The following is a 138,148-nucleotide window of genomic DNA, read 5'->3' as shown; positions in this document are numbered from 1 at the left end:
AAAGACCCGGAGCGAGTGAAGGACAAACCGCAGAAGACTACGAGTGCCGCCCGGTGAGAACAAGCCCCACATGTTTTTTTACGTGTTTTTTTTTTTTTTTTTTCAGTCATCCCTGCCGGGGCCCCGTCAAAACTGTTCGAATCGGGCCCCGCACTTCCTAAAGCCAGCTCTGTACAGTACAACCTCACAGCTTTCACTCAGGTAGGTTAATCAGATGAAGGCTTTTCACAGTTAGTCTCCCTGTCCTCCCATCACCTGGTTCTCCACCTCAGAACTTCCAAAGCAGAAATAAGGATTATAATACCTGAGATGACTTCCTGACACAGACTCCTCAGGTGTGCCTGTCTCCATCAGGGTGGAACTCTGTCCTGGTGTTGCTATGTTACAGAAGACAATTAGAAAGTAGGAAAATTTTGTTTTTCACTGAAACCACTACCACCAGTGTAGATCCAGCTTGAGTAGGAGTACCCTACCCAGGGGTGGGCCCATAGATGCTGACTCCATGGGTGCTCCAGAAAGCAATGGCTGTCTTAACTAGGCGCTCGGGTAGGATGCTGGTTTAGAGTGCAGTTATACTTTGAAGAGTTCATATGTAAAAAGTGACACCTTTACTCAGCAGATCTGCTTCCTGGGAGCCTTTTCATCTCTACTGACCACAGTAACAAAAGTAGGTTTTAACTGCTTTTTAATAACTGCTGTTATTCATAGAATCAACAGACCAGAAGAGAGGGAGCTAAATTCTATTCCTTCTTGTGCAGCATCACTAGAATTGCTGAGTAAACTCCCATCAGCTGCACTCTTATGGAAATCTATTTATGGCACAGGTGTCCTTGAAGACGTAGGTCAAAGACAGTGGCCTGTCATGCTGACCTAACCTTTGTAACAGGTGATTATGTATGAGATAGAAAAAGCCCAATCAGGTTGAGTTTGCGGTTAAGAAAAAAAGTATCATTCTACTTGTAAATTGAGCACATTTGATAGAGAGAAATTACTGACACACAACAAACATGGAAGGCCTCATGTAAAGAAAAAAAAATGACCTCAGTTCAGCTTAAAGAGTAAATTTTCACTTTCAGGAACATATTCCCTGAGGGGCACTCCTCAAGTTGCAGCTCAGGGAGCCCAAGTTACTGAGGTCTGAAATCTGGACCCTTAGATAAGGGTCTAGATAAGAAAGTTGCAGATTTAATTAAGGGTATGATTTTATATTATTTAGTTAAACTAGTGCAAACCTTCTTTGCTTTAAAAGTCACTTATTCCAGTTCAGACTAATTCATTAGCTGACTTAAACTAAACTGAAATAAGCCTGGTTTAAATCAAAGTAAGTGGCCAAGAGGGGTTTGCACCAGTTTCACTAAATCAGGAGGAGGACAATGAGGAGTTCTGTCAAACCTGTCAAGGAAGGCTTGAAATTGTATAAAAGATCCTTGGGTCCCAATCCTTTTTCTCTCAGATCTGCTTAAGCTTCATCAGGGGACGTTTGAGTTCCAAGATTGAGGTCCCAGTTAAGCTAGAAATACCCTGACTATGATATTAGACTATAACCTATGGACTAAATTCTAAAAGAACTCATTGCAACTACAAAGCTCACCATCTCTGCTATATATCTGAACCTCAAGAATTGAACTCATGTTTGTATATATATATATATATATATATAGAGAGAGAGAGAGAGAGAGAGAGAGAGAGAGAGATCTTTTAAACCATACTCTTTCCTTTTTTAATACATTTTAGTTTAGTTAATAAGAATTGGCTGTAAGCATGTATTTGGGTAAGATCTGGAATATTCATTAACCTGAGAGGTAATGTGTCTGATCCTTTGAGACTGGTAGAACCTTTTCTTTTATATGATGAAAAATATTTTTAGTAATCTTCATCATTCTTGACTTGGGTATCTGGGTGGAGGCCTGAGGCTGGGTTACTTTAAGGGAACTGTGTTGTTGACTTCTGGGCAACCAGTGAAGTACTATAGAAGCTGTTTTGTGCTGTCTTGGTAAATCTAAGTATTGAAAATATCCACCAGCTTTGGGGATTGTCTGCCTTAGTCTTTGCAGTTAACCTAATTGAGTGATCTCAGCTGGCCCTCCTGGGACCCTGGTCACAGTATTTGTAAAACCTGGGAAAAAACAAAAACAAATAATCAAACAAGAAAACCCTGAACCCATAGAGGCTGTGCAGGGCATCAATTAAAGTGACCAAAATGATAAATGAGAACAACCTGCGAGTATTGGGGACTAATACATACTAAGCTGCAAAAGTTTGCAATGTGTGACCAGACATCCTCATATTTTTTCCAATCATTTCTATTAGACAGTCATTTTTTCACATTAATGCAGTAGTAGAGAGTTCTCGAAGTCTGTCTGTGTATGAGGGAGGAATTGCAGATTTCCATTTTCTCAAAATAACTTTTGGCCACTAAAATAGTGACTGCAATCCCATTTCTTAATCACTATAGGCTTTAACTGTAGACCAGGCTTTAGTTAAACTAGAGCAATTTTATATGAAAATTTAAGATTATGAAGTCTGATTCTACACAAACATTGTGAAAACACAAGCCTTCCCCCTTGTTAGAGGGAGCAGGCTTAGGGCAAGCTGTTACAAAATCTGAGGAAAGAGTGGGAAGGTAGCTTCTTAAGGTCTAACCTGCCATTGACACAATCCAGAAAGAAAAAAAGGGGGGGCACAACATTTGCCCAAGGAGAGTGTGATGGGGTGCCCACCCCTACAAGGCCTGGAGTGGTTAAAATGGCTAGGCAGGTCAATTAACTGCCCAGGCTACACCTGAGGAAGGAGACAGGGAGCAGGCCACAAACTGGAAATGGGCACAGCTGGGCAGGAACAGGAGGGGCCTGTATAAAGTCCAGGAGCTGTGAGCAGCAAGAGGTAGTCACTCCAGGGGGGGGGGGAAGAGCTTGTGCTGGCAGAAAGAGGGGGAAGCCAAATAAGTAGGAAGAAGCCCAGGGAAACACCAGCAAGGGGTAGGAGCAAACAGACCTGGGCTGCTTGTTATAGGGTCACTGGGCTGGAACCCAGTGTAGAGGGCAAGTCTGGGTTCCCCTACCAGCCACTGGGAAGTGGTGCAGGGCATTGGAGACACCTACCCGACAGCTGATCCAGAAGGGTTTAGACTTCCCTGTAAGGGGAGGATCTCAGTGATTTGGCCTGAGGGCCAAACCACAAACAGGAAGCTGAAGGTCTGGGAAAGAGATGACAGGTAGACACACCGCCAAAGGCGGGCAGCACCTGGCAAGAGCTAATCCTGAGCTGCCCGGAGGAAGCACCATGTGCACTGAGTGGATCCAGTGACAGGAAGACTGAGAAAGGCATCAGGAAAAGTAGAAGAGTTCACACACACAAGAGGCTGAATTAATCATGGAGGAGTTCTTGGGAAGGAGCCCTATTTCCATGAGATCTTTTCTTCTTCACAGTCTTCCTCCTCCAATGACTTGTGAGGAAAAATCTGCTTTTTGCTGGGGGGGAAGGGATTGCTGTCAGGTGGTGCACATACATAAGAATGGCCATACTGGGTCAGATCAATGGTCCATCTAGCCCAGTATCCCATCTTCCAACAGTGGGAGGTGCTCAATGCTTCCGAGGGAATGAACAGCACAGGACATTTTATCAAGTGATCCATCCCCTGTCGTCCAGGCCCAGCTTCTGGCAGTCAGAGGCTTAGGGACACCCAGAGCATGGGACTGTATCCCTGACTATTTTGGTTAATCACCATTGATGGGCTTATCCTCCATTAACTTATCTAATTCTTTTTTGAACCCAGTTATACTTTTGGCCTTCACAATAGCCCCTGCTGACAAGTTCCACAGGTTGATTGTGTGTTGTGGGAAGAAGTACTTCCTTATGTTTGTTTCAAACCAACTGCCTATTAATTTCATTGGGTGACCCCTGGTTTTTGTTATGTGATTGGGGAAAATAAAACTTCCTTATTCACTTCCTCCACTTTATAGACTATCATATTCCACCTCCCCTCCCCTTACTTGTTCCTTTTCTAAGATGAACAGTCAGTCTTTTTAATCTCTCCTCATATAAAAGCTGTTCCATACCCCCAAATTGTTTTTGTTGCTGTTCTCTGTACTTTTTCCAGTTTGTGGTTTTTGTTTGTTTTGCTTTTTTCAGGTGGGGCAAGTAAAACAACACACAGTATTCAAGGTAAGGGCGTATCATGGAGTTATATAGGATCATGATATTTGGGCTCTTATCTACCTCCACAACAGTACAGCATTGCTCCTCTTCCCAAATTCAGGGCATGCTGCCAGCTGCAAGTGGCTAGGACAATGGGTACAGACAGGTGTCATAGTAGAATGTTGCAGTGAAGAACTGAAGTAAGAACAAGGCCTCTATTTTCTTGCTTTAAACTTATTTTGTGGATTCTTGTTTGTTTCTACACTATTTGTTCTCAAGTCCAAGACAAAACCAGACTTTTTAAAGTGACTCAGCTAGAAATAAGTGTTGCTGCAATTTGGTTGGTGGGAAGGGCACAGTAGAGAAATAGCAGAAAAATTCTTCCATGATAGTGAACAACTCTTGCCTGACGGACCACTAAAGAAGATATGTCCAATTCAAGTTGCATCCATATCACAGAATAAGCGCGTAGGAGAAGGAGAAACCAGTGACACTTCCGTACAGTCTTGGGATACTGGTTTCTTTCCACTGCTAAAGAAAATGGCACTAAAGTCCTTCTATTGGTTTAAATAGAAGAGCAACCTACAAATTTGGATATGTGCACTTACAGCAGTGACCTCCTGTGGAATTATGGAGGTGCACATTTTTTGTATCATTAGATTATCAGCATGACCCACACAAGGAGAATTTATTTATAAAAATCTAAGGGCTCCGATCAAATGGCTGTGGAGGGTCTTTCAAAACACAGACACAACGACTAATTATGAATTGCACACCCCTATACCAAGTGCACGAGAAGGGTTATGTAACAGTTAATAAACGGATGAAGCACTGGAAAAATGTAAAATAGATAGGAAAAAGTAATCCTGTATTTGCAGAGAAATGCACTAGATGAACCAACACACCATCTGTCTAAATATATGCCAGATACCATTTTACTTTTACACATTCTTGAACAAGCTAAACGCTTTAAATACTTGTAAATCCCAAATATTTGTGATTTAAAAATAAAGCCACATTACAGTTTTATTAAATAAGTTAAAAACCATTACAAAAATGTGAAAATTTTAAAATTTATTTTGAAATATACTTATAGGCTCGCAGTAAAAAGACTGAACAAAATTGTGCAGGCATTAAAGTGCACTAGGACAGTTTACCTGGTCATGTTTAATCCACTAAGACAACTTCATTTTTCTGTTTTTACTCCCTTATACTGTGCAAGAAAAAGTTTCAAATTTTGGCTTAGTTATTCAAGCACATTTACAAAAGTACTTTGCTTCCCTTGGGCCCAACAGTATGAGCGCCCTCAAAACACCTCACAGGATACGTTCAGCCATAGCATTGGGTGAAATATTTCCGCTAATAGAAATTCCACCATAAATGCCTTTTTTCAGAGCGTCAAAAACTATTCCCGAATTTGGGTAAAATCTGACAAACAGTTTCAGCCAAAACATCTTGAAATTTGTGTGTGGAAAAGTCAAAACATTTCACTTCAATCATTTAGAAACATTTCTGACATTTTGCTTTAAAATGGCATTCCATTATCAAATTTGGCCAATTTAAAAAAAAAAAAAAAAAAAAAAAAAAAAGCATCACTACAAAAGAGGGTGAAAAATACCCCAAAACTGCCAAATGAAAACAAAAACACTCATAACGAATATAAACACGAAAAGACTGTTTTGACTCTACCTGAAATGTTTCAGTCAATTGGAAATGAAAGTTTTCCAAGTTTCTGTTTGATTAAAAATTTCAAAAAATTGGCTTGGTTTGCCCCCCCCCCCCCCTTTTTTTTTTTTTTTTTTAAACTTTTCAGTTCAGCACCCAAACCAAAAAATCTATTTGCAGGCTCAGGTTCTAAATAATCACGGTCTAATGCTCACACACAGTTCCTGCCGACTTCTAAGTGGCCCTAACTCCTAAGTAAATAGGAGATAGAGGTATTGCAAACAGGACACAGGGACCAATGACAACTATGCTTGCACATTTATGGGCAGAATTTTATCCCATACTCTCCTGTGCATCTTTTTCTCTCTCTGACAAGCAAAAGAACAAGACCATCTACAAAATTACTTACAGGGTGTTTCCAAAACTGTTCTGCTACTGGGAAATATCAAAATATTCTGCCAAATTAAAAAAAATTAGTTTACCAAAATAGATTTTGAAGTTGATGTGTCATGTTTGGGTCAAGTAAAAAAGCCACCCAGTCGCACTACAGTCCATAGGCAGATTTTTTTGCTCTTCTCTTCCCTAGAGCATGAAGAGCAGGGCTAATCTTTTTTTGCAATGGAATTAAGCTTGCATCCTAACTGTCAGTACTCAAACACCACAAGAGTAACAGTCCAAGTATCCACTTTATCAAAAAGAGGAATTACAATGTAGCCCTTTGAAAAATAAACATTTGCATACATACAGCAATACACAAGATTACTCCTGGGGGAATTCTGCAAAATTTTGCATATTTTGTCAAAATATCACGCTGGGTGTTTTTTGAACAGGGAGGAATTGTTAGGGAGCCTCCATCATGCAGACGCTGACTGACCCCCTAGCCCTTCTCAGTCAGACAGGCACATCTGCCCCCGTCCCCACGTGGCCCTGCGCCCCCACTCCCATTCAGTCCCCGCCCCAATCTGTGCCCCCACTTGCCTTTCTGAACTCGTCTGTGACCTTTTCCCCAGCAGCCCATGCTGTCTGTCCCCCCATATCCTGTGCCTCCTGACCTGGCCCCATGGGCAGGACACTGTGATGAAGGCAGCCTCTCCTTCTTCCCTATCTGCAGCTGGGGCTGCTCCCGCACAGAAGCAGCTGCTCTCTGTTCTGGCGACACAACAGCCCCTGGTGGGCAAAAAGAATAACTGCAGCACCTTCCCAGCATGTATTGGGTCTGGAAAAAAATTCTGTGCATGCACAGTGGGGCAGAATTCCCCCAGGAGTACAGATGATCAGCTGTGTCATAATAAATGTAAAATGAACAAGGATTGGACATTTTAAAGGATATGCACAAAAATTAAGTACACTGAGCGCAATGTTTCAATTTAGCATAATCTTAAAATTACCAATAACTATAACCAGAGGCATAAAAACCTAGATATAGGAGTATATTCTGCTGTTACACATGCGCTTCACTGACTTCACATGAACTATAAACTGATTTCAGCGTGTTTGCACCAGTCCATATGTGCGCAGAATCAGACCAACAGACTGCACAACAAAACAAAGTTTTCAGACTAATGAAGCAGTGCAACATGCAGCACATTTCCAAATATTGATGTTTTATTCATCTGGAAATTTAGATATCTTCTCAAAAGCTCAATATTACTGACAGTTTCAATGTATTATTTGCTGGTAGTAGGAAAGTCCAATCATTTTACTTCAAATTGAAATACTGTTCCATATGGACACTCAGTGGATTTCAAAAAGTGTAACAGACTGAACTTAGTAAACCATTATTTTGCAAAATGGAAGAGAATCCAGCTCACGCTCCGTTAGTTGTGTTGACTGTGACAGGCTCATAAGAGCAAAGAGTAGCAAAAACATACTTTGTCAGTAAAGAGGGAGATGCAACTGAACGCACACACAAGAAGCAGATGACCTGGAGTATGAAAATGCCATTTTTATATTATTACTTTTCAGATTAGAACCACATTTTAAGGAGAAGGCTGTTCACGATAGGAAATTTAGACTCAAATGAAATAAATAAATAAGCTTAAGGCAAAGTCCTTATGAAGTTGTTAATGTTAAAAGATGTTTGCAATAGAAGCAGCCAAGTTGCACAAGGAATCAACCGACAGCACAGAAATATTTGGATTAAGGAAGGTACCACGCTAGTCAAAAAGCTATTTTTAATCTGTTCTATAGCCAATGATTCTGGGTACTAATGAAATGTCAGATGTTACACCAAGTCTGATCTCAGCACTACAGCAAACATCTTTGCTTGTTAATATAATGTGTGTGTGTGTGTGTGTGTTCTCTTCTTGACACAGAAGCTGAGTGATCTAGTTGTGCTACACACTTAATTTTGTTAATCATACTATACTACTAAAGAAAGTTACAACAGAGCAGTCCTGCAGCTGGCAATTTTGCAATTCATCTTAGTCATAACCTACTTTGATGGAAAAGAAAGTCCATTCAACAGGAAGAATATTTCATTTAATAGAGAAGAGTGGTTCTGAATGCAAAATAGCATGATGTATAAGGCCGTAAGAAGAGGCTCATCAGTTTAACAAAGTGGCTGTGTTTTAAATTAGACTTTGGGTGTGTGCTTTTGATACAAACTGAAGTCTTGAACAGTTCATTATTAGGTGTGCAAGAGTCTAACCTAAATACTATATAAAAAAAACCTAACATTTTAAAAACAGAGAAATACAAATCAGAGATCCAGTTTACTATACAGGACAGCTGTTTTGTCACCATCTACCAGTTTTGTGTTTACAGTAGATTGCAGCAGATTAGCATCAACAAGTAAAAATTTCTTAATGGTGGCAAAATTCTTCAGAAGCAGCTGTCCTTGCGCATCCACTTGAACAGTCTTGGCTCTCCAAACTTTGCTCAGTCAGAACAAAAACTGATCAGGAGTGTGTGTCTTTCAAGCTTCCACCTGAAGTCATAAGGATTTACCACAGCAAAGTGTATGAAACATGCTAAGTGCAATTTTTTCCTTCAAGGAACCTAATTCAATTAATTGTTGTGGATTTCAAGAAGCACACTTTTATTCCTGGAGTTTTTTTTTTTTTTTTTTGGTAAATGGCAACAGGCTTTTAAGTCCCACTCCTGCAATCTCATCTGAATGAAGGTCTGACTGTGCAAACTGATTGCTGGATCAGGCTCTAAACGTGTAGAGTTCCAAAACATTCTGAGTTAACCAATGTGTTTATATGTTTATAAAATGTTTTAATTAAGTTTCTTGCGGCTTAGTGAAAAGCAGTTTCCAAACAAAGGGTCTGATTTTGCACACTTTTACTTATGCAAGTAGTTTCAATGACGGCAGGCCAAGCCCTAGCTGAACAAATATAAAATATATTTTGTATAGAAAATACTAGTATATAAAACATTAAAAATCACTTGTTTTACTTTGTATCAAATATGAACAGCAATTGTTACTCAAATGAGTTTTGCTTTTAATACTCTAGTACCCAAATTGTTTCCAAAGAGTTCTGCTTTTCTGAAGTGCTGGTGACTGGATGCCCAAATGTTGAGGAAAAGAGGAACCAAAAAAAAAAAAAAGAGAGACACACACACAATTGAGTTCTCATACGATATCATCAGAACAGAGCCTAAACTGAAAAAAATAATTACATACCTTTTTTCCACCCTATTAAAGAGGCAAATATGAACAGAAGTTAAGAAAACATCGTCAATTCGGTTTTAACCATTTTAGCTCTTCCTGACTTTTAGAAAGTTCAGAGAGCAGATTTTTTTGTCCAACTAGCCCACTTAGGCAGAGGTTGGTATGGGTATGAGCATGTTCAATGCACCATCACTTTTAGGTTTCTCTGCTGTAGCAATTCTGTTCAGTTTGTCAACCTGTGTCTGCCAACTGGGTATTTTCTTTGTAGTCATATGACGTCGGGCGTGTTTTGTCAAGTGATCACTGCGCATGAAACGACGATCACACACAGGACAAGCAAACTTCTTCTCTCCAGTATGAGTTCTTCGGTGTCGAGAAAGTTCATCTGAGCGGGCAAACTTTTTGTCACAGCCTTCCCAGTTACAGCTGAAAGGTTTTTCTCCTGAATGGATATGGAGAAAAGCAAAACAAGGTTATTTTTACTGATAAAAAAGAAAATGGCTTTAAGAACTAATAATTTAGACTCCAGCCTTGCAGCCACTTAAGCACATATTTAACTCTATGCACACGAGTCCCATAAGATTAAGCATGTGCTTAAGTGGCTGCTGCATCAAGGTCTTAGACAAAAGTACATTTATTGCTTTTGTTGATTTTCTGATTCAACAACATTATAAAAAAATGTTGCCAAACAATTCAGAGTTTAGGGGAGAATATTTTTGCATAAAGCTACAATATCTTTTGACTGTGAACTTTGAGAAATGAACCCCTCTACTAGAAGTCAGAGACTGTGCCATGTCATTAGAAAGAACTATAATCTGAAATAAAGTCTTGGATTTGATCTCAATGTCATAATAAAATGCTCAATTCTTCAAAAGAACACAGCAACTTAACTGCTAATAACAATTAAGAACATAATTACTAAGATTTTGGATCATTTACTGAGCTATGTTTATCATTAGATTTGGCAGTTCATCAATTCCACCAAAAAGAAGTTACATTTTATTGCTCATGTGGTGTGAAACAGAACTAATGTAAGGGATGATCCTGCATTCCTTTCACAAGCTAAAATTTCCATTGGCTTCACAAGCATTTTGGATGCCCAAGGAACATAAGCGTTTGCTCACAGCTCTAACATCACCTTTGCTAGTTTCTGATTACTGTGTGTAATACTTACACAATTGTGCAATTTTAGAGCTATTCTAATAGCAAGTGATCTACTACCCACTTTTCCCCAGCGATAAACATTTAATATCCAAAATATACTTACAGATAAATCTGAAAATGTGTGCTCCATTCCACAAGGAAGCACTAAAAAGAATTCTTACATATTAAGGGCTCAGTCCTTCCCCTACTGCACAAGATAATCCACCTCTCTCTCAAAGCAGAAGTAACAGAGGGAAGGGTAGGTCAGCTATTGTTCCTCTGGCCTTCTGCAGGCTCTATTTGCTAGTTAAGAATCACAGCTAGACCAGTGTGCTCCAGCTCCCCTGTACACATGCTGCAGTCATCATGTTAGAACGGATTCATACAGCTTCTTTTTGAACCAGAGGAAAGATGTTCTATAAGATACACTGCCCTTATCCCTGGGCCATCCCGCACTGCACCAGGATAACTCAGGAATCCACTACACCAGCCATAACGGCTCTTCCACTCGCGCACACACCCTAAAGAGCAACAAGGAAGGAGAGGATTCTACCTCTAGGTCAGAGATCCCAATCTGTGGGGCGTGTTCCCCTGGGGGGCACCAAGAAACATTCAGGGAAGCACAGCTGGGACCAGGGTCAGCCCTGACGTGGGGGTGGGGGGGAGCAGGGAGAGAGCACCATCCAGCTCCACTCTTGGGCCTGGCCCCGGCTGCCAGCCCTGTGTCCGGGGCTCTGCTCCCAACCCCCACTCCAGGGGCACAGACAGAGGTAAGGGGAGGACGCGAGGTAAAAAGTTTGTGACCACTGCTCTAGGTTCTAGTTTAGGGAAATATCTACTCCCTTAAAGTGTCTTTTTCAAAAAGTTATTCTTCCAATGAGGAATTTTAATAAGATAAATTGTCAGATTAAATGGAAATTAAAACCAGATTATGTGCTGAATATCCATAGAGTTAGACCAGGCTCAGGAGAGAACCAGGAAAGAAATACATCTTAAAGTAATCTCCTCTGCCCCCCCCCCCCCCTCCAAAATAAACAAATATAGCACTTGGACATCCTTTTAATAAGAACCCAGAATGCGTGACTTGCAGCAGACCAGGATTTCAGAAAGAAGAAAGGAATTATTAAAACATACTTTGTAAAAATATATTTCTGCCCTGATTGCTCCTCAAAGTCTGGTTAAAGACAGTCCACAAGTATTTGTTATGTTTGATTTTCATTTCAGTTTAACAATTCTATGCATATAGTGGTCACAAACTAAAGCCGACTGGTTTTATTTAACCAATAGTTAGTTCTATTATCCACCACAGTGGAATTCATTACAGCTCAGGACCTGGTGCTCATTCCTTTAGTGAAGTCAGAATGCTAAAAAACTGGAAAAAAATACATCTATCTTAACAGGTGTATTGAGTGGATTCTGTTATGTGTAGCCTGATGAACCATAAAAAGACAAACACAAAAACCACCTGTAGGATGATGTGTCACAACACACCCTCCCCAAGAAAACTGGTTTATGTAATTCCTTCAGATCATATTAAATATAGCACAACTCAAGTTTAAAAAAAACATTTTGGACCAAGTTTTGCTTTAATTTACACTATGTGAAATTCTACTCATGTCAATGGAGTTAATCTGGGGTTTAAGTTACAGAAAATAAATTGTCCCTTTTTTGTCTGTCCTTGAAGAATATCCTCTACTCTCCCACAATATATGGAAAGGTTTCTATGCCACCCACTTACCCCTCTCAGAATCAAAATGCAGAACAACATTCTTCCAACAATACAAGTGAATATTCTTGTAACAAAGGATTTGCCCTCCATACGCACCAGTGTGAGTACGAAGATGGGCTTTGAGGTGGGAACTTTTGAAGTAAGTTTTCCTACAGCCTGGGAAGTTGCAAACGTAATTTCTCCTTCTTGAGAAGTCCATTTGAGGTGCACAGCTTTGACCAGAAGCAATAAAAACTGGTGCAGGAGCAAGAGGCAATAACTTGGTGTTTCCAACAGTCATTACTGTTTGTTGGCACTGTGGTGTCTGTGCAACAGCAGTCTGTGGAAGAACCAACATAACAGTCCCCTGAGGCACAGAAGATCCCATGAGAACAGGCTGAGAAACTGGGGCTGTTTGGGGTAAAATAGGTTGGACAGTAGTTGCGACTGTCTGTGTAGGGGGTTTTATAAAGGCAGAAATCATACGTCTTTGCCTGTTAAAAGGGATCATTTGGCAGATGACTTGGGGGTTTGAAACAGGGGTAGGTAGCAGCTGGGTGGCTTTTTTCTGTAGGTAGTTGTCACAGTTCTTTGGTAAACAAGTCCGCGGTGAAACAGGCCGTATTGGCTGTTGCCCTTTATTGGTAGCGTTACAACTGGAGTTGTGCACATAAGCCTGATGTACTGGTGAAGTATCACTAATTAAACCATCAGCAGTGTCCATGTCCTCTGAAACTCTGGAATGTCTTCGGTCTTGTGCTTCACACCAGTCTGTGGAAGTGCTGCAATTGCCTGAAGTTACCTTTGTTTTAACTTGCACAGCAGGAATGTGGGGGTAAGCAGAACTATCGCCCGTATGACGTATCACACTGGTTGCCATGGCCCTGCAAGGCTGAGGGGCAGGTGGCTCAGGTATTGCTGACTTCCGACTGGACTGTCTCTCCATGTTTATGACAGATGGTTTGGCTATGGCAGATGCACAGTTTGTAGAGGTGACTACGCAAACAGATGTATTTGCCATGACTGTCCTTGGCTTGGAATAAGTGACTTGTGAAGAAAGGAGCATTGTAGTCGATGGCTCAACAAAATCAGGGCTGTGGGGTGGGGTCATACACTAGAAAAATAAAACAAAAATATACAAACATAAAAACCGTCAGGTGTTTTCACAGTGGTTATCAACCTTACTTTAAAAATAAAGAACATGTGATAAAGATCTAGAGTAGAATGAAGAGTCTAAAGAGCCATATTTTAGGAAGCTATGACTAAAACATTAACTTCTTATAGAGTGGCTCTTCTGGAAAGTTCAAAAGCCTGCTAGTATCAAGTAAACAGTGACACAGCTGCAATACTGCATGTGTCAGCTCTTTAGGCTCCAACGCCCATTTTCACTCAGATAATGGCTGCGTCTATTTAAATGCTGTACACTGTGCGCTGTTCTTAGAAAATAGGATAGCAATTCATAGTGACATTATACCTGCTTAATTGCAGGTTGGCAGAGACCTAAATCTTTTATTAATTATTATTCTGTCAGCTGGTAGCTCATCTTGGAATAGATATGTTTGGAACTGTTCTCCCCGCTCTTCTTGAGCCACTTCTCCCTCTTCCCTCCACTGCTTCTGAGAATTTATGCCTCTTCCCTTCACTGCTCCAGAAGAGACCAGCCACTGTTGGGAGATGAGATTATGACCTAAGAGGTCTATCAGCCAGTCATCACCCCTCTCAATCTTCCTCCTCCTTCTTCCTAGTTCATTTGCATAATAAATGTCTATTGGGTAAAATGAATTCCTTAACATATTGAAAGATTAAAACAAATTAGCTTTTCTTGGATATCAACTACAACAATACCTATATAAGAAACACAAGAACAGCTATACTGGGTCAGACCAAAGGTCCATCTAGCCCAGTATCCTGTCTTCTGACTGCGGCCAATGCCAGGTGCTTCAGAGGGAACGAACAGAAAATCATCAAGTGATCCATTCCCAGGTACCTGAGAATCAACTGTCATCTAAAGTGGACCAGAACTTTGGAGAAATAATCAGCTGCACATACAAACACACAGGCTATGGAAGTATCATGATGAAATGGCAAGTTTAATTTCAACTTGCTTTTATGCTTTATCACTGTGTCTAATAACATTTGTCCTACATTCCAAGGATTCTTTTTTGTATGATCTTTGCAGGTAAATCAATACAGAGTCTACTCCTGGGGAAATACTGCGCAATGCAGAATTTTGCAGAAATTAATGTTGTGTGCACAGAATTTCCTTCCCCCCCGCCGCCCCAGAAATGGGCTGCAGTGCTGCTGGTCACCACTAGGGGCCACTGGACCCTGCAGAGCCCACCTCACACATAGAAAACACTGCCAGGGGAAGGAACTAGAGAGCCACAGGGTTCCGGGCAGCTGCATTTCCCAGCATGCCCTAAGAGAAGGAGGCAGCGGAAACTCCACACAAGCCTGGGACTGAGCATCAGGCTGTTTCTCCCTCTGGATCCCTGGAGTCTGATAGGTAGGGGGGTGGCTGTCTGGGCTGGGGAAAGCCCTCAGCTGAGGTTGGGGGGGGGGGGGGACGGGACGGAGGGGGAGGGGAGGAGAGAACAGCAGGTGTCTGGGCAAGGGCAGACCCCGTAGCTGGTCTCTGGGGGGTAGGGGATCTGGGTGTATTGGTTGGGGCGAGGGGGTGCCGCAGCTGGGCTCTGGGTGGGAGGGGTAGTGGGTGTCTGGACCCCCCAGCTGGGCGGGAAGAGGGGGCAGAGAAATAGGAACTGGGTTGTCATAGGGGTTTCTTTACCTCTCTACTGCTGGGGTAATTTTTTGTGTGCGTCTGTATTGTTACAGACATACTTGCTGACAGGTATTTTGAAATAAATTACCAAAGTAATTGAAACTGGCATGATTATGTAATGTTATTTTTGACAAATAAAACTGGCAGAATTTTGCAGAATTTTAAAATAGTTGTGTGCAGAATTTTTATATTTCTAGTGCAGAATTCCCCCAAAAGTAAGAGTCACATGCAATCCTCTTACTCAAAGTACTAAGGAGAAGCCTACAATAAACTATCCAAATAAGCTGCCCCTGGACATCAGTTAAAATGAACTCTTGATCAAAGTTTTTCTACTTGGATTTAAACAGGAAGTCAAAACATTTTGTTTGTGTCATCACATCTATTACTGAAGAGATGACAGAATTATCCAAACTGAGAAATGTATACTTTACATGAAAATAGTAATTACATATATAGACAAGTTAAGAGGTAGATATTACTTTCAACAATAATCAGCATTTAAAAAACAAAGATACTGTGCTCTCCCCAAATACAATAAAATTATTCAATATAATGGGGATATAATAATATAAAATTTATCTGTGGTCATACATATTCATTTTTAATTAGTTTTTTTCTTACCAGTGTAGACAAAAAGTGATAATCCTTTGGTAATTCAGAGGCAGCTTCTGCATGCATGGTGAAGTCACCTGAATCTGAGATGGGTGTAAGTGGCCTTATCTTTAATAGGTCACCTTTCTGTGATCTTTGACCCCAGGAGCTCATACAAACAAGTGCCTGGACTGCTTCTATGTCATTCTGCTCTAAGGTGCTACACGTAGACCTTTCGCTGTCATGACGCTGTCTTTCACGTATAGATTCATATATGTCCACAATGTCAACCTAAAGGCAATCAGATCATTAGCTGTTAGAACAAGTTGGAAAACAAAGTTATCACCACCCACATACTGTTTGCTTATAATGAAGGTCACTTGAAACTCATCATATGCCCAATGCAAGATTTTTTTTAAAAACCAATTGTTATTCAATATGCAAACCTTTCCCCTCCCCCTCCTATCAGAGTACATCTTATCTCCCCACTCCCAACCCAACTAGCCTTGCAGAAGAATGACTCACTGGAAAGGAATTGACACACGTAGCTTAAATTTCCAGACTAACTTTCTTGGATTATTGTTGTTCTGAGTAAACATGTTCTGCGCGCGCGCGCACACACACACACACACACACACACACACACACACACACAAAGTGACTCCACACCCTGCTTTGTTTAGTGAGGGCCATTTTCTGGCTTGACACAAGGGATTTATTTAGCTTCAGTCTAATATTTACTGCCCTTTAGAAGAATGAGATAAGGGCAGAGAGTCAAGGGTTCCCAAGTTCTAAACACAGGTCTGCTGCCTACTCGAGCTACGTCTACACTACAGCTTAGTAGGCATACCTTATGTTGCTCAGGGGTGTGAATGAATCACCAACCTGAGCGACATAAGTTACACCAACATAAGCACCAGTGTGGAGTTTCTCCCACCGATATAGCTTCTGCAGCTTGCAGGAGGGCTGGAGTAGTTAAGCCAAGGGCAGAGCTCTTTCCTGTTGGCTTAGAGCGTCTATACCTGCCTGTGCCATTGTAAACTCTCTAGTGTAGCCGTGCCCTCAGTGTATAAATTTGGTAAGTCATTTATCCCCCATATTACAGGTGGAGGAAATTGAGGCGGACAGATGCATACATAGGAGGGCACTAAGAGCACCATATGCACATCCAGTTGTCAATGCTAAAGCACTATGTAAGAGGTAGATACTATTATTAGAGCATTTGGGGATGGGAGAGGAACCCAAACATCAATTTGTTTTCATAAGCAAATATTGCATTATTGTACTTTTCGGGGGCTAAAAATCCTCATTTTTCCTTCAGTGAAAACGTACACAAGTTTTGCAAATGTTCAGTGTGTGTGTTGTAATGACCCCAGCAGCCACATGTTGTTGCTCTAACACTTATATTCACTTTCCCCCCCACACAAAATAAGCAATAACAAAAGGGTCCATTCCTCCACTTCTTGCACACCCAAAACTCTAAACAAAATCAATTAGAATTCTGAGTGTGTGAGGAAAGCAGAATCCGGCCTTTCTTTAGATTATAAACTGGTAGGGATAATGCTTAGATACTGCAGTAATAAATCCTACTAAAAAAATCTAAAAGAGATTAGATGGCATTGGGTGAAATTATGCCCCCACTGAAAGTCAATGAGACCTTGCCATTGACTTCACTAGGTCCATAGTGCCAAGCAGATATACAACTGTGTACATAATATAGTATTTATTACACGTGTGTGGTAGACACATTAAGCACAATGGATCTGAAAAGCAGACATTTATCAAATCCATAGAGTATTCATCCACCTGACAAATCATCCCAGATTTAAAGGAAGCCTCAGGGTTAAAAAAAAAAATAATAATCCAATTTAAAGAGTCCTTAAATAGACTAACTACTCTGAAAATTTTAGAAAAAAATCCCATAGGTCTTGAAAATTTATATAATTCTTTGATTACAATATGAACAGTAAAAACCACCAAGCAGAACCACTGTGCTGAGCACCGGGCAAACATATGAAGACACAGGAGCTGGTGACAGCTCCTTCCAAGTCTCCGCGCTCTATCCAAGAAATAGCTTCCCAAGTCCTCCATCAACACCAAAAAGAGGTTACGCTCCACGCGGGTGATTTCCTCGAAAAGGGCTGTGCTCGCAAAATAAAGGCTGGGTGAAACTCACACCGGCGCCGAGAGGAGCCCGACAGCTTGTCCTGAGATCACCCCGCGCGCGGCGCACAGGCACGGCACAGGAAGTCGGCGCCTGCAAACAGCGGGCGAGCTGGCAGGCGGCCCCAGCTGCTGTGCGTCTGCCGGAGCAGCAGCAGCGCCACGGGACGGGAGATCCCCGGGGCCAGGCCCTGCATGTTTATTTTCAGGGGGGGCCGAGCCTCACCAGTCTCGTTTGCTCGCCCAACAGGCGAAGCGGGGCCGCGGCCGCCTGCTCAGCGTGACGGAGCCCCGGAGCCGAGCCCAGCGGGCTGGGAGGAGGGAAAGCCCCACCCTCGGAGGGGAGGGGAGGGGATGGCGGGGTTTCTCCCCACCCCGCGGGGCCCGCAGCCGCCGCCCACTCCCAATATAACTGCGGGGCAACGTGATGCATCAAAACAGCCCCGCGAACGCGCGCGGGCTCCGGCTGGCGAGCGCCGAGCTGCAGCGGAGCCAGGGCTGGGCGGGTGCCCGGGGGGGGAAGGAGGGGGCTGGGGGCGCCCAGCGCAGACAGCGACCGAGCTGCCATGCCCGCCCCGCCCTGGGCCGGACAGCTGCAGCGGGCCTCCCTCGGGTGCACGTACCGCGCCGTGGGTCAGCCTCGCCCCCTGCCCCACGCCGACGGCAGCGGGGCGACCATAGGGGGTGACCCCCACCCTGGGAAGGGGAGGCCGGGCTCACAAGCAAACCCACGCGCATATTCGCTCCCGTGTCCCTCCCGGGGCCAGCAGCGCGGGCCACAGACGCCCCCACCCCAGGGCACGCACCGCCCGCCCCGGGGCCAAGCTATGGCGAGCGGGCTTCGCGCCCCTGGCAGCAGGTGCCCGGCTTGCTGCCTCCAGCGCCCCAAGGGGGGAGCCCCTCATCGGGGGCGGGCGCGACGCGCCCATCACCCTGGCGCCTGGGCACGGGCAAGCCATGGGGGAGAGCGGCTGGGCAGCCGGCCCCTCAGTGCCCCCCTCTCCGCCAGCAGCCCCCCACCCCACAAAGCAGCGCCGGCCGGGGGTACTCACAGCGGGGGCATCTCCCCTCTCCGAGCCGGGCATGGTGAGGCTCCTGCAGGCAGCAGCGATGTGACAAAGGCAGCAGCCAGCGCCGCCTCCACCTCCCCCGCCCGCGGGGCCGGCCGCGCAGCAGCCCCGGCGCGGGCGGGGGGAAACACACCAGATACTCCGTGCACCAGGCGAACGGGGGAGGAAGGAGCGGGCAGCTCCCCACCAATCGCAGCCCGGCCTGGCCCGCGTCGGACCAATAGGCGGCCTCGGGCGGCGTGATCGGGGCGTGCAGCCTGCCTGATAGTAGGAAGGGCTCAGCGTGGGCATGTTCGCGGCTGCGGCTCAGTCTGAGCCACCCGCTGGAAACTAGGGGAAAGGTCAGCGCAGGAAAGGGGGGCGGGGCCGCTTGTCACTGAGCGGCGGCCAGCCAGGGAATGCCTGCGCGCGGGGGTGTGTCAGAGCTGCTGCGAGCTGCAAATCGCTCCCGTCCCAGCCAGGGAACCAGGCTCCAGACAGTGAGTGTGAAAGGGGCTACTTCTCCCCGAGCCAGCGCAGAGTACAGTCACCAGACGTGCACAACTCACTGTACCCTCTCCCCAATCCAGCACACAGTGCACCCCCAAATATACACAACTCACTGTACCCTCTCCCCAATCCAGCACACAGTGCACCCCCAAATATACACAACTCACTGCACCCTCTCCCCAATCCAGCACAGAATGCACCCCCAAATATACACAGCACATTGCACCCTCTCCCCAATCCAGCACAGAATGCACCCCCAAATATACACAGCACATTGCACCCCTCAATCTCCCAAATGTACACAATACAATGCACCTTCTTCCCAATCCAGGAGAGTGTACCCCCAAATATACACAACAATATGCCCCCAATATACACCTCACAATGCACCATTCCCCTCCCCAATCCAGCACAGTGCATCCCCAAATATACACAACACCACAATAGACCATCTTTCCTCCCCAGTCCACCCCATAAATATACACAGCAATGCACTCCACCCCTCTGCAGTCTTGCACAGAATGCACCTCCCAAATATACACAACAGAATATAGACCTCCTCCCCTTCCCAATCCAGCACAGAAAGGACCCCCATCCTCAAACCCAGCAATCCTGAACAATGCATTTTATCTCTTCCCCTCTCACTTCATAACAGTAGAAATCCCATGAAGGAAAGAATGCACCATGGAGCCCTGCTTTAGTTGGGGGCCTTTGGATGCTACTACAATATAAATAACAATATGAAAAATGCATATATCGTCTAGGGCATCATGCCCCATATCTAGAACAGCATAGAAATACCACCTAGAAAAGAACTGCTAGAACATACATTCAACTTAGCAAGTGTCAAAATGGGCCAGGCTGTGCTGGGTCGGTGATCCACTACTCTTTGATACTCTCTTTTTTTTTTTTTTTTTTTTTTGGTACCATCTTATTCTCCAGAATTTCTGCTTTCATTTAAATAAAAAAAGTCTATCTTTAGCCATTTATAGTTGCAAACTAAAGTAAGGTAAGTGACCCTGTCTCCCTGAATTTGTAGTCTGAAGTAATAGCTTCAGTGCCTGCAAATTGCCACTGTTCATTCATTCCCATAGGGCATCAGTTTAGATCTTAATTACAATCATTTAAATGTCAGTGTTAACTCTTTAGAGAGACAAGGTGGGTGAAGTAATAGCTGTTATTAGACCAACTTCTGCTGGTGTGAGAGACACGCTTTTGAGCTTACACAGAGCCCTTCTTCAGGTCTGGGAAAGGTACAGTGTGTCACAGCAAAATATAAGATGGAACAGATTTCCCAGACCGAAACAAGAGCTCTGTCCGTGTAAGCTCAAAAGCTTGTCTCTCACCAACAGAAGTTGGTCCAATAACAGATATTACCTCACCCAGTTTGTGTCTCTAATATTCTTGGATCCACACAGCTACAACAACAGTGCATACAATAGTAATAGTATTAACTCTTTCACAGCTGATCAAAGCATGTAAGAAAGGAGAGGGTGGGTCATTTTCAGAAGTGCCCGGTCTGCACTGAGTAACCCAAGTGGTTGGCACCAGGGACAGTACCACTACTTATTTTTAACCCTTCTCCACGGGGACAGGTGGCAAGCATTGTTCCTCACAGCCCCTTGTTCCTGAAGGACAACAAGGGCTCCAACTTTCCCCAGCACCCCAAAGGAAGCAGCAGTGCTGGCAAGGGGCCACCCAGTGGAGCTAGAAAGCACCTTCTTCCCCCTGGATTGATGGCAGAGGTTCCATTGCCTCTACTGTGGGGTTTGGGAGACATGAGGGGACACCTAGCTCCAACGTTAGCTACTAGTTTGACTCAGCCACATTGATATCACTACAGTATTGCCAGCCCCAAATGTTCAAAAGTCACGAGTCAGGCCCCACAAAAATCATGAAATTGGCTCAGAAATCATGAGATTTTCAAAATTAGTACATTGAGGGGGTTTTCTTTACCTTTGGATTTTTGAACCCTTAGGGTATGTCTACACTGCAATTACACACCCACAGCTGGCCCATGCCAGCTGACTTGGGCTAAGGGGCTTGAGCTAAGGAGCTGTTTATTGTGGTGTAGATGCTCCCTCTTGGGCTGCAGCCCAGGCTCTGGGACTCTCCCACCTCACAGGGTTCTTGAGCCCAGGCCTCAACCTGAGCCCAAACATCTACACTGCAATTAAACAGCCCCACAGCCCAAGCCCTGCGTGCACAAGGCAGCTAGATGTCTAATTGCCATGTAGGCATACACACAGGGTACATGTAGGTCACATTTTCAAGCTTTTCTTCACAGCCAAGAGGGCTAGAAACTTCCCATATCACAACTTTTCAGAAATCTGGCCTTTCCTCTCCAAATGGCTTAAATGTTTGTCCACACCTTGGCCTCCAGTCTTGGTTACTGCAACTTCCTCCTCTCAAGCCTCCTTGATATGAATATCTCTTCCGTCCGGTCCAGCCAAAATACAAGTTAAAAGGATTTTCCTCACCATTTTATGAGTCTACACTACTTGCCTCTTTGAATCTCTCCCCACTACCTGTTGCATCAAATTTAACCTCTTCATTCTCATCTGAAGAATCTGTACAAATTTGCCCCAGCCTACACCTCAGATCTGATTATCTGTTATGTTTCCCCTTGTTTCCTTCTCTCTCCCAATGATTTCAGCTCTGTCATCCTTTCATTTCCTTCCCATCTCCATGTCTTCTTCTCTGCCATTTTATATGTAGGGAACAACTTCCTAGTCCCTGTGCATCAGCCTCTACATTTGCATTCATATGCCTAATGTCTTGGTTACAGGGCTAACTACACCTTTGACCCCTTCTCTGGTCTTCCTGAAGTATCCCAGTATTGCTGGCACATTATGGCATATTCTAGCGACACCATCAGAGGACCTAACCACATCAGCCATACCATCAGGGATTCATTCACCTGCACATCTACTAAATGTGATATATGCCACCATGTGCCAGCAATGCCCCTCTGCCATGTACATTGGCCAAACCGGACAGTCTCTACGTAAAAGAATAAATGGACACAAATCGGACATCAGGAATGGTAACATACAAAAGCCAGTAGGAGAACACTTCAATCTTCCTGGACATTCTATAACAGATTTAAAAGTAGCCATACTTGAACAAAAAAACTTCAGAAACAGACTTCAAACAGAAACTGCAGAACTAAAATTGATTTGCAAATGTAACACCATTAATTTGGGCTTGAATAGGGACAGGGAATGGCTGGCTCACTACAAAAGCAACTTTGCCTCTCCTGGAATTGACACCTCATCAATTATTGGGAGTGGATTACATCCACCCTGATTGAATTGGCCCTGTCAATACTGGTTCTCCACTTGTGAGGTAACTCCCTTCTGTTCAGGTGTCAGTACAATAATGCCTGCATCTGTAATTTTCACTCCATGCATCGGAAGAAGTGTTTTTTTACCCACAAAAGTTTGTGCCCAAATAAATCTGTTAGTCTTTAAGGTGCCACTGGACTCCTTGTTGTTTTAGTAAGAACAAAGCATTACATGGGTAAAAGAGGGTTTTAAAATAACAAGAGGTCTATATGCACACGTATGTTGCTTGGGGAAGTTCTATGGCCTGTGTTATACAAGACGTCAGACTAGATGATCATAATGGTCCCATCTGGCCTTAGAACCTATGAATCTATGAAACCTAAGGCCTTCCATCCCAGGTGGGAGCCTAGGAAGGCCTAGCTTCCTCAGACACTCCAATGGGTTTCTGTGAGTGTCAATCTGTCCCTTCTCTTTCCCCCCACCCCTACAAATTCTTTATGTATTTTGCCAGGCTTTTTGGTTCTCTTTATAAGCTGGGATCCCCTCCCTTGACAAGCTAGTCCAGTGAGCTCAGCATCAGAGGTAGGACATCAAAGTGAATGGCTCTTGCATTGTCTCTTCAGTGTTGGCAGGGCTATCTGAAGCCATTGCAAGGAAGAGTGCAATCAGCCTCATCTTGAATTAACCCTTTCTTTCATACATTAAATTCCCTTACAACAATCATCTAAACATATAGTCATCATACATTTTAATAGAGCAGACCCATGTCCTTCACACCTCATAAAGACTTGCTTCTTCTGCAAAGCCCACCTTTGCTAACTCACGTCAGCCATCTCCATCAGTTAAAAAAAAAAAAAAGATGGTCAGAGACCAAGATAAAACTAAATAATAATAAAATAATTGTAATAATAGTAATAATGAAAAAATAAATTGCCACCTTCCTTTTAGTTTCCCAATGCGCTCAATCTTACTTGTGCCTCTTGAACTAAAAATGCCTTTGGTCAAGAACTGTCTTTTTATTTATATTTTGTACAGGCCAAATACATCAACCATGCTTAAAAATAATAAACAATAATATTAATACACACAAAAACTAAGTTAAAAGACCATTATTAAGATTGCAAAGTCAAGCACTCAAAAGTTAGGACATGCCAAAATTAAAGCTGACTGTACAATCTTAATTCAGCTCTCTGTGAAATTAAAAAAAAAAAAAAAAAAAAAAAGACAGTCTGAGGTATGGATAATTTCAGCCCAAATTGTTAAAGTTTGGCAAAATTATAAGCAACTGAAAATAGAATCTTATAATGCGCAGTGTCAGGCAATCTTAATAATAGTGTCTCTACCACTGTAAAAAGCAACAGAGGGTCCTGTGGCACCTTTGAGACTAACAGAAGTACTGGGAGCATAAGCTTTCGTGGGTAAGAACCTCACTTCTTCAGATGCATCTGAAGTGAGGTTCTTAACCACGAAAGCTTATGCTCCCAGTACTTCTGTTAGTCTCAAAGGTGCCACAGGACCCTCTGTTGCTTTTTACAGATTCAGACTAACACGGCTACCCCTCTGATACTCTACCACTGTAATAATTACTCACCCGATGAGATTTTGCAGGTGAAGTAGATTGGCAAAGTGTATCGAATGTTGTAAGAAAGACAGCAGAGGGAAGAATTTTGAGGCTAACAGTGCACAAGTACAGCGCTGAATCTGTTTTTATGCCCTCTGCCAGCCGTCCGGGCAATAAGCAACACTGTCTCCCTCCAGCCAGTATCCACACACTAACTCCGTTTTCACGACTGGCATTAACTGCTGATTCCTCTGATTCACAGCCCAAGGACGAACAAGTGAGAAATATTGGGAAAGGAAACCAAAGAGGAGTCTTTTAAAAAAAGAGAGAGAGAAAACAATCTGCTGCACTCTTGAATAAGTGTGGGTGGAACGCAGTTAGAACTTATTTGGTGCTCTGATAACACAATCGCTAGCCTTAAAGCCATTGGGGGTGGGGGTAGGGTGACCAGATGTCCCGTTTTTAAAGGGACAGTCCCATTTTTGGGGACTTTTTCTTATATAGGCGCCTATTAGCCCACACCCTCTGTCCCGTTTTTTTACAGTTGCTATCGGGTAACCCTAGGTGGGGGAAGTTAGCTATTAGGATATTTTTAACTGGAATTTTGTACATTAGTTTTATAATGTTTTATCTTCAGTGGTTCATGAACACCATTTGGATGTGTTCATCCTGGTATAAGCACAGTTGTATGGTATAATAGTACACCGTAGAACTGTGCTTATACCTGCAGATTCTGGGACTTCTGAAGCACCTATTCCATAATGCCCAGCATTGTTGCTGGAAGTGGGGTCTTTCGGGTAATTTTTAACTGCAAAGTATTGCATTTTGAGCGGTGGAATTCGGAACCAGGATAGCTAACCGTCTGTGTCTTGCTACACTGTAGAGAAATTGTTAATTGCACTGGCTGTGCTAGAGATGATCTAAAGATGTTGGCTGAGTTTTTCAAAGCTGCCTAAAGAATTGCCATTAAAACTGCTGGGAATTGTGTGTCCAGATCCTTTAGGTGGCTTTGTTATAACCAGCTGAGCCAACGAATGCTGAAAAACACCTGACCAGATGTTTTGTGTGGATACTAGGAATGCATGTGTGTTGCAAGCTGTGTTCTAAGCAATGCTTTGTTACAACACCTCTTCACCTAGAGCAGACATATCCAAAGATCTGTAAGTGCAGTGGCAAAGACATATGTAATAAATTTATCTTAAAGGAACTCCTTGAACTTGAAATCTAGTCATTTAAAAAAATAGTTAAAAGTCATTTCAGGAACACTTGGTTCTGAGGCCTCCCCTGCCTCTGGCCAATTTTTGTGGTTTTAAATTTCAACATACCCATTTTTAAAAGAACATTTCTGTATCTCATGGTGTTATGTGAAAAATCCACACAAACAAAAAAGGAAAAATAACTGAATAACTACATAGAGGATTGAGTGAAAAGTCCATAATGCACAAAATAAACTGGAAAAATAAAGAAAATAATTTCTCTAATGACTTTCATTTATAGTGAAAGATTCAAACAGTAGTAGGGAAACATTTCAGATAAAAGTCTGATTAAGTTGACAGCGTCGTTTAAATATGTTTTTGTGGTTTAATGATTACATTTTTTATTCTATTTGTCCAATACTTTACTTTCTACTCAATAGCTTTTACCTAAATACATTTCATTGTAGGTCTCAGACTCATAGACTTTAAGGTCAGAAGGGACCATTATGATCATCTGGTCTGACCCCCTGCATGCTGCAGGCCATAAAACCGTCCCTACCCCTTCCCTGGACTCTGCTGTTGAAGTCCCCAATCCTGTTTTTAGTGACTTCAATCGGCAGAGACCCTCCTGCTAGAGATCCCTGCCCCATGCTGCGGAGGAAGGCGAAAAACCTCCAGAGGCTCAGCCAATCTGCCCTGGAGGAAAATTCCTTCCCGACCCCAAATATGGCGATCAGTAAGACCCCGAGCATATAGGCAAGAGTCTCCAGCCTGACCCCTGTTAGCCATTATACTATTTACCTACCATTTCTTGGTTTTCCTTGACTACTATGTTTTACCATTAAACCATTCCCTCCATAAACTTATCTAACTTAATCTAAAAACCAGACAGGTCCGTCGCCCCCACCGTTTCCCTCGGAAGGCCGTTCCAATATTTCACCCCTCTGACGGTCAGAAACCTACGTCTAATTTCAAGCCTGAACTTCCCCACGGCCAGTTTATATCCATTCGTTCTCGTGTCCACATTAGTACTAAGCTGGAATAATTCTTCTCCCTCCCTTGTATTAATCCCTCTAATATATTTAAAGATAGCAATCATATCCCCCCTCAGCCTTCGCTTTGTCAGACTAAACAACCCAAGCTCCTCTAGTCTCCTTTCATACGACAGGTTTTCCATTCCTCTGATCATCCTAGTGGCCCTTCTCTGCACCCGTTCCAGTTTGAGTTCATCTTTTTTAAACATGGGAGACCAGAACTGCACACAGTACTCCAAATGAGGTCTCACCAGCACCTTGTACAACGGAAGCAGGACCTCCTTATCCCTACTAGATATACCTCGCCTAATGCATCCCAAGACAGCATTGGCTTTTTTCACCGCCACGTCACATTGTCGACTCATAGTCATCCTGCAGTCTACAAGGACCCCTAGGTCCTTCTCCTCTTCCGTTACTTCTAACCAATGCGTCCCCATCTTGTATCTAAAATTGTTATTACTCATCCCCAAATGCATCACCTTGCACTTTTCACTATTAAATTTCATCCTATTTCTGATACTCCAATTCACAAGCTCATTCAAGTCTCCCTGCAGGATATCCCTGTCCTCCTCCGAATTTACAACGCCTCCCACCTTCGTATCATCCGCAAACTTTATCAGCCCACTCCTGCAATCGGTTCCGAGGTCAGTTATAAATAGATTAAATAAAATGGGTCCCAAAACCAAACCTTGAGGCACTCCACTAGTAACCTCCCTCCAACCTGACAGTTCACCCTTTAATACGACCCGCTGCATTCTCCCCATTAACCAATTCCTTATCCACCTCTGGATTTTCATATCGATCCCCATGTTTTTCAGTTTAACCAATAATTCCTCATGGGGTACAGTATCAAACGCTTTACTGAAATCCAGGTATATTAGGTCCACCGCATTTCCCTTATCTAATAAATCCGTTACTCTCTCAAAGAAGGAGATCAGATTCGTTTGGCACGATCTGCCCTTCGTAAAACCATGTTGTAATTTATCGCAATTGCCACTAACCTCCAGGTCCTCAACTAGTTTCTCTTTCAGAATTTTCTCCAACACCTTGCACACTACAGATGTTAAACTAACAGGCCTGTAGTTACCCGGGTCACTTTTTTTCCCTTTCTTAAAAATAGGAACCACATTAGCTATTCTCCAGTCTAACGGGACCACCCCCGAGTTTACAGATTCATTAAATATTATCGCTAATGGGCCTGCTATTTCCTGCGCCAATTCCTTCAATATTCTCGGATGAAGATCGTCCGGTCCTCCCGACTTAGCCCTTGGGATTTCACATGGGGGACCATTCAAGTAACATCTTACCAAAGGTTTGACTCAAAGATACTAGTTGGGAATCAACTAGTGGTGGCTTAAATGACATTAATGAGAGCCTTGGAGGAAGAGGGAAATGGGAAGTTGGCAGCAGTTGATCATCATCATCTCTTCCATCTGTTATTGTAAGGGCTGGCAAAGGGAATTGGCTAAATGGTTAGATATGACTGGAACAAGGATAATTATATTGGTTTTGAGCAGAATACAAGATATGTTTCTCAAATGTAAACCTAATGGTATCTGTATATTGAACAGAGCATGAGGGAATCCCCAAATGTTCATGGTGACTTCTGACACTTGGGGTGAAATCCTGGCCCCACTGAAGTGTGGCTGGGGTTTCACGCCTAGATTTCAAGTGACTAAGTGTTAGGACCCACTGAGAGTGACACCAGCCCTATGGGGGTAACCTGGGTGCAGTGGTCCACTGTCAGAAATTCCACTCCGGGCAGGCAGGGGCAGTGCCAGTCTCTTCATGGTGGGTGGCTGAGGTGAGCTAGACAGAAAATTGGGGGGGCTGCAGCCCCCTTGGCAGGAGGCCCCACCCCTCTGAATGGCCTTGCCCCGTGCTCCTCCTCAGGTAAGTTCCAGCCCCATCTCCTTCCCTCCCACCCCCCAAGGCTCCACCCCATGGCCCGGGCTGTGGCTGACTGCTCCTCAGCTCCTCCCCACCCTTTGACTGCTCATAGCTGGTACAGCCACCAGGGTGGGGGGACCCGCCTCTGGGGCTGGCAGAGCCCTTGGGGAGCAGCGACCGTGGGTGGAGGGGATCAGAAGTCAAGGCAGGAGCAGGTCAGTCCAGGCTGCTGTGGGGAGCCCCTGGACCCTGCACCTGGGGGCTGCTCTTGGACCCGCCAGCCCCCCACCTGGGCTTACTCCTGTGCTGCTGCTGACAGCAGCGCTGCCACCTTCAGAGCTAGGCACCCAGCCAGCAGCCACCACTCTCTCTGCTCTGCCTTCACAGCTGGGTGGCTGGAGTGTGGTGGCTGCTACCAGGTGGCTGGGGGCAGGGGATAAGGCAATTTTTGGGGTGCCTATAGCCCCTTCAAGCCCCCTCCAGTGCCGCCCCTGAGGGTAGGAGACTGAAGTGGAGCTAAGTGGCTGCTCTACTGGAGGAGTCTAGCTGGGTACATGACTACCTAACACAATTTGAAACCACATCTATAGTCAGTGCTGTGTGTTGTTGCAGAACATGCCAACTAGCCTGACTGAAAAATAAAGCATCACTTTTTTCCTAGACTGACCAAGGCCTTAGAGGGGAGTGGAACCCACTACTCTGACAGGAAGGGGATGTAGCTGGAGTGGCTAAGGGACTGCTGATACTGTGTAGCCCCTAATCAGCTACTACCAGTGGGGCAGCCTGTAAAGCCCCCTGTAAAGCCCCTGAATGATGGGTGGCAATCAGGGGATAGTCTTATTCATACATGAACTGCCTTTTTCACACTGATTTTTGGAAGAAAACAGCCATTCCTCAAGTTTTTGTGGGAACCAAAGCCCCATTGCTCAAATGTTTATGCATGGTCTGGTTTCTGTGAGCCTCATTTTCAACCCTATAAAGACTATAATGTAGAAAAGGTGGAGATGTTCAATAAATGTCTCTATTCTGTATTTGGGGAAAAAAACCAAATGAGGCAGTCTCACCATATGGGCATCAGAGCACTCTTTCCATTCCACTAGTATCTCTGGAGGATGTTAAACAGAAGTTACTAAAGTTACACATTTTAAAATCAGCAGGTCCCGATAACTTGCATCTAAAAGTTTTTAAAGAGCTGGCTGAGGAACTCCCTATTCATTTTCAATAAGTCTTGGAGCACTGGGGAAGTTCTAGAAGAAAGATAATGTTGTACCAGTTTTTAAAAAGAGTAAGTAGGATGACTCGGGTAATTATTGGCCTGTTAGCCTAACATCGATCCCAGGCAAGATAATGGAGCAGATGACACAGGATTTGATTAATAAAGAACGAAAGGAGGGTAATGTAATTAATGCAAATCAAAATGGGTTTATGGAAAATAGATCCTGTCACACTAACTTGATATATTTTTCTGATGAGATTACAAGCTTGGTTGATGAAGGAAATAATGGTGATATAATATACTTAAACTTCTGTAAGGTATTTGAGTTGGTACGGTACAACATTTTGATTAAAAAACTAGAATATAAAATTAACATGGCAAAAATTAAATGGATGAAAACTGGCTAACTGATAGGTCTCAAAATGTAATTATAAATGGGGAACGGTCATCAAGCGGGTCTGTTTCCAGTGGAGTCCCACAGGGATCAGTTCTTGGTCTTACACGTTTAACATCTTTATCAATGACTTAGAAGAAAACATAAAATCACTAATAAAGGTTGCAGATGACACAAAGATTGGGAGAGTGGTAAATAATGAAGAGGACAGATGGCTGATTCAAAGCCATCTGCATCTCTTGGTAAACTATTTGATAACCGGCTGTGATCATCAAGTCTGACCTCCTACATACACAGGCCATAGAACTCCCACAAAATAATTCCTATATTTTAGGGAAAAAAAAAAAAAAACAATCTTGATGTAATAATTGCTAGTGATGGAGAATCCACCACAACCCTCGATAAATTGTTCCAAGGGTTAACTACCCTCACTTAAAATTTTATGCCTTATTTTCCAGTCTGAATTTTCCTATCATCAACTTCCAGCCATTGGATCATGTTACACCTTTGCTAGATTAAACAGTCGGTTATCAAATATTTGTTCCCCATGTAGGTACTTAATAACTTAAGAATGGACATATTGGGTCAGACCAATGGTACATCTAGCCTAGTATTCCGACAGTGGCCAGTGCCAGATGCTTCAGAGGGAATTAACAGAACAGGGCAATTTACTGATTGATCCATTCCTTGTCAATCAATCCCAACTTCTGGCAATTAGCGATTTAGGGACACCCAGAGTATGAATCTCATGTGGAGTAAATATTATGACTGTTGTGTGTGCTGCAGGTAGCAACTGGAGAAATGCCTATAAATTTAAGGATGAAATTGTTAAACTTAATTATTTCCATTAACCTTTGCCCAAAAGGTTAAGATAAGTGCACACAGGTGCACCTCTGAGTCTGAACCCTAGGTCCTCACTGACCAAGGACAACCACTGTGGGGTATTATGAGGGAGCGCAGAGAGGCACAGTAAAGGAACTTTTGGTTGCAGAACATAAGGCAGAAAACACTGCCCCACACTCTGGGGTGGATGTCCTGCTAATGGTTTTATGTTTATGAATCCTGCTTCTGGCATTTTCCCTAATTAATGTTTGGTGACTTCTCTCCTTTCATTAAAAGTTTCTTTCCTACACTCAAACTCTGTGTTTACGAGAGGGGAAGTATTGCTTCTTAGAGGCGTCCAGGGGTGCTGTGTAATTTTCCCAGGTTACTAGGTAGGGGCTCAAGCCAGTTCTTTGTTGTATTGTTGAAAAGGAACCTCTAGATATTGAACCTGGTTGCTGCCAATTCCACCTGGCAGAAAGGTTACACTTAATAGCTATGATAGCAGAAGTGAAATAACTATATTTAGAGTGCTAACAGGTTACCATGACCTGAATGGTAATTTATATTTACTAAACAAACAAAAGACACATTCAAAGTCCAAGATACAGTTGAGCATCTGCTGAGGCAATGCAGGGAGTATTACACAGAAAGAAAGATTCTTTATGAAGAAGTGAGACGCCTCAAGATGAAAGAATACAATCTGAAAGGATTGGTGAGTGTGCCAGGAAAGTGGGGTAGCATTAAGTAAGCATTACTGCACTTTCTTAAGGACACATGACGGGGTGAGAGGATACCGATTTTTGCTTATGCAAAAACTGTGGTAGGGTAGTCATCGCCTCAAAGAGGCTGCTGCACCATAAAACGACAGGGGGGAGGAAAGAAAGAAAAGAAGTATCGGGGGGGGGGGGAAGTCTGTAGTCACTTCCTGGGAGATGGGAGGTGTGTTTGGGGCAATGGAGTCTGGCAAGAAGACAAAGAAAGGGATAGTCTATGATTACTCCCTGGGAGGAGAGAGTTTGGGTTGTTAAACCCAGAGGAGGACACCAGAGAATAGAGCAGGGGAAAGGAAGGAGTCCAGGGAAATATCAGCAGGGTCTGGGAGCAAGCAGACCACAGTTGCTAGACAAAGTCCCTGGACTGGAACCCAGAGTAGTGGGTAGGCCTGGGTTCCCCTACCAGTTGCTTGGGATGTGGCATAGGACATGGCCTTGGAGCAGAAGACTGTCTGGAACTGAATGTGAACAGCTGACCCTGTGGGACTTTGATACCCCAGAGAGGGAGGACCATACAGTGACCTGGTGGAGGGCTGAATCACAAAGAAGGAGTTCCCGGAGGGCGAGGAGAGACATGCTGTGAGCAACCACTAGAAGGGGAGCATCAGACCTGATTGGAGCTCGTCCCAAGACATGGTCACAAGGAGGAGCCGCAGTGGTAAGTGGACCTTGTTACACATCCCTTTCAGAAAGCAAAGGTTGAGATTGCTTTGGAAACCTTCCAATAAACTTCACCCTTGCTAGAGGGAGGGAGTCATAGAAACTGCAAGAAAGTGAGCAGTAGAGTGAAGATGGTTTTGGGGACATGGCAACATCAGAGAAGAAAGGGAAGTTGGTCGTCGAAGAGAGTGAGAGGTGCAGGAATTAGGGCTGCAGAATGAGCTGGGCTGGGCGAGAAGGCTAAGGAAGCAGCTAAGAGGATCCCATAAGAAATATCAGAGAAGACCATGGGAGTAATTGGGAAGGCATTGGGGAGCATCCCAGTCCTCCAGGGAATATCCAGTGTCAGAGCGGTCTCTGAATTTAAAATCAGAGCCCAAGCCACAGAGTTCTGGTCTAACTTGAAGGTAAGGGCCTGTGCGGGCACAGCTCTGAGGGTTAATAAAGATAGATCCCAAAGGACCATTTTGCCTTCCCCTGTTCCTTAAATGTTCCTGTTTATATTTACTATTCCACCCAGCAACATCCCAGAGAGGGAAATGCCATAGAAGTGCTGAGAGAGATAAATGGAGCAGCTGACAATAAATAAGAGGAAAAAGGAATTCAAACAATGTACACTCCACCCTCATTGTCATGTCATTTTTTGGAGCTCTGCTGAAAGGGAGCCCTTATTTATCATTTGGGGACATCAAATAACATAGTGAATGTTTCTGAATCCCAAGTCTAGCCTCAGACCACTAAACCCTCCTCCCTCTCCCCCCACCCCTTTGTGAGAAATATGTATGCCATTTCCTTAGGAGGAGAGTAGGATGGACAGTGATGGATTAATCCTTTCTGTTGCCCTAGGACAAGAATGCTGTCCCTTCATCCCACCCCTCCTAAAATTAGAAAGTAAAAATTTTGCCCCTCTTTTCCCTTTGCTATGGCCTCTGTCGGGTGGAAGTATTGAATTTAACAAACCAGCAAAATGGCAAGCATAGAACAAATGAATTGAACACAGTGTCCAAGTGATCAGAATACCGCCAGTGTGTCATTGGGAAATATATGTCCAAGTCTCATAAAAATTCAAAAAGAGAAAAAATGTTTTTAAATGTCACCTGTATACCCCTGCTCCAGTTTATTTTGACCACTGGATTCTAGCAAAATAAACCTGTGCCACCATTTTTTTTCCTTTTGTCCCCCCAGACATGCATGTTTCTTCTAACACCTGGAAAAGAAAGATTTAATTCAAAACCTTTCTGAAACCTAGTAATATCCAATAGCAATGGTCTCATTGCTCTTTACAGAGCATGGTATATGCACCAATGAGTTCTTTGATGGCTGCTGAGTCCAATGCGTGAGTGACAGTCCCATCCACAGGTAGGGCACACCCACAAACTAGCAGTGCTCCGTGTGACACCCTGGCACCCACTATTCACCACTGTTGTACAAAGTATGTTGTGTTGAGGCATCATGTTAGAAGTCTTGATCTGCTAGACATTAATATTTCGTTGAACTGTAAGTGCTATTGTTGTATGTGAAGTTATGAAGTTTGGCTATGTATGTGTTACCAAAACATGTTGTGAGGTTGAAAACACCCACAAGCAGCCTTTCCGGTACAACAGTAAAAAGGCCAAACAAACAATGTTAATGGCTTATTGAGGAAATGCACACAAGCAACAAGGATTACCCCAGGAACTGTGTACAATAGAAACCTCTGAGATAGTTCCCATTGTGTGGTGCTGTTTGACCCAGGTCATGACAGAAGAGCTTTCCAGCAGGTGGGAAGAAGATATAAAAAGGGGACAATGACATCATGAGGATACCTCACTCTCCCTGCAACAACACCTGGAAACACCTGAGGGGCAAGGACTGCACTCTGGGAAGTGATGGTCCCAGGCTAGAAGGATCTTTAGCCTGTGTATGAAAACCTGGGAAAGCTAAGGCAGCTTGTGCCTTCAGAGTCTGCCAGCCGGTTTATCACTCAGGGTGAGAATTTGCTAGTTTATATGCTACCTCTCTAGTGTGTTAAGCTCAGTTTGCGGTTTTTGTTTATTTACTAAGGTAATCTGCTTTGATCTGTTTGCTATCACTTACAGTCACTTAAAAATCTTTTTTAGTTAAATAAACTTGTTTTTGTTTTCTCTAAAACCAGTTTGTGGAATTCATAACTGAGGGGCAAAAAGCTGTGTATATCTTCCTCCACATTGAGAGAGGGGGTGGATTTCATGAGCTTACGCGGTATAGTTCTCTGTGCAGCGGAAGACTATACAATTTGGGGTTTACACTCCAGACAGGGTGTGCACTTGGATGCTGGGCAACTCTCTAGCTGAAGCAGTCCCATGCAGTGCTGATTTCAATGTCTGTGTCTTTCTGCTGCTGGGTGCGTCCCTACCTGTGTGTGTGCACGCGCTACAGGAGGCTTGAGAGCCTGGCTCAGCAAGACAGTGTAAGGGAGGCCAAGCTGGTGGAACAGGCGGGCTTACTGGTACCCCCGTACATCAGGTGGCACCCTGGGGTGGGTGGGGTTGTAATCCGTCATACTCTAAATCCAAGCAACAGATTCTTTCCTCTTCTGATGCCGGTCATAACAAAGCTTGATCCAGTCCACCTTACAATGCCTCGCTCCATCTACAAGCTGACTCCTCCAACAAGAGCAGTATTCTGCACTCCTTTCCCAATCATCCACAGAGTTTCCAAAGGATACTCAATCATCTTTGCAAACATCCTGAAACCTGCACAGCAGTCTGCCTCTCTTTCTAGACCCTTCACGAGCTTCAGAGTACAGCACATTCTTCGGGATCCTGTAGTCCGGCATTCGATTGACATGTCCAAGCCCCCTTTTCTTCCCATGAATGACATACCAGCACAATTTAACACTTCCACATTTGTCACCCTGTCTTGCCATATTATTCGAAGAATTTTATGCAAGCATCTGATATGAAAACTATTTAATCTTTTGGTATGTTTGGCATAAGTCGTCCATGTCTGAGCCATATAGAAGAGTGGATAAAACACTTTTCATAAATATGGATTTTCGCTTTAGTTGACAATTTGTTATTGTTCCAGGCTCTGTCTTGCAAAAGACCGAAGTTCCTGTTGCTTTACTGATTCTACTAGTAAGCTCAGCATCAGGAGCTACATTGCTGGTAACAGCAGAGCCAAGGTAGCAAAATTAGTCAACAACATTTAGACAAATACCATCTAAGGTGATATCTGGAACTGATTTTGAAGAGTCTTGGTGCAGGATAATAGATTTCTTCAAGTGTATTGCTTGCCCACATATTTTGCATGAATCAGAGAACTTGGTAATAAGATGTTGTAGGGCATCAATGCTATGAGCCACAAGGGCTGCATCATCTGCAAACAATAGGTCCCTTATGATGATCTCCTTCACCTTCGTCTGAGCTTTGAACCTTCCAACGTTAAACAATCCTCCAGCAAGTCTAGTGCTAAAATAGACACCATCTTGATCATGGAACACGTATTGAAGCGGGAATGAGAAGTAAATACTAAACAATGTAGGAGCCAGTACACAACCCTGCTTCACTCCATTGTTGATATTAAATGAGTCAGACTCTTGGTTTTCATACATTACAGTTGTCTTCATGCTATCGTGTAAGCATTTCACAAGCCTTTTCAGAACAATGTAAAGCCCTGATGACTAACCCTGTCAAAGGCTTTTGTTAAGTCTATAAAAGCCATGTACAGTGGAATACGCTTCTCTCTGCATTTTTCCTGCAATTGTCTTACAGAGAAGACCATGTCTATGGTGACCTTCGAGCAGAAGCCACATTGGCTCTTGGGATATATTCTCTCACCTAAAGTTTGAAGTCTAGCTAAAGATTTTTCCCACTATGTGAAGAAGAGATATACCTCTGTGGCATCTGAAGAAGTGAGGTTTTTACTCACGAAAGCTTATGCCCAAATAAATCTGTTAGTCTTTAAGGTGCCACCAGACTCCTTGTTGTTTTTGTAGATACAGACTAACACGGCTACCCCCTGATTCTAAAAGTATTGATTCATCAAGGTAAGAACCTACAGATGGGATGGACCACTATTAGAATAGGCCACTTAGCCACAATTAGCTCATATCTCCAAATGCTTTTTAGAGACAACCATCTTTGAACAACACCTGAATATAAAGTACTTCTATCTTGTTTTGCCTGTTTGCCTGGCTCATTACACTTTAATTGTCCTTAATGTTGACAATATAAATAGAAATCAATTCATTAGTGCAACCAGCTGTTAAATTCTACCTTGAAAGAAACAATTTATTATTCAGCTTCTCAGCCCAAAATGAATTTCTCTTGAAAAGTTTCCCCAACCCATACAACATATATCTATATACAGATTTAATTTTTAAGTGAATACTAGTGCTTATGAAAAAACACAGTAGTGAGACTTCTGAAGGCTGAAGTTACTGTTGGCTGAAGCAAAGAAGTAACAATGTAATCTTCCATGTGCTGTCCTAACAATAGGTCTCAACCTCAGTCTGAGCATATGGTATTTCATTCTCCAAACAAATTCAGTTCTTGGCCTTTCAGGTTCCACTGCCAAAGCGGTTGTGATGCCAGAAGTTATCGGGTGGGTGTTTTTGAATGTGGACTTGTTTTCTAGGACTTGATCTGAAGCCACCAATTCATTTCACATAGCCCACCTAACAGCCACAACTATGGTAACTAGCTTCTTGGGTTGTATTTAGGGTGACCAGATAGTAAGTGTAAAAAATCAGGATGGGGGTAGGAGATAATAGATGCCGATATAAGAAAAAGCTCCAAAATCGGGACTGTCCCTATAAAATCGGGACACTGTCGTCAGGGCCGGCTCTGGCTTTTTTGCCACCCAAAGCAAAAAACGCCCGGCCAGCCGGAGCAGCGGGGGTGGAGGAGGAGGAAAACAAGCCTTCCCCCGGCCAGAGCGGGGAAGGGGGGTAGGGGGAGAACAAACCAGCCGGCCGGAGCAGCAAAGGGGGGGCGGGCGGGAAACAAACCTGCCCCCAGCCAGGGGGGTGGGGGAGACAACAAACCGGCTGGAGCGGCAAAAGGGAGGGTGGAGGGGGGCCCAGGAAACAAACCTGCCCCTGGCCGGAGCAATGAAGAGGAAGGGGGGAGAACAAACCGGCCAGCCGGCACAGCAAAAAAAAGGGGGGGGGGGGGAGACAAACCTGCCCCCGGCCGGAGCAGCAGGCGGAGGGGACGACAAACTGGCCCGCCTGCCGGAGTGGCGAAGAAAAGAAAAAATAAAAACAAACAAAAAATGCCTGTGGGGCAGTGGGAGCGTGGGTGCAGGAGGACTCCCAGCCCTGCAGACCCCAGGCAGCGCTTAAGTGGGGCGCTTGCCACGCGGCCCCTCCCGCTGCGCCGCCTGCTGGGACGGCTTCGCGCCGCTCCATTCGGCAGGCAGGAAAGGACGCGGGCTGCCCTACCGGGCTTGATGCAGGGCGCTCCCCTCCTCCGCCCCCTACAGGGCAGCGGGAGCAATAAACCAAAAAGAAAAAACCTGCAGGGGCGGGCAAAGCGGTGAAGCGCAAAACAAAACTAAAAACAAACACAGGATTAGATGGAAATGCCGCCCTTTGAAATCTGCCGCCCCAAGCACAAGCTCGCTCGGCTGGTGCCTGGAGCTGGCCCTGACTGTCGTTATATTCAAACCAGTGACCTAGGAGTGAAAAACCCTGAAATCCAGTATCCATTCCTTGTATCATCCAAGAAACTAACATTATATTTTCATATGGATGTGATCATACAAATATTGTGGGGTTTTTGTGTGTATGGTGCCTAGCATAATGGGGTCCAGATCTTTGGTTGGTGTTCCAGGTGCTGCCACAATACAAATAAATAATCAAATAAAATAATAATTAATAATGAAACAAGGTGGGTGAAGTAATATCTTCTATTGGACCAACTTCTGTCATTGAAAGACAAGCTTTCGAGCTACACAGAGCTCTTCTTCAGGTCACCACCTTGCCTCTCTAATGTCTTGGGACTGCCCTGGCTACAACCACACTGAATACAATAATAACAACAACAACAATCATTTAATACTTGTCTGCCCCTGCTACTTTCCCCACAGTGACTCCTTCTCTTATCTCCTGATTTAGTGACAATGGAACATGGATGCCAATACAAACATCTTAAAGTTTAACAAGAATAAAAATGAAACACTATTTACTGTCTCGCTCAAATGCAGCTGTCTTCATCTTTTTCAGTTTCTCTGTATAGTACTGATATTACTTTTGTTTATCCTAACTAAAGCCTGAGCATATTTTACCCCATATGCTGTATTAAATCTTAAACAAACGACAGATTTCCCCTCTCTTTTTGGTTCTCTCAGGACTTGCTTGGGCATGTTTCATGCTACATACAAAGACACTGATTCATCCCAATTTGTCCTTCACTGCTTACTACCAATTTTTGATGTACACTTTACCTAAAGGTGCATTGCATAGTGTCAGAATTGTGTCCTGTATTACTGGGGCTGAGACCCGGTACCAGGGTTGCCATTAAAACTTTACATCTGAAGTGATTCTGGTTACAGAAGCTCTTATCTGAAATATAAGAAGATACCAGGGGTACTGCAGACTGCTGCAGCAGTAAAGGCTGAGTTTTAAATGTTCCTGCTGCTCCACTACCCCCAAGTCTACCACTATCTTTTATATCAACATTGTACCCAGTAGTTTGGGCAACTTGTTGTCACTCATGGAGCCCAATGCATGCTCAGGAACATCTGAGAGTATGTCTAGCTCATAGTGTACTGGAATTAGTGCTCTGCTCAGAATTCCTACCTGAAGGGAGACTGAAAGCATAAGTCTCTGCCCCTTCCATTTTGATGTGTGGTAAATGCTCTAGGATTGATAAGATGTCAGTTGCATGGTCTCTTGTAGGCTGGCTGACAGGAAATGCATTCTCAACTCCCATTTACAGCTGCCCAGCGAGGACCTGGTTACTGTTTGAGAAATATGGCTAAAATGAGTTTGAGCTTTGTTTGAGCTGGGTTATTCAATAAGGTAGCTGCTACAGTGTAGACGGGACTTCAACACTAGAGTTCAAACCATGTTAGCCAAAGCCATATTTTAAAACGGTTGTTGCTTGAAAGGCACTAGCACGGTTTCGAACCCGAGGATAAGATTGTGTCTACACAAAGAAATTTTATCAAATTGATTTGTATTAGTTCTACACGCCTAGTGTTTGTTGCATATTATCTCACAGTAGATTGAAAGCTATTTTAGGGCACAGACTGTGTCCTCCTGTATGTTGGTACAGCACCTAGTGCAAACCATCTGAGACCTCTGGGTGTTAACAGAATACAAATAATAAGTAAAATACTAATAGAACTATATGGAAACAATTATATGTCCATGGAAATGGCTGGTGGGGATAGGCTGGCCAGGAGATACCGTCCACAGCCATCTCATCCCTTCCTTCAACAGGACGGCATCAGATTTATTTTAAGCAGGCCGGGATTAAATCAGTGACTCTCAACTGGTTTCATGCAGTGAACTTATACTACAACAGAAACAAATTCCTTCCCCATCCACTTCTCTTCCCCAACAGACATCAACCCATAAAAAAAGGGAGGCTGTAAGAAATCATGGATTAGATCACCTCCCCTTTCCACAGAATCCAAGTTGCAGCCATTACATTGAGGGAGGGTATGTTCTCCCTGCAAACAGAACTTCCATTCACCATGGAGCCAGCACAACTTACAATAGCAATAGCTAGTGAGACATTCAGGTGTGTGTCAGGGGAGAATGGGTGTACAGGTCTGTAAAGGCCCAGACTCACCCCACGGCGTCTCCTTCTGGTTACTCCGGGGAATCAGCTCAATCCAGCCTCCGGAGCACCCTCTGCAGGCCAGTGATCCGCCTGTCCTCTTCTGGCACCCATGCCCCTCCCAGGACCCAGTGCCCCTATTACTGGGATACTACCCCTTGGCAGTACCCCACAGATCTGGGTCTCCCCTCCCTGGGGAACCCCCACCCACTATCCCCACCTTGCCTCAGCACTAGGCCACTGCCAGTCACCAACTAGTCCCCACTCCCCAGGGCAGACTGCAGTATAGGCTACTCATCACTGGCAAGGGGGGGTTGGACCTGCTGCCTTGGACTAGCCCTGGGCTGCCCTCTGCAACCCCCAGTATCCCCTGGCCTCCTACTAGGCCACAGCCTGGGGCTATCCAGGCTGGAGCTCCCCAGCCCTGCTCCAATACAGGTACCCTGTGTCTAGCTCCCTACAGCTAGGCCCTTCTCTCCTTAGAGACAGACCCCAGCCTGAGCTCCTGGCTCCCTGCCTTTATAGGGCCTGCTGAGGCTGTTTGGGGCGTGGCCCCAGCTGCAGCCACTTCCCCCAATCAGCTCAGCCTTCATGCTGCCTGCTCCCTGGGCTATCTCAGACCCTTCCAGGAGGAGCAGGTGTCCACCCTGCTACAGGGTCACAACACATGCTGATAGCACCACATCAATAAAAGTGTTGTCATAGAGACTGAAGGGCTCAGAGCATTGATCTATCTTGAGTGGTGGCTCAGAGCCCACACCTAGATCAGCACTGGCTGTAAAGAGTAACCCTCTGGTGACTGTTTGGTGGCAGCTGTGAAATGAGTTTGGAGAGCTCAATTCTCAGGGAAGCAGCCACTTCCCAAAAGCCACCACCCCAAAGCAATTGTTACTAATTGGCTACTGTGTCATCAGAAAGGATGTGGATGGCTGTATAGGCTAACCTGCCCCAGCTCCTGGGAGAAGGGGGGACCTCTCCAGTTCAATGTTGAGTAGGGTTACCATATTTCAGCAAGCAAAAAAGAGGACGGGAGGAGCCCCACCCCTGTCCTGCCCTAGCCCCGCCCCTGCCCCTTCCACTCCCTCCCCCTTCCCACCCCCCTCAGAATCCCCAACCCTCCCCCTGATCCTTGTCCCCTGACTGCCCCCTCCTGGGACCCCTGCCCCTAACTGCCCCCCAGGACTTCACCCCCTACCTAAGCCTCCCTGCTCCTTGTTCCCTGACTGCCCCCTCCTGAGACCCTCCCCCCATCCTAACTGGCCCCCTAGGACCCTACCCCCTACCTGTCCCCTGACTGCCCCAACCCTTATCCACACCCCCACTCCCAGACAGACCCCCGGGACTCCCATGCCCCATCCAACCACTCCCCACCCCCTGACAGCCCCCACCAGAACTCCCGACCCATCTAAACCCCTCTGCTCCCTGTCCCCTGACTGCTCCGATCCCTCTCCCCACTCCTGCCCCCTGACAGCCCCCCCAGAACTCCCAACCCATCTAAACCCCTCTGCTCCCTGTCCCCTGACTGCTCCAATCCCTCTCCCCACTCCTGCCCCCTGACAGCCCCCCCCAGAACTCCCAAACACCCCCCCCGCTCCTTGTCCCCTGACTACCTCTCCTGGGACCCCTGCTCCTAACTGCCCTCCAGAACCCCACCCCCTACCTAAGCCTCCCTGTTCCTTGTCCCCTAACTGCCCCCTCCTGAGACCCTACCCCCTACCTGTACCCTGACTGCCCAAAACCTTATACACCCCCCCAGAAAGCCCCCCCATACTCCCAACCCCCCCCCCCCCGCTCCCTGTCTCTTGACTGCCCCCTCCAGAACCTCCCTGCCCCTTCTCCAACCCCCTGGCTCCCTTATCCTGCCACTCAGACCAGTGTGCCGGGGAGGAGGAGCAGGGGGAGGAGCTCCAGACTGTCGGTGCGAGCGGCCGGCTGGTGATCTGCGAATGCAGGGAGGGAGGGAGTGATCTCTGCTGCAGGGGAAGCGGAGGAGGGACCCTCTCTGGCTGTCGGAGCCCCATGTAATTGGCATCATCCGGACGGCTGCCCTGTCAGCAGCGCGGGCTCTGCATGGGGGGGAAGTCCGGACATTTACAGATTCCCCCCAGACGCTATTTTTAACTCTAAAAGCCGGACACGTCCGGGGGAATCCGGACGAATGGTAACCCTAATATTGAGTCACCCTGATGGGACAGGGTTGCTCCTGCCAATTGTACACAGGCAATGGTTTATATGGATGCTAAGGATACACAGCTATACTTTGCTGCTTCCGCAACAGACTCCAGGTTACTTTCTCTCTGATTTAATTTTAGTGACTGGCGTGGGATGCCAATTCAAACACTATAGGGCCAAAATCATCCTTAGTGTCAAAGGGTGCAACTCTGCCGAGGACAGTTGCTTATCGGAGGGCTGAATTTGGTCCCTCATCTTGTTTGGTCTGTTTGGCTGTCACTGAGCTCACGGCTCTCTAAACCGTGGATGTGTTTGATCCCAGGCTCTTATCTGCTTTTTGTTTAGTTGTCTTTGGCCTGTTTCCTGGTCAAGGTTCATATGTGCTCAAATAGCTGGGCAATTCATCCTTCCCACATGAGTTATTGCAAGGAAACTTACACAGGCCATTTGTTTTGACACCCATTTTAGTTTGTTCAAAATCCTAGCAAGTCCTGCTCTCTCACATTACACAGAGTGCCTGTGGATCACTGCACGGTGGGATCAGCATCCAGACACTGTGCACAGGTAAAAACACACAGCGTTCTCCCCACTTCCCAGTTTTTCCCACAGCATTAAACAACCTCAGACGATGGTAGTGAGCACACTCAGGGCGGTCTCCCCAACATCCCTCCTTAGAAATGGGTTCTTCTTGGCTGAACAAAGAGGTCTCTCTCAACCTGTTCCAAGAACCACGATGGAAAATTGCCTTTCTTGTTCTTTTGGGTCAGGTACAACACCCAGACCACTTTAAGCCTTGTGTTCCTCTCACCATCTCTCACATCCTGTTGGGCGATGCTTGGCTACCTACTACTTCATTGGTGTTCTGATCCTGTTGTCTGCCCCTGCCACCCCACTAATGATTCCTTTCCCCTTCTCCTCCTGTCCATGTGTGACTGGGGTCCCAGTGGGGGGCAGCTGTGGTAACTCAATTAGGGTGAACTGCAAAGAATGGGGCAATCCCCAAAAAGCTGGTGGATATTCCAATACTTAGATTTACCAAGCCAGCATAAAACAGCTTCTTTAATACCTTACTGGTTACTCAGAAGTCCAAATGACACAGTTCCCTTAAAGTGATCCAGCCTCAGGCCTCCATCCAGGTACCTAAGCCAAATATGATGATTTCTGAAAATCTTATTTCATCATATAAAAGAAAAGGTTCTATCAATCCCAAAGGATCACACACACAATCTCCCAGGTTATTGAATATTCCAGATCTTACCCAAATACATGCTACAGCCAATTCTTATTAACTAAACTAAAATGTATTCGAAAACAAAAGAGCGAGAGTATGATTAAAAGATCAATATATGTACAGACATGAGTTCAATTCTTAAGATTCAGATTCATAGCAGAGATAGTGAGCTTTGTAGTTGCAAAGAGTTCTTTCAGAAATAGTCCACAGGTTATAGTCCAATGTTTATATTGCAGTTAGAACTGGGATCTCAGTCCTTGTGACTTACGCTTCTCGTGCATGAAACCTTAAGCAGATCTGAGATGAAAAGAATCAGGACTCAAGGATCTTTTATACAATTTCATGTCCTCTTTGACAAGTTGGAATTCCTCTTGGAACTAAAGGTAATTAGGATGACTTTGAAGGAGCTCCATCACCCATACTTAGCTATACGAATTAATATAAGGCAATTGACTTGTTCCTCCACCATTCACAGATTATTTGCTATACATTTCAAAGAGAAATGAATACAGAGCTATCCCATAAAAAGAACAGGAGTACTTGTGGCACCTTAGAGACTAACAAATTTATTAGAGCATAAGCTTTCGTGGACTAGAAGTGGGCTGTAGTCCATGAAAGCTTATGCTCTAATAAATTTGTTAGTCTCTAAGGTGGCACAAGTACTTCTGTTCTTTTTGCGGATACAGACTAACACGGCTGCTACTCTGAGAGCTATCCCATGTTTACAATTCATTTAAATGCTAGGATGTTCTTTTGATCTCTGAATTATCAGAATACAGCATAGACAGGGACTGTTGATTACATTGTTTACCGTTACCCATATACACGTAAATATGCAAAAACACAAACATTATCGCCCCACATGTCTTTAAGGGTTGAATTTGAGCCATTTATTTTGCAGAATGTTTAACCCTTTCTAGCCATGCGTCACACTGTGAATGCCCCAGCCTCCCTCCTGCATTCCGTATTCTCCCCACAAAGTCCTAGTTGTCTTGCTCTTCTCTGCTCCACTTCCCCTAGCCTTCAAGCTTCCCATCATTCTCTCTTTTCTGCTCTCCTAGTTCTATGGGGGTAGAGAAATTAACATCACTTTGTTCATAGAATCATAGAATATCAGGGTTGGAAGGTACCTCAAGAGGTCATCTAGTCCAACCCCCTGCTCAAAGCAGGACCAATTCCCAACTTAATCATCCCAGCCAGGGCTTTGTCAAGCCGGGCCTTAAAAACCTCCAAGGAAGGAGACTCCACCACCTCCCTAGGTAACGCATTCCAGTGTTTCACCACCCTCCTAGTGAAATAGTTTTTCCTAATATCCAACTTGGACCTCCCCCACTGCAACTTGAGACCATTGCTCCTTGTTCTGTCATCTGCCACCACTGAGAACAGCCCAGCTCCATCCTCTTTGGAACCCCCCTTCAGGTAGTTGAAGGCTGCTATCAAATCCCCCCTCATTCTTCTCTTCTGGAGACTAAACAATCCTAGTTCCCTCAGCCTCTCCTCATAAGTCATTTGCTCCAGACCGCTAATCATTTTTGTTGCCCTCCATTGGACTCTTTCCAATTTTTCCACATCCTTCTTGTAGTGTGGGGCCCAAAACTGGACACAGTACTCCAGATGAGGCCTCACCAATGTCGAATAAAGGGGAACGATCACGTTCCTCGATCTGCTGGCAATGCCCCTACTTATACAGCCCAAAATGCCGTTAGCCTTCTTGGCAACAAGAGCACACTGTTGACTCATATCCAGTTCTCATATTGTTCTTCCACTGCTCCTCCCCAGCCCTAGGAATGTTTCCCCCTCTCGGGTTTCTTGTAGCAGAGATTTAAAGCTAAGAAGGAGCCACACCAAAAATAATCATCTTCCACTGCAGCTGAAAAGGATAATGGCAAGCATGAAGGGAGCTGAAAACCCCCAAGGAGGCACTATGCCAGGGAAGTCCCTTTGGAGAATGCGAGAGCAAAGAGGCTATGCTGAGGACAGCGGGGACAGGACAGAAAGTCTAAGAAAAACTCTGTCCTCAGAACCTCATGGAAAACGTCAACTACAACATGTGTCCTCCCACTCCATGCAGATCTCCCTTCCATTGAGATGAGAACACGTGTGTAAGATCTACAACTGTAGGGAGAGCACATTGTTGATGCTAAGATCTACCATGTGGATCTAAAGCAGAATTTTGCTTACTGTTTATTAAAAAGACCTTGAGTCCATCTGAGCTTCTGTTTCTTAAGTCACCCTTGCAGTGCACAAGACAGTGGTGATTATAAGGTGATTTGGTCCCTTCCACACAGATAATACCACAAACTGTTCATTGACTGGGTGAATTTTAGCCCTTAAAATTCTATGAGCATTAACTAATCTTCAATTTCTTGTTTTAGTGACAACCAAACCTGCCTGTTAACACTGATGCGTTACAGTTTAAAAATAATAAACTCTGTGACTATTTACCGCTTCTGGTGCTTGGCTGCATTAATCTTGGAGTCCCTTTGGATAGCATTGAGCCTACTCCTGCCCATACAATCTGCCCCCTGGGCACATTTACTTCATTGTTACATCTCCAATAAACAACTCTGTCAGATTTTTCTTAGGACTGCTTGTGGGGCCAAATCCAGATGTGCTCAAAAACATGTTGATTTATCCCAATTCAAACTTCACATCTACTACATCATATGATTGCAGTGCAAGCTTGCTGTGGCCATATTACTCCCCTCTACCCCCACTAACAGAGGTTTCACCCAGCTTCTTCAAAACACTGGGGTCAGATTGTAATGCTGGGGGGTGGGGGGCATCACACTGCTGCACTGAAGCTGTTGGGCGTGATAGGCACCTTCCATTCTGGCTAAAATGAGGGAATAATTAAATGCTCCTTTGTTTAGGGAAAGCTAATACAATGGAAAACCACCAGCAGAGCACAAGCAAGCCTGGGTAATGGCATTTCCCAGGCATCTGATAAAAAACATAGGTGCAGGGGATTTGATTTGATTGCAGGTGTGTGAGAGTGAGCAGAAACACCACAGAAGCACACACAGGAGGCAGCAAGGAAGCCTGACACACACCCAGAGAAGCATGTGTAATGTGACTCTGAGCAAATGCCACAAGAAAGGGAGAGAGCTTTTGGGAAGAGTGCTGACTGGAAAGAGACGTGGAACTGTGAGCAAAGAAACTGTCTCCTGTTTAAACCCTACTGTGTTCAGGTGAACAAGACTTTATGTACATTCTTTGTAAATAAACAGGATTGCATCAAAGACATACATAACTCCATGATCATTTTTCTCCTCTTAAAAGACATAACCCACAAGACCCCAAATTTGGTTAACAACACGGGTCAAAAGGGGTAACAATCTCTTTATAGGTTTCAGAGTAGCAGCCGTGTTAGTCTGTATCCGCAAAAAGAACAGGAGTACTTGTGGCACCTTAGAGACTAACACATTTATTAGAGCATAAGCTTTCGTGGACTACAGCCCACTTCTTCGGATGCATATAGAGTGGAATAAATATTGAGGAGATATATATACACACACATACAGAGAGCATAAACAGGTGGGAGTTGTCTTACCAACTCTGAGAGGCCAATTAAGAGAAAAAAAAAAACCAAAAAAACCTTTTGAAGTGATAATCAAGCTAGCCCAGTACAGACAGTTTGATAAGAAGTGTGAGAATACTTACAAGGGGAGATATCTCTTTATACGAACCAAAAGATCCACTTCAGCTTGGTTCTCAGAAACCTCAGTGAAGAGATGGCAAAATTCTTCTTATTGCCTGAAAGCCCTGGGCCTGGATCATTTGTAGAGGGGATCAGTACATACCATAAAACCGTAAGTGGTGCTTTTTGCACTACTTTCCTGTACAGCACTATTTTTATATGCACTAACTCATGATAGAGATTCTGACAGATTTCCCAGCTTCTGATTTCACACCAGCACTCTGGCAACTGTTGGTTACATGAAAACGTGATATGAGGACAATATTACAAAAGGACAAAATTTAAAAAACAACAACAATGCAGTTTAATATGATGGGTTACCTCCATCTCACTTCCTCTCCCTGGGTACAGGACTTGACATACGTAAGCACGGTTTCTCCTTTTGTTACATGTAGTTCCCTCCACTCTAATTTCTCATGGCTCTATCTTTTTTGGGTGCTTGTGGTTCCTACCCGCACTCAATTTTAAAGTGAAAAATGTAATCATCAAACCACCCAACACATTGCCAAATGAGATGGGCAGTAACCAAGCAGGGTATTTCTTTGGTCAGAAGAGCCTCTGTAAACCATTTGGGCCAGATTTTGATACTCTTACTCATAAGTTCCTTACTTTACCAGTGTCCCATTATCAATGAGCTCACTTGTGGAGTAAGGTGTTTCTGAATGTGAGTGACATTATCAGAAGCAGGCTCTCCGAGCTCTGGACTAGGCTACAGCTAGCAGGAAGAGTCACTTTGAAGAATAAGAACTGTGACAGACAGCTCTGCGCACCACATGGGAGTGCTCTCTGGAGCACAGTTTGAGAATCCCTGCTGCAGGCCACACAATGTCTTTCTCCTGATGTCAATGAGAATAAGATGTAGGCACCACTGAGTGAAATCTATGGCTTGTGTTATGCAGTTGGTCAGCACCCATAATCAGAATGGCCCCTTCTGGCCTTCACATGCATGAAGACTGCTTAGAGCAAAAGCGGTATGTGGCCTCTGAGTCACAAGATGAGCTACTATTTGACAGCCCAAAACAGCTTACAAAATAGTCCAGAAGAAACAATAAAATACAATGAGCTGGGCGGAGCTCCCCTGGGGATCACCAGTGATCGCGGTCAGGACTCAACATGGTTAGCGATACGTCACCAGGGCCGGCTCCAGGCACCAGCATTCCAAGCAGATTGCTTGGGGCGGCAATCTGCAAGGGACGGCAGTCCGTGTGTTTTTGTTGCCCCAAGCAGAGCGCCGAATTGCCGCTGCGGACGGCGGGGGCAGTTCGTGTGCCGTTAGGGCGGCACGCGCGTTCCGTGGTGGCGGAAATTTGGCGGCAGCTTCTATGTTCAGCTGCCCAAGGCGGCAATTCGGCGGCTTCTGTCTTCCGGCTGAAGACAGAAGCTGCTGCCGAATTGCTGCCACCACGTAAACGCGCGTGCCGCCCTAACGGCACAAGGACTGCCCCTGCCATCCGGAGCGGCAATTCGGCGCTCTCCTTGGGGCGGCAAAAACAGTAGAGCTGGTCCTGTATGCCACACAGCTAGTTTGCACTGTTCGCTTTTTCATACCCTTTGGTTAACATTTTCTCCAGGATCCTCCCCTTCTCCTTGCAACCAGGGGGCATAGTAAATGCTGTGGGGAAACATGTTCTGTAAACATGGTTTCCCCTTAGTGCAGCACTGTCATCTCCATTACGTCGCACAATTGCAAGGTGCCGGGCGTCAGGATGGGATTGTTCATGACATCATCCATTCACTGACCACACAAACCTGACACCATCAAATGTGGGGTTTTTTGCATGGTGCCTCCAGCTCTCACATGAAGTGTATGTGGGCTTTCACATCACCTCTGAAAATAAAGCACAGAAATTAATCAAGGTGGGAAGAGGTGCGGTGGGGTGGGGCTGTGGGGGAAGGGGTGGAGTAAGGGCGGGGCAGCGCCTGGGGCTGAGCAGAGGTTGAGCAACCCTGGGGAAAATTAGAAGCTGGCTTGAGGTCCACAAAAAAATTTAAAACAAAATGGGGGTCCTTGGGCTGCTAAAGTTTGAGAACCGCTGTTGTAATCCATTATTCTGAACAGCATCTAGTGCAATATTTATTATCTTGGCTTCAAGTTACGTCCCAAAACCAATGAGCAGCATATTCAAGAATGATCCTACTATTTTCATAACATAGTTACAGGAAACATGGAGTGAATTACGCTGCAGGCTGAAATAGGAAAACTATACTGGCTGGCAGGTCTGTTGGATAGCTCAGGCACTCCAAGCTAAGCTTTCCAGATGCAGAGACATGAAAGAGTTACAAATAAAAGGGTCACAGGTCAAATGTGACATGTGACTCCTGTAAATGCTACCAAAGCAAATGTACTACGTCTATAGCTTGAAAGTAGGGGAAAGGTCAAAGCAAAGAGCTGAACGGCCATGCTGTCTCAATAGCGGCCAAGTAGAAATGAACCTGAGAACAGGGAAGGCTGTGTCTTAACAAAAGGGGAGGTGGTTTTGAATGATAACTGGCAGGCTTTGGAAGTGAAGTCAGCAGGCTCGGTGTTCTCAGCCCTGCAAATACGTGCTGTACGTTCTATGAGGTGTTGTCTTGAAAAACGGGTCAAACATACAGCCCAGCGTCTGGATACTTAATGTAAACATAAAACGGGATACATTCTGCCTCTGCTGGGGCGGGAGTAATTTAACTCCTGCAGCACTGGGACTCGAGTGACATGAACAAAACAGGAACTTAATGTTTCCACCACCACTACTTAAAAAGGGGGGTTGGTTTCAAAAGGCCTGTTTGTTCTATCAGATTGCAGGGGTATTATTTCTGATGCAATGTAACTACTATACGCCTACCTGACGTCACCCAGGGATGGGTGCCAGAGCAGAGATTTCCTGCTGTTTAGAAACTGGAACTGCAGGCTTTTGTGGCTGATACACTAGGCCAGGGGTGGCCAACCTGTGGCTCCGGAGCCACATGCCGCTCTTCAGAAGTTAATATGCGGCTCCTTGTACAGGCACCGACTCCGGGGCTGGAGCTACGTGCCCCAACTTTCCAATGTGCCGGGGGGAGGGGGGGGAGGCTGCTCACTGCTCAACCCCTGGTTCTGCTACAGGCTCTGCCCCACTCCATCCCTTCCTGCCCCCTCCCCATAGCCTGCGGTGCCCTCGCTTTTCCCCCCCTCACCCCCAGAGCCTCCTGCACACCACAAAACAGATGATGAGGAGGGAAGGGAAGGCACTGATTGGCAGTGCTGCTGGTGGATGGGAGGCACTGGGAGTGGGGGGGAGCTGATGAGGGGGCTGCTGACATATTACTGTGGCTCTTTGGCAATGTACATTGGTAAATTCTGGCTCCTTCTCAGGCTCAGGTTGGCCACCCCTGCACTAGGCGGTCTCTCTCCCCTACAAAAATGGTGAGTCTTGGCCCCCACCATTACATGCCTCCCATTCAGCGAATGATCTAATTCGCAGCAGAGCACAAACTGATCCCAGGCTGAGGTTTGGAATAGCTCATATGCCATTGATAGGAACTGAATGGTGGGCACTGGCTGGTACATCTTAGGCCAGTAAACTATTACAAATTGGGCCAGATCATCAGCTGATTTCAGTGGAGCGATGCTGAGGAACAACCCCATTGACTTCAGCATCACTTGCCAATTTACACCAGCTTGGGATCTGGCCCATTTAATTCAGAGGAGCTCTGCCGATTTGGGATCTGGCAAGTAGATTCAGCAGAGAGGCAGCACGTATTAGTGGATTGTGCACGGGACTAGGTACCATGCCCCCTGCCCTTGTCACTGACTCACCGCTGGCCTAGAACAAGTCACTTGAGCCAAAATTTTCAAGCAGAGGGGCCTAAAGATAGCCACCTAAATCCATGTTTATGCACCTGATTTTCTGAAGCATTGAGCACCCAAAGTCAACGGCAGCTGGGGGTGCTCAGCATGTCAAAATCAGGCAATTTATCTAGGTGCCTAAAACATGGATTTAGGACCCCACCTTTGAAAAGTTTAGCCTTCCTCCCATGCAAGAAATACATCTTACTTCCCTCTCACATAGGGCTGTTGCGAAGGCTTGCTTAGGTGATGCTTTTACAGGGCTTTGAAGATATAGAAGTAAACTCTCTTCTGAGTTACTCTCCTTCAGTGCCCTGGAAGTGAACAGAGTTGCACTGGTGTAGTCAGGCTGTACAGTGCTATATAAATGCTAAGAGATTCTCATGGCTATCCCCAAAGGCTGGGAACCACGGTTCTAGAAGAGAAAAGGGAAAGGAGGACTATGTTATAATGCTGCCTTCTGTGATAGGCCCACTCCCCAGACTAACCAGTAACCGGAGTGTGGGATTCTCAGGGAAGGCTGAGTTTGGTCTGGGATGTGGTTTATGTTAAATTAAGTTGGTTTGATTTTACAGGTGCTACAATAAAACCTCTTGGGAGCACGTTGAAGCTTCCTGCAGCTTTTGGCAGTTGTTTGTTTGTTGGGGAGGGGAGTGGAAATTGTGAGGGTTTGGAGGTTTTTTTTGACAGCCTCAAGCACCCACCTTACAAAGTGCCTGACATAGGCAGAGCCCCATTGGTGCCAGTGGGGCTCAATGCACCACACAAATAGACTCCTATGTATGTACATTGCACGGTTGGGATCTAGGGCAAGTACAAAACCTCAGCAGAGTCAATAGTATAGAATTCCTCTAAAAGCCCAATTTTCTGCCATTTTGGCTTTCTTGTGGTCTGTGTTCTTCATAGCAAAATGTGACTGTTCTGTTCTCATTATAAAAATAAAACTCTCAAGCCCAGCAATATGTCCAATATCCTCCTTACTATATGTTGCATGAGATGCTTTCTAATTACTTTGGTATGCAGCCAGGAGAAAAGTGCAATAGCTTGAAAGAGTTCCCAGGAGTGAAAGAAGCGGTTTTCCACCAGTTGGCTTACCCTAGTCACATACCGTTACTTAGGCTGCTTCTCACTCCCCGGTTGTTTTCTTTCCCCTCATTTGTTTGGTTTTAATCAAATCTGTAAGTAAAACCAGTTGATGTTATATAAAAAACTCACTTTCTTTCCTGGCACTTTGTGCTTCTGCCTAATACATAGACATTTGGAAGGGGAAAAAAAAGAAGGAACAACAGAGATAGGCCCAAATTAAAACCCTGGATCCAAACTCTCTGGGACTTTGGAACCAGACTTTGTGGCTTGGACCCATTTCTAGTTAATATCCAGGGTGATAGGAGCTGGGAATTCTTCACAGTTCATGGGGAGTTGGCTCAGCCCTGAAAGCAGGGGAGGAAATGTGTCATATTCTCCAACAGTCAATCCTCTGGCTGAGTAAAGCCATGTTGATGAGCTCTAAAGGGAGACTTCGGCAGTCCTCCTAGGCTGCCTAGAAACTGGGAAGTGAGTTTGGATGCATCTCTACAGCTTAGCCAGGCCACCAGTTTAGTATCTGGGCATTAAAACATAACATCAATAACTATAATTTCAGTGCTCTGATTTAAACCTACAAATTCAGGTAAATTCAGAGCTAAACTAAGACCACCGCCCTTCCTGCAAATCCTTTCACTGTCACTTTTTCTGCATCATGTTCAAGCTCACCATTCTCATCTTCCCGGCACCGCCACCACCCCTGTTTTGTCCTTCAGCCCATTTCCTCCAGCTCTTACTCCTTATGCTCAGACTCTCTCCTGACTGCTCTGTTTGTCTCTCTCTTTGACTCCCAGCCTTTCGTCTTCTTTAGTACCCCGCACTATGTTTGGAACAACCTCCCGACCATCCCCACCTCCTATGCAATACTGCCCTGAAACCACATTTGGCCGAGCTGCTCTCTCTCTCTCTCGTGCATGCTGGGTCTTGGGTTTGGTTTTTCTGCACCAATGTAGCTGCACTGGTGCAAGGCTCTTGCATAGTGCTGATGAGCTGCACCGGTATAAAAAGTGCCTTATGCCAGAGTAATGCATCTACTAAAAGTCTGCACCAAGTCAGCTGCACGCATGTAGCTGAAAAAGCCCCAATGTAGACAAGGGGTAACATTTCAAAAGCACCTAACCTTAATTCTGCCATTGCCTAATTTTTGGAGTGCTTGATGTTGCAACCTTAATAGGTCACTTGTAACATAACTGTTTGTGTATCGAGCTATGGCCACACAACATTCTGCAGTTGTAGTGCACTGTACTGTACTTCCTCTGCCCCCTAGAACTTCTTATCTAGAGGCACAACCAGGTCCAATACAAACACAGAGATTGGTGTGCTCATTGTAGGCGGAAGACATCATGAAACAGTTGAGCTAGCTGTGTTCCGATTGAGACTCGGGAATCTGAGGTTCCATTCCAAGCTCTAGAGGGGCATGTGCCCTACGGCTCAGATTCTTTGCCTCTTCCACCCAAGCTTGACCACTTCTGCCCCATCCCTTCCAACCTGTCCCCATTCCAGTCCTGTCTCCCCCCAGTCCCTGGTTCCTCATCCCAGTTGCATTCTCTTTGCTTACTTGTCCCAATCTCCACTCCTCAAGCTTTGCAGCCCAGTCCCACTATCCTGGCCCAGCCACTCTCATTTCCCCGTACCATGAGTCCTTGTCCGCAGTCTTCTTACCCAGCCACTCCCAACGGCTCTCTCCCCTGGTCACTCAGAAGTGACCACATCCTGAGAAACAACGGTTTTGCCCATCTCCTCTGAGTGGGGTGTAGTTTTCGAAGCAGTGGAAAGTTACCAAACACAGAACAAAGAAAGCAGCCAAAGGACCAAGAGGGGTTTAACTAAGGAAGCACAGGAACAGAGGACTGTAGCTAGAGGGCATGGTGTCCCTCCCTGATGGACTGAGAGGGGACCGCGACCACCCCCTGGTGGGCAGAACCAGGCTATCTGCAACCCCCGTGCAGAGGGGCGGGACAGGAACTGGAACTATAAAAGGCTGGCCTTTCAGCTCAGTTGGAGTAGAGCTGTCTCTACTCCAACTGAGTAGTGTCATCTCCCCCTCGTTGCTGGGTCCGGACCTGACAAAGGCTGCTATGCTGCCAGAAACCCGGAGGGACTGCCGGAGCTGCCAGACACCGGGGACACCGAGGAGCTGTTGGGGCTGCCACTCACGGTTTATCCCAGCGAGACCGATGACAAGCCAGGTACCCCTGGACTGGGAGGATAGGACGGAGCCCAGGGAAGCTGAATAGGGTTCAGCTGTGTTACTCACTGCAAACTGGCAGCGTGTTGGGGACAGATTTCCCTGCTGACCCAGTGGCAGGTCTGCCACTGTTAGGGCCCTGGGCTGGGACACAGTGGAGCGGTGGGCCTGTGAACCCTACCCCCTCCTGCCACCCCACCATCAGGAGTGGCAGCCTCCCCACCTTTAGGCCAGGCGGCCTGCATTGCTTTGATGCCCGCCTGAGCTAGGACACCAGATGGTTTAGCTGGCTCTCCCACCAGAGACTGCCTACTGCTCTGCCTGCCTGCAAGCCAGAGCCATTAACTGATTACGCTCCCGCCCCGATTGAGGGAGTGGTACCTAGACTTGTTGCTGCCCTGCCCGACTGTGGGCCAGAAGCATTAAGTGTGCTGTCTTGCTCCGGCTGAGAGCTGGGGCTAGGGTGACCAGACAGCAAATGTGAAAAATTGGGACAGGGGGTTGGGGGTAATAGGAGTCTATATAAGAAAAAGACCCAAAAATTGGGACTGTCCCTATAAAATCAGGACATCTGGTCACCCTAGCTGGGGCTCTCAGACCCAATTGTTGCCTGGCCTGCAGGCTTGGACCTATTGATCATTCACTGTCAGCTAATTCCCCCCGTGAAGAGAGTCACGCTAGGAGCATTGCAGTGAGAAGGTGTGGCCTTCCTCTCTGACGGACAGGGAGAGGACCGTGACTGTCTTACAAGGACGGCAAGCAGAGCTTGAGCTAGTGCTTGTATGTCTAGCCGTGTTGGGAAGCACACCCCCAGCTGCAGCAGAGAGAGCCTGGGAGAGGGGGAGTCTAAAGGGACCATCTAAGCAACTGGATAGTGGGCTCCAGGTGGGGTGCGCAACATGTCTGTCCCCCAAGAGTGTGCCTAGGAACCCCCAAGACTGGGGCAGTGGCCAGCTGCTGTTCAGACTCTGACGACTTACAGCATCCAGGGACCAAGGCTTGGGTCCCCCCTCACAGCAGTCTGCTAAGCAACCTGCAGGAGACACCCAACCACCTCTCCGACATGGGTCAGTGGAAGAGCTTGGCTCACAGATGAACACAGGGTCACGATAAGACCGGCTGCACTGTAACTCCCATGAGGCACTGCAGCCGTTCAAGTGAATGCAGATGAGTGTCAAACTGAGCCAAAATAAAGCGGCCCAACGGTTCAGCAATGTCTCCCCGGCACAAAACATTCACTGCTTGAACTTTTTGCCCTGATTCAGGTTGAAAACAAACATTGAAATTCCAGTTTTCAAGCCTCTCTTGTAATAAACAATTGCATTTGGCTTTGGTACATTGCCCTATCATAAACGTATTTCAATAGTGCCAAGATTTCACCAGAATACCCTTTGTGGCATGCACCCTACACCTTTCATACATGTAATTAAACTGGCGCCCTCTCTGTCTCTTTCTCATTTTTTATATGGGATACTAATGCTGCATTGTATCGATCACGTCACTGTCATCCACTGATACGAGCAGTACGCATGTAAGGTTTGGGACTCTACCAAGATCAAAAGTCCATGAGAACAGGCCCAAACTTCTGCTTTTGGAAGCCGTTCCACCCACTCCCTGCTGTGGCCTCACCTACCATGCCCTCCTGAACTTGCTCACCCCTGACCCATTCCCTCACCATTAGGCCTCTATCTTCCTTCCTCTGGGTCTTCTTGGGAACTAGCTCCTGCAATGTCTCCCCTCCCCTCCCCCAGCACCAGGAAGCAGAGACCCTTGCAAGGGTTTCTGGGATTCATTGTGCAGAAGGCAGCAGCAGAGGCTGAAGAAGGGGAATGGCACAGCTCACTCATAGGGCCGAGTGCTTGTGGGACTCTTGCCAGCTCTCTCTCTCTCCCCCCCCCCCCACCTAAAGTCTCCTTAGGGAAGGAGAAGCCTTACCTGGTAACCCTAAGAAGATGGCTGTGGGAGAAATGGCCAATGAAAATCCTAGGACTAAGGGGAGACGTTGGAGATCTTAATGCATACCCTGAAGAGATTTAGGGCCGAATGAGTGGTGGGGCCAGGCCCTAAACAGTCCTGACCATTATTTATATTGCAGGACTATGCTGGGCCTGAAGTACCAGGTCCATTAGCTCCTCACTGTCTCTGTGCCAGTCTCTGAAACACTTGCTCCTGCCTGTTCTGAAAAGCTTTATCTATGCAGCCAGTTCTCCAGGCACCAGCATCTCTTCCATCCATCATCCCCCTCCTCCTTCTCATTTGCATTTGTAAATATAGGTTGCACATTTCTCCTAACAACCTGAATAAATATAGTGTGCACGGGCTGGGCTCAGTACAACTAGACACATACGTCATAGTCAGGGACTTCCTAAAGCTGCACTGCTCTGCAGATAAGAGGTTTGCCTGCTTGACCCCTCTCTGACATGCCCGTGGATTAACATGCATGTGCAAGAGACACCCTCTCGGCCAACACTGGGGATGGAATCAGAGACCTCTACAGCTAAAGGCACAACTTGCTTGAGGTTAAGCTAAAGATCTGGGCTCTACAGCTAGGAGTTGTAATTGACTCATCATCTCCTCTGTGCATCAGGCACAATGAGTCACACATGGATGTAAACATGATCCAGTATGCCCTTGGGAACATGGCATCTATATAGAATCATAGAAGAGTTGGGTTGGAAGAGACCTCAGGAGGTCATCTAGTCCAATCTCCTGCACAAAGCAGGACCAACCAACCCCAACTAAATCATCCCATACAGCTCATCTGTGCCTTCCCTTGCATGAACGCTCCCATATCTTCTGGGAGTGCCTAGGGCCAGCCTTTGAAAAAGCTGGCCAGAACTGAGTGACATTGCAAGAGAGGGGTGAGGGATAAACAACCCTTTGCCTCGAAAAGGAGCTGAGAGAAAAAAAAAAACAGCAACACAGAGACCATTATTGTGTCTTATTTATCCATCACTGGGCACTCTGCAGTGCCGAAGAGACGCATTCCCTGCCCTGAAGAGTTTGGAGTCTGGGTTTAGACAGAACCTCGTAAGTGACAACTGATGAAGGAAGAGCAAGAGCTGCAGTTAAGATCATAGGATTGTTTGTTTACCAATGTGTCTCTCTTGCTGGCAAAGACGGGGTTGAGGGAGTGGCCCTTGCAGTGAGCACTGGAGTTGATCCAGGGCAGGAAATCAAACCGGTAGGTTTGAGAGAAAGCAAGAGCGCTCATCAGAATACAGGTCAAAGTCCCCAAGCATTTGGGGGGGGCGGGGGGAGGCAAGCCAGCAGTGAAGGAGGAAGGACGGGGAGCAGGGAGGAGCTGGGTAGTGGCAGACAACAGCAATGCTAGGAGACAGGAGCAGTGACAGCAGGTAGCTTCAAGAAGATAATTAAATACACACAAGAGACTCATCATAACTGGTTATTAGATCACTTGAGTTTTTCCTTTCACCAGATCTAAGAGTCGGATCTCTGCAGTCAAAGCAGCAGAACGAATAAAGGGAACAAAGAGCCTGCATGAGAAGAGGGTGACTGGGGATAAAGCAAGGGAAGAAAACCACATTGCAGCTATGTCACACAGCCTCTCACTCCAACTTGTGGCCAAACAACACTGAATCATCAGCTTTCAACCCTAACAACGGGCAACCAGCCAGTCCATTCATGCCATCCCACAACCCACAGGAGAACACGCACCTTCTGCATGATCAGGCAGGGTGGCAGCCAACAGCTAACTGGGCCACCTGACCCTCCCCGCAAAGCACAACAAGTACAGCCTAATGCCGGGAAAGCAGAAACAGCTCAAGCCCAGAGCCAACTCTGAATTTGCACAAAGCTCAGAAGTGTTTGGCTGAAATCACAATACATGAAACGCATTCGGCTCTTTAAATCACTCCGAACAAGGAGCCGTGCTAGAGGGTGTTTCTCCCAGGGGAGCTCCAAGGGATGAAAGCGTATTGACTCAGGCCCCTCTTTGCACATTGTCAACAGCCAGCTGCTTAGAAGCAAAGCTGAACAGCAGAAACACAGAGGGAGATGTCCCACAGAGGAAAATAAACCAAGCACCTGATAAAGCTGGTGATACGAGGGCTAAGGTAAAAGGCAAGAGCTTTTCAGCATTTGTTCTCATTGCTGTTTTAATTATTTACTTTTGGTCTTGGGGCACTGACCTTACCTTGGTCATGGCAGGGGCTTTTGGAACAGCATGTCTAAATCAGTCCTCCTTCCCCATGGCTGATATGTACATTTCTTGTGACTTGTACGGAATGTGAACAACAGTGGAAGTGGGGTCAAATAGTTTGAGCAGGGGGCTGGGAATCAGGGCACCTGGGTTCTACGCCCAACTCTGTCAGTTGCTCACTGTCACGTCTATCCAATAATCCAGTCCTTTGTAAAGAGCTTTGAGACAGTGGCGTAGCTAGGAGCGGAAATTTGGGTGGGCCCCGACTTTCAGGTGGACGGGCAATGACAGACTCTGCTAGCTCAGCTTCTCCCCCGCTGCCACGCCCTCTGCCTAGCCCTGGTGCCCCTGGACACAGGGCTTCACCTACCAAGCTGGGCACACACATGGGGCAGTGCAGAAAATGGCAAGGCAGAGCTGCCAGAGCATAGCTTTCTGAAGGGCGGGTGCATAGCTCCCTCCTGGATTTCAGCTGCCCAAGTGATGCTAAGCTGCAGTCTACCCAGGCCCACCTGAGGCTATACCCCTGCTTTGAGAACTTTGGAGTTAAGACATCACCAAACCTGTTAGCACAAAGAATTACACTGCTCTACAGCCAAAATGCTTCTGAAATAAATGTAGTCAAACTTTACTAATTCTGGGTCACTGAGAACGAAAATGATGCTTAAAATTGTTGATTGGCTCTAGTTTTCAAGATATGCTATTGGGTCAGTATATACGACCCTTGACTTGGGAATGGTGGAGGATAATGAGTTATAAAGGGAAGGGATCTCCATTTAAACCAGAAATGACTAAAATACATCTTTGACTGGATCTATGAATAAATCTATGACTGGGTTTGGACAATACTTGCTTTTTAGGCAAAACAATGAATGATGCAATCTGAAGCTGGTATTGCGTCATACAGGATATGAATTACATCATGTTATTCCTAGAAGTCATGGATGATGCAATCATAACGAAGCTTACATCACTCTGCTGAACAAATTGCCCTATATCAGCTCTAGAAATCATACAGTGTCGTGCTCTCTTATTTGTCAGTGTTTGATTTTGCAAAAGGACACATTTCTGTTTAGCCAAAGTGTGCAGAGATGCCTTGTACTTGTGTGAACAGTGCAGATCACCACAAACATAGCAGAAGTTAAGTGACTTTTGCATCACAAAAGCGCAGTATAACCACTATGGTTAAGAAAGCCTATCACCTTTATTTTGGCTGCAAAATTGGAGATCAGGACAAGAGGTAGGCCCCACACATATGCTGCAACACTTGTGCAACAAATCTTCGCCAGTGGTTGAACAGGAAAAGGAAATTATGCCTTTTGCAGTGCCAATGATTTGGAAAGAGCCAACAGATCATACCAGCAATTGTTACTTCTGCATGGTGCCTCCAGTTGGGAAAGGTGTGTCAAAGAAGAAAAAGTGGACTGTGCATTATCCAAACATTCCATCAGCTATACGCCCAGTACCCCACGGAGAAGGACTGCCGGTTCCTGATGCACCAGAATCACTCTCACTTGAGTCAGACGAGAAAGAGGAAGAGGATGAAACTTCTGGTCCTGAACCATCAACGTCACAGGACCCACATTTTCTCCCATCCTCCTCCTCTGAACCACACCTCATAACACAAGGTGAACTGAATGACCTTGTCAGGGATTTGGAACAACCCAAGAGTAAGGCAGAGCTGTTGGGCTCCAGACCACAGCAGTGGAATCTCCTGGCAGGTGATGTTAGGGTTTCCATGTTCCATGACTGTCAAAAGGATCTTGTCCCATTCTTCTTCATGGAAGGTGATCTTGTAGCCTGCAACAACATCGATGGTGTGATGGCAGCCCTCAACATCATTCACAATCCAGATGAGTGGAGACTGTTCATTGATTCATCCAAGACGAGTCTTAAAGCTGTTTTACTGCATAATGGCAATGTTTTGCCATCAATTCCAGTTGGTCATGCAGTCCATATGAAGGAAACCTATGACAACATGAAACAACTTTTGAGGTGCATAAACTATGACCAACATCAGTGGCAGCTTTGTGGCGATTTGAAGGTTGTTGCTCTCTTGCTTGGTCTGCAGACTGGATACACAAAGTACTGCTGTTTTCTCTGCAAATGGGATAGTCGTGCAAGAGATTCCCACTACATCAAGAAAGACTGGCCACTCCGACAGTCATTGGAGCCTGGGAGGAAAAGTGTTCAGCATCCACCACTTGTTGAATCAAGGAAGATTTTGTTACCACCCTTACACATCAAGCTGGGTCTGATGAAGAACTTTGTCAAGGCCATTGACAAAACACAAGCAGCTTTCAAGTACCTCCGTGGAAAATTTCCCAGGTTAAGTGAAGCTAAGATAAAGGAAGGTGTCTTTGTTGGTCCTCAGATTCGTGAACTTCTTCGAGATGATGCATTTGACCATGCACTGTGTGGCAAGGAAAAGACGGCATGGAAAGCCTTCCAGTTAGTGGCAATAAATTTTCTTGGAAACAACAAGGCAGACAACTACAGGTTGTTGGTGGAAAACCTCCTCAAGGCATACAAAAGCCTTGGTTGCAACATGTCACTAAAGATACATTTTTTGCACTCTCATCTAGATTTTTTTCACCGAACTGCGGAGCAGTGAGTGACAAGCACGGCGAGCGATTTCACCAGGACATTGCAACAATGGAGAAACGCTATCAGGGCAAATGGAGCCCATCAATGCTTGCAGACTATTGCTGGACAGTGACAAGAGATGCTCCATTTAATGAATACAAGAGACAAGCCAAGAAGCGCTGAGTAGACACTGAATAGGACTAAACTATGTACATAATAGGTTTTTGCCTTTTGTTTCATAATAAATTTTATTTATATAACCCTTTTGCTGATTTTTAAAGTGTTACATAAACAGGACAGGTGAAATATTATCATGTAAAGCAACCATAAACACATGAAAAGACCTAGGTTTACAATTTATGATTAAAACTCTATCTACACAATATACATAGACATAAAATGTAAAAACTTAAATATCTTAGAAACAGTAGCCAGTTGTTTTAATTGTCATATTTGAATTCAGCACATCAAAATACATAATAAATAGTACACTTTATCTCTGAAGCAGACGACTTCTCAAAAAGTGTAGACCAGTGTTATTACAGTGTCTTTGAAGGTAAGCTAAGCCATGGAGAGCCTAGAGACCTGCCTGGCCCCAGGAGTGATCTACTGGACTTTATTTATTACTGTTTGCAAGGTCCATGCAGTTCTTTTTTTTAAATAGAGAGTAAAATTAAAGGTAGCATATTGCTGGGAGAATCCCAACAATATCCTTGTCTGGGGCCGGCCTTTCGAGCCAGAGCCCAAGGTAGTACTCCTAGCTCTGTGCTGACAAACAGGTGAGCCACCCAATTCTTGGGCACAAACTCTCCCCCATCTCCTCCTTGCCCCCACCCCAAGAGGTGACCACAATCCAAGGGCTCAAGTAACTCTCCTGGGTAGCTGTGGCTGGAGATATGTATGGGCTTCATCAGTCTCTCTTCTGAGCACTCCCTTTGTCTCCATCCCTTCCAGACTTGCACCTTCTTTCCCACCACCCACCTACTTGGAACAACCTCCCAGGGAATGCACACGCAGTCCCACTACTCTCCTCGCTCAGGTGCTTGAACACCTACCTTTTCCATGGAGCGGTCGAGCTGGAGGGACTGGGACCACCCTGCACTTCCTAGTGTAGCACTCGGGTTTGCATGGAGTTCTCTTGCCTTTATACATTTGGGGCTAGAATTACTACTGGCACAAGTGGATGCAACTCTGTTGAAACGACTGGAGTCGGATCCCTCGGCCAACTTGGCTCATTGTGCCAGACTGGTAGCTCCTGGGGCAGCTAACTGTTGGGCACACGGTGTTGCACCCCGCACCCCCACCTGTGCTGACAGTGCTACAGAGTCAGTCATAGACCATGCATGACACCTGCTATTCAAAGCCAGCACTGGCTTTCAGGTGCAAATCAAGCTGCATGAGCCCCATGTGATTTGGGTCCTGGATTCCTTTCAGATTGCCTTTCCCTTCTGTAACATCATGGCTGTTGAGATCAGCTAGGTGTGAACTCCAATTCAGTCTCAGTGCAGGACCCTATACGCTATAGTTGTTGTTTTTTCCCCCCTTCTTCAACATGTTGGTCAAACAGAAGACTAAGTTCATTGACCTACAGGGCAGAGCACAGCTCATCTGTTGATTCAGGCGATTGCCCGGAAAGATTGAGGATAGAGGAGGAGTAGTGGAGTTCAGTAGAGTGGACATTGGGCACCGGATTGTTTTCTTTGGTATATTTGTACACACACCCAGAGACTGTGTGATGGGCATATTTTATATATTGCAAAATAAATCAAGCTTAATCTGCTGAGCATGCCATCAATTCACAAACCGTGTGCACAGGCAAAGAAATCAATCGGACAATGGAAATATAGCCCCGTACAAACAAGAAACCAACAAAAAACACTGAAGGCAAATATTTAAATTACCAAAAATAAAATTTAAAAAGACCTGAAATACCTTTCACTGCACCATAAGTGATGCATCTAACGACCAGGCCAGGGAAAGAGCGGTCACTGTGACCTTTCTGCCAGGAACCTGACAGCCTCTGGGGCAGATTTAGAATTCAGATTTCAAGTTTAAAAAAAAAAATAGATTGAAGTCAAAGCAGCAGCCACCCCTCTGTTATAAAGCTCAAGCTTGTCCCTGCCAGCAGGTAGGGGATCTTGGGGGACAACTACTGCACTGGTGGGGTGTAAAATAAACTTTATTAAGAAAATGCAAAAACAGGGAAAATTCAATAGTGAGGGGTATGGGGTTTGTTAAGGTAGACAATTGGGAAGGGGTTTCTTTTAGTAAATAGGATAAGGGGTTTCAATGGTGGGGTACAATACAGTTGGTAACACATTTATACTTCAGTGTTAATTGAACAGGTAGCTAACAATTTCTGTGTAAAGAGTGTGTCACAGCAGCATATAATCAACTAACAGTTATGGGTAAAATGTGTTAACTAACCAACAACTTTAGGTAAAAAAATGTGTCACAGTGGTGTAAATGTAAAATGTGAGGTGTGTTAGAGAGAAAAGGAGTAACCAATGGGGTTTTATGCTAGACTTCAGTAATACAATTGAGGTTTGGCAGCAGTGGGAACGGGGTGAGCACTTGGGGGAAGGGATTAAAAGAGAGAGAGAGAGAGAGAGAAAGTGGTAGAGAAGTGAGGTTGCGGGATGGGGGAAGAGGAGCCCGTGGTGGAGCAGAGGCCAAAAGCAGAGGGAGATTTAAACTCAGGGAGAGACAGAGAGCAGACAGGCTGCAAGTTTAAACAGCAGAGACAATTATACAGAACACAGTAAAATCTTATCTTTGATTTAACTTAACCAAGACTACACAAATTAGCAAGTAACAAAACACAATGCAACAATTCTTTAAGCCTAACTTACAGAGTACAATGCAAGCAATTTCCTAAACCTAACTTAACCACAGCTATGCAAAATGAAATTACAACTTATCTAGACTAAAAGCTAAATCTAACCCAATGGGTGCACCTTATACCAAGGGTAGTTCCAGAGGGCAGACTGGTGTGTGCCCAGGATACAGCTCCAAGGGGGGGGGGGATTAACTAGTGGTGGCTGCAGCAGTGGGGTGGCTGCAAGCCGGCAGCCCAGGATACAGTCCAGGAAGGCACAGGCTTATTTCTAGCAGCAAAGGCGCTGCGGAGCAAGAAATAGATTACAGATACAGACCAAGGAGTTAACTTGGGTCTGTCTGCTGGGGAAAGAAAGCCAGCAGGTAAAACAGGGGGAGTGTGCAAGAGATTTTTCCTTTCCAATCCCCAAAGCAGCAGCAGGAACAGCAGTTTCAGCATCAGAGGACACAGAGAGGACTCGATTCGCTTACAATAACCAGGAGATCTCCAGGCACAAATTCGTTGTTCGTGGGAGGGGAGTTTAAAAACGGGGGTATGCTCAAAAACAAACGAGAGCGGGGATCGGGCCCCCCAAAGACCCCTAGCTGATCAGACCAGGTGGCAAAGCAAGGACCTTCTCCGGGGGTCTGATCAGAAAATGTCTGTTTTTAAGGGCAAATTCAGGGAGTTTCCCGCCAGTAACTTTGATTGGTTCCCCTTAATCCAGGGGAGGAGAGAAGGCAAGGAAACTGCAGGTAGGCACAGGACACGTCTGGGCAAGTTCCGAGTCACAGGTATGACTCATATGCTCAGCTATGTGGCCACTTTAGGTCTCGCATACCTGGGCAGAGCACCCTACACCGAGCCGGGTCTGAACAAAGAAGCTAGACACAGGAGCGAAAAGCCCCCCTCTCTGAGCAGAGCAATGGCTCCAGTCAGTCTGCACAAGCCATTTCCATGAGCAGGGCCAGGCTGTGACTTTGGTTAGTTCCATGGCGGGGGGGGGGGGGGGGGGGGGCACTCAGCACAAACAGAGCTCACCTCTCCAAGAGGTAACTCAGAGCCTGCTGTAGGTGGACTGATTGAAAAGTACATGTTCTGAATCTCTAGGAGGTGATTTACCTTCACATCAACTCCATCAGGCCTCTCCTTTGCACAGAAGAGGATTAGCCTAGGGTTACCATATTTCAGCGAGCAAAAAAGAGGACGGGAGAAGCCCCGCCCTAGCCTCGCCCCTGCCCCTCCCACTTCCCACCCCCCCTGACCTCCCAACCCTCCCCCCGTTCCTTGTCCCCTGACTACCCCCTCCTGGGACCCCTGCCCCTAACTGCCCCCCAGGACTATCTAAGCCTCCCTGCCTCTTGTCCCCTGACTGCCCCAACCTTTATCCACACCCCCACCCCCAGACAGACCCCTGGGACTCCCACGCCCCATCCAACCACTCCCCACCCCCTGACAGCCCCCCCCAGAACTCCCAACCCATCTAAACCCCTCTGCTCCCTGTCCCGACTGCTCCGATCCCTCTCCCCACTCCTGCCCCCTGACAGCTCCCCCCCAGAACTCCCAACCCATCTAAACCCCTCTGCTCCCTGTCCCCTGACTGCTCCGATCCCTCTCCGCACTCCTGCCCCCTGACAGCCCCCCCCAGAACTCCCAACCCATCTAAACCCCTCTGCTCCCTGTCCCCTGACTGCTCCGATCCCTCTCCCCACTCCTGCCCCCTGACAGCTCCCCCCCAGAACTCCCAGCCCCCTACCCCCCACTCCTTGTCCCCTGACTGCCCCCTCCTGGGACCCCTGCTCCTAACTTCCCTCCAGAACCCCACCCCCTACCTAAGACTCCCTGTTCCTTGTCCCCTAACTGCCCCCTCCTAAGACCCCCCCCAACTGCCCACCAGGACCCTACCCCCTACCTGTACCCTGACTGCCCAAAACTTTCTCCACTCCCCCCAAAAAGCCCCCCCCGTTTCTTGACTGCCCCCTCCAGAACCTCCCTGCCCCTTCTCCTGCCCCCCTTACCCTGCTGCTCAGAACAGGGTGTTGGGCTCTGTGCGAGCCGGACACGTGGCGAAGCTCCCCAGCACAACAAAACCCGGTCCCTGGCCCTGCACAACAAAACCCGGTCCCTGGCCCGGACCGGGTTGCAGGGGAGAGCTGCCCTTGTATCAGCACAAAGTGCTCTCGCTCCCGTTTTGCTACGCTGCATGGCAGTAACCGCTCCCAGTTGCAAAAGGGGAGGGCTGCACTTTGTGCTGAGACACTTGCTCAGAATGCAGGGCGGAGCTCCTCTCCAGCTGCTCCGGAGTCCAGCCCGGGACTTTCCTGCAGCCCTCCCAGCCGCTCCGGGGGAGGGGGGAAATCCCGGACATTGTGAGTGCTTTACAAATTCCCCCCGGACGCTATTTTTAGCACAAAAAGGAGGACATGTCCGGGTAAATCCGGACGAATGGTAACCCTAGATTAACCCCACAACCAAACTTTTTTTTCCCATTAGAGAGAGAGTGCGAATAAACTGCCAGACTGACATCTTTGGAGAATGAAATGACAAAAAGAGCACAGGCAATAGCAGTGCCAGCTTTTCCACAACAATCTCACAAGAGCTGCTTTGTTAACAGTTCCAACTGTGGTTGGTTGGTTTGGGTTTTTTTAAAATGGGTCCTGTCAAGGCTGTATCCCCACTTTGAACTTTAGGGTACAAATGTAGGGGCCTGCATGAAAACTTCTAAGCTTAACTACCAGCTTAGCTCTGGTCTGCTGCCACCATCCCAAGGTTAATTTCCTTCCCTGGGTAGCCTTGAGAGACCTTCACCAATTCCCTGGTGAATACAGATCCAAACCCCTTGGATCTTAAAACAAGGAGAAATTAACCATCCCCCCTCCTTCCTTCCACCAACTCCTGGTGAACACAGATCCAACCCCCTTGGATCTAAAACAAGGAGAAATTAACCATTCCCCTCCTTCCTCTCACCAACTCCTGGTGAATCAAGATCCAAACCCCTTGGATCTTAGAACAAGGAAAAATCAATCAGGTTCTGAAAAAGAAGGCTTTTAATTAAAGAAAAAGGTAAAAATCATTTCTGTAAAATCAGTATGGAAATTAACCTTACAGGGTAATCAAACTTAAAGAACTCAGAGGACTCCCCTCTAGTCTTAGGTTCAAAGTACAGCAAACAAAGATAAACACTCTAGTAAAAGGTACATTTATAAGTTGAGAAAACAAAGGAAAACTAACACGCCTTGCCTGGCTATTTACTTACAAGTTTGAAATAGGAGAGACTTGTTTAGAAAGATGTGGAGAACCTGGATTGATGTCTGGTCCCTCTCAGTCCCGAGAACGAACACACTCCCAAACAAAGAACACAAACAAAAGCCTTCCCCCCGTCAAGATTTGAAAGTATCTTGTCCCCTTATTGGTCCTTTGGGTCAGATGCCAGCCAGGTTACCTGAGCTTCTTAACCCTTTACAGGGAAAAGGATTTTGGAGTCTCTGGCCAGGAGGGATTTTATATTATGGTACACAGGACAATTGTTACCCTTCCCTTTATAGTTATGACAGGTCCTGAGATCAAACCTATTTCATGAAGGCCAATGCCAGATGTGGTAAGTTTTGGACACCACCACCTTAGGTTGAATTTGATCTAGCCGCCCTAGATGAAAGGCTCTGCATCCACTAAACTGCTCAGTTCCCCCATCCATAGCAGTTGCAGTCTTCACAGACTGGGCATATCACTGCAGGCAGTGGCACTCTGCCACTGAGCGCTGGCTTGCAATGGAACCAATGCAAATTGCCTCAACCCTGGTGCATGCAGGGTTTCATGACTCTGCATCTCCCAACATGCTTGTGTGTAAACGTACACACACACACTCTCTCTCTCTCTCTCTCTCTCTGTAGGGTCTTACTATGCCCCAGAATGCAGCCGGTCAGGGCCAAGGATGCTGATCCGCTGGCCCTTAAGGAGGGCCAGCTCAGGCTTTTTTGCCGCCCCAAGCAGCGAAGGAAAAAAAACAAACAAACAAACCTGTGCCACTTCATTCCTCGGCAGCGGGTCCTTTGGTCCGAGAGGGACTGAGGGACCCGCCGCCGAAGACCCAGACGTGCCGCCCCTTCCCATTGGCCGCCCCAAGCACCTGCTTTGTTCGCTGGTGTCTGGAGCCGGTCCTGCCCTTAAGGGGGCAGGGATACAAGTGATACAGACATTGCTATAGCGGAGACATTCTGCCAGCTATGCTGCTCCTCCCCAATGGGAGCCCTGTGTGCCCAGGAGCCTCTTTTCCACCAGGAGACGTGCTGAGTTCCAATTCTGCTAAGGCTGTGCTTAGCCTAGTAGCCATGGGAAAGAAGGCTCCTGGCTGTAAAAAAGTAAAATGTCTTCCAAACAAGTAAATAGGTTACAGAGAAAAGTCAGCTGCCTCCCCAAGAGCTACTGCAGCACCAGCAGCATTCCAGCTTCTCTCAAAGCTGCTGTTTGTAGATTAAAAAAAATAGTAATTTTGCAAGGCCCACCCGCTACTACACAGAGAAACAGGAGCATTCTTTACAAATAGCCTTCACTGCAGCAGCACTGGGAGGAAACACACACAGCAAGGTAATTCTGAATCCACAGTTGCAGACAAGAGCTGGAGACACTGCTGGAGTCCAATAGAAGGAGAGGCGCATTTGGCGGAGTGGCAGTGGGTTCTAGAGCCTTTTGCCTGTGCGCTTACCTTGTCTGAAACAAGCACTGAGCAGGTTTGTATTGACCACAGCAGATTGTGATAGGAGCCTGCTGCTCACCAGAGACAGGTCAGCTGCTCATGTCACAAAAGCCAAATCCCCCCCACCGGCACCTTCATTAGTAGAATCAGCCGAGTCACTATAGGCTGAGAAGTGTGGCAGGTCAAGGTGGGGGAGCTTGTGCTGCCATCCCCCCTACTGTACCTCCTCTGTGGCTAAGCAGAGATCTTCACGCTCCAGCCCACAGTCTGGCACTTTTCACTAGCACTAAAATAAATCAAATAAACCCCACCGCCCTGCAAAAAAAACCCTTGAGTTTAATTCCCCCCCGGACAAGATAAGGAAGGATCCACTCATTCAGCTACTTACCTGTAGTTCTACACTGGCTTCTGTCAGCTCCCTTAGGAAAGCCCATGGTACCCAGTTCCAGCTAAAAGCAGGGAGAGGCGGATCCCTTGAGAACTGGCATATTGCCTTCGGGGACAGGCTGAGAGTTTAGAAAATGCTTTCTATAGGACAAGAGGTCTACTGAAAGAACAACTTCCGAACTGTTTTTAAACCTCTCAATCAATTAAAGAACTAGAATACTAGCGACAGCAGAACTCCACAGTCATTAGATTACAAGAACAATGGGTGAAATCCTGACTCTATTGAAACCAATGGGAGTTTTGCCGTTAATTTCAGTGGAACCGCCCAATGATCCTTTACCTTAATAACTGTCAAAATATGCACGCGTACGCGCACACACACATACACTCTCTCAAGTGATCTATTTGGCTTGAAACCAATTAATATTAACACTGTTTTGGTGTTTGTTATGAGGAGATAAAAACAAAGCAAAGGGTGTCTCTGTTGGTTGATATTTGTAAGGGAAATGAGGAGGCAAGGTTGTTTGTTTGTTTTGTTTTAAAATTGCAGAAGGGAGGCTAAAGTTTGTTAATTACATGAGAGAGTCGGAATTAGAAATGGACATATAAAATTTAATAGCTTTGGTTTAAAATGCATCTTCAATTATACAATTAAAAAAACAGTAGGCAAGACCAAAAACTCCAGTTTGATAAAGCATACAACGTTGCTATTATTATAAGACCCGTTTCCCAGAGTATTTTATAGTGGAAAACAATCCCTAATTTAAGTCACATACTTCATTAAGATAACAGTAATAAGAAATAACATTCATATCAAGTCTACATCTACAAATGATCTAAATCTACTTCCCTAGCCCTAGACGGATTCTGTAATAAAACTTCCACTTCCAATAAAAATGAATATAAATTTGTATTTCTATGTGAGTGTACAAGAATTCCCTTGCCACGGTAACATTTCCCCCCTGAATTCATAAATGGAAGCCCAAATTGCAGTAAATTCAGAGAAACTTGGAGTACAGCAGACTTCGGGTTTTTTTCTTAAAACCAGGATGTGCTTAGGAGAGATTACACGTTGGGTGCAGTCTCATCAATATGCCCACGGCATTACAGGCATGTTTCTCTTTCAGGGTTCAGTCCTACAGGCTGTCTGCAGTCTGCAAAAGCACTGAGCACTCAATGTTTGCTGAACACCTGTACAGAGAGATTTTCACACAGCAAGGAATATGGAGCGCTCAGTAGGTCAGCAGATTGATCACTGAGGAGTAACGGAGGGGAAGCAGGCCTGGTGCGGGAAGAAGGGGGAATAGTCAGAGTAAAGGCTATGACAATGCATAGCAGCAATTTTAAATATTTTTTAATATTAAATATTAAAATATTTAACAGTGTTTCAGTCACAGGCAGCCACTGCTCAGTTTCTCTTCTCACAGATATAGGCTTGATGCTTCACGATGAACACTGAGCATAGTCTGCTTGCCAGCCTGCAGGACCCACTCCCCCTATACCTTCTTGGATTGCGAGCATTGTGCTACATGGCCCTACTGGTGGTTTGGGCCTTAATCTCTCAATCCTTATCTATTCACCTGCAGGATCAAGTTCGCAGAATCATAGGGACTGCCAGACTGGATCAGCGTAGTGGCCCATCTAGTCCAATATCTTGTCTCTGACAGTAGCCAGCACCAGATTCAGGAGGTGGTGTGAGAAAGCCTGGAGCAGGCAGTTACAGAATAGCTGACCATAGGGAAAACTTCTTCATAAACCCAAGAGGTTGGCTTATCCCCCGGAAGCACAAGCCCACAGCTCCTCTTAGGTTCAAGACTGAGAATACACAATCTCACTACAGGTACAGAATAGGAGTAACAGCCATTGTAGAACTTTATTTGGTAGTGTACAATACAAGCCTAACCCACCATACCTCACTGTACAGAGGGGTCTGCTGTATAGTAGGCATCATTCCTTCTGCTTGGGAAAATCCTCTTTAAACAAGTCATCTCTGTGCGTGCTATGAATATACAACGTGCGCTCAGGTTTGGCGCATACTAGGTTTTTAAATAACTGTTTGCCTGTATATAGTATCCTTTTAGGGAGGCTTCATTGCATATATTCACTGTATATACATGAACACCATATTTTTTATATATATATTATATATGACTCATATGTACACATTTACAAACCTTCAAAAATATATTGCACTTATATACAATACAGCTTCATGTCAAATGAGTTCACACGGTAACTTAGGTAAGTTCTTCATGAGCAAGGCAGTTTTACATTCCCCAAAGTATTATACAAGTGATTTCAGCAACATGCCCTGTTCAGCAGTAAACATTCTTGAGTCTAGTCTCCCACATCCACCTGCAGCTCCCATTAGCATGAATGGGAGCTGTGTAGCTGCATCTAGCAGAGAGCAGTCCAATAAGACATCATTAGCTGATAGGCTCACATGAATATTTAATAGATAAATAGAAGTTAGAATATCACCACTATTTCAAGGCTTCTCTCCCCATCCCCATTTGCTAATGTTTTGTACATAAATATTATTTAATTCCTGATATCTATGTTCATTCACTTCAAGTGCACTGAGTTAATGAGCATTGTTTTGTCCTTTCGGAAGAACAGAAACGTGACTGTATCGACTTTGCTAAACAAACACTGCTCCGATCCCTGGAAGAACTCAACCCACTGGGTTTCTTCTAGAGAAAGTGATTCGTGTTTTACCCAGAAGACTAAATTACAGAAAAATGTTCATCTGAGACCTTCATTTAAAATCCACAGAGATTTGATGGCTTTGGTTTTAGATCTCAGTGAGCGTGAGCTTGTAAGATCCTCCAGCCTCTTCAATCTGTAGTTGGAAGGTGTCTTCATTCGAATAGTGCTTCACAATATTGTCGTCCATGTTGATCAGGATTCTAGGAAGTAAGGCTGGTAAGTATTACAGCTTAAAGTGCAGAAGTTACCAGAAATGCATTAAGTGTTGCTAATTTAAAGCTAAAAGAACACCTCTGGACTGCCCAGAAATAACTTGGGATCTCTGCTACCCCTCTGTGACCTTTTCATCTTTATTATGGTTTAACTCAATGGTTCTCAACCAGGGGTACATGTACCGCTGAGGGTATGCAGAGGTCTTCCAGGGGCTACATCAACTCATCTACATATTTGCTTAGTTTTACAACAGGCTACAGAAAAAGCACTAGCGAAGTCAGTACAAACTAAAATTTCATACAGACAATGGCTTGTTTATACTGCTCTATATATTATACACTGAAATGTAAGTACAATATTTATATTCCTATTGATTTATTTTATAATTATACGGTAAAAATGAGAACATAAGCAATTTTTCAGTAACTGTGTGGCTGTGACACGATTGTATTTTTATATCTGATTTTGTAAGCAAATAGTTTTTAAAGGATAGGATAGGATAATGGAGATATCCCATCTCCTAGAACTGGAAGGGACCTTGAAAGGTCATCGAGTCCAGCCCCCTGCTTTCACTAGCAGGACCAAGTACTGATTTTGCCCCAGATTCCCAAGTGGCCCCCTCAAGGATTGAACTCACAATCCTGGGTTTAGCAGGCCAATGCTCAAACCACTGAGCTATCCCTCCCCCCCCTCACTTTTAAGTGAGGTGAAACTTGGGGTATGGAAGATAAATCAGACTCCTGAATGGGGTACAGTAGTCTGGAAAGGTTGAGAACCACTGGTTTAACTGATCTAATCTGCTTCAAAAGTTGCTGCTGTGACTTCAAGCCACACTTACAAACCATTGTCCACAATTTGAAAGAGCTGCAAGGGAGGGAGAATGATTTCGAAAATGACAAACAGAGCTGGGAGAAAGTCTCACACACACACACAAAATAGCCTGGTTGTGACACTCACCTGAATGCAAGACACATAGACAGAGCATGGTCTTGGACCTGGTTCTCCCGATTCCACTTTATATAAATAATTAAATATTCACTAGTGCAGGGACTTGGACTGGGGTCTCACAACCCAGGTGAATGCCCTAAGCACTGGGCCAGAGAGTCAGTCTCTCGCTTTCTGTCCCAACGAATGTTTGTTTATTTATACAAAATGTGGAACAACTCCAACAGGAGAGACAGAGACAAACCCCATCCCAGAATAGCCTGTTAGATAAGGCACTCACCTGGGATGCAGTTAGGGTGACCAGATGTCCCAATTTGATAGGGACAGTCCCAATTTTTGGGTCTTTTTCTTATATAGGCTCCTATTACCCCCCACTCCCGTCCCCATTTTTCACACTTGCTGTCTGGTCACCCTAGATGCAGTAGACCCAGGTACAAGCCCCTGCTCTGAATCAGGATGCTGGAGGCATCCCAGGCAAGTGCCATTACCACTGGGCTTTGGTTATTCTGGGGTGTGGCCTCTATATTTTTGCAGAAAATATCAAAAGGTCAGAGGTTTGTCCCACCCAGCAGAACAGGAAATTTTTTGAAATCTTGAAGGTTTTCATGGGCTGGGAAAACCTTTTTCAACACAGCACTCCTGACCCACAATCTTTGTGAAGCTAAATCAGTTTCAAGACACATGGACACTTCACAAAGCTCTGAACTGGTTCAGCTGGATACCTAACAAATATAGTGAGAAGGTGGGTGAGGCACTATCTTTTATTGGAGCAACTTCTGTTTGTGCAGTTCAAAAGCTTGTCTGCCTCACCGAGATCCTCCTCATGTCTGGGAAAGGTACTCAGAGGGTATGTCTACACAGCAACTAGACACCCATGGCTGGCCCACGTCAGCCGACTTGGACTTGTAAGGCTGTTTCACTGATATGTGGACATCTGGGTTTGGGCTGGAGCACAGACTCTAGGACCCTGCGGGCCCAGGCCCAAGCCCAGATGTCTATATAGCAGTGAAACAGCCCCAAAGCCTGAGCCCGCGAGCCCACGTCAACTGGCACAAGCCAGCGTGGGTTTTTCTTTGCTGTGTAGACATACCCAGAGTGTCACAGCTAAATACAAGGAGGAACAGGCTGTTTAGCATAAGTAGCGAACACACATTTCAAGGGACCATTCAAGGTGAAAATGGCCAGTTAAACACAGCTACAACTCTGCCCACAACCTAACAATTACGGATGTGACAACAAAAGACAACAGGGATGGCAGTTCAATTGCTGCAATCTGGACAGATCAGACCACTTCCTCTTTTCCTGAAGTGGTCCTTATGGATACAGATGCCTGCCTAAATTGAACTGCCTTTGGTTAGCAAAGCACACTTTCAGTTCACAGCTTTCCCATGCAGTCCTGCTTTAGTCCTTTGACTCACACGAGGACAGCTCTTTACAGCACATTCCAAAGGCATGCAACATTTAAGGATTGAAGACTGTGTCTTGTTCTGGTGTCCACAATTCAAAAAAGATGATAAATAAATTGGAGAGGGTTCAGAGAAGAGCCATGCGAATGATTAGAGGGGTGGAAAACATGCCTTAACCTTACAGTGAAAGGCTCAAGGAGCTCAATATATTTACCTTAACAAAGAGAAAGATAAGGAGTGAGTTGATTACAGTCTGTAAATACCTACATAGGGAACAGAAATTTGATAATAGAGGGCTCTTCAATCTAGCAGACAGAGGTATAAACAAGACCCAATGGCTGGAAGCCGAAACTAGACAAATTCAGACTAGAAATAAAGTGCAGGGTTTTTTGGTTTTGTTTTAAACAAACTAAGTGAGGGAATTAAAGGCAGTGATGAATTCTCCATCAATAGCAATTTTTAAATCAAGACTGGTGTTTTCCTAAAAAAAGATATGCTCTAGTTCCAACAGGAATTAACTCAGGGAAGTCCTGTGGTCTGTGTTATGCATGAGGTCGGACTAGATGATCAAACTGGTCCCTACTGGTCTTGTAATCCATCTGTGAATTTTGGAACAGATTTAGCATCTGTGTTGTGTATGAAGAGAGCACGTGTGCATGCAGGGGGTTTATAATGTGTATTTCTTTTCCTAAAGGCCGGACAATAACTCAAGATATCACCCTTTCTTTGGAAAGCTGCAGTAGATGCTACTCAAGACATACTCACCCTTTTTTACATTTCTTGAAGATTTTTCCAATTTTATCAAAAGGAACATCATACTTGTCCGATATCTAGAACATAAAAAGAAAACACAGTCCCTAAATCAGGGAGACTGTAGGCCACTTTGTATTTCACTTTTACTCAGATGCACGATACAATGATGTAAATCAAACAAAACCCCTGCCTTGCAAGATTGACACTGACATTCCTAAAAAATAATCCAATCGACAGGACATGCCAATTTTTAAATTATTATTTCCAGTTTACCAGTGGATTAATTACTAGGACAGGAATGCAATCAGTTTCAATGCTTAATTTTCTTATTTTCACTTTGAAGTTCCTGGCCAAATTTTTCAAACGTCCATATTTAAACAACTAAATAAAAGCGTTCTCATGACTGAGCAAACCCTCTGATTTCAATAAACAACTGAATCATGTTTTAACCACGACTGCTGCTATCAGGTGGTAACTGGGGTCCACGCATGGTGGCTTTATGTATGGCAGAACAGGCCTTAAAGAAAACGGGCATCGCTCACCAAGGATCTTCATTTTCCGTGATTAAAAAATAAATACAATTATCCCATAAAACCCCTCATTTTTCTGCAAGTAAAATGAAATGCTGAACTTTAGTTTCCTAGCCACAATATAGATAGGTATCAGTTGAACACAATGTTTTATTGATATATTTAAACTTGTAAAATGCTGGAATGATCCAGTCACAGTGCATTGTTTCTTGACTGTTGTCAATGGCCCCGCTGTTTCAGCCTCATTTTCGTTTTTCTGTTTATGTTTAGCGCTTCCCATGTGTTCTACAATTGTCTGCCTTTGAATGTAATCTACAGCCTGGCTGCCTACAGTACAGAATAGCACATCACCATCAATGCGAAATTTGTCCTTGCCACACTCAGTGACATGGTCTTTAGGGGGGATTTTTAAAGTTCTCGGCATCTTTTCATAACTTTAATTACTCACATCTAGAGGCTGAAGTGAAATTTGAGATGCATTAAAACACAAACTCCTGTACTCCATTACGTAACCTGTGACATTTCACTCCATATTCTTTATGAAAATGGACTTATGATATGAATATGACGTAACTGAGTGAATATTTTAAGATATCATTGGAAAGCTTATAATTTACTGAATGTGATTATCCAATTTGTATGCCTGTATCATTTCTGTATCTGAAATTAAGAATATTGACTATGTATCTGTATTTCAACTATGCTACTTTGGGTGACGCCCACTGCTAACACTTCAGGTATAACAATAGAAAAAGCCAGACAGGGCGGATGGCCCATCAGCGAGGATAATGGACTGTGCAAAGGCTTGGCCTTCCTGCGGACACTCCATACTGCCACTGACTCATGGACGCTGTGATCCTACAGAGTCAGGTGGTCTTGTCACCTGATACTAAACTTACAAGAAGTTCCAGATAATCTTTCCACTGGAAGGGAAGGGGTGTGTGTCAAATTTGGGAAACAGGATTCCCGCCTTATGTAAATCCTATTTAAGGGTGGGGAGGAAGGCAAACGAGGCTCCTCCTCTCCATGGCTTGTCTGCCCAAGAAAGAAACACTGCTAAAGCCACGTGAAGAGAAGGCAAGGGGGAAGTCCAGGCTGGACCCCTGTCTCAGGCTGGAAAGAAATACAACTGGAACTCTGAACCACAGAAACTTTTCAACCTGCCTAAGATAACATTTAGGGTAAGAAATTACATTTCATAACCTGTTTCTTAAGTATACTGAGCTTAGCTTGCATATTTTGCTTTATTTGGTCAGTAATCTGCTTTGTTCTGTCTGTTATATTATTTAAAATTTACCTTTTGTAGTTAATAAAATTTGTTTTGTTTATTATTAAACCCAGTTTTTGTCATTTCTAACGGGGGGGCAAGGAGTCGTGCACATCTCTCTTCACACTGAGGAAGAGGGCAAATTTTATGAGCTTGCACTGTACAAATATTTCTCTACAGTACAAGACAGTAGTATTTGGGCTTGTCTCCCAAAAGGGGTGGGCACGTGAGTGCTGGGGGAGCCCTCTCACACAGAGCAGACTTCAGTCTGACTGCAGCGGGGGGGAGAGGGGGTGCTGCAAGAGGCCGGAGAGCTTAATTCAGCAAAGCAGTAAGAGGGAACCCAGGCTGATTGAGCAGGGGGAGACTTAGTTAAACCCCAGCACATCAAGGGGCATCCCAGAAGGGGGGTCCAATCTGTCACAAACTGCTCCCCGTATATAGAGGTTATTAGAGTATGTCTAGCTATGTAAATTTAAAGTGCATTAAAAAAATCAACTACAAGAGGGGGAGGTTTTGCGCATTGAATAGGCGACACTGGTACTTTCAGTAAAATGTAGTTACTAATTATGTACGTTTTTATTTTTTTTTTTACAAAAGGTAAAAACTAAAGATTCTCTATAAAAATCGCAAATTCCGCGTTTTTGCATGTCAAATGGATTTCTAGGATCCCCGTTGATCACACTTCAGCCCTCTCTGCACTCAAGAGAACACACTGGTAGTTGAATTGGGTTTTACATACGTTTTGCACAAACTCTCCCAATTTCAGGAGCTACTTTACAGCCCACAGTGGAAGCCAGTGTTGCTCTTTGTCAGTGCCAGAGAAAGGGATTGGGCACCCCAACCAGGTCTATTACTGAAGTTACACTATGTGATTTCAGAGCGGTGGGGGGTGGTCTTGAAGAGGGGAGGTATAAATGGAGAAACTCCTGGGGAGAGGGCAGGACATGCTAGCCCCCACCTCCCAGAAGCGATGAGGCGAGGAACTCACATGCTCTAAGGAAAGAAGATGACTGCAAATATCCAACAATAAACTGGCAAAGTGAGCTCAGTATAAAAACAGCAGTCACCTCATTAAGTGTTTTATTACATACACCACCATAAAACCCATAACAAAGTGGTTGCTATTGTTCTACATCCAATTTTCTTTGGCAAGCTGCTTTATCTACAGTTTTGTTTTTGTTCTAATCTCACACTGATAGCAAATATCCATCTTGCATTAAGCAGTAACGGGGGATTCCCTGATTTAGACCTGTTCTAGTGCAGACATTCTGCTTGCTCCTACATCCGGGTCTGAGTAGAACATGCTACAATTGGGTCGATAAACTTCTCTTCTTCCCTCTTTAACCCCAAAGATTAGATGCAAGTGCAAGTCACAACAGCCATGATGGAATCTCAGATTAGGGAATGGATTTTGGATCCCAAGGCTAAGGCTAATAAGGGGATATATAAAAGTGACAACACTCAAACCCTTCAACCTTAACAAGGCACCGGTTGGACAAAGACCAAGCAAGCAAAATCAAACGACCAAGAGTTTCAATGTTGTAAATTCAACAGGCACTCCCCAAAGTAACCTCTACACTTTCCCTGGGCTGCACCCCAGCAGGCAATTGGAGGAGTGGGTGATATTTTGCAGTCTAAGGGCTTGTCGACACTGCACCACAATGCAGACTATGGGGGTGTAAACTAAAAAGGTATCTAGCTCGTGTTAACGTAGTCCTGTTTGAAACTAGAGACCTTTTTAGTTTGTACCAGCAGCCTCCACTCAGAGCAGTTAGAGCACAAACTTTTGGTGTGTTCTGCAATTCACACCCCAGTAATCTACATTGTGGCACAGCACAGACAGCTTTAAAATCACACTGTTGTAGCCAGTAGCAAGAGCTACAGTTAAGGGTGCACAGCAGTTTCCATTCCAACCTCCCTGTTTTCACATGCTCCCAACTTCATGAAATATTCACTTTTTTAATTTACATTTTCCAGGCTTGGTCTCAGACTTAAGAAGAATTTTATTTCTGAGTGCATGTGGGCATGTCTATATAAAGTTAAAGCAAAATCCCTTCAGCCATTTTTTATTATGGATAATAAAAAAAACACCCAACACTTTTCCCATTGCAAAAACAGATATTTTGCTGTAACCCTTGTTCAAAAACACCTTCAAATTTAGCATTAAAATAGTCCCTGGGAATGAGGATCCGATTTGCTAGGCTTGGAGGGAAAACAGAAAGTAATGAGAGACTGACAAAAATAGAAGTCATTTGAACATGCTCCAGAAACTGTTCCAGCAACTAATTAAAATGTTACCCCCAACTATGAAAAACAGTCACAAAGTAGGACCCTGCGGATTAGATCAATGGAAAAATCTGAAAAAGCTTCTTCTGCAGCTCGGTGAAGAGAGGATCTGCATGAAAAACAAACCTAGGAGTGTATATTTTCCAATGTGACTAGAGATTTTGGGGGTCTCAAGATTTTGGACATCGAGTCTGAGATGCCTAAAAGGTACCTGGTGTTCACAGAGTGCTGAGCAGCACCCACTCTTCAAAAATCAAACCCCTTTAAGAGGTCTCCAAGTTGGACACCCAAAAATGGAGGATCCCAAAAATCACTAGTTACATGAAAACTTAAGCTACATCCACTCTCTTATGTGGAGATTCTTCAAACGCTGAATTCTCAAGTATAGAAAAATAGATCCCAGGCAAACGTGTTTAATATTTCTAGAATCCAGCTATTCTTGACTAAGATCACTACTTAGAATGTATCAGGAACTACCACTAAGCCTGCTGGAGCCCACCACAGACTTAGCTGCTCCCCTGATGAGCTAAGGCCACCCCAGCACCAATAAAGGATGCCAGGAAGGAACTCTTTTGCTTGCTCTATTTTTCAAAGTCAGCTTTAAGTAGAAGCTGAGGAGTTAACTGCAGTGTTCTCCCCTTTACTCAAAGGTCACTTAGGTGGAGAACCAGCACCTACTTTTTAACAGGAAGCAACAGAAATATTTAGATGACAAACTGCGGCTATGATTCAAGCTCAGTCATACTCTAAGTATTTAGGATCTAACACTAGGGAACCAGGTGTCATGCTCATGGTTTCACAGACCGGACACAAGGTTTTATGAACTGCCCTGATACTTACAGCTTCCATTAGACCTTTCAGAGATGGTGTCTTCAGCATAAGTGCATCGAAGACTTCTTCCGACTCCTTTCGGACATACAGCAACACTGAATGCAAACCAGAGAGAGTGCTTTAATATATTTGTTCCTTGAGGACGAGGCATAAGTGAGTGTTGTGAAAGCACAGAGTAACACACATTAAAATAATGCAGCAAGGATATGCATACAAACTTAGTTAAATCTATATCGAGCAATCATGATTACTGTCGCCCTGTCCCAGAGAATTTTGAGAAGGACCCGGTGGAGCAGTGGGATAGGAGGGAAGGCATACTTCAGCCCCTCACCCCACAGTATTAGGAACACGTCGGCAATCAAGCCCAGACTGTCGTTTTGGAATGAGCAGAACTGAGGGCATTGTGTGTCGCTCTTGTTGGCGAAGAGATCTACTTGGGGATAACCCCACCTTTGGAAGACTGACTGTATGATGTCCCATCTGATTGACTAATCGTGCACACGGTATGACCCGCTGAGGCGATCCGCCAGCCTGTTCTGTACCCCTGGAAGGTAGGAATCTTCCAGCTAAACGGATCTGACTATACAGAAGTCCCAGAGGAGAAGAGCCTCATGGCAGAAGGGTGAGGACCAGGCTCTGCCCTGTTGGTTTATGTAGAACATGGCGGTGGTGTTGTCTGTCAGGACTGTCATGCTGTGACCTTGCAAAGCGGCATGAAAGATTTGGCAGGCCAGACGAACCGCCCTGAGCTCCTTCAGGTTGATATGGAGAGGCATCTCGTCCCTTGACCACAAGCCTTGTGTCCTCAGATCCCCAAAGCGTGCGCCCCAGCCCAGATCTGATGCACCTGTTACTAATGTCAGAGAAGGGTGGGGCTTGGCGAAGGGGACACCTGCACAGACCACTGGTCAGTCCAGCCACCAATGCAGGGATTCTTGTACCTGCCCCAGGACCGTCACCACGAGGTCCAGGGGGTCTCGGGACAGGCGGTAAGACAGTGTGAGCCACGCTTGTATGGGCCTGAGTCTCTGTTGGGCATGCTTGACCACATATATGCATGCTGCCATATGCCCTATTAGCTGCAGGCAACACCTGTCTGTCGTGGTGGGATATGGAAGCATTGTTTTGACAATCTGCTCTATGGCTTGAAACCTGGGCTCTGGAAGGCTTGCTTTTGCCTGTACCGAGTCTAGCACTGCCCCTATGAACTCTATCCTTTGCGTAGGTATGAGTGACAATTTGGGTATATTGAGGAGGAGTCCCAGTCTATGAAAGGTGTCCATGACCCTTGTCACGTGGGACTGGACCTCGTCCTTGGAACAACCTGTCAGTAGCCAGTCGTCGAGGTACGGGTACACTCGGACTTGCCTTTTCCGCAAGGAAGGCCGCCGCCACCGCCATGCATTTCGTGAACACTCAGGAGTGTGGACAGGCCGAACGGGAGAACCGTGAACTGGTAGTGATGTTGGTTTATGGCAAAGCGGAGAAAGCGGCAGTGTGCCGGATGGATGGGGATATGGAACTAGGCGTCCTTTATGTCGAGGGCAGCGTACCAATCTCCCAGATCCAGTGACGGGATTATAGTGCTTAAGGAGACGATGTGGAACTGGAGTTTGACCATAAATTTGTTGAGTCTGTGAAGGTCTAAAATGGGTCAGAGACCCCCCTTTGCAGGGATTAGAAAGTAATGGGAATAAAGCCTCTTTCCCCTTAGCTCCTGTGGAACCTCCTCCACCGTCCCTATCTCGAGTGAACGGACCTCCTGCCTAAGGAGTTGCTCATGAGAGGGGTCCCTGAAGAGGGACGGTGGGTGGGAGGGAAGGAGAACTGGAGGGAGTATCCTACCACAGTACTGTGCATAGGACCCAGAGGTCCGATGTTATACGGGACCACGCACGGTAGAAGTGGGATAGCCAGTTTAAAAACCGAAGGGATGGATCCGGGTACTGGGTTGGTACACTGTCCTCGAGTATGCCTTCAAAACCCTTGCTTGTTTCCGGGCTGGGGTTTGTTCTGGCCTTGGTTAGGCGTGTTAGTCTGCTGTCTACACCTGTTGTTTCTGCCCCGCCTGCGACACGGCTCCTGTCTGGGGCAGGGTTGATACTGCCTCTGCTGCGGAGGCTGACTCCTAAAAGGGATTTCTCTGGGTTGTCGACATATGCATCCCTAGCAACTTCAGGGTGGCCCTAGAGTCTTTAAGGCCATGCAGCCTGGAGTCTGTTTGCTCCAAGAAAAGGCCCCGAGCCCTCAAATGGGAGGTGTTGGAGGGTGTTCTGGACCTCCAGAGGGAGGCCCGACACCCATAGCCACGCTGAGTGTCGCATGACTACCCCCGAGGCAATGGTTCTGGCCACAGAGTCAGCTGAAATCGAGGAAGGCTTGTAGCAAAGTCTTATCCACCACCTTTCCTTCCTCGATTAATGCCACAAACTCCAAGTGCGAGTCCTAGGGCAGACGATCCTTAAACTTGGACATGGCCGTCCAAGAGTTAAAGTTAGGTCTATTAAGGATCTCCTGCTGGTTGGCTGTACGTAGTTGGTGGCCCCCGGATGAGTAGACCTTTCTACCGAAGAGGTCCAGACGCTTGGCCTCCTTGGCCGTTAGGGCAGAGGCTTGTTGGCCCTGTCGTTCCTTCTCATGGACTGCTGAAACGATTAGGGAGCAGGGAGTCATATGGCAGAACAGGAACTTGTGGCCCTTGGAAGGGGCGAAGTATTTCCTTTCTACTCCCCTGGCCATCGGCATGAGAGAGGCCGGAGTTTGCCATATAGTGTTGTAATTTGTCTGTATGGTCTTTATGAGAGGGAGCGCTACTCTGAAAGGACCCTTGGGAGCCAGGATATCCACCATTGGATCTTCCTGCTCAACTTTTTCTTCTGACTGGAGGCCCATATTGAGGGCGATCCTGCAGAACAGTTCCTGGTGAGCCCTGTGGTCAATTGGTGGTGGTCCTGAGACTGATGTACCTGCCACCGCCTTGTCTGGGGAAGATGAGGATGTGAGTTGCTGCTGGTTGCCCTCATCTAGACCCTCCTGTGGGTTCCCATACGCCTGGGTCACCTCAGGGCCTGACAGGGCTGACACCCCTCAAGGTGTTGTAGTGCTTGGTACCGCCCTGGGCAGTGGGTCTGCCATCATCAGTTGCTTTTGGGGATCTGAGGGCAGCCTGGAGAGAGTAGCCTCCCTTGCCATTGATGTGTACGTGTGTGGCGATCTGGAATGGCATCGCATGAAATGCCCGGACCTGGAGGCTCTGGAGACGGTGCCCTGTTGCTGATGGTAGGCCCATGGGGTCCAGAAGGGCCACTGACTCAGAGGAGGCCACTGTGGCTGCCATGCTGAGTGTGACTCTCTGCTGGCCACAGTTCGATGCTTGCTATAGCTGGAGCGACTGGAGTTGGCCTCGGAGCTGGAGGATGCTGACGGAGAGGACCAGGGCCATGCTGAAAGTTGAGCGGCTGTAAGGTGCCGTGAGGTGCGGGATGGGGAGTGGTGCCTGGCTGACCGGGACCACGCACAGTACCAGGAGTCTCGGGACCAGAGCCTCTCACTCGGTGCTGGTGCTGGGCAAGTGATGGAGTCATGGACCGGCGTGTAGTCGCCGCGGGTACTGCTGGTAGGTTCGCCTCCGGTGCTGTAAACTCGCGCTGGGTCGCAGGTGCCGGGGAGTAGAGGGACGCCGAGCTTGAATGGGAACGGTGCCATGAGCAGTGCCAAGATGGTGACCTCGAGCAGCGCACCATTGCTGGCTTCCCTCTGGAGGGCACCCTCTTAGGCGGTGCTGGAGGCTTCTCCCTGCATGGGAGGGGATTTTGCGTCGACAGCTCAATGAGGTCTTTCACTGCCTTGAAAGTGTCGGGCGTAGAGGGGTGTTCCAGGACCTCCTCCAGATATTCATCGCATTGAACTCGCTGGGTACCGGACTCAGGCTCACAACCTGTCTTTGTGTGCCGGGAGCCTCTCTGAGCACCTGGGCAGCTCTTTGGGGAGAATGCCCTCTTTCCCCTTTCTTGTGACGCTTACTCGGTGTTGGAAAGGTCGACCGGGTGTTGAGGTTGGTCGTCCCCCCTTGGGGCTGGCGATTTAAGGTGCCTGGGGGTGCCGGGTCCCACACGGATGCCGGGGCACTTCGCACCAAGGAAGCCGGGCCCGGTTCCAGTCGGTCAGGGGCCAGCGGTTGTAACGTGACTTCCATGAGCAACTGCTTTAGGCGAAAGTCTCTTTCTTTCTTAGTGCGTGGTTTGAAGGCCTTGCAGATTTTGCAGCGCTCTGCCCGATGAGCCTCTCCCAGACACTGGAGGCAGGAGTCGTGGGAGTCACTGTTAGGCATAGACCTGCGGCACGTGGCGCAAGCTTTGAAACCCTGGGCTTGCAGCATGCCCCGCAGCCCAAGGCTGGTGCCGGAACTAGCTTCCAAACACCTGAATACAATGGTATTTAACTAACTGATAACTATCTAAGAACAACTCTAACTAGAAGACTGAAAGGCTAAGGGATCACTCACAAGTGAGAGAGAGAACATTCCAACGCTGCCACGGACGGTAAGAAGGAACTGAAGGGGGGTTGAGCCATTATATACACTGCCATAAGGGCGCCACTCTAGGGGGCTCCCCTGCCGTCCCGACAGGAGCTGCTAAGAGAAAAAGTTTCCGACGTCCGTGCACACGGCGCGCACACACCTAGTTGGAATGGACGTGAACAATCACTCGAAGAACTTGCTATTCCTTCTCTTTAGTTTCTTGCAACTGTCTATACTTCCCCCCCCCATTTTAGTCTTGTCTCTCCCCCTCTTTGCTTCCCCGTTTCACTTCCTTGCTATTGTTCAGAAATATTTATTAGCAATCATGTTGCTCCATCTAGTAGGATATGGATTTGATTCCCCACTCCAAAGATCGGACTGAAAGAATGAGAAGCCAGACAACCACAGTGTCCTCCGGCTCATGGAGACGGAGCTATTACACAGAAAAACAGCCCCATTAAAAACTACATTAAGGCTGAGTAATAAGCCAATAAGAGCAGGGAAATGTGGACATGTAACAGCTTCAAAGTCCTTAATTCACGCTCTAATTACTAGGTATTGTGGCACATATTGTTAACAATGTTTGATAGCTCATTGCTCTGACGCACCTGTGATTTGGAACAATATACTGTAACATCTAGGTCAAACAGGGTGAATTAAGCTTGGATGCTTGGAGATTTTCCTTTGGTGGAAGAGGGTTTGAAAATGAAGGCAGAAGGAGGAGGGTGGATTTAAAAGCAAACACAGCAATAACCATCTATACAAGGGAAGCAGTGTGGCTTAGTGGACAAAGCACTGATGGACTCTGGACTTCTATTCCTGATTCTTGCACAAGCCTGCTGGGTGACTTTGGGCAAGTCACTTCACCCCCGTGCCTCAGTTTCCCCATCTGTACAATGGAGATGATACTGGCCTCCTTTGTCAAGTGCTTTGAGGTCCACTGATGAAAAGTGCAATATAAAAGCTAGGTATTATTATAGAACATAAATATGATGCTATGGCAGCTACCCATAGAATAAGGTCCCCATTTTATGATTTAGTAAAGAAACCAAGCTCTCATTAATTCTCATTTTCCCTTAGCAAACATCTTCATTAGTTTATCGCAGCCAGAGGGGAAGGACAGCCATATGGATAAGGTTGTAACTGGGACTTCAGAGACAAGTCATTTAACCCTTCCGTGCTCCACTTTCTCCATCTACAAAATGGGGATGATAGCACTTCCCTACTCAACAGGGTGCTGGGAGGTTACAAACCATCAGAAAAAGCCCCCAAGAAAGTGGTGCAATTCTAGATGGGGAAAAACAGACACAGGGAAGTTAAGTGTCTTGCCAAAATTTACTCAGCAAGTCAGTGTTTGAGCTGGGAATAGAACCCAGGAGTCCTGATCACGAGACAAAAACTCCTACTGTTATTAAAACCAAAATTATGTATTTGCCAGTTTAGCTGGCTCCCCTGCTGAGGCAAAAAAAGGGAATGTTTTCCTCTCCTAATAGGAGGAAATGCACAGACAAAATGCACAGCAGATGCACAGATAAGAATCAGATGGGCACATCAAAAAAGAGTAGACACTACCCTCCCCGATCCACCCAAAGAAAAGCATTCCTACCCCTGACCTGGCTTTCTTTCATGACATGGCAATGCAACAGACGTGTCTTTTTAAAATAAATAAATAAATAAATTACCTCGTTTTGGTTCCTCTATTCTGGTCAGTTTATTGGGAGGTGCAATAAAATCATCTTCAGTTATATAAGGCCCCCTCTTCATATTAGAGCTGCAATAAGGGGGGAGGGGAGAAATGTATCAACAGCAGCATCCGCAGGAGCAGCCTCCTTGCCTGGAAGCAGGGAAACTGCCACATCATGGATCTTATGATGAACATAATTTCAGAACCAGGGTAATAACTACCCTAGTTACAATGGGCATTGCCTTCTACACAAGTCAATACACATTATCTAAAACTGCCCAGGTGCTTTGATTCTGCTGCTCTCTCTCTCCAACAACAGAGTCCCCTTGTGCTGCTTAAGCACAACACCAAATCACCTATTTACCTGGAGATTCTGGGCAAGTCCCTTTGGAATGTGAATATTTTTTGGCACACACTGGAAAGCCCAGAGCAGCCAACCTGAGTGTCAAGCTGGCTGCCTGGTGATGGAGAGTGCCTGCTATGCAAGATTTTCCATTTTGGAGAAGACAGCATCACTGACAACCTGGGCCCTGTGCTGCTTACAGGTCTTACTATGGTCTGGGACTTATATAAGGGGAGGAGAAAAACACCTAAGGCCTTGGCTACACTGGCAATTACAGTGCTGCATTTGCTGCACTCAGGGGTGTGAAAAAACACCGTAATCAGCATCTGCAGCGCTGCACGCTCGCTCGCAGCGCTGCAAGCTATTCCCCTCGGAGAGGTGGAGTACTTGCAGCGCTGCGAGAAAGCTCTCGCAGCACTGGCGGCGCGACTACACTTGCGCATCACAGCGCTGCCTCGGCAGCGCTGTGAATCCACGAGTGTAGCCAAGGCCTAATATTAGAGTACACGGCAAGCTCTTTGGGGCAGGGACCTCACCTTCCTAGCTGATTTTACAGCACCATGCAATTCAATAGTGTTACAGAATGAATGAAATAGCGAGTCTCTTACCCTTCACCCTCCAGTTCTTCTGGTGCAACAGGAAGGACCTTTAAAACAAAGCAAGAAGAGATTTTGAGTGTACAGAGAAAGGTGCTCTAAATTAAACTATTGGATGGTATATGACATGGGACCATTAACTGGAACCTACTACAGTCTGTGTAGCTAGCTAGCTGGCTAAAAAGTGGACCTGAGAAGCCAAAATAGGAACATACAGATCAGACCAGAGCTCCTAGATCAGTATCCTGTCAGTGGTCAGCACCAAACGCTTCACAGGAAGGTGAAGAATTACCTGCCCACAAAGCAAGTTTTCCTCTAAACCCCATTTGTTAGGGCTTGGCTTATGCCATGAAGCACGAAGGTTTATATGATCACATACTTAAATGTATAACCACTGGGAGCAAAAAGTTACAGTTAAGAACCAGCCCAGTGGCTATGTACAGTATCATTACATAGGCAGACAATGCTCCTAATTTTATATTATGGGCACACAATGGCATCACATACATGAGTCCCACGCTGAAGATTGGCATGGTGAAGGTCGGGGATAAAAAGAATTGGCTGAGTGTCAAGATCTTGGGATGGCTTGAAGACAGTGACGTCTGTCCGCTTGTGGGAAGGAAGCATTGGCACTTTGACATCTGGAACTGTAAAGAAATATCAAAGATTGTAATATATGGAAATTTAAAACAATGACATAGTTGTAGCCTTATTCCTTAAGAGCAATGTATTGCTGTTAAGCAGTGATGTGCCGGGGTGGATGTGAAGGGGAGGGTCTTGGGACCCCATTGTTAAAATTTCCCAAGTTTTTTGGGGGGAGAGGAGGGGAAAGTGCGAGGCTTCCCCTTCTCTGATAGAGTCACCTATTCTGGGGGCCACTAAATTACCCTGGCCAAAGATGCTTATTCCTTTTGGAATGTGTCACATGTCAGGTATTTTCAGTAAAATCTTCCCAAAGGACTGCTAAAAATCGATGCAGTTCCTCCCACACACCCTAATTTCAAATGACAGAGTTTGAACACTGTACTCTTCATTACACTCCTATTTTTTCAGGAATCTACCACCAGCCTTTCCAGTGAGTGGCAGGAAGTGTTTGCCAGGTGGCATTGCTTCCCTCCTTGGCTGGGGTTACGAGAAAAGGCTTTTGTCTAAATGGGTAAACAAATGAATTAATAGATTTCCCCCTGTAGCTCACTCCTCTGTGAGCTCATGCACCCTGGGATATGGGCATGCCTTGTTTCAATATTGGTAGCATATCACCTCTCAAAAGCACACAGAGCTGATCAATATTTGTTTCACATTTAAAAACATTTATGAAGGATGGTCTTAGGGGCACAGGACGGGAGAGTCACATCTAGGTTCTAGTCCCGCCTCTGCCACAGACTTCCTGTGTAACTCACTGTACCTTTCTGCACAGGAGGGGAGACTTCAACCTCACAGGGGCTTAGTGAAGCTTCAGTCATTGAGTATTGAAAAGCATTTGGAGATCCTCAAATGGAAAGCACTACAGAAGCATTGTTACTACTGCGGAATAGAGTTCGGCAAGATACCAACATTTTGCAGAATGGAAGGTTCTGTGAAAAATTTTGGTTCACCATTCTGAATTGAAACAAAATATTTCAGTCTAGTTCAATATTAATCTGTACCCCTGTTAGCCACTATGTGCCTCATGGGAATTGTCATTTGGGTGCTTCTGGGGTGGACCACATGTACTATAGGCACTGTGGTCCCATGACTCCCATGATGCAACACGTCAGTTCAACCAGTGAGAAAACCACAGTGCATCATGGGAGATATAGTTCAGCCAGGAAGCCTAGCCTACAGAGAATGTAATATGAGGTATCCAAACTACAGCTCCCACAAGGCACTTTAGCAACTCTGATGAACAGAGATTAATGTCAAACTGACCCAAAATGAAATATTTTAATTTGGGTTAACAAACTGAAGTGTTTTGATTTGCGTGAAGCCTGCCCAAAATGAAATATTTCATTTTGAATTTCCTATGGAAAAAAGTTGAAAAAATTTCAAAACAATTAGTCAAAAATTGAAATTTTCTGTGGGAAAACTGATTTTCCAAAACTTCAACCAAAAATTGCCAACCAGCTCTACTATGGAGCAATCCATATAGATACAATAATTGTGTCTCTGGAAGCAACTGTAATGCTTCTAGGGTCACCAGATGTCCCAATTTTATAGGAACAGTCCCGATTTTTGGGTCTATTTCTTATACAGGCTCCTATTACCCCCCACCCCCATCCCGATTTTTCACATTTGCTGTCTGGTCGCTGTACTTATAGCTCAAAAATAGCCAAACAATATGTATTCAACCTTAATGGGAAAATAAACAACACATCTGGGCTCAGCCCAAGCATGGGAAGTTTAGCCCCATAAGCAGCATTTATGAAGAAAGATATGAACTTCTACAAATGGGGGGTTTAGCATGCAATTGCTATTTCTCAGCCATTAGCTCTAGTACTGTGCACAGCGGTCTCTGGATTCTGCTTGGGCTACTAACTTGGGATAGGAGATACGCCCCACACACACATTTGTTAAATGCTAGCAAAGCGTTGAGCCTTCTTTTTATGATACATTTAAAAACTCTGCTCTCCCTGTAACTGCCCTTTAGCAACTGGATTTCCCTGTGTCATTGCCTTCTTCTGAAGCCACACTGCCAGCCCGCATTTGCTGTGTCAGGAAACCCTGTTTAAACAAGCTGTGAGGTTAATGCTTATTGAACCAGTCAGACTGTTAAAAGCAGAGCTTCTGACAAGCATGTCAAAACATTATCTTCAAACAGTCCAGAGGAGAGCAAGGAACACACACTTTTCCTTGCTGCACAATGTGAAGGAGAAACAGGGATATAAACTTTACATCAAACAACTCTGTTAACCTATAACTGACCATCAAACATTGGCTCTGTAGGAGTCAACATAAAAGTATGATCTGCGGGAGAGAATTAAGAATGAAAAGCAAACACATTTGGAAGGAAAAAGCTAGAAAATCTTTTGCTCATTCCAGCATCAAGCCCCTCGGGATTACTTTTACATGCGTAGAAACAATGTCTAACTAGACTATTAACTAAAAAGGGGCAGCTCAGCTCTAATGGGTTGAGTACAAGGCTGGGAATCAGGAGATCTGGATTTGTACTGCAGACTCTGCCAGTGACTTGCTGCATAGCCTTGAGTAAATCCCTTAAGCCTGATTTGCAGAGGTTCTGGGTATCTCCAGCTCCTACTGACTTCAGTTGGAGTTGTAGGTGCTCCACCAGTTCTCAAAACCAGGCCCTTAACATTCAGTTACCCATCTGTAAAACAGGGATAATAATGTTTACCCAACTTTAAGTGCCTTGCACAACACTTCATCTTAGATTGCAAGTGCTAAGTGTGATTTCATGCTGGTCCAAATAGCACTGCCTTCTCCCTCTACTTTCTCTGGCTGCTAAAAGGGATTGAGTGGGCTCCACTGTACATCCATAGTGCACATATAGTTTCTTTTCAAGTGAAGAAGAACTGAGGTTCCTAACTTATCCTGTGCATTGCAAAATACAGTTCACAATCCCATATACAGTGGATTAAAGTGAAGCTATTTTATTGCTTGCCTTTTTTATTTTTCTTCCATAACTCCTTTTATAGGAGAATTCCACTGTACTGAAAACAAATTGTAGTCTGTAAGTGACATGAGGCCTACCATTTAAACACTTGGTGGAATAATTTCTACTTACAGGCATTCAACTGGGAGCTGGGGTCAGTGCACTTGCCTTTTCTTTTGCTTTGTTTTCGTTCTTCATCCCTGATCTTCCTCTCTGCTCCCTGTCAGATGACAGATTGGGGAGGAAGGGAGGAAAAAAAAATAGTATCCTCAGTTTGTTTTTATACCCTCAGGTCAATGACGTTGATCTTTACATAATAGAACACATGGAGGTCAGTCTCACACTAACCACTTCATCAGGTCAGCCAGAAAATCTGTCCGGTACTTATTCTGAAGTGCTATCATCAAATCAAAATTTAATGAAAGTTTCACAATCACCTGAATTTGTTTTAAGTATGGGACTGGGGTAAAATGGCAAGTTACCACACAGTTACTTCAGTTATTTCCATATATTTAAGAGAATAGCAGTGTCTAAGATATAAGACAGTGATCATTGAATTTTTCTCCGATTAATAATATTTACTGAACTTTTAATCAAAAATATTCCTGACGCTATAATCAAGCTAAATTCAGATCTCCTAGAGTTTTACAAGGATGGAACAAGACATACTAGCATGTCAAAGAGTCTTCGTCAGCAGTGACTGTGCCATCTTTCACAGGACTAAAAATAATACAAGCATCACTTTTCATCCTTCAGAACAGTGCTAGCTGCTATGGGATCAAACACAAACCTAATACAGAATAGATAGAAGCAGAACTACCTCACATTTACAGAATTCCTAGTCCCTCCTCCCCCCACCCAAAAAAAAAGTGACCAAAAAAAAAAAAGAAACAGCTAGTCAAGTTTTCTATGACGTATAAGCATTTAGATATCTCAGGAAGGAAGATGGTCTAAGGCTCTGGGTCAGGACCCAATGAGATTTGAATTTGTTTCCAAACTCTGCCAGAGACTTCGTGTATGATCTTGGGGCAAGTCGCTTAGTCTGTGTCTCAGTTCTATGAAACGGGGATGACTGTAAACTCTGAGGCAGAGTTTAAATGTATTTTTGTACAGGACCTAGCACAACAAGGACCTAATCTCAGTGGGGACCTGTCAGAGTGGGTAGGTGGTGCTGCAACAGGTTCTATTGCAATAATTCAAAATGAAACGGTGATGGAGTCTCCTTACATTAGTCTAAAAACTAAGAGTAAGCCATATATAGGCCAGACTATTAACTTTGGATTCAGAACAATCATAACCAAAGTGGCAGCATCCCTATGCTCATCTGCACGTGCCAAACACCTAATCCCATTGCCTGCCCAGAACATAGGATGCATTGGAAAAATTTGGCATGGGAAGGAAGATTTGGTGATCTGCTTTGTAAAAGGAAAACTCAGATTGGCTTGTAAACTGGGTCTCTAACACTGGGGGAAATTGACATGTCACACAAAACACAGCAGAAATGTAGTTTCTGCAGTTAAAGTACTTGCATTTCTGAACCATTTGCCAATGCTCAATACAAAAATAAAAATGGAGGCCCTTGCACACGAGTTCTCCCCCAACAAAATGAAGTTTGACAACCTGATCAGGAAAAACCTCTCAAATAATAGTAATATTTGGCAACAGCTGTAGTCCTCTAGAATCGTCCTGTTATTCTCATCCACAAAAAATTGTGTCAGAAAATATACAGGCTAAGCAAGAAGAGTCACTTCCAAATGACTGGATTTCAGGCCAGAATTCAAAGTGCTGACTCTTCCCATCCCAGTTCAGTGATTCAAAATCAATTCCCTTGCAGTACTGACAGCCAATAACGTAACTTCATCTGCTGGGCTAAGCCACTGTAGCAGAACCAACAAAGGGTTTTGGGGCTTGACAGCAAGAAATCACTTATATACAATCACACTGCAAGACATCTGATAAATTAAGAAACAATTATACAATGTAATGTAGGTTAATAACTGTGTTCAGACAACTCAACACATCACAGCTATAACGAGGCTGTTACGAGGCAGTATAGTCTAGAGATTAGAATGCACATATTTGAGTTCTAATCCTGGCGTTGCCACCAGCTCTCTCTGACCGGGGCTAAGTCACCCAACTTCTTCATATCTCAGTAACCCTCCAGTAAATGGAGATATTTACCTACCTCATAGGGGAGATGTGAGGATTCATTAATGGTTGCATGGCACTTTGAAGATATACAGCTATACCCAGAATGACACTAGAATGCTTGGCACCTAAGTAAATTCAAGGGGTTGGCAAAAGTAAGCACCAGGATGGAGAACTGGTCAGTAGCCCAGGAAAGATGGCATTTGAGCTGTGGTTTACAAGACCCATCTGTTTAGTGAGACTTATCATCAATCTTTGTAACCGGTGGTGGGCTTTTTGATTAACAAGCAGTGGGTTCTGCCAAGCTAGAATAAACGTTATTTTATTAAAGTAAGGTCCCCAGATGCCTCAGTGAGTGGGGCCAGTACATGTTCCTTAATAAAGATGGGACATGAAATCAGAAAGGCAGAATGACTTTGTTCTTGCCACCCTAGCCAAAAGGTCAACCTCACCAGAGATGGTGCGGGGTTGGGGGAAGAACTGGCAGAATAGACACCACAAGGGGAAGGAGGAGGAGATGACAGGAAATTAGAAATAGAGGAGGGGAGGCCAGCTCCAGAAATAATCAGTTCAAAGAGGAAAAAAAGATGACCCAATATTAGATTTGCAGCACTTCAAGGCAGTGATCAACTTCTAGAAGACACCTAATGTTTTGGTGCTGTGAAAACAAGCAGCATGGATACATTGATATTCTATCATGGGTAATATTTGCTTATGTTAATGGTCTGACTTTGTCCCCTACAAAATGGGATGGCATTTAAAAAAAAAAAAAAAAAATACCTCAAGCTGCCACCATTATACAACCCACTGTAACTTCAGACTGAAGGGGCACAACATCAGCCTGCAACATTAACATAGCAGAAGTGGAATGCAGCCGCAGTACAGAGTCAGTGAGGGCCATAGGGGTCAGTTCAGATTTTGCCTCAGCCCTATATTTTCTTGTTCACACAGGGTTAAGTCAAGTATTTACTGTTATTCAAATGTAATATTTCAGAATTGCAATTTCTCTGTTGTACCTTTTGTGTGTGTGTGTGTGTGTGTGTGTGTGTGCGCGTGCGCACACGCATTTCCAATATGTAGTGAGGAAATCCTCCTTTGTTACACACCCACATCCATACAGCTGTATGGAACTTGGTTTTTAAAAAGTGATGCCGGTTCTGAGTCACAGGAGCACATTAAGAGCCTCTCGAATTCAAGACGGCCAAAAACCACAACTCCAGGCAGTTGCTGGCTGTGTACAAGAATGGCTAACAATGAAGACAGCAGATTTTATAATTCACACTGGGCAAATAGATTATTTGCTGAAAAATGCACTTTTGGTTGACTCCAAATTATCTGCAGATTTGACACACACAGTTTCAGCCATTCACAAAAATGACCAGAGGAGGGACGGGGGTGGAGGGTGGTTGGGCGGGGGTAGAGGTAAACTGGAGGGTGTAGCCCCAAGATTGAGGACCCAATGATCTGAAGTCAGCCGCGACCACTCCGGGAGAAAAGCACACAACCGGTTGGAGAAGGGAAGCTTTATTGTGGGTGGATCCCTGGTGTGAACTGGTAGGTCGCCCCCGGGCGTCCCATCAAAACTGATGTTTCCCTGCCTGTTTACCCGTGGAGGACCCAGGCTGGGGGGCAGACCAAGACGGCTTCTGTGGGTGTTTCTTACAGTCCTGTGACTTTTTATAAGGGGGCTTGTATTTACAGTGAGTGGCCTGGGTGGGAGCCTGCTGAGGCTTAAACTTGGGCCTAGCCAGAGGGGGACATAGAGGCCAAGTGTCTTAAGCGTAGTGCGGGAATCTTTCAGGCCGTGCAGTTTCACGTCCGTCTGTTCCGCAAACAGGGCCTTGCCATGGAACAGAAGGTCCTGCAGGGAGTTCTGTGCCTCACTGGACAGCCCAGACAGCAGGAGCCATGACACCCTTCTTATGGGCACCGCGGCGGCCATGAACCTTGCAGCTGTATCCGCAGCATCCAACGCTGCCTGCAGGGTTGCCCTGGCAGCTGCTGTACCCTCCTCCACCCAAGCTTTGAACTCCTTCCTGTCATGCTCCTGGAGAGAGTCCTTGAATTTGGGTAAAGAGCCCCACAAATTGAACTCATACCGACCCAGGAGAGCCTGATGGTTCGCCACCCTTAACTGGAAACTCGAGGACAAATAAACTTTTCTCCCAAATAAATCCAACCTCCTTGAGTCTTTATTTTTCGGAGTAGAGGCTGGTTGGCCCTGCCTCTCCCTGTGGTTGACTGACTTGACCACCAGTGAGTTGGGGGCAGGGTGGGTGTACAGGTATTCATGCCCCTTGGAGGGCACAAAGTACTTCCATTCTGCCCTCTTAGAGATGGGGGCAAGGAAGCCGAGGTTTGCCACAAGGCATTTGAAATTTTTGCCACCCCTTCGTGGAGTGGAAGAGCCACCCTGCCCAGTAGTGAGGCGGATAGGACGTTGAAGAGGGAGTCCAAGGGTTCCTCCACCACCTCCACCTGAAGGTTGAGGCTTGATGCCACCCTTTTCAAGAGTTCCTGGTGGGCCTAAGAGTCCTTCTGTGGAACAGAGGGAGGAAGGGCCATAACTGCCTCATCAGGAGAGAGTGAGGATGCAGGTGAGGTATTCTGCATACCCACCGGTACTGGAGGTCCCATCACTTGGTCACCCTCTGGGCATGGAACCGAAAATGCACGTCCCACTGACTCCTTTCTGGTAGGCCGGGAAAGGGAGGCTGATGGTCGTTCCAAGGCTCTGGGCACCGAGTGAGCCCCCACCACGGGGCCCATTGGTACCAAGGTGCTGGCCAAAGAGCCCGGTGCCACTCCACCTGCTGTGGCACCAGCGGAGCAGGCTGTTCAGCCTGACTAGCCTGTCACATCGACTGACGACTACGAAAGGAGGCCGGGCTGGCAAGGCATTTGCAGCACTGTATCTCCGTGGTTGCAGCGCTGCATGAACTCCACATTTCCGAGAGGAACAGCATGTATTGCGCTACCACTGCGGTGCCAGTGTGGCCGCCCAAAGCGCTGTGACTGGCCTCCAGAAGTATTCGGCAGTATCCCACAATGCCTGTTCTAGCCACTCTGGTCATCAGTTCAAAACTCTACTGCCCTAGCCTGAGGTAATCAACCATGTGACCCACCCTTTACATTCCCCGGGAATTTTAAAAATCCCCTTCCTGTTTGCTCAGCCCGGCGTGGCGTACTATCAGCGAATCTTTCCAGGTGACCATGCCTCCACGCGCCAAGCGAGCCCCAGCATGGGGAAATGGCGAGTTGCTGGACCTCATCAGTGTTTGGGGGGAGGAAGCTGTCCAATCCCAGCTGCGCTCCAGCCGTAGAAATTACGATACCTTCGGGAAGGTATCAAAGGACATGATGGAAAGGGGCCATGACCGGGACGTCCTGCAGTGCAGTATTAAAGTGAAGGAGCTGCGGAGTGCCTACTGCAAAGCCTGTGACAGAAACGGCCACTCGGGTGCTCCCCCGTGACCTGCTGATTCTACAAAGAGCTGGATGCGATACTTGCGGTTAATCCCACCTCCACTCCGAGCACCACCATGGACACTTCAGAGCTGGGGGGGGGGGGGGGGGGGGGAGGAGGAGGAAAACGGGAGTGAGAGTGGTGGGCCGGATGGAGACACCCCAGAATCCCTGGAGCCATGCAGACAACAGCTCTTCTTGAGCCAGGAGAAAGGTAGCCAGTCGCAGCGGCCGGTACTTGGTGGAGGACAAACAGAAGAGCAGGTTCCCGGTAAGCGTTTGTTTTTTTTTCGGGAAAGAATTTTTTATGTGCGGGCTCTTTGGGAGAGGAGGGTTAGGCATGCGTGCCTAGATGCGGAATAGCGCATTGATATGGTTTATCACATCGCGGTAATCGGCCTCGGTAATCTCCTCGAATGTCTTATCCAGAATGCGTGCAATGCGCTTGCGGAGGTTTATCGGGAGAGCCACCATGCGTTGTTTCGGATAAGAAAATTATGCTATTGTGTAGACCCTGTGTGTTTTCTACTCCTTAAATGCGGGGGGAATCATTACTCTGTCTGGTACAAACAATGCTGCCTCTGTTAAATGTTGCATTTTGCCTATACAGCTGCATCAACCTTGATACCTCAGCCGTCCCTCTTATCGCCTGCTCAGAGACTGAAAAGACTCAGGAAGAGACTGCGAAAAAGCAAAGAAGATGTGCTGCAAGAAGTGATGCGGCAATCTATTAAAGAGAATGAGAAAGCACAGAACTGGAGGGAGAGAGAAAGCAGGATCCGCCAGGAAAACGCAGCACACCAGCGGCAAAGCACGGAGCACCGGCAGCAAAGCACTGATAGACTCATAAGCATCCTGGAGCGCCAAACAGACACTATCCAGGAGCTCATAGCCATGCAGAAGGAGCAGTACCGCAAACGCCCCCACCCTCCACAGCCCTTGTCCCAAAACTCTTTCTGTTGTGCCCCACTGTCACCTCCAACCCACTTTCCCCAACGTCCGTGTTCTTCACACCACCAGCTGCCTCCAACACCAGTATCTTCACCACCCAGCCCTGAAAACCACAACCCTTACCCTCTGCACTCAACCCCCATCACCATGCAGTATAACTGTCCTGAAGTGCAGCACTCACTGCACAGCACACCAGACAGGACATACGCGAATCTGTGATTGTACCGTTCCCCACTCCACCCCCTTGTTTCTTTTCAATAAATGGATTTCTTGGCTTTGAAAACATTCTTTATTATTGCATAAAGTAAAAGACTCCTTAGCCCAGGAAATAAACAGGCACTGCAAGTCTGCTTGTCTGCTTAGCAAACACTGATTCCTAAAGATTGGAACTACTGCACTTCACTCCCGTGCAGGGCACCAGATATCACTGCTGGTTTTCAGCCTCAAATTGCTCCCTCAAAGCATCCCTAATCCTTGCAGCCCAGGGCTGGGTCCCTGTAATAGCCCTGCTCTCTGGCTGTGCAAATTCAGCCTCCAGGTGTTGAACCTCTGAGGTCCATGCTTGAGTGAAGCTTTCACCCTTCCCTTCACAAATATTATGGAGGGCACAGCACGCGGATATAACCGCGGGGATGCTGTTTTCGGCCAAGTCCAGCTTCCCATACAGAGATCACCAGCGGCCCTTTAAACAGCCAAAGGCATACTCCACAGTCATTCGGCACGGGCTCAGCCCGTAGTTGAACCGTTCCTTGCTGTGTCAAGGCTCCCTGTGTAGGGTTTCATGAGCCACGCTTTAACGAGTAAGCGGGATCTCCAAGGATCACAATGGGCATTTCAACTTCCCCTACTGTGATCTTCTGCTCTGGGAAAAAAGTCCCGGCCTGCATCTTCCTGAACAGCCAAGTGTTCCAAAAGAGGCATGCGTCATGCACCTTTCCGGCCCAGCCTGTGTTAATGTCAATGAAACACCCACGGTGATCCACAAGCGCCTGGAGAACCATAGAGAAATACCCCTTCCGATTAACATACTTGGATCTTAGGTGGGGTAGTGCCAGAATAGGAATGTGCGTCCCATCTATTGCCCCTCCACAGTTAGGGAACGTCATTTGTGCAAAGCCATCCACTATTTCCTGCACATTACCCAGAGTCATGGTTCTTCTGAGTAAGATGCGATTAATGGCCCTGCAAACTTGCATCAACATGATTCCAACGGAGGGTCCTTTTACAGATTCAGACTAACACGGCTACCCCTCTGGTACATGATTCCAACGGTCGACTTTCCCACTCCGAACTGGTTTGTGACCAACCGGTAGCTGTCTGGAGTTGCCAACTTCCATATTGCAATAGCCACCCGCTTCTCCACTGGCAGGGCAGCTCTCAATCTCGTGTCCTTGCGCCACAGGGTGGGGGCGAGCTCCTCACACAGTCCCATGAAAGTGGCTTTTCTCATCCGAAAGTTCTGCAGCCACTGCTCGTCATCCCAGATTTCCATGACGATGTGATCCCACCACTCGGTGCTTGTTTCCCGAGCCCAAAAGCGGCGTTCCATGGTGCTGAGTATGTCCGTGAATGCCACAAGCAATTTTGTGTCGTACACGTTACGCGGCTCAATAGCATCGTTGCACTCCTCACTCTCACTGTCACTTTGGATCTTAAGGAATAGTTCGACAGCCAAAGGTGACGTGCTGGCAAGATAAATCAGCATACGCCTCAGCAATTCGGACCCCATTTCCCGCAGACAACAGATGGTGCTGCACAGAAACCGTTGAAAGATGGCACCAAAGGTGGATGGAAACAAAAGGGATTTCTGGGATGCGAAGCGATGCATCACAGGGCGTTGGGATAGGACCCAGAATGCCCCGCACTCACGCCCCCTTCCCACAACCCACGGCGCCAGAATGGGAAGAGGTGCTCTGTGGGATAGCTGCCCATAATGCACCGCTCCCAATGGCGCTGCAAATGTGGCCACGACAGTGCACTGGGCAGCTGTCAGTGTGGACAGACTGCAGTGCTTTCCCTACTCAGCTGTATGAAGTCAGGTTTAACTCACAGCGCTGTACATCTGCAAGTGTAGCCAAGGCCTCACAGAGATATTCAGTTACTATGGTAATGGTGGCCTCTTAAGTACCTAAGATAAGTAGATGGATCACTTAAGATTCAAGCCTTGGCCACTTCCTCTGCAGTCAGATGGAGGCACCGCTGGGGGTTGGGACACACAACTAATAGAGGTGTCCGGTCAAGTCTATTTTTATACTATTTAAACAGAGATTGAGCCAATATTTGAGTGATCTGTATTGACAGAGATGTGTTCCCCATGTGACTCCACTTCAGAATCTGGGTGAGGGACTGTCTACGTGTAACAATCATGCTAAGGAATTACATCCTTAACTTGACAATATTTTTTGGGTGCGAAGAGATGCCCCCAGTTTAAATACGACAAATATATTTTACAATGTAGGTCAGGGAAGAGTCATGCAAAGAGAGAGACCAGACAAAAATCCATAGTGAAAAATTATATAAATGGGGTAACTAACTAGATTTGCTGAAATTTATGATGCAGAATAAAACACTTTCCTCTGAACCAATGAGCAGAGTGTGGATGTGCCATATTATTAACAACTGGTTTATTAAAAGCGAGGGAGTTTGGAAGTCTACTTTTTTAGCTTGTGACTTATTGAGGAAAGGTAGTCCAGGGGTTACGGCACTAGGCTGGGTTCAATTCTCTTCTCCACCACAGACTTCTTATGTGACAAGTCACTTAGCCTCTTTAGGTATATCTATACTGCACACTAAGCCTGGGCTCTGACTCAAGTTTGAGCCCAACCCTCCCTTTCATTTACACATAAAATAGTTTGACTTGAGTCCGCAAGCACTCAGGACCTGCTATGGGGGTTGGTCAGAGCCAAGTCCTGCTGTGACTCTGATCCAAGCCCTGTCCTGTTTGGAAACAGGTCAAGCTGCAGACCCGGGTCAGGTCTGCGTAGTGCAGTATGGGCATGCTAGCCAGATTTATAATGCCGAGTAAATAGTGAGCACAAGAAACCCTCAGGAAGTCTGCAAACCCTTTGTAATTTTTAAGAACTAAAGGTAACATTTTTATAAGTGCCTAATTCCCATTTTCAAACAACTTATGTGCTTAGGAAAGTCTGTAGGATTTGGGAGTCTAAGTCATTTGGATATCATTTTCACATGTGCCTAAGACACTATTCTGGCCCTGCTTACAGTATAGACCCTATGGTGGGGCAGAAGAAGGCTGGGTAAGTGTCCATCCATGCATTAGAACTGGAGTGATAGTGACAGAAATATTACGATTAAACATGCAGTGTTAGGCAATTTTTTTATGGTAGCCTGCACTTGGGGTTGAGAGTTCAGAATTTGGTTGGGAGAAGCCCTGGGCTCAGAGATGTGCTTTTCACTGGGCCTCGGAAAGTCTGCCCAGATTTGGATGAGTTGTAAGCCATGAAAAATTGTCATTTGTGAAAATCTGGTCAAGTTTTTAAAACTTCGCACAGTCTCAGGAAATATTCCACCTTCTACAATGCTACACTCACAGCTTTAGGAGCTCTACATCTGTGGGGAAAAACCAAACCATAAGCGCCAAGCGGAGTGCTCATAACTGAGGCATTCAAAACTAGTGGAGACTTGAAAATTTTGTCCTCAGTTTCCCCACTGATAAAATGCTATTATTGATACTTCCCTATCTCACCAGGGCAGTAGGAAAACAAACTCATTACTGGTGAGGTTCTCAGATGTTTTGATAATGATAACAAGGCGGCGGCACACAAAGAAATAAAAAATTCCATATTTAGTGATTTTGGTAAAAAAAGACTTGTTCCCTGTCTCAATAGAGTTTCAAGTTTGAACTGAAAACCAAGTATACACAGTTATTTGCTGTTGGCAACTGTAACATTCAGTGTCATCTCCCAATGACCATTCCCAAAGTCAACACTGACTGTGCCTAAAAACATTTTGCAACACTCCAGCATTCTGAAGGCAGCAAATTTTTCTGAGGTCACTTCAGCATCTCTGCACCAATTTTTTCCCTTACAAATGCCGAACACATATGGAGTTTTCAGAGATTATCCAAAATAGTATGTGTTAGAATCATAAAGGAAAAGGTCATTTATACTAAACAGAGCTGGAGGGACAGCCTTTCCCAACCCCTCATTTGCAGGCTGGCCTGACCTTACCTTGTCACAGAAGACTTTAATCTGGCAGTAGGCCCTATGGACGGGTTTGTTACTCCTGTTATTGTAGCTGTAGGTGTCAATCTGAATGTTCAAGGGCAGCCCTTTAACTCCTTTCTGAGAGGAGAAATCTGTGCTGAGGCAGTTTACAGAAATAAAAACCTGCAAAAGAAGGAAAAAGCTTCCATCAGCAGCGATTAATACATTCTTAGTGTTTGCTTCAGCCAGCCATACTGAGTCACAATGTAACGACTCCACTTGGGTTGGCTGTAGGATTTGAATCCTAGACCTTCAGAACTAAAAACGGTGAGTTTCTACCACATAAGCTAAATGACTATTCACATGAATCAGTGGACCAGCCACTAATGGGGATACAAAGACCCATCCTCCTAGTGTGGATTACAGCAACAAATATCAAACCTCATGCAGACTCTAGTTAACTTATTTTTATGCCCCGAGAAATATTTTGTCTATTGTAACCCTTTTTTAGGGGGCAGAAATCCCTTTCAGGCCCCATTTTCACTGGCCAAAAGAACAGTGTTTAAAAACCTTACTTAAAACAGGGGTCAGACATGCTTGCAGCAAGCACAATTGAAATCAGTCTGGACAGTGGCAAAACCATGTTAGCTCCATGATCAAATTCTACTCTTGAGACTGATGAGTTTTTAAATATAGTTATTTAATACAGGTCCCAATCCAGCAAAGAGCTAAGGGCATACTTAACTTTAAGCATGCAAGCAATCCCATTGACTGCAGGAGATTACTTATGGGTCTTAAAGTTAAGCATGTGCTTAAATCTTTGTGTGATCAGGATCTTGAATGCTTCCCAGCAGTGTTCCTTTTTCTGAGCACGAGCAGGATGTTGTGAAGTGGAATATGAATCCATTTTCATTGTTCAAACTAAATGAAAAAGTTAATGGAAAAAGTAATTTTTCCAAAATAATTTCAGTTTCATAATGCAAGATCTTAGTAGTAGCAGAGGAAGGGAATTTTCTAGTTGTCCTATTTAGAGGCACACTGAATTAGTATTTCCCCAAAAGATGCACCTATTCAAATGCCAGGTTCTTATATATGGGTAGTCCTCATTATCACGGAGGGGTTAGAAGCAGCGGAAACCAAAGACAATGAATTACCAGCAAGTTATGGATCAAGATCAGCCAAAGCATTAGAATGGATTCCTCTCTCCTTCCTTTCAAGAATAAAAAGATAGGAATCCCTTCCCATCCTCTAAAGAAAGCAAGGATTTCAGAGCCAGAGGCCACAGCAAGTACCTTAACCAAGACTTTGAAAAATATTGCTCCAACATCTACCTGAAAGTTTGTTTTGCTTATAATAATAAACTGAAATGCTAAATATCAGTAGTGAGTGAGGGACCCCTGCTGGTATTTTACTGATACTACAATTTGCCAAGTTAAGTTTTCAACAGCTTACACACGGTTTAAAAAATAAAGGTGTTTTTATGCAGCATTGTCGTCATAGGTTGCAACACATTTTACAAGTATTATAAAAAGAGGGAGGAAGTTAGGTGAGACAAGTTATTCCTGTTTCCAAGGGATTTTTTTTTTTATAAGAATACTGTCTGCAGCACTGCGAAGGTAGCTTAAGAAGGTGCATATCTGCACTAGATTTGAGGTTCCCTGATTAAATTGTTATTAAAGTTTGATTTTCAAAAATGCACATGCAATTAATATGAACAACTGCATGTACAATTAAGAAGCACAGCCAACATGACTGTACGAGTCAGGAGAGTTTCATGCAAATGGCCAGTTATAAAGGTAGCTATTGGCACGCACCCTTACCAAAGGAAAACATTATCACTCTAACCATGCACACAAATCAGTGTAGTTTTACGAATCAGTCCCTTAATGTTTGTTTGGTTGCCCACAATCTCTGGGAAAAGATCTAGCGTTAAAACATATGAACTGTTCAAACATTTTTCAATAAATATCTATGAATCATTATGGCAGCAACTAGCCTCACTTTTGAGAATTTTATAAGAATGAACCAACTACTGCTACCTGACATTTTAGGCTGTGCACTGAATGGGCTGTGCATGGAAGAAACAGCTAAAGCCCTATGATCCTGTCAAATTGATTCTATACACTTTTGTGAAATATTCTAAAGCAACAGTGCTTCAAGTCTTTGATTTAAAGGAAGCAAATATGTAGCTAAGCACCATTAGAGCATTGCTGGAAAAAAGTATGAAGAGTTTTAAAAGTAAATCGCCGACAACAAATTGACCAGAATTGTTTGCCAGCTTCTAAGCCACCCACTCCTCCCTGATCCCCTACAGGTTGGTGTGGGCATATCAACACAGCCAGTATTGAGCGATTTATAAGAGTTAGTGCAATGCAGATCTAGGGCCTGCTCGTGCAGCCTGTACTCAGGTAGAATGCTCTGACTTCAAACAGATGTTTGTCTGCAGGATTGGAACACCTCAGAGCGCATTTTGCATTGCATAAGGGAGCAAGTGGAGGACTTTGAGGAGTTTCCTCTGGTTTTGGATTTGTATAATGGATAATGTTGCCTTATGAGCAGAAGTGTTATTTCTAATTAGTACTGATTTTTATTGGTTGCATATATATAGCTTAGTCTGACCATAATAAATGTTTATTTGTGTACGTCCCTTGTGTCTGTATCACTTTAATGAAGTAGGAATCTTTAAGAGAAAGCAAGGACTGTTTCTCAAGAAAATGTGCAGATACAGCCATTACGACTGGTTTAATAGAGCCATGGAACTTTCAAAAATCTATGATTTAATATTATACCTCTAAGCACCAAAGTGGGGGTGGGGGGAGGGTAAAGAGGGCAGGGGCAGAATCTTTAGACTAGATAAGCATCAATTCCTTAGTCCTTAGAGCAGGGGTAGGCAACCAATGGCACGCGTGCCAAAGGTGGCACGCGAGCTGATTTTCAGTGGCACACACACTGCCTGGGTCCTGGTCACCGGTCCTGGGGGCTCTGCATTTTAATTTAATTTTAAACAAAGTGTCTTAAACATTTTAAAAACCTTATTTACTTTACATACAACAATAGTTTAGTTATATATTATAGACTTATAGAAAGAGACCTTCTAAAAATGTTAAAATGTATTACTGGCACGCGAAACCTTAAATTAGAGTGAATAAATGAAGACTTGGCACACCACTTCTGAAAGGTTGCCGACCCCTACCTTAGTGCCATTTCCCTTTGGTTGGGAGGTCTTGGCATTTTCAAACTCTAGGTCTCTCTTTACAGCTCTCTTTGCATTTGCCAGGGGTGGGGGTGGGGAGAGAGGTTTATGTAAATTCTAATCGACTGACCATGCAGAGCATCCTCAGCACTGTAGTCTGAAGTTAGAAGTTTCTGTCTCGATGCTAGACATATACAGCATTGATGGACTTCAATATACACATCCCGATTTAATCCACTAGTTCCATGTGAATTTGCAATTATTCATCTACCAGGTGACAAGGGTTTTTGTTCCATTTGAAAATAGCCTTCATTTGATTAGGTCTGGCTTTAAAGGCTGAATCTATTTCTAGGATAGAAATCATTATTCAATCTTCTGCATTCTAGAAGAGGAAGAGAGAGGCCTAAACCCCAGTCTTCTCTCTCTACCCCTTTTGGATACAACAGGAACCAGTCTAAACTTGTCCATATGCAGAAACTCAGCTTAATTCAACATGATATGTCCAAACCTAGTGTGAGAGTTTCATCCTTTCCATGGCAATATGCTAGTCGTCTGATGCCAAACTGAGATTGCTTTAAAATTCCACCTGAATGGAGTCTACAGCTGGGTTCTTGGGAACAGTTTTTCCAATGAAGTGGAAACTTGATTTCTTTCAGTCACTTTGTTTAGGACAGATTTGAATCAAGTTCTTAAAGAAATAAGGGTGAGTGACTGACCCAGCTACATCCCCACCCCAACATTTTCAGAAGAAAAATGTAACCACAAAAGTCACTCAGCATCTTTAGCCTGTTCAGCAAGATTCCTCTTCAGCTGTCCAACCTATTTTTTTCTAAGGGCAGTTCCGCATTCTTGGCTATATTAAGATTTGCTTGTTACTTTTCAAAAACATTTTCATTTTCATCTTACCTCCCAGGATTCAGCTGTAAAAAGAGATGACACTTAAAACACAGTATCATCAGTCCCAAATGTTCAAAACCCATGGGTCAGGCCCCAAAAAGTCAACAGCTTGACTTAAAAAGCATGAGATTGTTACTGAAGAGAGACATTTGGGGTTATTTTTGCCTTCTTGTTTTGAGATTTTAGGTTATACCCGAATCACATTTTTAAGCTTGTCTCTGCAACTAAGAGGTCCAGAAACTTTCCTGTAAAAATAAAAGTAAGCTCAAATTCCCTCCTAATCACACAGCTCCTGGAGCTGGGAATTTGAGGGGGGGGAAAATACCAAATATTGCAAGAACTGTGAGAGTGTTGGCAATACTGCATATACAATTTAGTATCAGGGAAGATGCATGCATGTGTTAACTTTTACTTTACACTTCTATAGTCCTTTCCATCAGAGACTCTCAAAAAACATTACCAACAGTAAGTTACAGACCTCAGAGGGGCATTGGGAAGCTAAGTATGATTCCTATTTTAGGGAGCAGAAAAGTGAAGCAATAAGATTAAAGCAACTTCTCCAAGGTCACAGAGGAAGCCTGTGGCAGAGCAGACCATCCAGATCTCATGACTCTCAGGCTGTGCTTTAATCACAAGACCATCTCCTAACTCAAGGAAACCTAGTGTACACCTACCTTAAAATCTACAAGAAACTCATTAATTTTAATAAATGCAGGGATCTTTAAAAAAAGCTAAGAGAAATCAAGTCAGAATATCTGCGATGTGCCCTCAAGGAAGAGCAGCAGACGCAGCCAAAAACTTTTCTATACAGCCACTTTTACTAACAAGACCTGCCTTTCAAACAAACCAGGAAAAATAAAAAAGTATAATTAAAGCACAATCAAAGCACTGCAGAAGCTTCCCGGTCCCTGAGTTGAAGGATGGCTTCTTAATGAAGTCCTGTGTGCCCAAATCCCTTCTCTTCAGTTTATCTTGGCACCACACAGGTGATTCCCTCAATTTAAATTAGTCAGAAGCCTAAATAGTGGAGCTTTCAAATGAAGGGAAATTATGTTCACTGTATGCATAATAATAAAAAACAGGAATCACCGAAAAGCAACAAACAAAATGGGTTTGGAGATATTTATGCTTCCAGATCAGGGCCTGAACCACCATGGCAATCAATTCCTATGCTCCTAATATTTACTGTGGTTTTATTTTTTGAAATACCGCAGGCAAATCAAATCCTATTAATTTCCATTCATGCTACATTATTCTTGTACCCAGAGGAGTAAGACATGGTCCAACAATTCAGACACATTAGGTACTCTTTTTATAGTTAGCATTCAGATGAAGTTCCAATTCTCTTCTAATATACCTGAAGGCAAAGTGCCTATAGTTTTTGATAGAAGGTTCTGTCTGCAGCCTCATTTGCATCTCTTCAGATGCATGCAAGTTTAAGCTTCCATAGATTCCAAGCCCAGAAAGGACCACTATGATCATCTAATCTGACCTTCGGTACAACACAGGCCATAGAACTTCTCTATAATAATTCCTGAAGTGTATCTTTTTTTTTTTTTTTTTTTTTTTGGGGGGGGTGGGGGGGGGGGAAGGGTTCCAATCATTGATAAAGAATCCACCACAATCCTTAATAAGGCTAATTACTCTGTTAAAAATGTGTGTCTTATTTCCAGTCTGGATGCATCTAGCTTTAACCTCCAGCCACTGGATCGTGTAATACTTTTCTCCAGTCAGATCCCAGAGACCAACCAGACCTCCACCCTCACCACCACCCCAAACTCCTGCACAGCCATTATCAAGTATTTGTTCCTCATGTAGGTACTTTATATAGACTGTAATCAAATCACCACTCAATCGTTTCTTTAAGTTACTGTACCAAAGTCTCCATTAGCTCCACATGCAGAGCGCATGTTCATCAACTTATTGTGCACATGTAACACTTATTTCCCAACAGAATTTCCTCACATTTATCAGATGTGAATTGTCTTCATTGAAGACTGGCCCCTTGGCAAGTATGAGGTTTTCAGTTTGGGGAGTCAGAACTGCTAAAGTTCAAAAATAAGTCCTGGAACCATTTCCTGAAGGTAACGCTCTCTCTGATACGTCAGCCAATTTTCAGTTTACCTTAGAGCCAACAGACATCTGGAGAACATTTAAGCCCAGTGTGTATTTAATTCATGGAGTCACATACACTGTGAACAGAACTGCGAAGTGTGCAAGGCACCACCAAATTTCCACTTCACAGAATCATAGAATATCAGGGTTGGAAGGGACTTCAGGAGGTCATCTAGTCCAACCCCTGCTCAAAGCAGGATCAATCCCCAACTAAATCATCCCAGCCAAGGCTTTGTCAAGCCTGACCTTAAAAACCTCTAAGGAAGGAGACTCCACCACCTCCCTAGGTAACGTCTTCCAGTGATTCACCACCTTCTAGTGAAAAAGTTTTTCCAAATATCCAACCTACACCTTCCCCCACTGCAACTTGAGACCATTACTCCTTGTTCTGTTACCTGCTACCACTGAGAACAGTCTAGACCCATCCTCTTTGGAACCCCCTTTCAGGTAGTTGAAAGCAGCTATCAACTCCGCCCCTCATTCTTCTCTTCTGCAAACTAAATAATCCCAGTTCCCTCAGCCTCTCCTCATAAATCATGTGCTCCAGCCCCCTAATCATTTTTGCTGCCCTCCACTGGACTCTTTCTAATTTTTCCACATCCTTCTTGTAATGTGGGACCCAAAACTGGACAGTACTCCACAGCAAAAATAGATATTTCAAGACATTCAGTTAGCTCCTCTTCTAATGGAACATCCCAAGGCTGTGGGTATCTGTGTTCCTGTTACCACTGGGCAGCAAAAGGTGGCAACTTCACGGAAAAAAGAAGCTTAGATCACCAAGTCCTGTGTTGTATTGCACAGGACCGGTTCTAACGCATCAGAACCTAAGTCAAAAATTTGCTTCCAGTTTGCAGTGGTTATGAATGAGTGAAACTTGGGTTTGCGCTCCGGAATTCTACGATGATTTATTTAAAAAAATCTGTTCCTCAGAAATGTGTACGTTTACTATGTAAACGTCATATGCTGCACTCACTTTTGCCCCAGATATTTGTGGTTTTACAGCCTTTACTTTAACCTGACACTTTTCTTTTATTGGAAATGCAAATAGGCATTTGACTCACCATCCTCCCATTCACATTTCACAGTTTCATTCCCAACTAACCAAACCTGAACCTTCTTAATGAAGCCAAAGATGGCAACACCTTATTTTATTGAGGCATCTGATATATGGATGCCATTCTAATGAACCATCAAAATATATGCAATATTCACAGAGAAACTTAAAATTGTTCCTACAGTGAACGCCAAACAAAAATTATGCTAGAACATATTAAAATAGTATCTCAGAACCACCCAGACAAAAATAAGTCTTGTGTCAAATCACAGTAAGTGATCCACCCTCTTCAGAAAAGTAAGTTCAGTGAAACAGACTCCTGCTTATTACAATACATGGGCAGGTTCCACTGTACAGCGAACACCCATGCTAGGCAGATTCCTGTTTCAAGAGATGAGACCAAACTATCTAAAAATTGTTTGGGTACGATTCTTCTCCACCTTTAGTAGAGCAATTAAACAGCTTATTGTCATTTAAGATGTCACTGAAGTCAGGTTTCCCTGCAACTTTCTTTAGGCAGGAAAAAGTGAAAAAAAAAATACTAAAACTATCTCCAATTTCAGGGATCACTGTAGTGCTGTAGTCATCATGAATAGGTCGGAGTATGACGAGAGGCTGCTAGACAACTCTGACACCACATTCTACAGATCATTACCCTCTGATCCCACTGAAGGGTACCAAAAGAAACTGCACCATCTGCTCAAGAAACTCCCTGAAGATACACAGGAACAAATCTACAGAGACACACCCCTAAGGCCCAACCAGGGGTATTCTATCGGCTACCCAAGATCCATAAACCTGGGAATCCTGGATGCCCCATCACCTCAGGCATTGGCACCCTGACAGCATGATTGTCTGGTCTATGTGGACTCTCTCCTCAGGCCCTACGCTACCAGCACTCTCAGCTATCTTCGAGACACCACTGACTTCCTGAGGAAACTACAATCCATTGGTGATCTTCCAGAAAACACCATCCTGGCCACTATGGATGTAGAAGCACTCTACACCAACATTCCACACAAAGATAGACTACAAGCCGTCAGGAACAGTATCCCCGATAATGTCATGGCAAACCTGGGGGCTGAGCTTTGCGACTTTGTCCTCACCCACAACTATTTCAGATTTGGGGATGATTTATACCTCCAAGTCAGCGGCATGCTATTTTTTTATGGCTGACCTAGAACAACGCTTCCTCAGCTCCCATCCCCTACCGCCCCTACTCTACTTGCACTACATTGATGACATCTTCATCATCTGGACCCATGGAAAAGAAGCCCTTGAGGAATTCCACCAGAATTTCAACAATTTCCACCCCACCATCAACCTTAACCTAGACCAGTCCACACAAGAGATCCACTTCCTGGACACTATAGTGCAAATAAGCGATGGTCACATAAACAGCACCCTATACCGGAAACCCATTGACCGCTATACTTACCTACATGCCTCCAGCTTTCATCCAGACCACACACAATTCATTGTCTACAGCCAAGCCCTAAGATACAATTGCATTTGCTCCAATTCCTCAGACAGAGACAAACACCTACAGGATCTTTATCAAGCGTTCTTAAAAATACAATACCCACCCGGGGAAGTGAAAAAACAGGTTGACAAAGCCAGAAGGGTACCCAGAAGTCACCTACTACAGGACAGGCCCAAAAAAGAAAGTAACAGAAAGCCACTAGCCATCACCTATAGCCCACAACTAAAACCTCTCCAGCGCATCATCAAGCATCTACAACCTATTCTGAAGGATGATCCCTCACTCTCACAGACCTTGGGAGACAGGTCAGTCCTCGCTTACAGACAGCCCCCCAATCTGAAGCAAATACTCACCAGCAACTATATACCACACAACAGAAACACTAACCCAGGAACCAATCCCTGCAACAAACCGCATTGCCAACTCTGTCTGCATATCTATTCACCATCATAGGACCTAACCACATCAGCCACACCATCGGGGGCTCATTCACCTGCACATCTTCCAATGTGATATATGCCATCATGTGCCTGCAATGCCCCTCTGTCATGTACATTGGACAAACCAGACAGTCTCTATGCAAAAGAATAAATGGACACACATCAGACATTAAGAATTGTAACATTCAAAAACCAGTAGGAGAATGATTCAATCTCCCTGGACACTCAATAAAAGTGGCTATTCTTCAACAAAAATACTTCAAAAACAGACTTCAATGAGAAACTGCAGAACTGGAATTAATTTGCAAACTTGACACCATCAAATTAGGCCTGAATAAAAACTGGGAGCGGCTGGGTCACTACAAAAAATAATTTTCCCTCGGTTGATACTCACCCCTTCTTGTCAATGGGCTACATCCACCCTAATTGATTTGGCCTCATTAGCATTGACCCCCCGACTCGGTAAGGCAACTCCCAACTTTTCATGTACTGTGTATTTATACCTGTCTACTGTATTTTCCACTCCATGCATCTGATGAAGTGGGTTCTAGCCCATGAAAGCTTATGCCCAAATAAATTTGTTAGTCTCTAAGTTGCCACAAGGACTCTTCGCTGTTTTTATTCTACTGGGGAGGAGGGATAGCTCAGTGGTTTGAGCACTGGCCTGCTAAACCCAGGGTTGTGAATTCAATCCTTGAGGGGGCCACTTAGGGATCTGGGGCAAAATCAGTACTTGGTCACTGCTAGTGAAGGCAGGGGGCTGGACTCGATGACCTTTCAGGGTCCCTTCCAGCTCTATAAAATCTCTCTCTCTCATTTATTTTTATATATAAATAAAAATAAAGGTTCTCTGGCACCAAATGCCAGAAGTGCTGTACATATTACTCCCTTCTATACCCTAGCATTAATGAACACAAGTGAGGGAATGTCTATGCTTCAATTAAACACCCGGGGTTGGGCTGGGTCAGCTGACTCTGGCTCACGGGGCTCGGGCTATGAGACAGTAAAACTGAGGTGCAGACATTTGGCTTGGGCTGGACTATTAAACTGCTATTACCTTTCTCTCAGAAGTGGCCATATTTCCATATGTGGGTCACCTTCAGCATTCCCCACCCTTCAGCGTTTTTCCCTCCCCCCATTTCAGTATTCTCTCCCCCCTTCAGTTTCAATGCATTTTCCAGGATATCTTTCAATCTTCCTTCATTTCACCTCTCACCCCCTCCTCTCAAATCCCTACTCCCTTTCCTGACTCCAAAAATAACCCCCCTGTGTACGGATTCTCCCCTGCCCCTCTGACCAGGCTTCCTCCTACCCTTCTGGAGCCCCCTCAGCTCTTCACCACCCCAGGGGAAGGCAGTGCCAGGGTCTCAGCCCTGATAGGGTTGAACACTCCGGTGATCAGCCCAGTGATTCTCTGACCCACCTACTCCACCATCATTGTGTGGCTTTCTAGAGACTCCTGTGCTGTCTCAGAGTAGCCAACAGGGGGCATTGGGGAGCTGCTGCAGGGATAGTAGTACCGTACCACAGAACAGCTTCTCTACACTATTTGATTTTGGAGTTACAAGCTCCTCCCACACGTGTTTACATACATGAGTGTACAGACAGTGCACAAACGGTCAGCTACACTGTCACTACTTGCTCAGAGCAAGCCTTGCCATCACTATATCCTGCATCAGGTCACTGATGCATCACAGTGCCAATGCACATGCAAAGCTCTGGGGTTGCAGCTGCACAGTTGGAAGGTATTCTCCCTGCAGAATACTGCAAAGAACCAGGCAGCACTCAATGCAATGCACACGGTCCCTTAAACACCTGTTTCCAGCTACTTCATGAAAGAGGAGCTTTCTGTTTTATAAACTGGAATGCAGCAATCTTAAGGCTTTTCATTTTTAAAAGATAAAGAATATTTTCATGCCATAACAGTGCCATTATATTTTATCAAATCCATGACGCATACAAACTCCATTAGAAAATGTACATTTTCATGGCCAACTTTTCTTTTCTTTTGACAAAGCATCTCCCCAGCTGTGGATTGTTACTCCCAGGAACCCCACTTCAAGGATTTGTGCTGGGAAGAAAGGCTATGTACCCACAATGCACTGTATCACAGTTGCTGGAGGCAGCGTCATGGGATGATATTTTACTTCACCCTTCTAAAAAAAGCTACATCTATAGGTGTCAGTCCAGTGCTCAGATTGCCTTTCCCATAAGTTACATCATACACATGAACGAAGACCTGAGCTTGCCAAGACAACTGGTATCAGGGGCATGCACGGGGGGTGGGGGAGCAAGCAGCAACACGAGCCCCCCACCCCCACTCCCAATAATCGCTGGGGGCATGGAACTCCTCCGGCCTTGGGGCTGCGGGGGCCGGTGGAGGGAAGAGCGAGCTCCTGCCAGGACCGGGGTGGGAGGCATAAAACATGCCCCCACAAAAGGCAAAATAAAAATTCTGCGCACGCCCCTGGCAGGTATGGACACACAGCACCCACCACTGTTTGCAACTTTCTCTAGCACAAGCAAATCTCTAACGTTCAGCAACAGCCTAAGCCATTCTCACAGAAGACTAGAAACCAGAATGAGTGGGGGAGGGGGAAAAAAAAGGCCACAGTATCCCAGGACGAATCCTTTGGCTGTGGGCCTACCGTTTCAGATAACAGGAGGGGCTGAGTAAGCACCCTCCCGATAATCAAGGCTCCACAGTACATCAGTTTGTTAAGCACTTTATCAATGTAATATCACGGTCATCATTAAAAATAAAGCATTGTACTTATTGCTTTGAAGGACTTCCCTGTAACATGGGAAGCTCAACTCTTGCCTCATTCCCCACCCTCTCCATACACTGCGCCACACAAGCTTTTGTCAAAAAATGTGAGGTAAATGAACCATGCAATAAAAAATTGTTGAAATTGGCTCAGGCTCCTCCTGATAAGATCACACAGTTGGGAAAGAGCTACAGCTCCGTAGACGAGTAAGTGGATCAAGATTCACTGTCAAATACATTCGCTCAAGGAAAAAAAAAAAAAAAAAAAAACCAACAAGGTTTAAATAGGAGACCTAGCAACCCAGTGCGCTTGCTACAAAGGCAACCCTTTGTGGATCTGTCTCATGTAAAACCTTAGGGTATGTGGCAGCTGGGAGCGAGCCTCCCAGGCAGGGCAGACAGACTCAAGCTGGTGCGCTACAAATACCTGCGTGGACGTTGCACGGGGTCTGAGCTCAGGGTGTCTAGCCCAAGACGCTGCTAGAGCTGCAATCTCTATTTTTAGAGTGCTAGCTTAAGCCTCATAGCGCGAGTGGCTCCCCAGGCTGGGAGCCTCACCCCTGGGTGCACTGTACAGATAGCTAGTGTGCTAAGCACAGACACCATCACACTCAGGCCCACAGGTTCCCCGCTTGCTTCAGTCTAAAAAACTTCCATTCAAAATATCAGTTTTACTTGCTTTTGTAAGTTTCCAACAGTCAGGACTCATGGTCAAAGGTGGGTGGGTGGGTGTGTGTGTGATGCCAAACTGACACCCCTGGAAGCTGCCAGTCTTCATTTAGCCACAGAACAAGCAGCACAAGCTTCCCCACACAACTCCTCCAACATGGCACCTCAACCCCACCTGGAGGAGTGGCAGTGGGGTAGGGGAGAGAGAAAAGGTACTTCACTCTCTCCACATTCAACCCCTGGGCTGACTGCCAGTAAGGATGCCAAATTATCTCAGTGGTAATGTTGATGTGAACGCCCATCCACTAGAAAAAAACGGGCCAAGACCACCTGCTTATTTCACAGAGGACATCACAGACCAATGGGACAGAAATTACTTTAGTCTCTACTACCATGCACTGGATTTGAACCAGTGATTTAGAGGAGAATTGTTCCCCTCTGCCACCCTCTAAAGTTATTCCCAGACATTCAGGTCTCAATCCCACTTTCATAAAGCCAGGATGCACATCACTGTCCCAGAAAATACTGTCCCCTCTCCCTGGTCAGGCAGGTGCGCAGCAGATTTCACAGTATCTGTAATGAAGTTCACTTACGTATCCAAGATCAACACCACCTTTAGTTCATATCCTTGTCTACTCTCCTGCTTGTGCATTTACCAGCCACAGCTGTCTCAAGAACTAAACTAGCCTTTTCATAACAGTGAAACAGACGGTCTCTATTTCCCAATCTGTAAATAGTTCTTACCTACTTTCTCCTGGTTGTTGAAGCTCAGTTAATTCATGTTTGTAAAGGACTTTGAGTTCCTTGGATGGAAGTACTATTAATCTAATCTGCAGCAGTGAGAAAATATGTAGCTCTTTACTCTTGGATTCTGTACAATCTACTGATGGCTATTATTCTATCCAGTTTCCTGAACAGTGCAGCACTTCCATGCCTCAAAATGCATTCAAACCTTTCAGTACATTTGCATGGGAAAGGCACCCTTGCTGCCCAATTCCAGGGTAAAATGGGAAACCATCCCTTGTGGCATAAACAAAGCCAGGACACTAGGTTCTAAGTTCAAGGAATTTTAAAGACTGGCATCTGATACCAGACTCACTAGTGATGTTTAAGTGAAAACATACTGCTACAAAACCATTCAGATTGGAGGCACAAAAGTCATCAGATCTAGGCAGTGAGGAGTAGATATTTACTTTATTTAGCAATAAATACTTGGAACAGCTTCCCACTGCCCATCTCCTAAGTGCCTCTACCTCTCCACAACCCACTTCCATTAAGCTGCCAACACTGTTTCCTTCCCCAAGGTCTTCACACCTCTCTCTTGAACGGTCATCCAGTGCATCTCTGAGACTGACAGACTGTGCTGGGCACTGGCCTTGTCTTCTACGTGTGCTGTAAAGCACTGACATGTAGAGCTCCAGACAAACAACCCTGAAATGCTTTTCAGTGAGGAGTTCTGCCATTCTCCCATTAGTACTATTTCCAGGTGCAGCACTTCGGAGTCCTTCTGGATGACAGATGCCGTATATATTCTCAGTCATCTTCACTGTGTCAGTTACTAGCTTCAAACATGATGTGCGGGATATGATCAGCTGGTCTCAAACAGGAAGGAAAACTCTCTGTAAACTGGAGACTAAGCCCTATACCACCAGCATAGGGATGAGCCTTGGTGAATTACATAATTGACCAGCAAGAGTCAATAAAATTACAGAAAACCCTCTACCACCACCTTGCAGCTGCAACTACATCAGCTCAACAGTGGTATAATCGGATCAAAACTGGACCTGCTTTGCTGTCTTTAGACAGGTTTTCTAGAACTTTGAAGATGCACATCTCCTCCACACGTTTACTTGGGTTACGGCTTCAAACAGCAACAGCTGCAATTAACTAAGCACACCAGCTGGGAAAATTGCTGACAGTACATCTACCACCTAACACAGTGGCCCAAAACACTGGGTGAGGGTCAGATGGTGGCTCAAATGAGTTCACCTAGAGGCCACTCAGATTAAAATGGATCATTGCATGCTAGGATCTGCAGCCTCAGTGGAATATACCTCTGCATATAAATAAGGGCAGCTGCAATCTATTCTGTTTAATGCAATTTAGGTGCAGTAGTCTAGGTTCCTGGCAAATTGCCAAATTGGCCCCTCTTTTGGAGCATCCCAAAAAGTTATTGGCAATTATCACAGCACCACATATTGGTTCCCAGCTACACTAAATCATATCTCCAGCACCTCTGCAGCACTGTTTAGGAAGAAGTTTGGTGCTTCCATGTGACAGTATTTGTCCAGCAGTACAGATTTCCCTGCTAAGAAACTTAAAGTCACTGCAAAGCTTTTAATAGTTGCTCATGCAAGCCCTCTTAGCCAGCAAAATTTTGCCTATTTCTTAGCACAAGACTGTAAACAAACTCATTACATGCTAATCATCAGGTCACACACACCCCTCTCTTTCCCCATATGCTGGAAGAGCAGGAAACGTAAGATGGGTCACATACCTTTGCTTCGTCATTAATGTCCCAAGTGAAGGATATGGCATTGTATGCAAGCTCTTCAATGTTACTGATTGTATTGAAGCTCTCCTTATAGTCGGCTGTCGGGAAGGAGAGGAGAGCATCTTAATCATACAAAGCAGACAAACTGTATAGCAACTGCAGCTCTTCCACAGTACCCTAAGGGTTAAAGGCTCTGAAAGGCTTTCAGAGGCGGATTGTTAAAGGTTGAAAGCAGTTCATTATAAAAAAAGAGAGAAGAATTAAAACAAAAACTAAAGTGGGAAAGGCAGCGACGCCAAGTATGGCATGTATCTGTGCCATGCCCTATAGTTACATATGAGAAATGTCACACTGCATGACAAGAGTATAAGCTCTCAGTAAAGCTCCTTCAATAATAAAGCTGACGCGCATGCAAATCTTTAAGTGCCAAGTGCTTAATCCCTGCCTTTATTCACAGAAGGAAAGGGCTGGGAGCACAATCCAGCTTTCAACCAAGGAAATCTGGAAGCCAGCCAGTCACAGCCTTGTCTGTAGGCAAATGGAAATTTGCAGTGTTTTCTTTTTAACTGAACCAAGGACTCACTGCAAGAGCACCAGCAGGAAGGAGACCGAGGAGCACTGAAGTATTTCCCCTGAAAAAAAACACTGACTGTTTAGAAAGCTTGCAAAGCCCAGAGAGTGCAGTTTAACTATACTGGCCAAGATCTTTAAATGCAACTAGTGATTTGGGGGCACCTCCATTTTTGGATGCGCCAACTTGAGACATCTAAAAAAGGGCCAGTCTTTCAAATGGCGAGGGAAGCACTTGGCATTTTCTGAAAATCTGGCATCTTCAAGGCATCTAACATTAGTGCGCGCACACACCCCAGAATTGAGGCTGCCAAAATACCTAGTCCCTTCTGAAAATACCTTGGCCAAGAACATCCCTTTGGTTTTGCCACAAAGTTAAGAACAGTACTCAGCCTAGTCTGAAGGTTCCCTTTAAAAATGAAGTACCAATAGAAGGTCAAACCCTGCCAAGGAAATCAGGCTTGGAGTTTGATACCAGTAATTAGAGCGTTTCTTACCAATGTCAATGCATCTTTGTTTGGCTGTATGCTGCCTTGAGTGCCAGTACTTCCAGTGCCTGATCTGATCTTCTCTTGTTTTGTCTTCGGCAAACACAACCAAGATGACGCTCTTCATAAAGAGGACGGGTAGGGAAGAGAAAAAAAAAACTTTAAAAGCCACAGAGAAAATTTGTTTTGGAAGCTTTTACTTGGTATCAGGTTTTCTGCATTTGGCGTGCAAAACTTAGGAAAAGCCAAGTTACACCTGGCAAAGTAGAACCCTCTTTAGAATGGGAACAAACATGCTAATGTTCTTCAGGGCCATAAAAGAACAAGGCGGTCAGAAGTTGCCCACAGAAAGAGAATTGGATGCTCTCCTTCCAGGTGTCCACGTCGCATAGACCCATCACCACTACTGACTTGCTTGCTTGGCAGGCTCAGAGACACCAGTGACCGAATAGGCCTGGAGACCAATTTAACCTCTTCTGCTCTTCATTGGCATGGCAGAAGGGGAAAGCTGGGCCTGCTGCTGCGGGCTTCAGTCTAGACTGTTGTGTGACTACAGGACTTCAACCGTAGCCCAGCACCTCCAATAAGCAACAAATACCCACAACACCTCTCCCAAGAAGCTGTAAGAATTTCCACTCACTCTGACTTTGCTGATTGGGTGGTGGACTCCTTCACTGCTGCTGACTTCTTTAAGGGTGATCGGATAAAACTGACCCTTGTTTAGGTATGTCATTGTGCTGTCCCCTGGCTTCTGACGAAGTGACTTGGAAGCTTCTAAGGTGTATTCAAAGTTATTCCTAGGAGACAAAAAGGACATTGATAGCTTCCTGGCAAACTCTTTAGCAAAGTGTTTTACATTTAATTTGGAGACGTTTAAGATTTATTAGTTGAGACACTAAACCCTCAACAGGGAAGGGAGGGGGAAGCAAGACTAGCTCTTTGTTGACAATCAATCCTCTTCATGAGAACATTTAGAAAAGCTCTTTGCAGAGAAAATCAACACGTAGGATTGGACGCTGCCTATTCAGGCTTACTGCAACATGTTTTATTTATGTAACAGAAGAGTTTCTATCAATGACCAAAATGCTGTTAAGAGTCATTCAAAGGCTGCTAGGTCCCTTCCTCCCCCCACCAATGTTTCATTCCCAATAAAAAACAAACCAACCCCACATCACCCATTCCCCATCGTAGGTCTCCATACACAAAATCCACACACAGCAACCTCCAGTGCCTGCTGTAGATTCTCAATGTAGAGAGAGCAGACAAGCATCTCTGGGCATCTATCAAGGTGAGGCACTTGGGAGCCAGCTCCAGGAGGGTTCTGCAGTAATTATTATTCTCTTAAATGACTAGATGGATCACACCATACCAAGTTGGTTAGAAATCAATGTAAGACTCCCAGATGGCAGTACAGTGCCATTATCAACCCAACAAAGATAGTTTTCCTAAATATTGCAGACATGACTTTCCAGGTTGTTAAGCACTCAGCACAGCTAAAACCAGGTGTGCACAGCACCTCTGAGAATCATGCCTAAAGAAAGGCAACCCAAAAGAGAATTCATAAGTAAGTTGCACCCACTAGTCATGAACAAACTGGCTATAAGAGATCAGGCGGCTGCAGGACAATAGAAAGCTTGAAGTATTACCCAGCAATGCTGTCAAAAACGTAGTCCTCTGAACTCATGCTGGCCATCCGCAGATTTAGTTCAGCAGGAAAGAAAACCTGAAAATACAGATAATTAATTCAGCAGCACCAGAAAAAAATTCAACAGCTGCCAGGTTACAACCCTGCTTCAGCTGGCTTTAATATCTGATAACTAGGGATTGTGGCTAACATACTCTGTATGCTGTTTATGGGCCCCAGTTAAATAATGCTTTATATGCCAATTAAGCACAAGATCTAGCAAGCCCACTCTGGGCCAGCTTTTAAAATCAAGCCTGCCTGAAGCTTGCTAACTACTGGATGTTATGGACATCACTAATATGGACTTAGAACTTGAAGGGAAGCGATGGTGAACCCTGTAGATTTCAAAAGATGCAATAGAATAAACTGGCCAGATTTTCACAAGCGCCCAGCACCCAGTAGCTCCCATTGAGGACAATGGATGCTGAGCACTTGTGAAAATCTGACCAGTTTATTTAGGTGCTTAAATGGGAGCTTCGGGTGCAGAGTTCTTGTAAACTTGACCCACTATTTATTTCACTGTTGCCGCTGACAGATTATTTCCACAAGCTATTTAGCCAAAACTTCCGTCATTTGTAAGATTAGCCATTTGCTTTTGATAACGATTTTTTTGTTTTATAGATTTAATTCACTAAATTATACCTATGGACCTTTCTTGTCTTCTATTTCTAATCCACTGGACTGAGATTTCAGGTTTACACCACTATTAGAGGTGCAACGCGATACCCATGCACTGATTGGGTTGCGCAAACACACACACACACACACACACGCACATAGAGAACATGGTGAGCGACCCCTGTACCTCTTGCACTCCTTCTTTGAAAGTCTCTGAGAAGGTGGAGTCCGGCGTGCGCCTCTGGGAGTTCTGAGGCTGAGCACTGGAACTAAACTGATCAGGGTTGAGATTCCTGTCGAAAACCACCACCCGTTCGGGGGGCTCGGGGTGGTAGACAGTGGGAGGGATGCCCACAGTGAATCCATGTGGCTGTGTTTCTGTTTTAATTGAATGAGTGGGCATTGTGGCAATGGAAACAGTGACAGTGGTGTCGGGGGTCGTCAGATGGCCTCTCTTGTCCATGGCCATTTGGGTAGCGTGCGGAAGAACAATATTGAAAGGCACATTTTTCAGAACCTGCACTCTGTTTTCTCCAGTAGAGATGAGCGATTGTTCCGTTGGGATGCTGTTTCTTTAAGAGAAAAAAAAGGGTTCAAACCAAAACACCACAACATTAAACAGCAGATCCAGAAACATTTATTGGGCTTTTGGCGAAGGTGAAACAGAATATCAGCTCCCTGTATTGGGGATGATCAACTATATCTAGGGGTAAGGGCTCTAGAATTTATAAAAAGCTTATCCATTTCTGACTCCTAGGACCCTAATTTTGAGCTAGTATACTATACTTGACCTTAAAGCATTAACAGCCCATAAACTGAGTCACCCAAAACACAATACACTAAGGGCCCCGCTGACAGGGTATCAAGCACCGAGGGACTCACTTGATTGGCTTATATATAAGTTTACATACTATACCACCACACTGGTTTCTGCATTCCTCAACAGATTGAATCATCTTGTTATCAGAGCTGGAGCAATTTAAACTTGTCTTGGTCAGCTCTCTCTTCAGCTTAGCGTTATAGGAAGAGGGCAGCAGGGAGTGGGACTTAAGGTTTATTTATTTTCATGATATTTTATGATCCCATGGTTTGCTGGTGGGTTCTGCTCCCTCCCCGAATAAAAGAAAAGACTGCAAAATTTATGCAAGTGAAACTAATGCATCAGAACCACAGGTTAACAAACCACAAATACATTGCAATGTTTTATGGCACCCCACTCAAATTAATCCTGACTACATATTCCAAATGCATCCAGTCCTGTAGCACCTAGTAACTGATGGGGTTTATGTAAGGATCTGATCTTGAGGGTAGTTGGAAGATCAGGACCTGCCCATTAAAACTCAATCATGAGCCACCTTGTATAAACCCTGGGGAGTAAACGCTTATCAGCCACCTCCTTACGCCCCTGAAAGGGATATTGTCACTAGTTCACACATGGGGAAAGAGAGCAGTTCCACTGCATTGCTATTCCCTCTCTTGCACAGGAGGTGGTGGGTGGGCAGGGATGAGAAGTGGATGGAGCCTTGACTTTCTGAGTCAAAATTCAATCTCTAGTTGGTCCTGGGGCACCTCAAGTACCTGCTGTCCCTGACTCCGAAGCCTGTGGTAACGCTACCATCTAACCCTTGGGTTATTACAAGAGTTGATGGTGCAGAAGAAAGGATTGCAATCTCCATTACAAATGCAGGAGAGCTGCTGCAGGTATGGCAGCAAACTTCATTTAAGCAGCCTTAGCGATATATCAGGATGTCAGTTAAAGCAAAAGTGCAACAATAGAATCCAGTACCTTTTGCCATGATCTTGGTCAGGGTGATCGACATCTGGTTTTGCTGTTGAAGTCCTTCTTTCTCTGGGAACCTGGAGGTATAAGACATGTGAGAGTTGAACTGTTCTTATCCAAACAAGGTTAGCCCATTCTTTTCCCCCCCACAGTTTGGAAAGCTAAGTATCACTCTGTTATGCATCAATTATTTAAAGTACAGTTAACACCTGTAAAGTTCTTTACAATGCCAAAACGTATCATCATCACTGTTGTTTTGAAAAGTCAAGGCTATTCCATACGCTACTAAAAGAATCCCAAACTAATACAACGGAGCGGTACTTTGGAATTAAGATTCCTGCATAGAAAAAACAAGACAAACTGCTTAAACCTTAGGACAGCGACAAGTTTCCAACCTGGCTGGAAAGATCACCATCTCTTATCAAGTGTCAGCAACTGGAATAATGGAATTGGAGGGAAAATAAAGAGTTGTCACTAGTAGCTCTGATAAAGAAAACCAACAGGCTTCAATTTGTCTGGTGACTTTATTACTTAGCTTTATTACTTAGATCAGCTCAACAGCTGGGGAGAGTGACATCCTCAGTCTACCCACAGGGGTTGTCTAGATCAGTTTCTCATTGCCCATTCACACCTTTGACTCTGCGGACACTTTTGGTTGGATATTTTTTGGGACTAGTCTTGGACTTTCCCTGGGAACTAGAATGAGACCACAAAGTTTAATAATGACAATACTTGGCTTTTATAGAGTCTTTTATATTCACAAAGCAGTATGCAAACATTAGCTAATTCTTACTGTGCCTCTGTAAGGTAGATGATATCCTCATTCTATACATGGGGAAGCAGAGAGAGAGAGAGAGAGAGAGAGAGAGAGAGGCTGATGGCCTGCTCTTCAGTGGATCTGAGCTCCCACAAACACTCACTGACTTCAATTGGAGTTAACACCTTTGAAAATTAGGCCCTGAACAATTTGTTCAAGGCCATAGAACAAATCAACAGCAGAACTTGGATGAGTTCCTAACACCCAGTCCCATATCCTGTCCAGTCACACTTTATATTAAAGATATATTTATAGTTACAGGATTAATAGATAGCTATAAGCACATCAGCAGAAGGCACCTATAAACCATGGTTATAAGCAACCTATTGACCTTTAGGACTCTAAAAACGTATTAAAATATCTATTACTCATGTATTAACCCTTTTTGTTAAGGGTATATTTATAAATAGTTTATAAAGGTTGATTTTCTATCGACTAGACTATGATGCTTCTGATGTAAATCACTGACCAGCTCTCAGTAATGGTTTTTTGTCATCTACTGACTTGGGCTAGATATTAAGCGGCAACCTGGACAAAGAAAAATGCTCCATATTCCATTATTACCCATCATCTGAGCTATCTAGTTCTCCACTTTACAACATTTTACTATTTAAAGATGAAGGCTACTTACAGTCCTAACCTGCAAAACCCCAACCAGTATTTTATAAAGCTGTGGGGGAGATATGATGTACATTAGGGATTAAACTGAGATCTTCTAAAGTCAGGATACTGGTGAACAGGATCAGGGCCGGCTCCAGGGTTTTTGCCGCCCTAAGTGGTGGGAAAAAAAAAAAAAAAAAAAAAAGCTGCGATCGCGATTGGCGGCAGCTCCACCGCACCACTTTCTTCTTTGGAGGCAATTCGACAGCAGGTCCTTCCCTCCGAGAGAGACCAAGGGACCCGCCGCCGAAGAGCCCGACGTGCCGCCTCTTCCCCTTGGCCGCCCCAAGCACCTGCTTGCTGAGCTGGTGCCTGGAGCCAGCCCTGAACAGGATATTTGCATTCAGTCTCAGACTAAGGTCACAAGGGACCATAATGATCATCTAGTCTGACCTCCTGCACATTGCAGGCCACAGAACCTCACCCACACAGTCTGGTAATAGACATGCCATGGAGTAGTGTACGGATACTCACTCTATACTATGGTAACACCCTGTTAAAGAGAGATCAGATTACTATATTCTTGTATAGTCTGTATACAAAAGCTCACTTTTGTAATTATTTTGTCTCTGATAGTTACATGGCAAAGATTTGTAAGCTTGTTAAAACTTCCTAAATATAGTGTTTAAAAAAAAATACAAATGCCGATCTCTTACTTATTATTTGGCCATTAAATTTTATTTATCCTGAGGTTCCAGGCTACTCTGATAAAACACAAAAGCTACAAGACATTGATAACACATACCATTTAAATGAACAAGAACTAATACATTCATACATTAGAAGGACATAACTCCAGACCTTCCAGCACTGAAACATGCTGCATAAGCATGATCAGATACTGCACCTTTACCTGACAAATGCAAACTATTTAAATTATATTGGAAACGCCTAATTTTTTGTAATAGTAATTATAGGCTGATGACAGAAAACCCTAGTAGAAACAGTACTTTTCTAAATAGCTTCCAATTAAAACCTTTAAAATCCAGTGGCTTTTAAGTAGCATAGAGAATGTAAGAGAGCATCAGAAGAATGTAGGTCAAGATTTTCTGGAGTGACTAGGGATTTTAGGAACTTCCATTTTTGGGTGCCTAATTTAAGACATATTAAAGGGGCCCAATTTTCAGAGTGCATGTGCTCAGCACTTTCTGAAAATGAATCCCTTTCAAGGTGTCTCAAGTTGGGCACCCAAAAATCACTACTAACTTTGAAACTGTTGCTGTAAGGCGTTCCAAGCCACACTGTCAGAGTTAGGCTAGTCTTGGCTCAGGGGGGAAAAAAAAAAAAATCTACAAAAACCTTTACAGGTGGCAGCCCCACCAGGCTTTAAATTTTGTACTCCAGACCTTGGAAGCTCCCATCTGCTCCTTTAACTTAGTCTCAGAAAATGACAGATGAATTCTTCCAACATTTTATACTTTTTTTGCTCATAAGCTTGCCCTTCCCAAACCTTTCCTACAGTTTATAGACGGCATGAGTAGGGAAGGAAACCCTGAATAAAATACCAATGCACAGCAAATTCTTTGTGCTTCACTAAAAGCTCTTCACTACAGCATCCGCCAAATTTCTCTTCCCAGTTTTTCCACATTTAAAAATGGATATAGCAGATTAAAATCCTCTGACAAGAAGGCTTTTTCAGTGGCATAACAAACAAGCACTGAGAGGTATGGCTTTTTAAGGCAGAAAACAAGCTTTCCTACAAGTGTCAGTTATAACTACCTTTACACCAATTATTTTGTCACATGTACTAAGGACTAAACTGAGCTTTGCATTAAAGATTACAAAATACTTCTATATACACATACCATGCAGTTTTATGCAACTATACTGCTTGAAAAATTGGTTAAACTCTTAATAATAGGCATGTACTTTGTATATAACAAGTGTAGTAGTTCTAAATGCTGGAAAATAGGTTTGTGAGTGTCAATAATTAACAATGTTCTCAGTGCTCTTCCAGACACCAAATGAAGACCGTCCCTGCTCTGATCCTGTAAACAGATCAGTGAAAGTAAATGGGATTCAGGAACCTGGCTGTATTAGGCTCTTTAGAAAATCTCAACCTAAATCTTAATAAATAATAATATGAATATTGTGGTAGTGCCCATGAGGCCCAGGGTATCATTGTGCAAGGCACTATATAAACTGAACACAAAGAGTCCCTTGCCCCACAATTTTATATTCATATACATATACTCTCCAGCATTTCAGCTAGTAACTATTAAAAACTGCATCCTGAAAAACATGAGTCAGTAGGCTGCACAAGTACCCTGACCTATCACCAAAAAAAAAAAAAAAAATTCCAGAACGACTGGTTTCTATTTAGCTTAAAAGAAATCTATTGTCGGAAAATCAAAGTGGTTTAAAATTTTTTTTTTAAAAGAGTTAGAACCACCAACTCAGAGCCTCATTACACTATTAATAGCTACTATGCAAACAGCTACATTACATTCCCTAGCAAATTACTATTTCAGGTGCACTTGCAGGCAAAACAAGTGCACCTTGGCTGTTAGGTGTTACTGGTGCCAACCTACCTTGTAATAGTCATACAGCAATCCCAGGGCAGCTGCACTGTCTTCATCACCATTGATGCTCATCATGGCTTTGGTGGCTGCTGTAAGGGGATTTTCAAGGAAGGACTTCCAGGCTTCATCTTCACTGGTGTATGGACGCCTCTGGGAGTAGATAGAGTCATTCTGAAGAACCAACACGGGCCTTTTGCTTCGGTCATAAAAATATGAATCTTTGTTACAATGCATCCAAAAAGTATATAATAAGCATGTTTCACAAACTTTGTAACACTTAAGCATTAGCTATCAGGTTTTTACTATGTTAATATTATGACAATGTGACACAATGGTTAGTCAACAGAAAGACACGGGATACAATTCTCATCTCATGTATGTCGGTGGAAATCAGGAGTAACCTCACTGAGCTCAATGGAATTACATCAGTGAGATCACAAAACTACTGAAGACGATAGCTGGCCTGCTAACAAATATTTGGAATCCAACATAGAACATTAAAAATGTTGTGAATTTATTAGCCTAAAACCCACAATACTATTACCATATTACTAAACAAAAGAGATATCGTACAGCAATAACTTGCTACTAATTCATTCAAGCTCTCTCTATGCACTATAGAGTCAATGGTTGCATGCTTTGTCATGCAAGACTAGAGAGAGTTTGCATTAACAAATACCACTATTGTTATAAAACAGAGTTAACTCTAGTATCAGAGGGGTAGCCGTGTTAGTCTGAATCTGTAAAAAGTAACAGAGGGTCCTGTGGCACCTTTAAGACTAACAGAAGTATAGGGAGCATAAGCTTTCGTGGGTGAGAACCTCACTTCTTCAGATGCAAGACAGTAGAGTTAACTCTACTTTCCCATGTCTGACAATTCCCTCAGAAGACAATTTACTTAATTCTTGGGGTATATTTGAAAGTTATTAAAAGCTGCTGATTACCTGTATACTATAGATGGAATGTAGCCAAAAGAGACTGTAAATCAACAAGGCAGTCCAATTTTCTGGCAATAGAAGTCAAGTTGTGTATTGTATGTTTACTTTTGAGATAATCTGTGACAATGTCTTGAGAGAGAATCCCAGTGGGCTACCAGGAAAGAAAAAACACCTAAACACAATTCCTCCCCCTTCCCCTCCCCCCCAAAAAGTGTGGGTATTACCTCCATGAAAAATTATTAGATTTGTTCAAAACATTTTGTTCTTATTGTGAAGGAGAAAACTCCAAGCACTCACATGGATGGAAACGGGGGGAGATGGTGTTTGCAGCAAAACACAATTTTACCAGCCTAAACAAGTTAACATTTTAAATTCAGTTTTTAAAATATATGCTTCATCCACATTGGCCAGGCAAACAATGTTTAAACCATGTTAGCTTGAACTGGTTTCAAACCAGTTCAAACAATCCCCCCATGCTTATTCCCACCCCCAGTGTGCACAGAGGCCTAGCTGATGTTTACTACAGGTTCTTTGTTTTTCAAAAGTTGAAACAAGAGACAGATATCAATTCTTAAAAAACCAACCACCACACAACCACAATCCCTAAGAAATAGGAACATCTTTTTTGTTGAACTTACTCCCAGGACTATTCAAAGATTGAAACATATTAGAATATTGAAGGAATAAAACACTATTGTCAACTTAATAAATATCCTGCATTTATAACTCCTTTCACCTAGGAAAATTACTAAGTGCTTTGCAAACTATGAATTTGAATCTGTAAACCCTTACTCACCCAAGCAGACTCAGTGACGTCATGGGGATCACTTGCATGATTTAAGGACAACTCATGTAAGAGTTTGCAAGTTCTAGATAAAGGGGGATTTATACATACACAGAGTGGCTGTATGTCAGTCTGTAAAATGAGCCACCTCTGGTGTAGAGTGTAGCAAATTAGCACACAGCAAACTGCGCAACAATGGGATGAGTTTGAATTTTCTCCCAGGACACAGGGCAAACACCTATTTTGGAAATGACTAGGAATTTTTAGATGGCCACACAGAGTGGACAGACCCTCGAATTAAGGTCATATAAAAAAAAGATTGAGCCACCTGTAGTAGCCTGCATGGAACTCATTTTATCTACCTTCTTAAAGTTGAGGGGCTGAGTCAACCTCACTTGGCATTTAAACTTGATGTTCAGACCATAATACCATTCTCTTTCAGCAATGTGAGAAGATTCATATGGAAGAAAAATTAATCTAAATGCAAAACCATTCAGAACTGAACAAGCACTAAACTGAAATCCAGTAAACTCAGAAACTACGTGTTTTTTTGGTAAGACTTGTCTCTTGTTGCAACACCCAAATAAAATGCACAATTGCCCTAAAGGTAACCTACCTCCTCTAAAAGGAGTGTAGAAAGAATTATCTTTAGAATTATCAACAAAGTGTAGGGTTTGGCAGTAACTCAATCCCTTAACAGGATTACAGGTTCTTTTAAGAAAATGAGAACATATTTATAAAAGACAGTCAAACATGTGTTTTTCTGACGATAGACCTGTGATGAGTTTTAGGTTTCGATATGTATATTGGCCGTGATCTGTGCATAAAGTACTGGATGCTATTAGCAAGTTTTAGAAATAAGTCTTCTATTGTGCATTTAAATACTTGAAAAAAGTTGATTCGTTTTCTGCTTGACCAAATTGCAAAATAGTAGGAAAACCTTACAGAATGTGTGTTCTCTGCACTGTAGTGATATTGTGCCAGTACTGATCTCATTTCACACTTATTCCTGCAATTTTTTCCTACTTTTTGTGTGTGCACGCAATTGTTCATGCAGTAGAACCTGTTATTTCTGACTTTGCTAATCTACAAACCCAATAATTCTCTCTCAAAAGAAAAAAAATCCCATTGTCATAATCCATTTACTAGCTCGCACTCAATAGTAGAGTGCTTTTTATTGTTATTTGTCTTACACATGCTGTAACAAACACAGAGATAAAGACAGTCTGTGCCAATGAGTTTACAGTCCAGAAGACAGAGTGAGGTTTAGACATGAGGCTGTTACGTCTCATCTCCCTTAGGGAAACGCTCAACAAAATTCCCTACGATTGAGAGGGCCTTAATGAGGTCTCCCATTTTTAAAGACATTTACTTTTACAAAGTAGCATACAGCTCACTTACTAGAATGACAGTTTATAAAAGACCCAGCCTACAACTGTCCAAGTAAACAAAACATATTGTAATACATTCAGACTTACATTTGCCAGTTTATCAAGTTTAAAAAATAAACAAATAAATAAATAAATAAATAAATAAGGGTAGTCATTTGTAATGAGTCTCCAGGTCAAAATTGAGAATTAGCAAGGTTCTCTCTCTCTGTACTTATCTGGCAACCATCACCCTATTTGGCCACCTTGAACAATTTTGAATAATTATTATTATTCATATTATTATAGCACCAAGGAGCCCTCATCATGGACCAGGACTCCATAGTGCTAGGTTCTGTATACCCAAACAAGTAGTATGCGATACATACATACATACACATCTAGATAGCTAATGATAAAGGTTACCAATGTATTCGCAAATCAGTTTGAATTCAACTACTAGCATCCAACACTTTAAGCACAAATATGTTCCAATAGAAACATCTACACTTTGCAGTACTATATTGTGTTGTTTATAAAATATACTGTAAAAAACCCACACATCTGAACATGAGTTTTTGGTAAATATGAAGTGAAATCTTATTCCTGTTTAGTAGTTCGATAGTCAAAATCTAGAGCTAGTAGTAACTGAATGACTGATGGATCTCAAACCACTAACAAGGACCTCAGAATATTTCACAAAGAAACCCTGTACATATTTGATGATTGACTGATTAGCATTACTGGAACGTGTAACAAACCGCCATACAGAGATTAAGCACCAAATTAGTTTTGGAACGTCTGACATTATACATACATGCTCATTTCTCTCTCAGAAAGCAGGAGCATTCCACATGTAATAAGAAGCACTGTTTTAAATATCAAGCATACATTCCAAATTTGAGAGGAGAGATTTAAAGCACACATTCTTATATTTTAAATTTTATAACATGTTCATAACTTTTACAAACTTGAGTTTTTCCCCACCAAGATCTATTTTAAAAAAGCATTTTAAAAGTAATTTTTAGGTATTGCTCTGTGTTCCATGTTCTTGAATGGAAAACAAGCTACATTATCCATGCTGCAAATGCTACAAGAAATCATAGAATCATAGAACTGGAAGGGACCTCGAAAGGTCACTTAGTCCAGTCCCCTGCACTTGTGACGGGACTAAAGTATTATCTAGATCTGCCCTGACAGGTGTTTGTCTAACCTGTTCTTAAAAATCTCCAATGATGGAGATTCCACAACTTCCCTAGGCAATTTATTCCAGTGCTTAATCACTCTGACAGTTAGGAAGTTTTTCCTAATGTCCAACCTAAACCTCCCTTGCTGCAATTTAAGACCATTGCTTCTTGTCCTAACCTCAGAGGTTAAGAAAAACAAATTTTCTTCCTCCTCCTTGTAACAATCTTTTACATACGTGAAAACTGTTATGTCCCCTCTCAGGTTTCCCTTTTCCAGACTAAACAAACCCATTTTTTTCAATCCCAAGCAATTCTGAAGTATTTCTTTGCAACTAAAAACTAATTATTTGTATTTAATCTGTGTATTACACATACAGTAAGGACCAGTCCAAGTGTCTGCCTATATACAATGCTCCACCACAGTACCTGCTTGTACAGAGCAAATAGTGACTGACTTTATAACATACAGGCACAAAGGCAAGGTCTCTGCTCCAAAGAGTTTATAATATAATATTTTGGACTTCTGAAAATGGTAAAGATTGTTAGATTTTCCAACTGACATTGCTAAAAACACCAGATTACCTGGGGAAGTCCATTTTTCCAGTAGCGTGGGTTTCATAAAAATCCATCAGATCTTGGTCCTACAGCATATAAGAAGCTTGTAGTATTTTAAAAGACAGTTTTTACAAATCTGTGCATCAAGGTCTAACACTGCCAAAGGCCAAGCCCAGGAAATCTCTTTAAATTAGAGCAACAATGTTCAAGTCATTAAAAAAACCTAGGTGTGCCTCAAATAACGATGTCCCGGTTAACGCTGATCTCACTTCCCAGCCCTTGTTCTTAAATCTTCAAGAGGAGAAAAAGGCAGCACAGCGCAATTCGGTAAGATCCTGCATTAGAAAAGCCCATCGAAACAAGTGCTGTGGGCGGGGTGAATATTTACAGCCCCCTATGCACTTCTGAAGGCTGAGAGGCTCCTCCTTACAGACATGGACTGATTATTCGCCGCACTCAGCATTTGAAGAGAAGTGGAGGAGGAGGAGGAGGATGGTGACCAACGCCTCAGTACAGGTGTCGAGTTTCAAAGCCGGACTGTCTTCTCGATAGTTTGATTATAACAAAGTGGGGGAAAGAAGAGAGAGAGAGATTCCAAAAACAAAGCACTAAACTAAACTTCAGACACGGGATGATCCTGGTGACCATCCGATCCTTACGGATCCCCCCGGCAGCAAGCGGGCCATTCGAGATCCCATCGCTGCACGCAGACAGGGATGGGGGTGGATGGGTCCCAAAGATGTAGGCTAAAGCTCGGAGGCCACTACAGAAACCTGTGGCCTAAGCCAGAAGTTCTCCTCCCGGGCGGAAGACGTGACGTGAGATTTCCCTCTGCCAGAAATCAACGCCTGACTTGGTGGTTACGGTTACCCGATCCGCGCCCGGGCGAGTGCTTTATTTAAACAGGGGGCAGAACAGGTTCGGAAAATCGACGGGGGGGAATCTCGGCGGATTTAACGCAAGAACTTCGATTTACACCATGCAGCTCAGAGGGGGGAGAGCCTGACCCTGGGTCCATCTGCCGGCCCTACGCGGGACAGAGAGAAACCCGCACGCCCAGAGGCCCCGCGCTGCACTGGGAAGGCGGGGTCCGTGGAAGGAGAAAGGAGGGCAGGCGCTAGGCTCTGGCTGAAGTTTCCGTACCTCGCCCCCGGCAGCCGCAGGAAGAGGTGCTCCGGGGTCTGCCAACGTACAAACACACACAGCCCGGCTCGTGGGGGACACCCCGGGGATCTGCTCAGCGCCCCCCTCACCGCCCGCGCCGCTATTTCACCAAGGGCCAAGTAGGGTTAGGTGCCCGGCTACGGGGCACCCACCCCAAATCCATCAGCGGGGAGAGGCTGACGCTAGCCCCCACTCACTCCAGCGGCTGCTGCCACCCCCTCCTAGGGATCCTGCAGTGCTACACGGACAGCCACCTTCAGTCGCTACTCCCGAGTCTCCTCCCCCAGCACCCGTCCCGCAGGAGCCCACAAGTCAGGGCGAGGATCCCCAGCCGGTGGAAAGAGACGGGCAGCAGCGCTGGTCGGACCTGCCCAGACTCTCTCCTGCTCGCTCACTTACTTGTCGTAGTCTTGTGTCATGTCTGGCAGCCAGCGGGTGGCAGAACTGGCCCGGCGGGTTGGGACGGTGGCTGGCGGCGGCCCGGGCACTGGGGAGGGGGCTGGAGCCAGAGCAGCGCGCAGCCTGCCGCACAAACGGGTTTTGTCGGCTTTTCTGGCTAGCTTAGGTGGCTCTGGGATCCGCAGGTGGCTCGCACCTGTGGGCCGCTTCCCATTGGCTTGCAGAGTTCCCTTGGGGGCGGAGCCTCAGTCGCCCAACTCCCCAGGGAGACGCCTGATTAGGCGGCTCGAGAGAAGGGCGGGGTTTGGCAACGTTGCGGGTTCTAAATAGAATCTCGGCCGCCAGAGGCTGAGACTGCGCTTGCTGGGCAGGTGCCGGTTGAGCTCTAGACTGCACCTCCCCGCCACGCCTCCAGCCTCCCCTCCCACCATGGCAGCACCCATGGGACCCTAAATCGTGGCCCACCCCACCACACAGCCCCCTAGAGAGCCTCCTTCCCCAGGGCCGGCTCCAGGGTTTTGGCCGCCCCAAGCAGCCAAAAAAAAGCCGCGATCGCGATCTGTGGCGGCAATTCGGTGGAAGGTCCTTCGCTCGGAGCGGGAGTGAGGGACCATCTGCCGAATTGCCGCCGAATAGCTGGACCTGCCGCCCCTCCCCGGAGTGGCCGCCCCAAGCACCTGCTTGCCAGGCTGGTGCCTGGAGCCGGCCCTGTCCTTTCCCCCTGTCCTTTCCCCCGACCTGCTTCTGCTACAGCCTCAGCAGCGACCAGACCCGAGCTGGAGAGAAGCTGATGATGCGGGTCTTGTACCCTTATGTTACAACACAGGTGAAAAGACACCTAAGTATGACAGAAATTGGGAAGTGGAAGAGTCAGTTAGGCAAGCACTGGCTGCTGCAGCACAGGCCTAGGCCTTGTTCCAGTCCCAAGTGGGAATTGGTTATATTAAACTGTAAACTGAGTTATAGTTCCTTATTGTCCACCTTTCCTCTGAACACTGGGATCACCCTTGTTATAGAGGGGAATTCTCCTGTGGGCAAGTCACTTTTCCACTGCAAAACACAACCATCTCTTAACTAGAGGCTTGCTTTAGTCCACCTTACTAGCTGCATGTTACAAAGTATAGGAAGTATTTGGGCACACCCCTCTCTCTTACTTGAACAATTTCAGGAGCTTGTTGCCACAATGTTTTCTGAAAATTTCCCACTACAGCACAAGTGTAGCTCAAACCTGGTTTGAACATACTGAGTCTTCTTGTCTTCACTAGAATGTTAAATTGAGTTAACTAACGCACTTCTTAGAACAGGACCTTTTAAACACAACACTAAAGACAAGAACCTTCATGTCAACTGGTAGGGGATAAATCCTGCGAGAAGCCTGTCTACCAGTGAAGACAACTGGAGTAGTGAACACCATCTACACTTTATCAACTTTTGCACTAGAACAAGCAGAGGTAGGTAAATTATGGAAAATATTTCGCGAAAATGCAGCGTAAGTGGATACAAAGCGAGCACTGAAACATCTTTTCTGAGGAAAAAAAAAAAGAGTTATTATTCTGATCTCTACTACTGGTGTCAAATCCAGCATGTTGCCTTAGCCTTCAATGCAGTAATTTCAGATTTACAGTAGTGTAAATGATTTGGGACCAGAACAACCTGTTTCATGGCCTCTCACTCCCTCAAGGGGCAGCGCCCACTTAGCTTGTGTGGGGAGGTAAAATCTCCTCACCCCCTTGAGCAACCCCTTCCAGCAACCCCAGAAATGGTATTGAAGAGCTCTGGAGTGGCAGGTTGATCCAACAGAGGAGTTTTAGAGATGGTATCACTTAATGGCATGTTCCTGGTGGATACTGGTAAGGTGCCCTTTAACATTAGACACTTTGCTGGTATGAAGTTTTGTCAAGCTATACATGAGTATGCATACACATACATGCATCCCCCCAACCCCAGCCAAACCCATTCTTATGTCATAAAAGACAAGAGAATATATAGCTCTTTGGGACAGGGTCTGTCTCTTCTGTGTAGAATGAAGCCCCAAATACAAAGACAGTCCCTGACTGGACGAGGTTCCCAAGGCACTACTGCAATTTCTAATAAATACATTTCTCTCATCACACATTGGTTCCCATTCTTCCCCCTCGCTCCACCTTAGCCTCATAGTCATTTATTTTTCTGCATTACTTCCATGCATAAAATAAATTAGAGAAGATCTAAGAGACAAGAAATGTGTGTGAACCCTGCACATACTGACGAATCATATTGTAACCAAATGCAATTACACACCCCCATCATAGAAGACGGCTAACAGAACTTTTTTGGCACAGAAGAAGGGAAAGTTTAAGACAGAACTAAAACTGCAGCAGTGATAGCTTCAAAGCCTTCTTGGGTTCCACCATTAATGCAAACAACCAAATGTATCTATACATCCACAAAGGTACAATCACCACCTGATACTGTGTCTACACTGCACACCTTACAGCAGCACAGCCGACAAAATAAAACCACCCCTGTTCTACATTTCTTTCCAAATAGAATGTTTATCAGGTTTTTTATTTTTAAAACTTTAAATAGAAGTTCCTGCCTTTTTAAAGGAACTGCTCTTCTTGCCCAATTGATTCATTGATAACAGTCCACTTTGGCTACATCTCCACTTGGAGCCTGGGTCTGATTCCCAGCTCAAACAGACACTGGCACTATTACGCTAGTGCACTAAAAATAGTAGTGTAGCTGCGGGAGCATGGCAGCAGTGGCATGGGCTAGCTATCCCAAGTACATATCCATGAGGTCCAGGCAGGTTATACTCGCAATGGCTAGCCCTTGCTGCCACTGCTTCTGCTACCGCAGCTACACTAATATTTTTAAGCAGGCTTGTTCAGTCAGAGCTAGCACAAGTATGTCTACTGGAGCTGGGAATCACACCACTAGCTCCAAGTATAGACATAACCTTAGTGATATTGCAATAATTTCAATGGTGAGGAGATATAATGGTATAAACCTGCCAGTCACAACCTAGATTTTGTAATACCATTGTAAATACATCTCTGATGTCACTAACACGACTGCATAAATCACTGAATGCAACAGGCCCAAGGGGATGTTAGCAATGGGGTTACATTGTGGAGACATGGTCCTGATTCTCTACTATCTTGCATCTTGTAGAGTCATTTACACTTGTGCGAAGTGGAGTATAGCTGTACCACTCTGACTGCGTAGCATTTTGAAAGGAGACTTTCTGCCCTGTGTTGATTGGCTGTTTGCTCCACCCCCCTCCCTCACACAGTCCCTGCACCTCCGCCGCATTCCACTCTTGCCCCTCATACCTTCTTTACTTCCTCCCCTCTCTGTTTTCCCTGTCCTGTCCCTTTCACCCCCCCTCCCCGCTTCACATTTCCCTCTCTTTTCCCTTCTGTTTAGAAAATCCCCTCAACTGAACCCCTCCAAAAGGAAAAACATAAAAGAAAAATTGTGGAATTTACTTGCCATTTGCTGCCATCACACTGATCACCCAGTGTGTGTCTTGCCTATTTAGATTATAAGATCTTTTGGGTAGGGAATGTCTACAAATGTGTTTGTACAGTGCCTACCACAATGCGGCACTACCCTAATGAACAAAAAATAATAAAATGTTATACTAACTCTGAAAAGGTGTCAATGCCTCCACAAGGTACAAGGCAGTGGAGAGTCAAGCCCAAGGTGCTTTACAATATAAAATCTGTCTGACGACAAAGTCCCTGCCCATAGGACAGATCCCATGTTAGGGGTTAGCAATGTAGGTGTCTACAAAAAGTGCTAAATTTCCCCCAAACTACTTTACAGAAAACAGGAAGGATTTCAGCACTCTGTACAGTTTGTCTCCCTAACTCTTTAGCAAAAGCTTCCTTCCCTTCTGCAACAGGTTCCCTGTTGCCCCTGGAACAGGGGGCATGGGTTTGGAAAAGGGAGGAGACCCTGAGTTTGGATCCCAATTCCCCTCATAGCTAACCCCAAGACAGAGGATTAGAAAGGAGGGAGAAGTGCCCAAGAGCTGAAGTTCCTGCAAAACTAGGAAATAAGTGAGGGCAAAGAGAGAAAGGAGGAGGATTAAATGAAAAGTCAGATAAGGAGACTCAGGGAATGTGGAGAGGGCAGTTAGGATGGGAGAGAGAGAGCACCTGGGTAAGAAAGAGAGAGAAGAAAATAATTAAGAGGGAAGAGATGGACAAATGTGGGTAAAAAAGAAAATAAAGGGGAAATATAGAAAGTATGAAGAAAGAATGGGAAAGTAGTAGAACAACAAGTTTTCTTTTCACTTCATTTATATCTCTCCATGCTAAACTATGTTTTATAGGCATCCTTTAAGGAGCGGATTGGTTATTTTAAATAAGTATTTATACACCCACAGCTGAAATAGTTGCCATTTTTTTCCAGACTGAGTCAGAGGCTAGGAGGCCAGGCTCCACCAGTCTAAATTAGACACGATACCGAAAAGGGGTATAATACAAAGTCATCTGATATTCATTTGGCTCACATTTTATATATTATTTTTTGTTAATTCAACTGAGCTCTATATACAGGAAAGAATTTGGCACATACTGGAAAGATTCTGGCACACTAACCACTAGGCAGTCCTATTTGCAGTCCCTTTAAACACTCTTCCTATCCACGCATAAAAGTGCTCCCACCTTTGCACTGGTGGTTCAACTGAACTTAGGATGAGACTTGCTTTGTGCAAATCTAACTACCACGTGGTCCTCCACTGTTTCAGTATGGATGGAGATTGTATCATTGGGGCTGCTCCATCAGCTGTCTTTTCACAGCATCCTAGTCACTATTTAGTGTTCCTGCCTAATCACCTCCCACGGCTGAGTTGGCCAGAGGCCACTTACCTGTACAGGCAGTGCTGCACACTACAGATCTCAGTTGCAAGTCATTTTCACAGTGTACAATTTTTACCACAATCTTATATTGAGATGGCTCATCTTATTAGGCTGATGCTCAGGCACTGGTGTCAATCTGGGGAGAGGAGATTGAGAGCCAGTTGAACAAAATAATGCTCAATACTCTGGAATGTGACCATTTAGCCAAGCAACAGGCAGAAATGGGCACCATCAGGAGCATCAAGCCATGCTGTAAGAAGACAAAAAGGGTCTGGATTTCATGACCTCAAGGTCCCCTCCAGACCTACATTTCTATGATTTTATGATTCTATGAAAAGGACCTGAAGTCCAGCTCATGATTATAATCATCAATCAGGACTGGAGTGAGTAATTTAGCCACTGTTTGAGATGCTGGATGAAATCCCAGGATCCACCTCTCCATTCAGCCAGATATCCTACTACAGTGGTTCTCAACCAGAGGTCCAGAGCAGCTTAGGGGGCCACGAACAGGTTTCATAGGGTTCACCAAGCAGGGCCAGCACTAGACTCAGATGATAAGACAACTCCCACCTGTTCATGCTCTCTGTATGTGTGTATATATATCTCCTCAATATATGTTCCATTCTATATGCATCCGAAGAAGTGGGCTGTAGTCCACGAAAGCTTATGCTCTAATAAATTTGTTAGTCTCTAAGGTGCCACAAGTACTCCTGTTCTTTTTGCGGATACAGACTAACACGGCTGCTACTCTGAAACCTGTTTGAACTGAGACAGGCAATTAAGTGGAGGTACGAATCAAATTTTCTCAAATTCCTTTGAGAGTCATAAGGTTCCATTCAAAAATAAAAAATTTCCTATTATATAATGTTTGCAAGAAAATCTTGATAGAGGCTCAGACAGGGTAACACTTTGTGTATTCATTTGTTCTTTCTTTCTTAGCTAAGTCAACAGAAGGGCAAGTTGAGTTCTGTGAATTCTTCTAAGTCATGAGGTTATATTTGCGTTCCTGGAGCTGGAAACATGCATTAATATACAACAATACACAAAGCCAAGGCATACATATGTGCCACAGGGGAAGAGGAAATAAGTTTTAAAGTACTCACAATCTCATGCAGATCGATAATTAATAACTTTACATTGTGAAAGACTTAAAGTTGCTAAATACTTCAGTGCATTTTAATCTTTGCACTGTAAAATGATTATTCATCTTTTAATGATAAAGGTCAAAAGCAGGTATCAATTATTTTCATTTGTATAATTTCCCCTTTTCAAGTACCTAAAGTAAAGAGCAGAGCAAGAAATGTTGACTTTCCTTGAATGTTGTTAGCAAATGATTATAAAAAGAAGATGTAACAAAAACAGAGAGAATAAGTAGTTAAAGCTGCTGGGCTGAGGTGGACACCCTAGCCTTGGGCTATCCAGCCCCAGTTGTCTGCTTAAGAAATGTGGCTCCACCTCAGC

General features: G+C 44.9%; 2 protein-coding genes and 1 long non-coding RNA gene across 10 annotated transcripts; 1 reads left to right on the top strand and 2 right to left on the bottom strand.

The window, feature by feature from the left end:
• Positions 1 to 5,196: 5,196 nt before the first annotated feature.
• On the bottom strand, positions 5,197 to 24,435 carry KLF11 (KLF transcription factor 11). 4 transcript variants are annotated; one of them, XM_054022201.1, is made up of 4 exons: positions 24,246 to 24,435; positions 15,676 to 15,936; positions 12,390 to 13,386; positions 5,197 to 9,863 (listed from the first exon to the last, which is right to left on the bottom strand). In XM_054022201.1, exons 2-4 carry the CDS (start codon positions 15,817 to 15,819, stop codon positions 9,568 to 9,570), a joined length of 1,437 nt encoding a protein of 478 aa, XP_053878176.1. In that variant the 5' UTR covers positions 15,820 to 15,936; positions 24,246 to 24,435; the 3' UTR covers positions 5,197 to 9,567. The 4 variants fall into 4 exon arrangements, with proteins under 4 accessions (XP_053878176.1, XP_053878174.1, XP_053878178.1 ...); XM_054022199.1 differs by lacking the exon at positions 24,246 to 24,435 and adding an exon at positions 18,861 to 18,995; XM_054022203.1 differs by lacking the exon at positions 24,246 to 24,435 and adding an exon at positions 17,822 to 17,945.
• Positions 24,436 to 31,434: 6,999 nt separating this feature from the next.
• LOC128835113 (uncharacterized) lies at positions 31,435 to 34,220 on the top strand. The gene is made up of 3 exons (XR_008444575.1): positions 31,435 to 31,482; positions 32,044 to 32,201; positions 33,389 to 34,220. It is a non-coding gene; the product is annotated as an uncharacterized LOC128835113 (long non-coding RNA).
• Positions 34,221 to 69,376: 35,156 nt separating this feature from the next.
• GRHL1 (grainyhead like transcription factor 1) lies at positions 69,377 to 132,743 on the bottom strand. Of its 5 annotated transcripts, XM_054023804.1 has the most exons (17): positions 130,299 to 131,809; positions 125,450 to 125,636; positions 121,448 to 121,518; positions 119,849 to 120,233; positions 119,006 to 119,082; positions 118,000 to 118,156; positions 117,369 to 117,480; positions 116,305 to 116,399; positions 101,214 to 101,372; positions 90,592 to 90,679; positions 87,378 to 87,517; positions 86,883 to 86,920; positions 85,930 to 86,018; positions 79,738 to 79,823; positions 74,824 to 74,888; positions 74,273 to 74,321; positions 69,377 to 71,694 (listed from the first exon to the last, which is right to left on the bottom strand). In XM_054023804.1, the coding sequence occupies exons 1-17, from the start codon at positions 130,343 to 130,345 to the stop codon at positions 71,647 to 71,649; spliced, it is 1,893 nt and encodes a 630-aa protein (XP_053879779.1). In that variant the 5' UTR covers positions 130,346 to 131,809; the 3' UTR covers positions 69,377 to 71,646. The 5 variants fall into 5 exon arrangements, with proteins under 5 accessions (XP_053879779.1, XP_053879780.1, XP_053879782.1 ...); XM_054023805.1 differs by lacking the exons at positions 74,273 to 74,321; positions 130,299 to 131,809 and adding an exon at positions 131,835 to 132,743; XM_054023807.1 differs by lacking the exons at positions 74,273 to 74,321; positions 130,299 to 131,809 and adding an exon at positions 131,835 to 132,743 and having other exon boundaries at positions 90,628 to 90,679.
• Positions 132,744 to 138,148: the final 5,405 nt, after the last annotated feature.

This window comes from Malaclemys terrapin, chromosome 3 (assembly GCF_027887155.1).
Source record: "Malaclemys terrapin pileata isolate rMalTer1 chromosome 3, rMalTer1.hap1, whole genome shotgun sequence".
Taxonomy (NCBI): domain Eukaryota; kingdom Metazoa; phylum Chordata; order Testudines; family Emydidae; genus Malaclemys; species Malaclemys terrapin.
The sequence above is the reverse complement of the archived record's forward strand: the minus strand, read 5'-3'. Positions and strand labels throughout refer to the sequence as shown.

Bases quoted from the DNA above. Each gene is read 5' to 3' on its own strand.
- GRHL1 (XM_054023803.1), bottom strand. From the start codon at position 130,345: ATGGATTTTTATGAAACCCACGCTACTGGAAAAATGGACTTCCCCAG. The intron at 120,234-121,447 runs GTACTGGATTCT...TTTCTCTTAAAG, and splicing joins GACCAAGATCATGGCAAAAG to AAACAGCATCCCAACGGAAC. The intron at 87,518-90,591 runs GTAAGTAGAAAT...ATTTCTTTACAG, and splicing joins CAGCTCCCAGTTGAATGCCT to TTCCAGATGTCAAAGTGCCA.
- KLF11 (XM_054022199.1), bottom strand. From the start codon at position 18,893: ATGCCCGGCTCGGAGAGGGGAGATGCCCCCGCT. The intron at 13,387-15,675 runs GTAAGAAAAAAA...TTATTTTTCTAG, and splicing joins ATCACTTTTTGTCTACACTG to TGTATGACCCCACCCCACAG. The intron at 9,864-12,389 runs GTGCGTATGGAG...ATATCCATTCAG, and splicing joins CCATCTTCGTACTCACACTG to GAGAAAAACCTTTCAGCTGT.